The sequence below is a fragment of the Saccopteryx bilineata genome, chromosome 2 (assembly GCF_036850765.1).
Source record: "Saccopteryx bilineata isolate mSacBil1 chromosome 2, mSacBil1_pri_phased_curated, whole genome shotgun sequence".
Classification (NCBI taxonomy): Eukaryota; Metazoa; Chordata; class Mammalia; order Chiroptera; family Emballonuridae; genus Saccopteryx; species Saccopteryx bilineata.
Genome location: NC_089491.1, coordinates 5,060,465 through 5,201,161, shown reverse-complemented (window position 1 = coordinate 5,201,161; position 140,697 = coordinate 5,060,465). Strand labels below are relative to the sequence as shown.

General features: G+C 50.9%; 1 protein-coding gene and 2 non-coding genes across 8 annotated transcripts; all 3 read left to right on the top strand.

Annotated features, from left to right (window-relative positions):
• The first annotated feature begins 37,154 nt into the window (after positions 1–37,154).
• PRRC2B (proline rich coiled-coil 2B) lies at positions 37,155–140,165 on the top strand. 6 transcript variants are annotated; one of them, XM_066255905.1, is made up of 32 exons: positions 37,155–37,360; positions 83,749–83,913; positions 84,729–84,906; positions 89,063–89,165; positions 91,968–92,040; positions 95,481–95,624; positions 97,381–97,622; positions 98,052–98,173; positions 98,819–98,961; positions 103,536–103,626; positions 105,463–105,655; positions 108,750–109,065; positions 110,562–110,749; positions 114,202–114,397; positions 116,619–116,835; positions 117,476–119,557; positions 120,663–120,856; positions 121,412–121,557; positions 122,115–122,256; positions 124,401–124,483; positions 125,370–125,558; positions 125,706–125,903; positions 126,318–126,404; positions 127,107–127,211; positions 127,354–127,546; positions 128,348–128,445; positions 129,321–129,448; positions 129,965–130,205; positions 131,848–132,024; positions 132,575–132,666; positions 134,618–134,699; positions 135,907–140,165. In XM_066255905.1, the coding sequence occupies exons 2-32, from the start codon at positions 83,799–83,801 to the stop codon at positions 136,039–136,041; spliced, it is 6,693 nt and encodes a 2,230-aa protein (XP_066112002.1). In that variant the 5' UTR covers positions 37,155–37,360; positions 83,749–83,798; the 3' UTR covers positions 136,042–140,165. The 6 variants fall into 6 exon arrangements, with proteins under 6 accessions (XP_066112002.1, XP_066112003.1, XP_066112001.1 ...); XM_066255906.1 differs by having other exon boundaries at positions 83,745–83,913; positions 125,373–125,558; XM_066255904.1 differs by having other exon boundaries at positions 83,745–83,913.
• LOC136327423 (small nucleolar RNA SNORD62) lies at positions 128,065–128,150 on the top strand. Its single transcript, XR_010729643.1, has one exon. It is a non-coding gene; the product is annotated as a small nucleolar RNA SNORD62 (small nucleolar RNA).
• On the top strand, positions 130,949–131,033 carry LOC136327424 (small nucleolar RNA SNORD62). The gene has a single exon (XR_010729644.1). It is a non-coding gene; the product is annotated as a small nucleolar RNA SNORD62 (small nucleolar RNA).
• Positions 140,166–140,697: the final 532 nt, after the last annotated feature.

Here is a 140,697-nt window from a genome sequence, read left to right as displayed (position 1 = left end):
CCATCTGCTTCTCCACCCCTCCTCCTCTCCTTCCTCTCTGTCTCTCTCTTCCCCTCCCGCAGCCAAGGCTCCATTGGAGCAAAGTTGGCCCGGGCGCTGAGGATGGCTCCATGGCCTTTGCCTCAGGCACTAGAATGGCTCTGGTTGCAACAGAGCAATGCCCCAGATGGGCAGAGCATTGCCCACTGGTGGGCATGCTGGTGGATTCCAGTCGGGCACATGCAGGAGTCTGTCTGACTGCCTCCCTGTTTCCAGCTTCAGAAAAATACAAAGAAGAAAAAAAAAGAGGTTGTCTTCACTCCATTGTATGCTCTTATCTCCTTTGTCAAATATCAGTTGTCCATAAAGGTGCGGGTTTATTTCTGGGTTCTCTGTTGCTGATATATTTTTATTTATTTTGTTTTATTTTATCTGTTGGTCTGCAGGCCTGCCTCTAATTGAGAAGGGCATATTGAAACCTCTCACAAGGTGATGGTAGACTTGTCCCCTTTCCCTTGGAGGTCTGCTTTTGTTTTGTGTATGTGTGTGTGTGTGTGTGTGTGATGTGTGGTGTGTGTGTGTGCATATTTGGGTTTATTACAACTTTTGGATTATTGGCAGCTTTTTCATCATGTAGTGACCTCTCCATTCTTTTTTTTTTTTTTTTTTTTTTTTACAGGGACAGAGAGAGTCAGAGAGAGGGATAGACAGGGACAGAGAGAGATGAGAAGCATCAATCATCAGTTTTTTGCTGCAACACTGTAGTTGTTCATTGATTGCTTTCTCATATGTACCTTGACCGTGGGCCTTCAGCAGACCGAGTGACCCCTTGCTCAAGCCAGAGACCTTGTGTCCAAGCTGGTGGGCTTTTTTTGCTCAAACCAGTTGAGCCCGTGCTCAAGCTGGTGACCTCAGGATCTCAAAGGGTCCTCTGCATCCCAGTCCGACACTCTATCCACTGCGCCACCGCCTGGTCAGGTGACCTCTTGACGATGCTTTTCAAGCGTAAGGCAAACTTGTCTGATATCTATCTATTAATACATCTCCTCACATACATGGTCGTGTAGGTGTGTGTGCGGCTCCGTTGGGGTTATTTTTACCCTTTCGTGTTTTTGGCAGCTCTCTGCTGGACTTCATCAATTTGGGTTTTCTTTTCCCTACCGGCCTGCGAACCACTGAACCGTTGAGCTGGGTCCATTTATGTTTATTATCATTCTGGACATATTTCAACTTGTTTCTAGCATCTTTTACATTTTCTATTTGTTCTTTCTTGTTTTGTTGTTTGTTTGTTTTTTCTGCTTCCTTGTCCTTATTTTCTGATTTGAGGTTGTTGGGGTTTGTTTTTTTTTTTTTCCTGAAGTGAAAAGCAGGGAGGCAGAGACAGACTCCTGCATGCGCCCGGCTGGGATCCACCCGGCATGCCCACTAGGGGGCGATGCTCTGCCCATCTGGGTGTTGCTTCGCTTCACCTGGAGTCATTCTAGTGCCTGAGGGGGAGGCCAGGGAGCCATCCTCAGGGCCTGGGCCAACCTGGCTCCATGGAGTCTTGGCTGCGGGAGGGGAAGAGAGAGACAGAGAGGAAGGAGAGGGGGAGGGTTGGAGAAGCCAATGGGCGCTTCTCCTGTGTGCCCTGGCCGGGAATCGAACCCGGGACTTCCACACGCCGGGCCAATGCTCTACCATTGAGCCAACCAGCCAGGGCCCTGATTTGGGATTGGTTTTTCTTTTTACTGTTCTCTCTCTCTCCTAACTTTTTTTTTTTTTAACGTGTTCTTCCTATTGCTTTGTCACTGTCAGAATAATAGCATGTCTCTGTAGCTTATAAGCGGGGCAATGCCAGTCTTCCTCCCAAGTAACACGAGGTCTCTAGCTGCAAACCCCTATCAGATGTAGGTAGACAGTCAAATAATTCTTTTGTTAAGCCCGCCCCCAAAGGAAACCCCTGTTTCCTGAGATGTTTGTTTTACTTTTCATACGTGGTTAGCGCCCCTGTCCCCAGGCCCTGGGCACCCCGTCATTTCCTGCTTTGGAAACGCACGCCTCCCACCCGCCACGGTTCCTGCGGAGGGGGTGGCCATGCGCTGCTGGGGTCTGGGCTCATTGATAAGCAACTGTCCTTATTTCCCCCTTTAGCCTTCATGCCTCAACTTCTCTTTCATATTTTCCTTATCCTTCTCTGCTTTCTGTTGTGTACTGAGAAAAAGTTCACATATGTCTACTTCACTTCGGCTGCAATGGAATTCATCTCTTCAGTCAGTTTACAGTTATGTATTTTATTTTCAACCTGGTTTTTACTCCTTGAAATACCATTAAAAAATTTTTAATTTATTGATTTTAGAAAGAGAGAGGGAGGGAAAGAGAGAGAGAAATGATTTTGTCATTTTGTTGTTCCACTTATTTATGCATTCATTGGTTGACTCTTCTTTTTTGTGCGACAGAGACAGAGGAACAGATAGGGACAGACAGACAGGAAAGGAGAGAGATGAGAAGCATCAATTCTTTGTTGCGGCTCCTTAGTTGTTCGTTGATTGCTTTCTCACATGTGCCTTGACCGGGGGGCTCCATCAGAGTGAGTGACTCCTTGCTCAAGCCAGCAATGTTGGGCTCAAGCCAGCAACCTTTGGGCTCAAGCCAGTGACCATGAGGTCATGTCTATAATCCCACGCTCAAGGCCAGTGACCCCATGCTCGAGCTGGTGAGCCCGTGCTCAAGCCAACACCCTCGGGGTTTCGAACCTGTGTCCTCTGTGTCCCAGTCTGACACTCTATCTACTGCACCACCGCCTGGTCAGGCTCATTGGTTGCCTCTTGTATGTGCCCTGACTGGGGATCAAACTCACAACTTTGGCATATTGAGACAACACTCTAACCAATTAAACTACCCAGCCAGGGCTAGAAGTACTATTTCGGTTGGCATTTTATTTATTTATTTATTTATTTTTGTGACAGAGACAGAGAGAGAGGGGCAGATAGGGGCAGACAGACAGGAAGGGAGAGAAATGAGAAACATCAATTCTTTGTTGCGGCTCCTTAGTTGTTCGTTGATTGCTTTCTCATATGCGCCTTGACCAGGGGGCTATAGCAGACAGAGTTACCCTTTGCTCGAGCCAGCGACCTGGGGCTCAAACTGATGAGCCTTGCTCCATCCAGATGAGCCCACGCTCAAGCTGGCGACCTCGGGGTCTCGAACCTGGGTCCTCCATATCCCAGTCCAACCCTCTATCCATTGCACCACCGCCTGGTCAGGCCTGTTGGCGTTTTAAATCTGTCTGTCCATTCTAGACAGTTCCCTTGTGTCTGCCTCATCGAGCCACATCCTTGATCTGGATCCCTACGTGATACCTTAGTGTTTCTGCGTTCAGAACCTGACCATCGTGACCATAGACCTCTGGTGCTCTTGTCAGCCACGACTTAGCTGTGCGTGTCCTTAATCTTTGCTCAGGGGCGCCTGGTGTGGTCTTCTCTGAGGCCCCTGGGGCCTGGTTTGGCCACGGTATTTTCCCTCAGAGGGTTGGCTGTTTCCGCTGTAGCCCCGGTGTTCACTCCAGGCTCAGAGCCGAAGCCCCGGGCTAGCCCACTGCCACCGGCATCCCTTGAAGCTGGATGTCTGCTAAGTTGAACCAGTTTCCAGCTCTCTGGACCTTGGGCTGCCCACAGCCCTAACTCCAGCTCCCACTGCTGTGGCTCCAGCACCTGATGGCACGTGTCATTCTCCAGCCACTGAGGACCCAGCTCACATTTGTCTGTTTGTCTTTTGTTTGGGGTGGGGGCGTTCCCTGAGATCTTCTCCCTGCTATGAGACCTGCAATGCTTCTAAGAATACTCTCCAGCTAAGGTCAGTTGTTACGGGGCAGGTGTGTCCCTTAGACCTCCCACTGTCACGATGCAGAAGCTGAGCCCCTCGCAGCACAGCACAGAGAATAAGGCCAGTGACAGCGTAATATCCGTGTCCGGTGTCATGGGGACACTAGACTTACTGGAGTGACCACTTCATAAGACATATATGTGTCTAATCACTATGTTGTTTAACTGAAACTAATAGAATATTATATGTCAACTGTAATTGAAAAATAAAATTTTTTGCCTGACCTGTGGAGGCACAGTGGACAGAGCATTGACCTGGAACACAGAGGTTGCTGGTTTGAAACCCAGGGCTTGCCTGGTCAAAGCACATGAGAAAGACAACAAAGAGCTGATGCTTCTCACTTTGCCCCAGCCCCAGCCTTTTTCTCTCTCTCCTCTCTCTAATGTCAATAAATAAAATCTTTTAAAAATAACTAAATTTAAAAAAAAGAAAAATAAAATTTAAAAAGACACTGAGGTCCCTCCAGTACTGAAATTGAAGCCCATTTATGGGCAGCTGGAAGCCCATGCCCCTGGCATGTGCCCCAGGCTTCTCTTTGCAGCCCGACTCTGCCGTGATCCCCTCAAGGGCTGGCCACAGGTCTGAGCTGTTTGCCCAGCACCCAGTGGCCAGCCAGCTCTGCTTTTAGAGTTCTCACACCTCCCTTTGAGAACTTTCCCTCACTTGCCTTGCTGCCAGACTTGGTGCTGCAGCCGGGCCTGTCTCACCTGCTGCTTCTGAGCTCTCCACAGTCTGGGGACAGGGCCCAGGCTGGTTCGGGTTTGCGCAAAAGTTGGGTGGCACCTGGGGTCAAAGCACGGACACTCTGCAGCTGACTTTGACAATGCCCAACGCAGACCTTTTGTGTGTGTGTGTGTGTGTGTGTGTATTTTTCCGAAGCTGAAAACGGGGAGGCAATCAGACAGACTCCCGCATGCGCCCCACCGGGATCCACCCGGCATGCCCACCAGGGGGCAGTGCTCTGCCCATCTTGGGGCATCACTCTGCCGCAATGAGCCATTCTAGTGCCTGAGGCAGAGGCCAGAGAGCCATCCTCAGCGCCCGGGCAAACTTTGCTCCAGTGGAGCCTTGGCTGCAGGAGGGGAAGAGAGAGGCAGAGAAGAAGGAGAGGGGGAGGGGTGGAGAAGCAGATGGGCACTTCTCCTGTGTGCCCTGGCTGGGAATCGAACCCGTGACTCCCACACACCAGGCCAACGCTCTACCACTGAGCCAACCGGCCAGGGCTTTTTTTTTAATTTATTCATTTTTAGAGAAAGAGAGAGAGAGAGAGAGAGAGGAGGGAGGAGCAGGAAGCATCAACTCACATATATGCCTTAACCAGACAAGTGCAGGGTTTGAACTGGCGACCTCAGTGTTCCCAGGTCGACGCTTTATCCACTGCGCCACCAGAGGTCAGGCCAACGCAGACCTTTTTTGCATATTTTCCTGGCTGTGGTTGGGGTAGGTGAGACCCTTGGAGTGATAAAACATCAGCTATGTGGACAGGTGATAAGTAAATTCCATTGAAGGCACCGGGTTATGGCGGTTAATAGCTTATGTGTAGAGGTCAGAGAGACTGGAGTCCTTCCGCCCAGAGAGCTGTGACCCCAAACACGTGACCCCATCCAGCCAAGCCTCACATCTCCATCCTCACAGTGGGAATAACAGTCGTATCTTGCTCCTAGAACGCTGGTGACGATGGAGCGTGCCCGTCATGTAGAGGGGCTGATGTGCGTCCCTCAGTGCCCGGCACTCCCACCTCTGGCCGGTCCTCAGTGCTGAGGAAATGGTGTGCCCGCCTGTGAGCCCCCACTCCCAGATGTTGGCAGCGCCACGGGTGCCAGGCTCTAGACGAGCCTTTGACACGCGGCGCCACATTTTGCCCTCAGAGCCATGAGAGGTAAGAACTTCCATGGTCTGTAATTTAAGGATGAGAAAATCCAGGCTTACGAAGGTGGACAGACTGGGGCTGTGTGGTCTGGCTGGCCACGCAAGGAAGGTGGGAGCTCTGAGACCCTCCTACAGCGATCCTCCCGGCTCTGGCTGAAACCCTGGCCCACATCCTGGTCTGGAGCAAGCCTTAGGCCCGTGGGCTGTGGTGCCAGAGCCACTCCAGCAGGAGGGGGCCACATCCTGAGAGGGGTCACGTTCTAGGCCTAAGGAAGGCTGCAGGACCAGTCCTGGTGTTTTCTCAGGCTGGCTAAAGAAACAAGCCCAGTGCTGGGTCTTCCTGTTACAATAACCCCCTTCCTGCCCCTCAGAGAGCCCCCTCCCCACTTGGCAAAGCTCGGAAGAGGGGCCGGAAGGTGGCAGGTTTATCTTCCCGTCCTTATGAGGAGAGGCCTGGTTGGAATGTGTCCCCTGATAATGGCTTATGAGGGGCTGGGGTGGGCGGGCTGCCTGTCACAGGCTCTCTGAGACGTGTGGGGTGACTGATAAGGGCTCTAGAGGGCCGTTGGAGCAAAGCCCCCCTCAGACGAGCTGTGGGCAGGGCCTGACGAAGAGCCGGTGTTCACAGAATTCCCCGCCATCCATCAGATATGTAGGGATCACAACATGGGTGTGGGGGGAAGGAGGGGACCAAGTACAAGGGACCTGAGGTTGACAAGTGAAAAGAGGAATTCTCCAGGGATAAAATTCTTGTTTTTATCCATCCATTGGTTCACCAAGTGCTGTAGATGCCAGGCTGAATGAATGAGTGTAGAATCGAGGTTGAGACTAAAGGGCTCTGGGATCAGCCAGGCCTGGGTTTGAGGCCAGGCTCCACCCTTCAGTGGCAGGTGACTTTGCCATGTGGGTCTCAGTTTCCTCATCTGTACAATGGGGGAGAACCAGCATCTTGTGAAGCTTTGGGGATGACATGCCTATCTCTCTCAGGCCGGGCCCTAGGGCCTGGGAATTCCCCAGTCACTAGTTTTTCAATCACACTTGGGGAAATTCTGCGGGCTGGGTGGTGAAGAATGATCCTGCACCACCTGTCTGTTCAGGGCCACGTGGAGGTCGGCGGCACACTCAGGGCGCGCCCTGGAGCCGGAGGTGGGCAGCAGAGGCCTCTCTTCTGAGGTGCTTGTCTGTGGTTGCATCTACCTCATGTGATGCTCTGCAGTCTGCCCTCCCCCCTGTCATGGCTGTCTTCATGTGGATGGCCCACCACCTCCGTCCCTAAGTCCAGGCGCTCCCTCCTCCAGCCAGTGCCCACCCCATGGCACCAGAGTCCCCAAGACCCAATTCCAAATGCGCAGGGAAGCTTGTCGGCCAGACCGATGACATTAGCTGTGGCTGCTGGCCAGGCCCCTGTGTGGGCAGACAGTAGTAGTGAGCACCCGGACCATGCCACCTCCCCCACCCCCCAGCCACCAGGACAAGGCTGGGCGTACAGCAGGCCCTCAAAACAGCATTTGCTGGAAGACCAGCTCTTGCTTCTTAGCCCCTCCTTTGTGCCAGGCCACTGGGGAGCTCAGTCAGGTGAAGTGACTTGTCCCCAGGCGGGGGTGGGGGAGGGGCAGCACAGGTGGGAGAGAGGGCGCTGGGCGGCAGGGCTGTTTCTGCTGCGCTCAGCCCCCGAGTCTTGTGATACTGATACTCAAGAGCCCCCTGACTCAGCAGGATATTAATAAACCTGGCGGCTTCCCAGGGGCCCTGCTCTGCCAGGGGCCAGAGCAGAAGGACTCCGGCCCTGCGGCCTGGGCTCTCCCTCTCCGTGTCTGCGGCTCCTTCCCCAGGCCCCCGGCACCCCCATAGGCCAGCCTCCCCCCGTAGTAACTCGGGTACCCGCTGCTGAGCAAAACCGGGCAAAGCCCACTGAGCTTAAGGGAAGTATCTAGAAAGGACCCAGGAGGGCAGATAGCCAGACAGCAAAGGGGAGGGGAGGCGGGGCCACACGACCCACAATTTGGGCTCTGAGGTCAGAGTTGAGCTGAAGTTCTAGCTCTCCCACCTCTGACCCGGTGACTCGGGGCAAATCGTTAACCACACACTGAGCCTTGGTTTCTCAATCTGTGTGTGGGGGGGAAGGTCCTAACAGTACCTCGTCCTGGATTTGCTGTGAGGATCCAATGACATAGCTGTCACAAAGGGCAAGTCTTGGTAATGACAGTGCCTTCCTTCTCACCTGTCATCACCGCATCCCAGTCTGGTCTCAGCTCCCCGGCTAGTTGGTCCCTTCTGGCCTGGGTTTCTGTCCCACAGTGCTCTCTAGTGGTCAAAGGTGGCTATAGCAGGAGCATCCTACCCAGTTTGTGTAAACTTCACTGATTCGGAGTCCAAAAAAGTGTCAAATGTGCCCTTTCTGATCAACTTAAGATCACAGCTCTTACTATGCACCAACAAGGCAGGCAAAGAGAAGTAAGGGGACCCGCTCCCTTTCCTTTGAAGCTCAGAGGATAGGACGGCCTGGTTTGGCATCAATGACCTATGTCAAGTCCTGTCCTGGGTCCTGCCCTCTCCAGCCTGGGCAAGCCACACCTCCGTGTTCTTAAACACAGCAACACGAGTGCTCGGCATGGTGGAGTGGGGAGCCCACTGAGAGGAGAGCTGAATTAGCTGAACTCAGTGGCTTCTTCCTAACACCCTCTGTAGTCTGAGGCCAGCCGTGACCCCTGGGCCTCAGTTTCCCTATCGGTAATGTGAAGCAGTCGGCCTATCTCTAACCTGGCTGGGCTGTGGTGCACAGGAACCCCCCCCCACTAGCCCAGGTGTTGGGGTAGGGGCTCGTGCAAGGCTCTCACACCCTCAAGCCTGGCCTTTTTTGTGTGTGTGTGACAAAGACAGAGAGGGACAGACAGACAGGAAGGGAGAGAGATGAGAAGCACCAGTTCTTTGTGCGGCTCCTTAGGTGTTCATTGACTGCCCTTAACCGTGGGGGGGAGGGACTACAGCAGACAGAGTGACCCCTTGCTCAAGCCAGCAACCCTGGGTCCAAGCTGGTGAGCTTTGCTCAAACCACCAGATGAGCTCACGCTCAAGCCGGGGACCTCGGGGTTTCAAACCTGAGTCCTCCGCGTCCCAGTCCGGTGCTCTGTCCACTGAGCCATGGCCTGGTCAGGCAAGCCTGGCCTTTCCCATGGGCCTCAGCTGAGGATTGGAGTGACTGGGCATGGCATCTGGACCTCTGTCTGAGCAGGGCAGGTGGCAAAGGACCTGTGGCGTGGTGTGCCCGTTGCTCCTGGGCTGTCTTTGCTTCCAGCTCTTCGAAAGTGAATTGTGCCTCCTGAAAAAGAGATGCGGCAGTCCCAAACCCTCATACCTGAGAATGTGACTGTCTTGGGAGAGGGGGTCTTGAAGAAAAGAGGTAATCCAGCTGAGACGAGGTCACTAGGGAAGGCCCTAACCTAAAAAGACTAGTATCCTTACGAAAAGGAAAAAGTTGGACGTAAAACTAGACAGACCCAGGGGAAGAAGACGTGAAAGAACAAGGAGAACTCCCTGTGAAAACAAGGACCAGGGTGATACATCTAAAAGCCAAGGGCTGGCCTGACCTGTGGTGGCGCAGTGGGATAAAGCGTCGACCTGGAACACTGAGGTCGCCGGTTCGAAACCTTGGGCTTGCCTGGTCAAGGCACATATGGGAGTTGATGCTTTCTGCTCCTCCCCCTTCTCTCTCTCTCTCTCTCTCTCTCTCTCTCCTCTCTATAATGAATAAATAAAATCTAAAAAAAAAAAAAAAAAATTTAAAAGCCAAGGGCTGCCGGAACTGCCCAGAGCCAGGGGGAGGCCGAGGAGACCCTTCACCAGCACCTTCAGAGGGAGTCGGCCCGGCTGACACCTTGATTTCAGACCTGCCTCTCCTGCAGGTTAAGCCTTCCTGCTCTTCCTGGCTCGGGAGGCAGCCCGGAGGAGCCAGGCTGCTGGAGATGGCATCATCTTCACGTCTTCCATGGCGGGGGCAGGCAGCTCCCTCCTCAGGAGGGAGGGATGGAAGGGAAGAGAGAAGTTGAACATGGACAGAGACCAGGACTAGAGCTTATCAGTGCCTGAGTCTCCGGGAGTGGGGGAGAGAAATGGCTAAGAGTCCTTCCTCGACTCAGCAAACAGGTACTGAGACCAGGGACTGAGCTCTGCACTAAGGGCCAGCCGCGGACCAGACGGAACACACCCCTGCTCGCGAGGAGTCCGTGGCCTAGGGGGGAGATGCAGATGAAAGCACAAAACTGGACACAGGACTACTTAATAGCCAGGGTAGTCAGTGCTAGAAAGAAGTCCATGGTGTGATGAGAATATGAAGCAGTGGTTGTCAAAGAAGGTTTCTCTGGGGAGGTGACATTAAAGCGGAGACCTCAGACCAGGAACAGGAGTTAGCCAATTGAAGAAAGGGTAAGAGTGCTCCAGGTGGAGAAAACAGAACATGCAAAGGCCCTGCGGCAGGAAGGAAACAGGTGCTCTCAAGATACTGTGAGAAGCCTGAGACCAGTCCCATGCGCCATCACTGCCTTTTTGTGTGTATGTGTGTATGTGTGTGACAGAGACAGAGAGAAGGACAGATAGGGACAGATAGGAAGGGAGAGAGATGAGAAGCATCAATTCATTGCAGCTTCTTAGTTGTTCATTGATTGCTTTCTCATATGTGCCTTGACTGGGGGGCGGAGCTATAGCAGAGCAAGTGACCCCTTGCTCATGCCAGCAACCTTGGACTCAAGCTGGCAACCATGGGGGTCATATCTATGATCCCACACTCAAGCCAGCAACCTTGGGGTTTTGAACCTGGATCCTCCATGTCCCAGTCCAACACTCTATTCACTGCGCCATCACCTGGTCAGGCTCCATCACTGCCTTTGAGTGGTCCCTTCTCTCCTCCAGCCTCTCTGCCCAATTTATCTGTTGCTTCCACCCTAGTCTGTTTCTCCCTGCACTCTGCAGCCCTTGGACTTGGTCTGTCCTTGAGGGGTCCATTTGGGAGCTGCTAACTATGGCCCCTCCCCTCCTTTCCTTTTCTGTGAGTGATGAGGTCCAGAGGCAGGTGGGCCATACTCAGAATGTCACTGTCAGCATTTTTGGAAGGCCAGATCAGGACAGCATTAGCACCTCCCCGGCGCCCAGAGCATGAGTACAGCTTGGCCAAGGTGGAGCCTTTCTGGCGATGCCCACAAAAGTCCATGTGACTTGGACTTGGAGCAGGGCCGGCCCCCAGCAGCTGCTTCCCCGCTGGCCTGAAAGAACTCGAGTGGGCAGAGCCCGGCATTCCCTGTGGCTGAGGAAATTACAGTGTCTCACCTGAGAATGTGGTTATCATGGCTCTCAGGAGGTCATGTGACTTGACTACAAGTTTGTAAAATCCCCCAGCCCCGTCAAGAAGGGCCATGGACTGCTGCTAAGCACCGCCTGCCCAGGCACTGAGTGGGCTCCTTATGCACATCCTCTCCTGTAATACTGACATGAGCCTGGGAACGCAGTGTTATCAGGGTCCTCATCTTTTATTTTATTTTTATTTATTTATTTATTTATTTATTTTTTGTATTTTTCTGAAGTGAGAAACAAGGAGGCAGACAGACAGACTCCCGCATGCGCCTGACCGGGATCCACCCGGCATGCCCACCAGGGGGCAATGCTCTGCCCACCTGGAGTGTTGCTCCATTGCAACGGGAGCCATTCTAGTGCCTGAGGCGGAGGCCATGGAGCCATCCTCAGCACTGGGGCCAACTTTGCTCCAATGGAGCCTTGGCTGTAGGAGGGGAAGAGAGAGATAGAGAGGATGGGGGGCGAGGAGAAACAGATGGGCGCCTCTCCTTTGTGCCCTGGCCAGGAACCAAACCCGGGACTTCCACATGCCAGGCTGACGCTCTACCACTGAGCCAAATGGCCAGGCCTCAGGGTCCTGATATTTTAGATGAGACCCTGGAGCTCAGAAAGGGTAAGTAACTTGCCCAAGGTCACAGAGTTATTATTAGAACCCAGGGTCTGTGTGTGTGTGTGTACATTCAAATGTATATAATACGAAACTTGCCATTTTAGCCTTTTTTTTTTTTTACAGAGACAGAGAGAGGGATAGACAAGGACAGACAGACAGGGATGGAGAGATGAGAAGCATTAGTTTTTCGTTGTGCATTGCAACACCTTAGTTGTTCATTGATTGCTTTCTCATATGTGCCTTGACCATGGGCCTTCAACAGATTAAGTAACCCCTTGCTCGAGCCAGCGACCTTGGGCTCAAGCTGGTGAGCTTTTGTTCAAACCAGATGAACCCTCGCTCAGGCTAGCGACCTCGGGGTCTCGAACCTGGGTCTTCCACACCCCAGTCAGATGCTCTATCCACTGCACCACCACCTGGTCAGGCCGTTTTAGCCTTTTTTTTTTTTTGTATTTGTTTGAAGCTGGAAACGGGGAGGCAGTCAGACAGACTCCCACATGCGCCCGACCGGGATCCACCCGGCATGCCCACCAGGGGGCGATGCTCTGCCCATCTGGGGCGTTGCTCTGTTGTGACCAGAGCCAGTCTAGCACCTGAGGCAGAGGCCAAGGAGCCATCCCCAGCACTCAGGCCATCTTTGCTCCAATGGAGCCTTGGCTGCAGGAGGGGAAGAGAGAGACAGAGAGGAAGGAGAGGAGGAGGGGTGGAGAAGCAGATGGGCGCTTCTCCTGTGTGCCCTGGCCGGGAATCAAACCCAGGACTTCCGCACGCCAGGCTGATGCTCTACCACTGGGCCAACCGGCCAGGGCTCATTTTAGCCATTTTTAAGTGTACAATTCAATGACTTTAAGCACATTCGCAATGTTGTATAACCGTCACTGCTACCCATTTCACCCCAAACACAGATGCTGTACCCATTAAGCACTAGCTCTTTACTCCCCTCACCCCCAGGACCTGATAGCCTCTTATCTACTGTCTAGCTTCTTGAATTTGCCCACTGAGCATATGGCATATGAGTGGACCCACACTACTTGCCCCTTTGTGTCTGGCTTATTTCACTCAGCACAACATTTTCAAAATTCGTCCATGTTGTTTCATGTGTCAGAACTCCATTTCTATCTATAACTGAAGAGCATTTCATTGCGTGTGTGTGACACATCACATTTTTTTAATCCATTCATCTGTTGACGGACAGTTGGTGCACCTGTTGGCTACTGTAAATGTTTCCAGGATATCTGTATGAGTCCTGGCTTTCAAGTATTTTGAGTGTAGGCCTAGGAGTGGAACCGCTGAGTCATATGGTAACTCTCTGTTTAACTTTTTGAGAAACTGCCCAGTTGTGTTCCACAGAGGCTGCACATTATACATTCCCAGAAGCAAGGGATAAGGGTTCTTTTTAATTTAATTTTATTTTATTTATTCATTTTAGAGAGGAGAGAGAGAGAGGAGAGAGAGAGAAAGGGGGAGGAGCTGGAAGCATCAACTCCCATATGTGCCTTGACCAGGCAAGCCCAGGGTTTCGAACCAGCGATGTCAGCTCGACGCTTTATCCACTGCGCCACCACAGGTCAGGCTCAAGGGATAAGGGTTGTTATGTCTCTACATCCTCACCAACACTTGTTATTTTTCCATTTTAAAAATTATGGGCCCTGGCAGGTTGGCTCAGTGGTAGAGCGTCGGCCTGGCGTGCGGAAGTCCCGGGTTTGATTCCCGGCCAGGGCACACAGGAGAGGCGCCCATCTGCTTCTCCACCCCTCCCCCTCTCCTTCCTCTCTGTCTCTCTCTTCCCCTCCCGCAGCCGAGGCTCCATTGGAGCAAAAGATGGCCTGGGTGCTGGGGATGGCTCCTTGGCTTCTGCCCCAGGCACTAGAGTGGCTCTGGTCGCGACAGAGCAACACCCCAATGGGCAGAGCATCGCCCCCTGGTGGGCGTGCCGGGTGGATCCCAGTCGGGCGCATGCGGGAGTCTGTCTGACTGCCTCCCCGTTTCCAGCTTCAGAAAAATACAAAAAAAAAAAAAAAAAAAAAAAAAAAAATATATATATATATATATATATATATATATATATATATATATATATATATGTATGTATATGGCCAGGCCTGACCAGGCTGTGGCGCAGTGGATAGAGCGTTGGACTGGGATGTGGAAGGACCCAGGTTCGAGACCCTGAGGTTGCCAGCTTGAGCGCGGGCTCATCTGGCTTGAGCAAAAAGCTCAGCAGCTTGGACCTAGGGTCACTGGCTCCAGCAAAGGGTTACTTAGTCTGCTGAAGGCCCACGGTCAAGGCACATATGAGAAAGCAATCAATGAACAACTAAGAAGTCGCAACGCGCCTGACCTGTGGTGGTGCAGTGAATAAAGCGTCGACCTGGAAATACTGAGGTCGCCAGTTCAAAACCCTGGGCTTGCCTGGTCAAGGCACATATGGAAGTTGATGCTTCCAGCTCCTCCTCCCTTCTCTCTCTCCCTCTATCTCTCTTCTCTAAAAAAATGAATAAACTAATTAAAAAATTTAAAAAAAAAGAAGTCACAACGCGCAACGAAAAACTAATGATTGATGCTTCTCATCTGTCTCCATTCCTGTCTGTCTGCCCCTGTCTATCCCTCTGACTCTCTCTGTCTCTGTAAAAAAATAAATAAATAAAATTATGACCGGCCCTGACCGGTTTGCTAAGTGGTAGAGCATCAGCCTGGCGTTGGATGTCCTGGGTTCGATTCCTGGTCAGGGAACACAGGAAAAACAACCATCTCCTTCCCCACCTTTCCCCCTCCCCTATCTATCACTTCCCCTCCTGCAGCCATGGCTTTATTGGAGCAAGTTGGCCCCAGGTGCTGAAGATGACTCCATGGCCATGCCTCAGGTGCTAAAATAGCTCAGTTGCCAAGCAGTGAATCCACAGCCCCAGGTGGGCAAAGCATTGCCCCCTAGTGGGCTTGCTGGGTGGATCCCCCTTCAGGATGCATGCGGGAGTCTGTCTCTCTGCCTCCTTGCTTCTCTCTCAAGGAAAAAAATAAATTATGGCCATCCTAGTGGTGCGAAGTGGTAGCTCACTGTGGTCTTGATTTGCATTTCCCTAGATTAAGGATCCTGGGTATCATGTGCTTTATTGGCCATTTGTATATCTTCTTTGGAGAACTGTCTGGTCACGTCCTTTGCCCACTTTCTCATTGGGTTGTTTGTCTTTTTGTTGTTGATATGTAAGGTCTTCTTTATATATTCTGGACATTAAACCCTCCTCAGATATGTAACTTGCAAATATTTTCTTCTCTTCTGTGGGTTGTCTTCTCACTCTCTTGATTGTGTCCTTTGATGCACAAAAGGTTTTCATATTAATGAAGTTCAATTTATCTATTTTTTTTTCCTTTGTTGCTTGTGCTGTTGGTGTCACTTAAGAAATCATTGCTGCCCTGGCCGGTTGGCTCAGTGGTAGAGCATTAGTGTGGCGTGTGGAAGTCCCAGGTTCGATTCCCGGCCAGGGCACACAGGAGAAGCACCCATCTGCTTCTCCACCCCTCCCTCTCTCCTTCCTCTCTGTCTCTCTCTTCCTCTCCTACAGCCGAGGCTCCATTGGAGCAAAGTTGGCCCCGGGCGCTGAGGATGGCTCCATGGCCTCCACTGCAGGTGCTAGAATGGCTCCGATTACAGTGGAGCAACGTCCCAAAGGGGCCGAGCATTGCCCCATGATGAGCATGCAGGGTGGATCCCAGTCGGGCACATGTGGGAGTCTGTCTGACTGCCTCCCCCACACCATTCTCACTTTGGAAAAAAAATAAATCCAAGACCATGCAGATTTTCCCTTGTATTTTCTTCTACAAATTTTATAATTTGGGCCCTGGCCGGTTGGCTCAGCGGTAGAGCGTCGGCCTGGCATGCGGGGGACCCGGGTTTGATTCCCGGCCAGGGCACATAGGAGAAGCGCCCATTTGCTTCTCCAACCCCCACCCCCTCCTTCCTCTCTGTCTCTCTCTTCCCCTCCCGCAGCCAAGGCTCCATTGGAGCAAAGATGGCCCGGGCGCTGGGGATGGCTCCTTGGCCTCTGCCCCAGGCACTAGAGTGGCTCTGGTCAAGGCAGAGCGACGCCCCAGAGGGGCAGAGCATCACCCCCTGGTGGGCAGAGCGTCGCCCCTGGTGGGCGTGCCGGGTGGATCCCGGTCGGGCGCATGCGGGAGTCTGACTGTCTCTTACCGTTTCCAGCTTCAGAAAAATACAAAAAAAAATTTTTTTATAATTTGGACTCTTAAATTTATGTCTTTGTTCATTTTGAGTTAAATCTTGTATATGGTATAAGGTAAAGGTCCACCTTCATTTTTTTGCATGTGGGCATCCAGTTCTCCTGGGACCTTTTATTGAAGAGACTATGTCAAATAGTCTCGGCATCCTTGTCAAAAACCAACTGACCATAGATGTGAGGGTTTATTTCTGGGCTTTTCTTTCTTTCCCTCTTTTCTTCTTCCTTTTTTTTTCTCCCTCCCTCCTTTCTTCCTTCCCTCCTTCCCTCCCTCCCTCCTTCCTTCCTTCCATCCATCCTTTCTTCCTTCCTTTCATCCTTCCATCCTTCCTTCCTTCCTTCTTAAGATTTTACTTCTTGATTTTACAGAGAGAAGAGAGAAGGGGACGAGAAGCAAGAAGTATCAACTCGCCTGACCAGGTGGTGGTGCAGTGGATAGAGCGTCGGACTGGGATGAAGAGGACCCAGGTTCAAGACCCGGAGGTCGCCAGCTTGAGCGCGGGCTCATCTGGTTTGAGCAAAGCTCACCAGCTTGGACCCAAGGTCGCTGGCTCCAGCAAGGGGTTACTCAGTCTGCTGAAGGCCCACGGTCAAGGCACATATGAGAAAGCAATCAATGAACAACTAAGGTGTCGCAATGAAAAACTGATGATTGATGCTTCTCATCTCTCCGTTCCTGTCTGTCTGTCCCTACCTATCCCTCTCCCTGACTCTCTCTGTCTCTGTAAAAAAAATAATAAAAAAGATGTATCAACTCATAGTTGCTTCACTTTAGTTGTTCATTGATTAATTGATTGTCATATGTGCCTTGATTGGGCAAGCCTGAGCTTTTGAACTGGTGACCTCAGCCTTCCGTGTCAACGCTCTATCCACAGCACCACTACAGGCCAGGCTTTATTTCTGGGCTCAATTTTATTTCATTGGTCTATGTGTCTGCCTTTATGCCAACACTGTTACCTGTTTTTTGTTTGTTTTGTTTTTTGTTTTTTCATTCATTTTAAAGAGAGAGAGAGAGAAGCATTCATTTGTTGTTCTACTCAGTTGTGCATTCATTAGTCACTTTCTGTATGTGCCCTGATCAGAGATCGAACCCACAACCTTGGTGTTTCAGGAGGATACTCTAACCAATTAAACTAACCAGCCAGGGGGATAACCACCACCTATTTGATTACTGGGAGAGAGACAGACAGACAAACAGGAAGGGTGAGAGATGAGAAGAATTAACCTGTGGTTGTAGCACTTTAGTTGTTCATTGATTGTTTCTCATATGTCCCTGGGGGGGGACATATGAGACATATGGTCCAGCCAACCCAGCAACCTTGGGCTCAAGCCAGCAACTTTGGGATCATGTAAATGATCCCAGACTTAAGCTGGTGACCCCATGCTCAAGTTGGTGAGCCTGTCCTCAAGTCAGTGACCTCAGGGTTTCAATCTTGGGACCTCAATATCCCAGGTAGACACTCTACCCACTGTGCCACCACCAGTCAGGCCACTGGTTGACTCTTGTATGTGCCCTGACCAGGGATCAAACCGTAACCTTGGCATATCGAGATGACACTTTAACCAACTGAGCTACCTGGTCAGGGCTAGCAAATATCGACATTTTAGTATTGCTATATCTCCTAACAAAATTTTCAATATATAAAATGTACCATGGTAAAACTATACTGTAATTTTTTTTTTGTCACAGCAGGTCCATGTGTCATCTTGAGTGGTATAGCAAAATGGTTGGAAGTGGAGGATCTGTGGTCACTTGCCCAGGTTCAGAGCCTCGCTCTGTCATCGACTAGCTGGGAATATTGCTTACCTTCTCTAGCCCGCAGTTTCTTCATTTCTAAAATGGGGCTGTAGTAACGGTACCTGCTTCAGAGGGTTGTAAGGATTGAACAAGCAAATTAATGCATGTGATGCTTTGCAGCACTGCCTATTTGTGTAGCATTTTTTATTATTATTATTTCAGTCTGCATGCCCCCTACTGGTTCTGAAGAATACAGTCAACATTTTCTTTAGCAGTTCAATCTAAGTAAAATTCAGGTTAATTTTTTGGGTAGTCCTATACCAATAGAATGATCTCATGTGTTTTGTATCTCCCTGGATTAAACTTCAGTGATCTGGAATGCCCTTAATGGCCTGATTGGAGAGTATTTTCAAACCGCTCTAAGGCAGCAGGCTGCTCGCATCACCTTATTTTTTATCTATGTTGCACCCTTTCTCTGCATTCTGCCTGTGTCCACGGGTCCCTTGGAGGTACTATCATGAAGGTGACTGGCTGAGCAGACTTCACCTTTTGGTGTCACGATGTACTTTGGTGGTATGTGACCCATGGTCAGTAAGCCCAGGTTGCACCCCTAAATAGAAAAGTCAGCTTCCGTTTACCAAACAGAATCAAGCGGCATCACAGGTAGGAAGTCCCGTTATCTTTTTCTGTGGCGTTATCTTTCTCTGATAACACAGTCCTTTTGCCCAGTTTTTAGGCTGTTGCCATTCTTGCCACTGTCTGTCCTTATCACACCGGCAAGGCCACTGTGAGTCACTGAAAACTTACAGCAAGCCTTTGGGAAACTTCCTATAAAGGGCATTGAGTCCCTCCTGGGCCTCAGACATCTCACTCATAACAAATGTGGATCCAGAGAAACGTCTGCCTTTTTTGTAGTGGTAGATTTCTTGTGAGTCCTCCATTCAACTTCTTCAACAGACTTCATGACAATCTTGAGAGTTTAAGCTCATTCCTACAGATGTTCTTTCTTCTACAAGGACAGGGTTTACTTGCCCACAGGCCACAGACCTTTAGACTAAGAGGCTGTGCACAGATTTCTGCAGGTCACGTTTCCCCTGGATCCTTCTCCCTTGGCCAAATGTCATCAAATTACTCCACATGGTTCTGGAGAAGAGTTTGTAGGCTGAGAGGCCTCGCTCCCAGCAATTAGCTTTTTTATTTTTATTTTTTCCAGTTCTCTTGCTCATAAATCTCTGCATGTGGGTCATTCTTCTGCCACAGAAACTCCACCTGCTGGGTCAGCCTCAATTTCCTGTAACTGCTCCTGACTGGTTGTGTCCATCTGCTTCAGCAGAAGCCACCAGTCCAGGGGGTTCTGAACCAGTAGTGTTTTCCCCGGTTCGGAGGCAAGCTGGGGATTTTGCTCGGGCTCCTGGGTCAGACCACAACCTTTTGCTTCATTGCATTCTGTTCCACCAAGGTTCCTGCCGGCATCTCTGCGGGTCGTTCCCCAGCCAGCAGCTGCCACCACAGCACCTCCGCCCTCGAGCTGCAGCAACAACCCACCTCCAGGTTCTCAAAGTCAGTGCTCTTATAACTGCCTCGACCGTGCATATATATAAAGCATTTCAGCCAATCGAAACTGGCTGCCAGGGAGAGGCGGCGACTTCCTCCAATCGCATCCCTCTAATAATGAGCGGTTCGCCCAAGCGTAAGGCGAAGTAGCCAATGATCGCTTATGGAAGAAACGAAGAAGGCGGAGAAAAGAGAAGGGGTGTGACCACATGATCTCACCTTCCATTTGAGATGTAGAGGTTCTGGGCATGCGTGAGAGAGCCTGAGGCTTTTAAAGCAGTTACCTACAATGGGTGTCCATTCATTCTTTATATGTATCTTTTAAATACTTATCCACAGTGTGGATAAGTAGTTTAATTGAAACTAAATATACCATATTGATTTACTTATCCAAGCACTGCAGGTGACACCTTCTGTTTATTCCCCCCCCCCCCCCCCCCCCCCCCCCCCCCCCGCCGAAGCTGGAAATGGTGAGGCAATCAGACGGACTCCCGCATGCGCCCCACCGGAATCCACCCGGCATGCCCACCAGGGGGCGATGCTCTGCCCATCTGGGGTGTGGCTCTGTTGCAACCAGAGCCATTCTAGCGCCTGTGGCAGAGGCCATGGAGCCATCCTCAGCACCCGGGCCAACTTTGCTCCAATGGAGCCTTGACTGCGGGAGGGGAAGAGAGAGAGAGGAAGGAGAGGGGGAGGGGTGGAGAAGCAGATGGGCGCTTCTCCTGTGTGCCCTGGCCAGGAATCGAACCTGGGACTCCTGCACGCCAGGCTGATGTTCTAACACTGAGCCAAGCGGCCAGGGTGTTTATTCTTTTTTAAAAATCAGCATATTAAATTTTACTAATTTAATTTGTCTGCATTATACCAATTTATCCTTAGCTGAGTGAGGGTGCCAGGCTCAATTGGTATAAAACATACGTATTAGTAAAGTTTAATATTGCTCTGATTTTTTTTTCTAAAAAACTGAAGAGAAGCATAAACAGAAGGATCATCTTTCCCCCTGGCACCTCAGTGGGCCAGCTTGCCCCCTCCCCCGGGACGCCAGCGCTTCACTTTGAGGACTCTGCCCTACAATCATTCCTTTTGTCATGCAGAGAGGCAGGAGCGGGCAAATGTACGTGGAGACTCTGGGGACCAACCTGGGTTTGAGTTCTGTCTCTGTCGTGTACTTGTTGAGTGATCCCGGACAAGTCACTTAACCTCCCTGCATTTTCTTCATGTTTGAAATAAGGGTATCAACAGTGTCTGTTTCATAGGGTTTTGTGAGGATCAAGTGAGTTAATATGGAAGTGCTAAGAAAAATCCTAACCCAAACTGAGCACTTAATCGATGCTGATGCTGTTGAGGGGGTGGGTGTCATCGCAGCAGGCAGTGGCTCCTTTGTATTGTCTGCCTTTGCTTCTTCTCAATTACAGGCTTTGGGTTGAAAAGATCAGGTTCCAAGTTGATTTTTCCAAGCACGAGCCTTTCACCTCATAAAATTTACTTCAACTTTCTGAGCCTCTGTAAATGACAGCTGATGTGAGGATAAAATGACCATGTGCATGTAACTTGTATTTAGCTCAGTGCCTGACATTTAGTAGATTCTCATTAGATAAGAGCTGTGACTGAGCCTACCATGTGTTCAGCGACTCCCACTTCCTTTTCCTCCAGGACACTCCACTAGACTACAATTCCCAGCCTCCTGTGCAAGCTAGGTGGGACCACAGACAAGACTGAGTTCCAGCCAATGGAATATAAGCAGGAATGATTTATTTCCAGGCCTGCCTTCCTGTCTGCTTCCTAACCCACCTAGCTGAGACTGATAGTGGAACCTGAGACAGAAGGTTCCTGAATCCCTGCAATACCACTTGGAACAGAGCCGCTCGACCAGAAAAACCCACTTGGGAGAGGAACAAAAAATAAACTTTTATTGCTTTGCACCACTAAAATGCTGGGGTTCTTTGTCACAGCTGTTAGCCAACCTGATGCAGAGTCATTTGTGTTATTACTGTACAGTTGTTACTTATTTGATTTTTATCCCTTGATACTTTTGGCTTAGTTGGCACCAGATTAATTGTACCTTTTGAGGGTGTGTTGTTTGTGATGGCATTTTAATGGGTGCACACTGCTCCTTGACAGGGTGGCAGGCCCTCTTTAAGCTCTGTGTCTTTTGTGTGTCCTCACCCCAGCCCTACATCCCCCACCCAAAGAGCCCAGTTCCTCCTGCAATGCCCGTGGAATGAGACATGAAGTGTCCACAGGCAAGTGCAAAGGTTATTTCTACTTCATTGCATTCCTGTCCCCATTTTCCTTCTCTCACCCCTTTCTATAGATTCCTTTGTTCATTCCTTCACTCACTGATTTAGCAAGTACTTATTGAGCTCCTACTCTGCTCCAGGCACTAAGAATCGGGGATAGCCTGACCGGGCGGTGGCGCAGTGGATAGAGCATCGGACTGGGATGCGGAAGACCCAGGTTTGAGACCCCGAGGTCACCAGCTTGAGCGAGGGCTCATCTGGTTTGAGCAAAAGCTCACCAGCTTGAGCCCAAGGTCGCTGGCTTGAGCAAGGGGTTACTGACCAGGGGTCTCCAAACTTTTTACACAGGGGGCCAGTTCACTGTCCCTCAGGCCATTGGAGGGCTGGACTATAAAATAAACTATGAACAAATCCCTATGCACACTGCACATATCTTATTTTAAAGTAAAAAACCAAAACGGGAACAAATACAATTTTAAAATAAAGAACAAGTAAATTTAAATCAACAAACTGACCAGTATTTCAATGGGAACTATGGGCCTGCTTTTGGACGTCTTCCATTGTGCAGCCACATAATCCTTTGCGCGGTACCTCGTTCTCGTTCAGTTACTCTCAGAACACTGACCACCAATGAAAGAGGTGCCCCTTCTGGAAGTGCAGTGGGGCCGGATAAATGGCCTCAAGGGGCCGCATGCGGCCTGCGGGCCGTAGTTTGGGGACCCCCGGGTTACTCGGTCTGCTGAAGGCCCGCAATCGAGGCATGTATGAGAAAGCGATCAATGAACAATTAAGGTGTTGCAACGCACAACGAAAAACTAATGATTGATGCTTCTCATCTCTCTGTTCCTGTCTGTCTGTCCCTGTCTATCCCTCTCTCTGACTCTCTCTCTGTCTCTGTAAAACAAACAAACAAACAAACAAACAAAAAAGACTCGGGGATAGAGAGTCTTACACACCTTCCCAGTCCAGAGCATTAAGTGGGAAGTAAGATGGTCAAATAGTGCCCATCAGTTCTGTAAGCATCATATCTGTCTTGTAAGCAATGACATCCTGGTCCCGGTGCCGAACGAGTGACAGGGGTAAGAAGACTTGTGCTATGGCAGTTTGGAGGTGGGCACCCACAGAGAAGGGTTCTTCAAGGAGGCGATGTCCAAGCTGAGCCCTGCGGGTTGAGGAGGATTCACCCAGGCAAAGGAGGTTGGGCGAGGCCGTGGGGGAGGGGAGGGGCAGGCATTCCAGCCAGAGGGAACAGTTGGTTCCAAACCTGGAGGAGAGAGAAAGCTAAGACTCTGGACAGTGAAGAGGTGAGAGATGAGGCTGGAGCAGTCGGGGAGGCCAGACCACATTCCATTCCCGAACATCAAGGAGCTTGGCCTGGGGCGTTAATAAAGGCCTGAGATTGGCCACTGGCATGTCACTAGTTAATTCCTTCCATGGAAAGGAGACTCACAGGAGTGATTAGCGCAGGGACAGGGAATGTGCCCCTGGGAGAAGCCACTGCTTGCTGATCTGAAGATCTGTTGTGCTCTGGACCTGTGGGGACACAGCCCAGGCAAGCCCAATTGTCTCATTATTCTTGCTACCTTTTCGATTCTACACCTGGGCCCCACTGGTGTGTCACCCCACCACCACCACCTATTGTTCGTGTCTGTTGCTCCACGGGGATGATGAAGACATACACGTATCCCCAACCCTGTGGGAAGGGGCTCACCATGACCATAGCCCATCATTCTTAATACACTCTCTTTAGAAAACTTACAAGATTTCCTTAACTTTTCCTTTAATTATTTCTCTCTTCATTTTTTTTTTTTATTATTATTCTCTATCTAACCTTTGATGCCAAACAGATTCAATATGGCGCAGCGGTTTGAAGTCAGATAACGTTAAGTTAGACTCCTGGATCAGGTCGTCACCAGCTGTCTGGACTAGTTACTTATCCTCTCTCAGCCTTGGTTTTCCCATCTGCAAAATGGAGATGTTAGATTCAATGAGCCAATGTATTCAATATTTAAAATGTTTCAAACAATTCCTGGCTCATAGTAAGCATGGTAAGTGGAACCCTTTATTCAAGGTTCAAAACAGGTTTGCCTGACCAGGTGGTGACACAGTGAACAGAGCATCAACGTGGGATGCTGAGGACCCAGGTTTGAAACCCCAAGGTCGCCAGCTTGAGTGCAGGCTTACCAGCCTGAACAAGGGGCAGCTGGTATGGGATTATCAACAGGGTGCTGTGGTTGCTGGCTTAAGCCCAAGGTTGCTGGCTTGAGCAGGGGGTCAATGGCTCAGCTGGAGCCCCGGTCAAGGCACGTATAAAAAAGCAATCAATGAACAACTAAAGTGACTCAACTACGAGTTGATGCTTCTATCTCTCTCCCTTCCCGTCTGTGTCTCTCTCACTAAAAAAATTAAATTGGGCCTGACCTGTAGTGGCGCAGTGGATAAAAGCATTGACCTGGAAATGCTGAGGTCGCTGATTCGAAACCCTGGGCTTGCCTGGTCAAGGCACATATGGGAGTTGATGCTTCCTGCTCCTCCCCACTTCTCTCTCTCTGTTTCTCTCTCTCCCTCTCTCTCTCTCTCTCCTCTCTAAAAATGAATAAATAAAATTTAAAAAAAATTTAAATTGGCCCTGGTAATTTAAATTTACTCTACCACCAGTTGGCTCAGTGGTAGAGTGTCGGCCTGGCGTGCAGGAGTCCCGGGTTTGATTCCTGGCCAGAGCACACAGGAGAAACACCCATCTGTTTCTCCACCCCTCCCCCTCTCCTTCCTCTCTGTCTCTCTCTTCCCCTCCTGCAGCCAAGGCTCCATTGGAGCAAAGTTGGTCCGGGCCCTGAGGATGGCTCCATGGCCTCTGCCTCAGGCGCTAGAATGGCTCTGGTTGCAACAGAGCAATGCCCCAGATGGGCAGAGCATCGCCCCTGGTGGGTGTGCCGGGTGGATCCCGGTCGGGCACATGCGGGAGTCTGTCTGACTGCCTCCCCGTTTCCAACTTCGGGAAAAAGACAAACAAACAAAAATAAATTAAATTGTAAAAAATTAATGTTTATTGGCCTGGTTTGTGGTGGTGCAGTGGATAAAGCGTCGACCTGGAACGCTGAAGTCGCGGGTTCGAAACCCTGCACTTGTCTGGTCAAGGCACATATGGGAGTTGATGCTTCCTGCTCTCTCCCTTCTTTCTTTCTCTCTTTCCTCTCTAAAATGAATAAATAAAAAAATTTTAAAAAAAATTTAATGTTTATTGAGCACCTACTATGAGTCATGTGCTCAATGAATAACTCTAAGTGAGCCTGCTTCTTGGAGGGCTTATATGTTCTGTTTTTAAATTACCATAAGGGAATCATCCTAGTCTTAAAAGTATGGTCTGCCTACCACCGGTGGAGGTGAGGTGGGGTGGGGGGAGGTCCCTGAGATTTTCTCTGGGATTTGTAAGGGTCAGAGCTATTTTCATAATATCACTAAGACATTATTTGCCTTTTCCACTGTGTGGACATTTGTACCAATGGCGCAGAAGCAGAGGTGGGTAAAACTGCTATAACGTGAATCAAGCATGGGCTCTGAACTGTGCTAGGGCCGATGATTCTTCACTGCCATGCTCCTGCGAAAAATATATGAGCCAGTTCTGTTTCAGAATGTTCTGGATGGAATTGTAATACGTATTTTACTAAATCTCAACCCTTTAAAATTGATCGATTGATTTATTTTATTGACAGAAGGAAGAGAAAACAGAGAGAAAGACACATCAATTTGTTGTTCCACTTATTTGTGCATTCATTGGTTGATTTCTATATGTGCCCTGCCAGGGATCGAACTACCCAACCAGGGCTAAATCTCAACCCTTGAGGACATACCCTGTTAGAATCTTGTCTGATAAAATGGGAAGTACACCAAGGTGCTGTCTGGGGCAAACCAAAATACGACAGGCGTGCTCAAGCAAAGCACGTACGCGCTTGAATTGCCAGCTGAGTTAGCTGTGTCTCTCAGGGGCCACAGTTTTTATCCGACAAATGCCAGTATTTCCGATAGGGGTACAATATAGATCAATCAGCCATCCGCTTGACTGGCCAGCGACCTGCCAGCCTCATCAGCAGGGATGTAAATGCCAGCGCTGACCCAGGAGGATCCTCAGGGGCCCCCCGGGGAAACAGCCCCTGGCTTCACATACCCCGTCTCCCCTTGAACTCCAGACAGGTGAACCTTTCGGTAACAGACAGGCAGAAAGTGGTGTATCCTCCTTAAACTTTATTTATTTATTTATTTAAATTTTTTTGTATTTTTCTGAAGTTGGAAATGAGGAGGCAGTCAGACAGACTCCCGCATGCGCCCGACCGGGACCCACCCAGCATGCCCACCAGGGGGCGATGCTCTGCCCATCTGGGGCGATGCTCTGTTGCAACCAGAGCCATCCTAGCACCTGAGGCAGAGGCCATGGAGCCATCCTCAGCGCCCGGGCCAACTTTGCTCCAATGGAGCTCTGGCTGCGGAAGGGGAAGAGAGAAACAGAGAGGAAGGAGAGGGGGAGGAGTGGAGAAGCAGATGGGTGCTGCTCCTGTGTGCCCTGGCCGGGAATCGAACCCGGGACTACTGCACGCCAGGCCGACGCTCTACCACTGAACCAATCGGCCAGGGCTCCTCCTTAAACTTTAAATACCACCTGGAAAGTTGGAAATCTAAATGATACATATATGAACAAGTGATGGCAATATCCCTGACCAAGGTCCCAGCAAAAGTATCATTCCAAATCAGATTATTTTTTGTTGTGGTAAAATACACATGACATAAAATGTACCATTTTAACTACTTTTAAAGGGTGCAATTCAGCGACATTTAGTGCATGCACAACGTTGTGCAACATCCCCTCTGTCTAGTTCCAGGATGATTTCATCATCCCGAAAGGAAATCCCATATCCATTAGGCAGAGACTCCTCCCCCTCCTGCCAGCCCCCAGCAAACACTAATCTGCTTTCTGTCTCTATGGACTTGCGTGTTCTGGACATTTCATGTAAATAGAATCATGCAACATATGGCCCTTTGTATCTGACTTCTTTCTCTTAGCATGATATTTTTTCTAAGTCCGTCCATATTGTAGCGTGTACCAGAACTTCATTCCTTCAACACCGCATATGGAATATAGTCAGTAAGACTGTAATAATTATGTAGGGTGCCAGGCGGGTACTGGGAATATCGGGGGGGGGGGGAGCACTGTGTGAACTTTATGATTGTCTAACTATGCTGTATTCCTGAAACTAATACAAAATAATATTAAATGTCAATTGTGCCTGACCTGTGGTGGCGCAGTGGATAAAGCGTCAACCTGGAAATGCTGAGGTTGCCGGTCCAAAACCCTGGGCTTGCCTGGTCAAGGCACATATGGGAGTTGATGCTTCTTGCTCCTCCCCTTTCTCTCTCTCTTTCTCTATCTCTCTCTCCCCTCTCTATAATAAATAAATAAAATCTTTAAAAAAAATTTTTAAAAAGTCAATTGTAATTGAAAAATAATACTTTAAAATGTGTGTTTTTTTGTGTGTTTTTTTTGTACAGAGACAGAGAGAGAGAGAGAGTTACAGAGAGGGGCAGACAGGGACAGACAGACAGGAACAAAGAGAGATGAGAAGCATCAATCATCAGTTTTTCGTTGTGACACCTTAGTTGTTTTTTTTGTTTGTTTTTGTTTTTTACAGAGACAGAGAGAGAGTCAGACAGAGGGATAGACAGGGACAGACAGACAGGAACACAGAGATGAGAAGCATCAGTGATTAGTTTTAGTTTTTCCTTGCGCATTGCAACACCTTAGTTGTTCATTGATTGCTTTCTCATATGTGCCTTGACCGCGGGCCTTCAGCAGACCAAGTAACCCCTTGCTCGAGCCAGTGACCTTGGGTCCAAGCTAGTGAGCTTTTACTCAAACCAGATGAGCCCACGCTCAAGCTGGCGACCTTGAGGTCTCGAACCTGGGTCCTCAGCATCCCACTCTGACACTCTATCCACTGTGCCACTGCCTGGTCAGGCGTGACACCTTAGTTGTTGATTGCTTTCTCATATGTACCTTGACCGCAGGCCTTCAGCAGACCGAGTGACCCCTTGCTCGAGCCAGCGACCTTGGGTTCAAGCTAGTGAGCTTTGCTCAAACCAGATGAGCCCCCGCTTAAGCTGGCGACCTCGGGATCTTGAACCTGGGTCCTCCACATCCCAGTCCTACGCTCTATCTACTGCACCACTGCCTGGTCAGGCTGTGTGTGTGTGTGCGTGTGTGTGTGTGTGTGTGTGTGTGTGTTTTAAATGAACTCTATTCCTTTTAGTAGCTGAATACTACTTTACCACATTTTGTTTATCCACTCATCAGTTAATTGACATTTGGGTTGTTTCTACCTCTTGGCTATTGCAAATAAGCATTCATATGTGATTTTTTGTTTGGACATCTGTTTTCAGTTCTTTTAGGTGTAAAGCTAGGAGTGGAATTGCTGGATCATATGCTGATTCTTTTTTTTTTTTTTTTGTATTTTTCTGAAGTTGGAAACGAGGAGGCAGTCAGACAGACTCCTGCATGTGCCCCACCAGAATCCACCCGGCATGCCCACCAGGGGGCAATGCTCTGCCCCTCTGGGTCGTTGCTCTGTCACAACCAGAGCCATTCTAGCGCCTGAGGCAGAGGCCACAGAGCCATCCTCAGCACCCGGGCCAACTTTGCTCCAATGGAGCCTTGGCTGCGGGAGGGGAAGAGAGAGACAGAGAAGAAGGAGAGGGGGAGAGGTGGAGAAGCAGATAGGCGCTTCTCCTGTTTGCCCTGGCCAGGAATTGAACCCGGGACTCATTCACGCCAGGCTGATGCTCTACCATTGAGCCAACCAGCCAGGGCTAATTCTTTTTTTTTTATTAAGTGAGAGGTGGGGAGGGAGGAAGGCAGAGACAGACTCCATATGCATTCCAACTGAGATCCACCTGGCAAACCCCCTACAGGGCGATGCTTTGCCCATCTGGGGCCGCTGTTCTGTTCCTCAGCAACTGAGCTATTTCAGTGCCTAAGGCTAGGCCATGGAGCCACCCTCAGCGCTCAGGGCCCACTTGCTCATTCCAGCCATGGCTGCAGGAGGATACTAGAGAAGGGGGAGGGGGAGGGATGAAGAAGCAGGTGGTCACTTTTCCTGTGTGCCTTGACTGAGAATTGAACCCAGGACTTCCACATATCTGGCCAACGCTCTACTGCTGATCAAACCGGCCAGGGCCCATATGATGATTCTATGTTTAACTTTTTAAGAGACCACTAGACTATTTTCCATAGCAGTTGCACCACTTACACTCCCATCAGCAATGTATGAGTATTCTAACATCTCTGCATCCTTGCTAATATGTGTTAATTTCATTTTTTTTATTCCAGCCAGCCATCCTAGTGAGTATAAAGTCGTATCTAACTATGCTGAGCATCTTTTCATGTGCTTGTTGACCATTTCTGTACTTTCTTTTTTTTTAATTATTTTTATTTATTTATTCATTTTAGAGAAGAGAGATAGAGGGAGAGAAAGAGAGAGAAGGGGGGAGGAGCAGGAAGCATCAACTCCCATATTTGCCTTGACCAGGCAAGCCCAGGGTTTTGAACCGGCAACCTCAGCATTCCAGGTTGACGCTTGATCCACTGTGCCACCACCTGGTCAGGCTGTGTGCTTTCTTTGAGGAAGTATCTAGTCAAGACCTTTACCCAGTTTTTCTTGGGTTGTTTGTCTTTTTCTTTTTGTTGTTGAATTGTAAGAGTTCTTTATACATTCTGGATACTAGTCTTTTACCAGATATGTGGTTATGACAACCCATTCTGTGGGTTGCCTGTTCATTTTCTCTCTCTCTCTCTCTTTTTTTTTTTACAGTGACAGAGAGTCAGAGAGAGGGACAGACAGACAGGAACAGAGAGAGATGAGAAGCATCAATCATTAGTTTTTCATTGTGACACCTTAGTTGTTCATTGATTGCTTTCTCATATGTGCCTTGACCATGGGGCTACAGCAGACCAAGTAACCCCTTGCTTGAGCCAGCGACCTTGGGTCCAAGCTGGTGAGCTTTTTGCTCAAACCAGATGATCCCACGCTCAAGCTGGCAACCTCGGGGTCTCGAACCTGGGTCGTCTGCGTCCCAGTCTGACACTCTATCCACTGCGCCACTGCCTGGTCAGGCGTGTTCACTCTCTTGATATCAAGTTAGATTTTGGTTTCTTCCGGACCTACATTTCTGAGATACTGGCCAGACAGGCAAGATCTGATCCTTCAACTCTACTGCCAGTGACACCCTGTTTCCTACCTCCTCCTCCTCCCCACCTGTCGGCTCCATCAGCAGGTGTGGCTTCTGGGGTCCTCTTGAGGGAGATTCTGAAGTGCTCATTGGGAAGGAGGACCGTGACCCGAGGTTCTGCCATAGGCAAGCCAGGGAGCAGAGCGGGTGGGGTAGCTTCTTGAACTTGCACCCACGTCCTTGCTTCGGGAGCCTCCTCAGAGAGCCGGCTCTTCCTTCCTTCCCTTCCCCAAGCCCCGCCCCTCAGAACTCTTCCGCTGCTTTTTCCTAGCTGAGCTTGCCAAGTTCTCAATCTTACCCTCACTTTTCCTCTATTCCCCGGTCCAGCTCTGCCCCCCTCCCCCGTCTTTCCCTTGATAGAAAATGGTGGCCAATTCGAATTGGTCAGAAACAGGGCTGATGTGAAGAGAAGTCCCAGTGCTCCTTGCCCGGAGGAGACTTTGCTTTAGCTCGTGTGTGTGTGTGTGTGTGTGTGTGTGTGTGTGTTGGTGTGTTAAACTGAGATGCTGCTCCCCAACCCCTGGTGTGAGCACCACGGTCTGGTCTGGGGGAGGGGGGGCTGCTGCCCGTTCAGACCCAAGTGTTGTGTGTTTAGCTCAAGGTTCCCACCCCTAGGGCATGCACATTCCCCAGGAGGGGGCCACCAGCCAGCCTGTGGGCCCCTCCCCGGGCCCAGACACTCCACCTCCAGGCTTTTGTTCAAGCTAGTCCCTCCGTCTGGAACATTCTTCCCAGTCTCTTCTGATTAAACTCTCAACTCTCCTCTCAAAGCTTGGTGTCAAAGGCACCCGCTCCAAGAAGGCTTCCACACGGAACTCCCAGCTGGAATCCATTTCTCCCTGCTGCACTATTCTCTGTTCCCCTCCAGTGAATAGGACTGCATTTTCTGAGCTGAAATGGGGACTCCCTCTCCTCCCTCTCTCATTAGCACAACTGCACTTTGGAGAGCAGTTGCAGGGAGAGGAAAGCAGGTCCGTCCCAGAATCCTGGCTCACGTGATCCCTACCCGTGTTGTCCGCCTCCCACTCCCGGGTCGGGTCGTATTGCAAGGGAGCTGTGAACGTGTCGCCCAGTGTCCTCCTGCAGTTCTGAGGCCGCAGGGAGCCGCAGACCAGGCCAGCTCCAGGCCCGATGATTCAGACCCACCTTCAGCCCATGCCTGGCTGGTGATGAGAGCTTGATAAGTCACAGTTTTTATTTTGTTGTTTTGATTTTTATGCCCCTGAACTTGGGGTTTTCTTGAGCGCACAGATCATGGATTTCTCATCTTGCCGTATCTTAGCACTCTGACTGGCCTTGCCATTACAGAGCTCACTGTTTACTCAGTTTTTGTTGTTGTTTTTGTAGTTGGATGGAATGCGTTTATTAGACAAGATGAGTGGAGGTTTGGATAAGGCACAGCGTGGGGAAAGCAAAGGGTCCTGAGAGCAGGGGAAGTTAGCTACAAATAATGTGCTAATCAGTCTTCCCCTCCCTGTAATACTCTGACCAATAGAGCACAGCAGCAGTGACATCCTTACCAGGCCAGTGAGCTTGTCCTTGCCCTGCTTTGGAACCCATGCCATGCTGTAAGGAAGCCCGGACTGTTCTGTCAGAGAGGCCACAGGAGGCTCCTGGAGGAGGAGATACCTTGTGGATGCAGACACAGTGCAGAAGGCAGATTGACACCAGCCAGTACCAGGTGGAACAGAAGAACCATCCCCAAACCCTCCAAATCTTGAGAATTAGCAAACTGTTGTTGCTGGAAGCCACTAAGCTTTGGGGTTCTTGGTCACACAGCAATCAGTGACTGACGGGGGAGGCTCTTGTGTGTCTGCGAGTAAGAAGGAATAACAGTACTAACCAGCACGTGCCAGATGCCCGCTGGATGCCAGCCAAGTGCATCATCTCGTCAGTTCTCACAACAAAACTCCTCCCTGGCTTCCAGAGGCTCAGAGAATTGTAGTCACTTGTCTAAAGACACACAGTAAATTAGGATAGAGACAGATTCAACTCAGATCTCTCTGACTCTCCAAATCTGGCTCTCTGTGATGGGGGCAAGCCAGGGAGAAGGGCACAGACCCAGCGCCTGCTCCGGGTTGGGGCTTGGACAGGCCCCACTGAGGAACCTAGGTGAGCCGGGGGCCCCTGTGTGCATGGCTGTGTTGGGAACAACACTGAGTGGCTGGAGGAGTGACCTCGAAGCCAGACAGGGCAGCTGTGAGAGGCCTCTGGGACCGGCCCTGGGTCCTGGGCCCTGGGCCCGGGTCAGTGTTTTAAAGGCTGGCTCCGTGTTTGCGCTTGCGTTCAGTGTCAGATGATCTCCTATTTGCCTCCCCCCGAGATGGGGTGCCGAACCTCCTGGGGTTTGCGTGACTGGAAAGGCTCTCCTAAGTAGCATGACTGGCAGCCAGCAGTGGCTGGTGGCGGGAGAAGGGCCCGGAGCCTCAGTGTATCGATCTGTAAAAAAAAGGAGTAACAGGCCCTAGCTCACAAAAACAGGGTGTGGAGGCCACAGTTCACAGAGGGAGTCGGGTTCAGGCCCTCACTCAGCATCTGCGTTATTTTCTCTCTCGTCACTGGCTCCCTGTGGGAAACCTGGCAAGTCACCTAACCTGGCAAGTCACCTAACCTGTCTGCCTGCGTTTTATGTCCTCACCAGAAAGTGCTCGCTAAGTGGTGACTATTACTGAGGGAGGGATGAAAGCTCAGCAAAGTCTCAGACCCTCCGGGCCGTGGGGGAGGGGCAGCTTTCCTGGCTTCCCTTTGAGGTCAGGCCTGGACAGGACACTGGCAGGGGCAAATTTCCTCCTGAGTCCCAAGATTCCCTCTCCCTTCCTTTTTTTCCCTTTTCTATTCTTTCATGCCATAACCTCTCACTAATCACGTTACGTGCCACATTGTGTGCTATGGGCTGCGGAATTGAAAAATGAATGATTCAGTGACTCTGGATGAGCTCCTCGTCTTGCAGGGGAGAGAGAAACGAAGGACCACAGCAAGACTGGGACTGTGACAGTGAATGTCAGAGTGCAGGAGGTTAGAGAAGCCTGAGTAAAGGAAAGAGATCAAAAAGAGCGCACAAGAGGCAACTTTCCAGATGAGTTCTTTCTTCTTTTAATTTATTTATTGATTTGCGAAAGAGAGAAAGAGAGTGAGAGAGAAACATCAATCTGTTTCTGTATATGCCGTGACTGGGGATCAAACCAGCAACCTTTGTCGGTCAGGATGATGCTCTAAGCAACCAAACCATTTAGCTAGGGCAGATGAGTCTTTTTTTGTTTGTTTGTTTAGGACAGAAATCTGACCAATGAACTATTCCATATGAAATTAATGCAAAGGAGATCCACTTCTAGCCATAATGCTTTTCTCACTCTCTTTCCCCCTTCCTCTCTCTAAAAATCAATTTAAAAGTTTCAAGCCTGACTAGGTGGTGGCACAGTGGATAGAGCGTCAGACTGGGATATGGAGAACCTGGGTTCGAGACCCTGAGGTCGCCAGCTTGAGTGCGGGCTCATCAGGTTTGAGCAAGGCTCACCAGCTTGAGCCCAAGGTCGCTGGCTCGAGCAAGGGGTCACTCGGTCTGCTGTAGCCCCCCAGTCAAGGCACATATGAGAAATCAATCAATGGACAACTAAGGAACTGCAACAAAGAATTGATGTTTCTCATCTCTCTTCCTTCCCGTCTGTCTGTCCCTCCTCTCTCTCACTTCCTTACCACACACACACACACACACACACAAAAAAAGTTTCAATATAACAAGACAGTGATCACATTTTGGGGAAAAATTATCTCTATATAAAATTGGCATTAGGCCGTGAAGGACCTGTGGAATTCCCCCGCGGGTCAGTTTGGGAGTCTGAAAATATTTCTCCACCCCTAAGCACAGTTGCAAGTTTCCTCATATTTTAGGAGGAAAAAAGTGACAAAAATGAAATCAACTGGCCTGACCTGTGGTGGCGCAGTGGATAAAGCATCGACCTGGAAATGCTGAGGTCCCCGGTTCGAAACCCTGGGCTTGCCTGGTCAAGGCACATATGGGAGTTGATGCTTCCAGCTCCTTCCCCCTTCTCTCTCTCTGTCTCTCTCTCCTCTCTTTCTCTCTGTCTCTCTCTCGCCCTCTCTCTCTCCTCTCTAAAAATGAATAAATAAAAAAAAAATGAAAAAAATAAAAAATAAAGGAAAAAAATAGTTAAAAAAAAAAAAGAAATCAACTCTGTCTCATTGGTTCATGTCAACCCTTCCCAGCTTTGAACTGCTGGGTCCACTCATTCCTTACATTCTTTCAATATCCCAGCTCTGGATGGTGGCTGTTTCCTTGATTTAACTCTGACGATACCAAACGTCTCCTGGAATGTCTCCCATACTGCGTGGGGAGTCTCTTGGGGCTAAATGACCTAAAACTTTAGCTTTAGTCAAACTCTCATGCTCTGCTTTCTCCTTTTTTCTTCCTGCTGTGCTTTCTGGGTCCTGAGTTCTGGGACCTTGGAGAGGCATCTTCAGATCCAGAAGAAGCCCCAGGAGCCAGCCCTGGCTGACAGCCTCAGACCACAGACAATGGCCCCCGTACCCACCTCAGAACCTGAGCCTTGACTTCCCCCAGGAAAGGCTCAGACTTCAAAAGGCTGGTACTGCTGGGTTCAAATCCTTGCTCCACCACCCAGGTCCTTTGTGTCCTTGTCTAAGATCATTGAACTGATATCAATATCCTTATCCATAAAGTGTGAACAATAATAACCGTCAAGTATTAGGTTATCTCCTGTAAAGTGGTTACTTAGCATGCTGCCCAGAAAAGATGCTCAGTAAACACACCTGTCATGGCTGTTACCCCAGAGAAGTGCAGAGAGATAGGGATTTCTTGAACCCAGGACAAAAACCTTAGTTTTGGGGGTTTTTTTGTACAAGTGGGGCACCTGCTGTCATTTCACTCCCTGGGACCTAGCTGTCCCCAGAGGCCATCACTGCCCTTCCAGCTTTGCAAGAGGAGCAGAGCCTTTGTTGACCTTTCTCTCCCCTTGCCATCTTTAATAGTTCTTCATCTGTCTTCTAGAGCAGTGGTCCCCAACCTTTTTTGGGCCACGGACCAGCCTTTAGGGTGGGATGGATAAATGTATCATGTGACCAAGACAAGTATCAAGAGTGAGTCTTAGAGGGATGTAACAGAGGGAATCTGGTCATTTTTAAAAAATAAAACATCGTTCAGACTTAAATATAAATAAAATGAAAATAATGTAAGTTACTTATTCTTTCTTTTCTTTTTTTTTTTTTTTTTTTTGTATTTTTCTGAAGCTGGAAACGGGGAGAGACAGACAGACTCCCGCATGAGCCCAACCGGGATCCACCCGGCACGCCCACCAGGGGCGACGCTCTGCCCACCAGGGGGCGATGCTCTGCCCCTCCGGGGCGTTGCTCTGCCGAGACCAGAGCCACTCTAGCGCCTGGGGCAGAGGCCAAGGAGCCATCCCCAGAGCCCGGGCCATCTTTGCTCCAATGGAGCCTTGGCTGCGGGAGGGGAAGAGAGAGACAGAGAGGAAGGAGGGGGTGGGGGGGGTGGAGAAGCAAATGGGCGCTTCTCCTATGTGCCCTGGTCAGGAATCGAACCCGGGTCCCCCGCACGCCAGGCCGATGCTCTACCGCTGAGCCAACCGGCCAGGGCCTTACTTATTTTTTCTTTGCGGACCAGTACTGGTCCGCGGCCCGGGGGTTGGGGACCACTGGTCTAGAGCAGTGATTTTCAACCTTTTTACACTTGGCGACCGGTGAAAACAATGATTTCAGGGACCGCTAAGGCAGCACTCTCTTTGAGCATAAGTGAACGCGACTAAGGTCATTGGGTCTATGATCTTCATATAACATCAGGGTGCTTACCTCTTTTACCCACCAGCATGGAACTCCTGGCAGACCGCCTGTTGAAAAACCCTACTCTAGAGCACTCAAGGGTCTCTGAGCTTTTCTTCTTAAGCAGGGGTCCCCAAACTATGGCCCTTGGGCCGCATGCAGCCCCGGCCATTTATCCCGCCCCCGCCGCACTTCCAGAAGGGGCACCTCTTTCATGAGTGGTCAGTGAGAGGAGCATAGTTCCCATTGAAATACTGGTCAGTTTGTTTTTTTAAATTTACTTGTACTTTATTTTAAATATTGTATTTGTTCCTGTTTTGGTTTTTTACTTTAAAATAAGATGTGCAGTGTGCATAGGGATTTGTTAAAATAAGATATGTGCAGTGTGCATAGGGATTTGTTCATAGTTTTATTTATAGTCCGGCCCTCCAACAGTCTGAGGGACAGTGAACTGGCCCCCTGTATAAAAAGTTTGGGGACCCCTGTTCTTAAGGATGTTCTTTCATTATGTAAAGAAAAAAAAAGGTAACCTGATTCTTTGTGAGTCCCGGGTCCTTACAGCCCAGCTAGTAAGGTGTGTGTGTGTGTGTGGGGGGGGGCAGAAGCTCCTCCTTGTACTCAGGGCTACCTCTAACCTGGTTAATTAGGCTGAAGTGGGTTAACTTTCCTCCCAGGTCTAGCCATGTGGTCTTGGGCAAGTTAACCTCTCAGCGTCTCCATTTTGTCAACTGTTCGGATTGGAGGACACAAACCACTTCAGGCCACTCCACAGATAGCATGGCCAGCTGCTGGGTACACGGACAAGTGCCAGAGGGGGGACACTTGGACTCCAGGCCCCAGCTACCTTTCTTTTCGTCTTTGCTGTTTTAAATTGTTTCTTTTTCCAATTGCCAACTTATCTAGAAGGGAAATTCCTTCGCAGCTCCGCTGACCTCTGACAGACCTCAGAGCATCAAGGTGACCAAGAGCAGAGCGCATCCTCCCAGGCCTTTTGTTTTGCATTCACACAAATAACACAAACACTCAAGAGGATGGGTTTATTACTCTCCCTTTTACAAAAACGGGATAAGGTATCTATAACTGCAACAACCTTGCTTTTGAATTAACATTGAATCGTTTATTTCCGTCTCCTTTCCGTGCCTATATCAGAGACGCATTTGAACAAAACCCGGCCTCCGGGACTGTCAGGGGGCGCTGCAGTCCTGAAGGGGGAAGGGGGAGGGGCGGAGACCCGGGCTCCCGCCCCATCCCCCCCCGCCGCCGCCCTCGCTCCCTGCGCCCAGCCTCCCCCGCCCCGGCCCCTCCATCCAGCCCCCACCCCACTTCCGGGCCGCCCCCCTCCCGGGCCTCCCCCCCCCCCCCCCCCCCCCGCTCCCCGGGCCCCTTCCCGGAGCCCCAGTCCCCCTCCTCCCGACGCCCTCCGCGGTCTCCCGAACCCTCTCCCCTTCGGGGGGCCCCTCCCCACCCCCTTTTCTCGGCCCCGCGCCTTCCCCTCGGGGCCCCCCCTCCCCAGGCCCCCAGCCCCCCAGGCCCGGGGGCGGGCGCGGGCGATCCCGGGAGGCGCGGCAGGGGGCGCTGCGCGGGCGGCGGCGGCGGCGGCGGGAGGAGGAGGCGGGAGGAGGCGGGGGCGGCGGCAGGCGGGGGGCGGGGAGCGGAGCGCGAGAGGGAGGCGAGCGGCGAGACACAGGCTCCGAGGCTCCAGCGAGCGAGCGAGCGGGGAGGGAGCGAGCGAGCGAGCAGCTGCGCCGCCGCCTCGCAATCCGCCGCCATCCCGCCGCCTCCGCGCCCGACCGCCACCCGACCGCCATCGCCCGGCCCAGTCGCGCCCGCGGAACCAGACCAGGTGGGCCCGGGGCAGGGGGCAAGGGGCCGGCGGGCGCGGCGCTAAGATGGAGGCGGCGCGGCCCGGCTTTGTCTCGGCGGCGGCGCTGAGTGACAGCGGCGCCCCGGGCCCGGCCGACCTTTGTCCGCGAGCGCGCCGGGCTCGGCCCGCCCCGCGCCGCCGCCGTTGGCTGCTGGCCGGCCGGGCGAGGCTGCGGGGCCGGACCTGGGGCGCTAGGCCAGGCCCGCTCGCCATTGTTGTGGCGGCGCCGCGCGGCCTCGGCTTGGGCGGCGGGCGGGTGGCGGGGCCGGGGTCCTCCCGGGTCAGAGGCTGGCGGCGCGGGCCGCCCCCGGGTCCGACGGCCGAGAACGCCTGTGAGGTCCGCGAGCGTGGGGGGCGGACCCCTGCCCCATCCCACCCCAACCCCCCCCCCCCCCCCCATCCCCCGCACCCCCACCCCACCCGGCTCACTTTTAAAGCCACCCCGAGGTGGGATTCCGGGGCCAGAGGGCGGGTGCGGCGGCTGCAGAGCCGTTTCGGGGCGCGGGGCAGCCCCCCCCCCAGGTGTCACTGGAGTTGGTGGCCAGGGGCTGCTGGCCTGTGTGCCCGGGGGTGGGGGTGGGGGTGGGCACAACCGCCTACCCCGTCGCGCATAGGGGTGCGGGCACCAGAGGGTTATTTTGAAAATGCTTCACGCTCTATTGTTGAAAATGTTTAATAATAAACAGGATGTCGCTGCTCAGGGCCTGCCAGATGGTTTTTTTTCCCCCCTCTCCTCCCTTTTTTCCCCTCTTCTGAGTGAGAAACAGCGCTGTCGAAATCAGGCCTCGGAAGAGGGGATTTGCCGACATAACACGGGAAGGTGTTTTCTTCTTTGCTTTTCCTCCCTCTCTTTGTAAAACATCGCCTGAGCCCACGTTGAGCCTGGAAGAGGAGGTGTTTGGAGGGGAGTGGGTCGCTTGAAGGAAGTGGGAGAGGGGGGCTGGGAGGCTCTCTGGAGTGTGTTATTTGCTAAATGGCTGCTTGGGAGAAACCTTCCGAAGCCTTTGGTTTACGGGATTGTTAACCATCCCTGAGATTTTTCTTTTTCTTTAAGGTTGTTAGGAGCATTTTTATGTGGCTTTATGCGTTATCATCCAGTTCGGTTTTTGTAACCATCCCTTTAAAGTCCCTAAAGCGGCGGGGTTTCTCTCTGTCCTTGTAGGCTTGCGTGTTCACAGCGCTGTAGTGTGAGGTGGGGCTGGGGAGGCCCACGTTTAGGGTGCCATCCTGCTTCTGTCGGGAACCCTGCGGCTCTCTGCGCCTTCGTTGGCATGCACAGGGACATTTCATTCTCCACCTCGCAGGTTTGCATAGGGGCCACAGGGCCTAGCGGAGGGCCTGGCACACAGTTGGGGCTCACTAGTTGTCCCACCTACACTGTTTGCATAGTTGCCATCAGGTCTTAGGATGGAAGCGAGCCACTTGAGGAGCCATCCAGAGCCCAGCCGTCCTCGGACGCCACAGGTGCTGGCTGGGCTCAGGCCTGGAAGGATGAGGGGGAAGGAAGGCAAGGCACCAACAGCATTGGTCGTTGGCTCTTTCAGCGCTGGGCCTCTCTGGGGAGACAAGGATAAGAAAGGAGCATTTGGAGCCCTGGAGAACTAAATAGATCTGGGTTGTGTGGTCATAGGACCCTCTGCGTGGATCCGGGGTACCTGTCCCTTGCGAGGCTGTTCTTACAGCTCGGTTTAAGGTAGAGCTAGAACAGTACAAGGTACCAAGGGACAACAAGCGGAGGCCCAGGGCGCCCTGCCTTTTGAGGATTACTGCTTTCCTTTGGGACTGGCAGGTAATCATTTGGGGAGCCTCTGCTTGTTTGGACCAGCGAGTCTCTTGAAGTCTGGATTCTGGTCCTCGTTGAGTTACCTTACTTAAATCTGTGCCTCAACTCCTGCATCAGTAAAATGGGAATAATTATATCTTGTCTTTTTTTATTTTATTTTTAATTTTTTAAATTTTTTTTACAGAGACAGAGTCAGAGAGAGGGATAGATAGGGACAGACAGACAGGAACGGAGAGAGATGAGAAGCATCAATCATCAGCTTTTCGTTGAGACACCTTAGTTAGTTGTTCATTGATTGCTTTCTCATGTGCCTTGACTGTGGGGCTACAGCAGACCCAGTAACCCCTTGCTTGAGCCAGCGACCTTGGGTCTAAGCTGGTGAGCTTTGCTCAAACCAGATGAGCCCGCGCTCAAGCTGGTAACCTCCAGGTCTCAAACCTGGGTCGTCTGCATCCTAGTCTGACTATCCACTGCGCTACCACCTGGTCAGGCTGTATCTTGTCGTAATTAATCTGTTGCAGCTCTTGGGAACATCAGATACTATTTGTAGCAAAGTGCTTCCATCCATAGGGGGTCATGAAAGTGTATGTTGTTTTTGTGGTTACCTAGTTTTCTGGTTCCTTTTTCTAAATTTCTGATCTTTTTCTCCAGTTCTCCTCATTGATGGAACTGTGTGTGACCTTCCCACCCCAGCTTCTGTCCCCAGCTAATGCTTTGATGTGATGACCATTCAATTGCCTGAAAATACCAGAGTGTATTAGAAGGGCTATAAGTGCTCGGCAAAACTGGGGTGTCTGCTGTTTATCAGAGTCCGAAGGAAAGACTGTGGCTAATGGGAGACTGACCCCAGTCTTGTCCACTGGTGTGGATTGAGACCCTGTTACCTCTGAGCCAGACTTGTAGCTTGTTTGTAAACAACACATTCTGCTCGGATTATAGTGGTTCTGCAGTCTGACGGGAAACTTGCTTTGGTTGGTTTGCCATTCCCACAACCGTCTAGATCAGGGGTCTCAAACTCAACTCAGCATGTGGGCCGCAGAGCAAGATCACAGCCTTTAGGCGGGCCGCACTAGGTCTACAAAAGGCAACTGTTACGCAACACTTTTCAGTGTCACAAAACGACCAGAAACTGTAGTTCGCATCACAACTGCTGTTAACTAAGCTAATATCTAGCTAGGATGCTAGAGAAATGAAAAATACAAGTAGGCCCCTAGGCTTACTTAATTTTATCCAAAATATTTTGAACTTCGTGGATTAGTCTGCGGGCCGCACAAAATTGTTCGGCGGGCCGCGAGTTTGAGACCCCTGGTCTAGATGGTAGGGTTTTTTTTTTTGTTTAGTTTTTTTTTTCATCTCTTTGTATCCTCTTTCAGGCCTCCTGGTTGTCTGTGGGACTGAGACTTTTTTAATTTATTTTTATTTTTTTTATTTTTTTTTGAAGCTGGAAACAGGGAGAGACAGTCAGACAGACTCCCGCATGCGCCCGACCGGGATCCACCCGGCACGCCCACCATGGGGCGACGCTCTGCCCACCAGGGGGCGATGCTCTGCCCATCCTGGGTGTTGCCATGTTGCAACCAGAGCCACTCTAGCGCCTGAGGCAGAGGCCACAGAGCCATCCCCAGCGCCCGGGCCATCTTTGCTCCAGTGGAGCCTTGGCTGCGGGAGGGGAAGAGAGAGGCAGAGAGGAAAGCGCGGCAGAGGGGTGGAGAAGCAAATGGGCGCTTCTCCTGTGTGCCCTGGCCGGGAATCGAACCGGGTCCTCGGCACACTAGGCCGACGCTCTACCGCTGAGCCAACCGGCCAGGGCCGAGACTGAGACATTTTAACAGGGTCGTGGCATCCTTTCAGTCCCCACCCCCTTCCTGCCTCTTGGCCCAGCCTTTCTATCTGATTTCCTTCCAGCCCAGTCTGGCTCTGCTCTGGGCTGGTTGCTTAAGGAAGGAGAGGAGTTGGCTGTTCCTTCCACCAAGCTTTTCAATTACCTGTGAGTTTTAGTTGTTTTAGTTACTCATGGGCTCCTGTACTGTGGAGGGACCCGCTCCCTTTTGCAGCTCCCTGGGTCCTCCCTAGTCTCCTTCAGGCCCAAATGAGTAAAGAAAAGGCCTAGGAAGGAAGCGCCAGGAAGCCTTGGGAGAATGGAATGTCAGGAATGGCGAGTCAGAACTGACTCCAGCGCGGTCCGATTGCCTGGGCCCTGGCCGAGAGTATTCCTTTTTTTTTTTTTTTGGTCATGCCTGTTGGATGGCCTGTTCACACCACCCCCTTTTTAAATTTCAAATCTTTTTTTTTTTCCAAATCTTTTTTTTTATGAAGTATTATTTTATTGTAGTTCCAAGACTTTCGCCTTGTACAAAGTACTGACTCATGTTGCTAATGGCTATATACTGGTTTGTGTCTCTGTTATATGTGGATGCTGGTTATATTCTACCATTGAAGATTGATCAGTTCCATGTTGGTTTCTATTTCTAACCATCATAGGCCAGGGGGACCAGGACATGTATTTCCAAATTTGATTATGGGGCTTCTTTACTGTCAAATGTACATGTCTTGTTATGGGCAGGCAGGTGTTACATTTTAAGCAATCCATTTCTCTCTGAAAAATTAAATTTCCTGCAGAGATCTGTTGGGCTTTGTGCTCTGAATCTCATATTTTAGTCCAGGTTAATGAGACTTTTTTTTTTCAAATCATAACTTGCTGTTTTTTCTTAAGATTTTTTCCCTGGGACTGGAGTAGCCTTAGCAACCTTGGACCTGTCATTTTGGTTTTTTTTTGTTTGTTTTTTTGTTTTTAAATTTTTATTTATTCATTTTAGAGAAGAGAGACAGAGAGAGAGATAGAGAAATGGGGAGGAGCAGGGAGCATCAACTCCCATATGTGCCTTGACCGGGCAAGCCTAGGGTTTTGAACTGGCGACCTCAGCATTCCAGGTTGACTCTTGATCCACTGGGCCACCACAGGTCAAGCGGACCTGTCATTTTGGATAAAGAAAGAAGGGTATTGTCCGTAGTGCTGGAGATGAAAGAGAGAGAGAGAGATACATACGGGTGGTGAGCTTTCTGGTGAAGTGAAATTGTTCATGACAAGATTTTAGGTTTAGCCTGACCAGGCAGTGACGCGTGGATAGAGCGTTGGACTGGGATGTGGAGGACCCAGGTTCAAGACCCCGAGGTCGCCAGCTTGAGCGCGAGCTCATCTGGTTTGAGCAAAAGCTCACCAGTTTGGACCCAAGGTCGCTGGTTCCAGCAAGGGGTTACTCGGTCTGCTGAAGGCCTGCGGTCAAGGCACATATGAGAGAGCAATCAATGAACTAAGGTCTTGCAACGAAAAACTAATGATTGATGCTTCTCATCTCTCTCAGTTCCTGTCTGTCCCTATCCATCCCTCTCTCTGACTCTCTCTCTGTCTCTGTAAAAAAAAGAAAAAAAAAGATTTTAGGTTTAAAGGTGCTGAACTGAACCTCCTGACCTGAGAGTTGGGAGACCGGGGCTTTGCTGCCTGTGATGTCTCTGATTCTGTCTGTGGTGGCACGTGGGCAGTCTCTGCACTAGGAGGGAGACTTGCCTCAGGATGGGAGGCAGAGGTCGTGGTTGTGGCTTGCTGTTGTAGCTGCACTTGTTGATTTCCCGTGCGGCTGGCTGCGAGAGCCGGGCGGCTCCTGGCAGCAGCGTTGGTGTGTAAAGCTCTGCAGGCAGCAGGAGGTGTCTGGGCAGAATGGAGTCTGAGTCACTGGCGGTCCTTACGTTCTGCACTGCTGCCTTCCGCGCCCCCCCCCCCCCCCCCGCAGCTGCCCCTCCGCAGCCTGCTCTGCAGCTTTGCTCTTAGCCTTTCTTCCTCCTTTCCAGGAAAACGGCAGCCTTTTCCTCCTTGTGCTGCCACAGAAGCAGTATTTATTGCTTTTTAAATACACTGCATACAACGGATTCTCCTTGACCATCTATTATTTGCCATGCATTTTGCAAGGCCTTTTAATTGTTTCACCCTGTTCGTAAAAGTAACATTTTCACTGAAAAAAAAAATTGGAAAATACCAAAAAGAATAAAGACAAAAATAAAAATACGAATTACCTGTAACCTCACCATACAGTAAGGACTAGTGTATTTCTTTTGTTTTTATTTTTTATTTTTCCTAATGTTTATTTTGTTGATATTAGGGAAAGAGGAAGAGTAGGGGGAGCATTGATTTGTTCCTGTATGTGCCCTGATCAGCAATCGAACTGGCAACCTCTGTGCTTTGGGACAATGCTCTAACCAACCAAGCTAACCAGCTGGGATATTTTTTTCCTTTAATTATGTGTTTGTTTTTTCAAAACTAGAAAATATGTATACTATTCACAGTTTATAATTCCTTTTAATGTTATAGTGTATTTCCTTAACATGTTTTTAATAATTGTATAATAGCTATTATTTGGATATGACTTGATTATTTAATCCTGTTATTAAACAGGTAGTTGTTGCCATTTTTCCTTCACATAAACAAAACTTGAAGAAGCAGCCGTGCCTGTAAATCGTGGTCTGTATTGCTGAGCATTTCCTGTAAGTGGACTTTCCAGGTCAGAGTGTGGGCTCCTTTCTTAGTTGTCTACCACTGTATCTGATTCTCCTTCAGCCCTTGTCACTGCACAAGGTGACTTTCTTCATGGGCCATTGAGTTCTGGGGGCCTCAGTCCTGGCTAAGCCTTTGGATGGAGTAGGGCTTGGGGGTCTTACTCCATTTACTGGTTTGAGTCTGGCCAAGTGTGTTATTCTGGGGACACAGAGGTGTGCATGCCTCACTTGTGCTCCATAGGAGCTCCCGGTCCAATGGGGAAAGGATGTACCTCCTTTTTTTTTTTTAATTGATGTTTAGAAAGAGATTTATTCTACTTATTTATGCACTCATTGGTGATTCTTGTATGTGCCTTGGCTGGTGATTGAATCTACAACCTTGATGTAGTGGGATGATGTGCTAACCAACTGAGCTACTGGCAGAATTAGTGTTTTAAAAAACAGTTACTGGCCCAGGCAGGTTGGTTCAGTGGTAGACTGTTGGCCTGGTGTATGGATGTCCCAGGCCAGAGCACATAGGAGAAGTGCCCATCTGCTTATCTACCGCTCCTCTTTCCCCTTTTCTTTCTCTCCCCCTCCTCCTGCAGCCATGGCTTGATTGTCCAGAGAAGTTGGCCCCTGGTGCTGAGGATGGCTCTGAGGCCTCTGCCTCAGGCGCTAAAAATAGCTTGGTTGCGGACCAGTGGAGCAATACCCAGATGGGCAGAGAGCATTGCCCTTTAGGGGACTTGCTGGGTGGGTCCCATTTGGGGAGCATGGAGTAGTCTCTGCCTCCCTTGCTCTCACTTACTTACTTACTTTATTTATTTATTTTTATTTTTTACAGAGACAGAGAGTCAGAGAGAGGGATAGATAGGGACAGACAAGAACAGAGAGAGATGAGAAGCATCAATCATCAGTTTTTCATGGCAACACCTTAGTTGTTCATTGATTGCTTTCTCATATGTGCCTTGACCATGGGCCTTCAGCAGACCGAGTAACCCCTAGCTTGAGCCAGTGACCTTGGGTCCAAGCTGGTGAGCTTTGCTCAAACCAGATGAGCCCGCGCTCAAGCTGGTGACCTTGGGGTCTCGAACCTGGGTCTTCTGCATCCCAGTCCGACGCTCTATCCACTGTGCTACTGCCTGGTCAGGCGCTCTCACTTACTTTAAAAACAAACAAAAAAAGTTATTTTATTGTGGTAAGATATATATAACAAAACTTAGAATTTTAATCATTTTTAATTTTTTAATTTTTATTTTTTTATTTTTTTACAGAGACACAGAGAGATTCAGAGAGAGGGTTAGACAGGGACAGACAGACAGGAATGGAGAGATGAGAAGCATCAATCATTAGTTTTTCGTTGCACATTGTGACACCTTAGTTGTTCATTGATTGCTTTCTCATATGTGCCTTTTACCATGGGCCTTCAGCAGACTAACTCCTTGCTGGAGCCAGCGACCTTGGGTCCAAGCTGGTGAGCTTTTGCTCAAACCAGATGAGCCCACGCTCAAGCTGGCAACCTCGGGGTCTCGAACCTGGGTCCTCTGCATCCCAGTCCGACGCTCTATCCACTGCACCACCGCCTGGTCAGGCAAATTTTAATCATTTTTAAGTGTACATTTCAATGGCATTAAGTATATTCACATTGTTGTACAACCACTATCATTCTCCAGAACTTGATTATCATAGCAAAGTGAAACTTTGTTTCCATTAAACAGTAACTCCCCCTCCCCCAGCCCCTGCCAACCACCATCTATTTTCTGTCTTTGAGTTTGACTGCCTTGGGTACCTCATGTCAGTGTGAACATCCGATCTTGGTCCTTCTGTGACTGATTCATTTCACTTAGCATATTTTTTTTACTTGATTTAGCTAAAAGATTGAGGAGTGATTTTTAGCATAGGTTTTTCAAGATTCATCCGTATTGTGGTATATCAGAATTCCATTCCTTTTCAAGGCTGAATTATATTTCAATATTTTATGCATACACACGTATATTTTGTTGACCCATTCATATATTGATGGGTAGCAGTTTAGGAATACGGTTGTGTTTTTATCCCTCCCCCCTGCCCCCAGTGAAGTGAGTGCCCCTGAAGCGGAATTCTGCTGCTCCCCGTTCCTCAGGGGGCTGCAGTGTCTCACAAAGAGGGCACTTCGCCAACGTGGAGGATGAACAATGGAGCTACATAAAGTGGTCTCATGGGAGCCTACTGCGAAGGCAAGCCCAGCTCAGCCTGGGTGTGGGCTGGTCACGGAAGGCCTTCTGGAAATGTAGCAGACTGGAAATAAGCAGCCCTCGGGTATTAAAAATGTGCTTCTAAATTGAAATCAGGGATGTATGGGCCCCGGAAGAGAGTGTGTGGGTCAGCTTGCTTTCCAGAGAGAAAACCCTTGGGATATGAACCCCTGATGCGAGTGGCCAGTGGCCATCCCAGAGGTGGGGGAGGGGGGGCAGGCAGGACTGCATCCCCGGAAGCTCCGGCTGATTCTCCCAACGTGCCTCAAGACCACCTCTTTGTATAGAATGATGGGACGGATCAGTGCAGGACCAACTGGAAAAAGAAGGTCATCTCCAGTCCTTTCCACGGTTCCTTTGTGTCCTCAGAGCTTTTTTGGGCAGGTATTATTTACATACAGTTCAGAGCTTAAAGAACTGCTCTGTTCCAGGTGGGACAGAAAACCAGGCTTGTCTGGGAGGGGCACCGTCCTGCCGCCTGGCCGATTTGTCTGCAGCTGAATGGGCTCAGTGTTCAGTAGTAGTGGGGGAGGGGGTGGAACGTTGTCCTAGAGCATAAGGTGGAACCCCCCCACAAAGAATTACAAGAGTATATGTATTTGTAACAAAAAAAGGAAAAGCAACTGTATGAAGAAAAATTAAAGTTCTTTTCCCTCCAGCGTCCCAGGCAGTGACCACTGTTTACAGCTGGTGTGTTTATCCTTCTAGACTCTCAGCGTGCACACAAAGATGGCCCTTTTTAGGTAGGTGCTTTTATTTATTTTAAATTATTTTATTTTTTTACAGAGACAGAAAGTCATAGAGGAGATAGATAGGGACAGACAGACAGGAACAGAGAGAGATGAGAAGCATCAATCATCAGTTTTTCGTTGGGACACCTTAGTTGTCCATTGATTGCTTTCTCATATGTACCTTGACTGTGTTGGCCACAGCTGACCGAGTAACCCCTTGCTCAAGCCAGCGACCTTGGGTCCAAGCTGGTGAGCTTTTTTGCTCAAACCAGATGAGCCCGTGCTCAAGCTGGCGACCTCGGGGTCTTGAGCCTGGGTCCTCCGTATCCTAGTCTGACGCTCGCTCTATCCACTGCGCCACCGCCTGGTCAGGCAGGTGGGTGCTTTTAAAAGGCAAAAATGGGAATGATACCATTCTTTCTTGTACTGCAACTTTCGTTTTTAAACATCTGTTGAGCATTTTTGCATGTTAATGTATACAGAGATCCCACACTTTTCATATTTTAAAAATAATTATTAGGTTTTAAAAAAGTATACAAGTGTGTGAAGAAAACAAAAATAGCTCATAATCCCATGGCCCATGTATTCCCAGTTGACTTTTTCTTAAAAAAAAAAAAAAAATTCAAGTTGCACTAAAATGTATAAAAACACTTACCCAATCTCTGAAACAGAACCACTGCGAGTAGTTTCTTGTGGTTTTATCCAGAGACAAGGTGCTGCACATTATCCACACGCACGTTTCTATTTTAAGGCATGCTGCCCCTTTCCCTTAGTGAAGTGTCTCAGCGTCCTCTACCGCAGTCTGTACAGGTGCACTGCATCGTGTTTTAGCAACTGCAGAGGATAGTTTGTGGATAGCCTTGATTTAACCCATTTCCTATTGGGCTTTTGGGCTATTTCTAATTTTTGGATATCATACACCTTTGGCAAAATTTTGCCAAATTTCTCTTACAAATATTTTATTTTTTTTATTTTTTTATTTTATTTTATTTTTTTTCCATTTTTCTGAAGCTGGAAACAGGGAGAGATAGTCAGACAGACTCCCGCATGCGCCCGACCGGGATCCACCCGGCATGCCCACCAGGGGCGAAGCTCTGCCCACCAGGGGGCGATGCTCTGCCCATCCTGGGCGTCGCCATGTTGCGACCAGAGCCACTCTAGCGCCTGAGGCAGAGGCCACAGAGCCATCCCCAGTGCCCGGGCCATCTTTGCTCCAATGGAGCCTTGGTTGCGGGAGGGGAAGAGAGAGACAGAGAGGAAAGCGCGGCAGAGGGGTGGAGAAGCAAATGGGCGCTTCTCCTGTGTGCCCTGGCCGGGAATCGAACCCGGGTCCTCGGCACGCTAGGCCGACGCTCTACTGCTGAGCCAACCGGCTAGGGCACAAATATTTTTATATATATGTTTTAGATTTTATTTGTTTTTAGAGCGAGAAAGACAGAGAGAGAGAGAGAGAGAAGGTTGGAAGAGCCGGAAGCATCAACTCCCACATATGCTTTGATCAGGCATGCCCAGGGTTTCAAACTGGCGACCTCAGTGTTTCCAGGTCAATGCTTTTTTATTTTTATTATTATTATTTTTTGTATTTTTCTGAAGTTGGAAATGGGGAGGCAGTCAGACAGACTCCCGGGCGATGCTCTGCCCATCTGGGGTGTTGCTCTGTTGCAACCAGAGCCATCCTAGCACCTGAGGCAGAGGCCATAGAGCTATCCCCAGCGCCTGGTCCAACTTTGCTCCAGTGGAGCCTTGGCTGCGGGAGGGGAAGAGAGAGAGAGGAAGGAGAGGGGGAGGGGTGAAGAAGCAGATGGGCGCTGCTCCTGTCTGTGTGCCCTGGCTGGGAATCAAACCCAGGATTCCTGCATGCCAGGCCGACGCTCTACCACTGAGCCAACCAGCCAAGGCCCAGGTCGATGCTTTATCCACTGTGCCACCACAGATCAGGCCTCAAAAATACATATTTTTTATCTAAAAATATATTTTTTAGGTGAGATGCAGTGAGGCAGAGAGATAAGACTTCCACCTCCCTCCTGCCCCCCACTGGGTGGTGCTCTGCCCATCTGGGGCCGTTACTCAAGTCTGGAAGAAAACATCAGTGCCAAGTACCATCATTTTAGTTAATACTGAAAATCAGACTTAGAGTGGGTACCTGTGCCTCTCCACAACCCCTTTCCAATCCCAATACATCAGCCTTCATCTAACAAGATGCCCAGGGCATGCCTTCCCTTGTCACTTCTGCACAGGAAGACCACTAAATTCTATGACATAATTTTGACATATTCTATGACAACTGAGCTATTTTAGTGCCTGAGGCAAGGCCATGAACCCTTCCTCAGTTCCTGGGGCCAACTTACTCCAACAAAACCATGGCTATGGGAGAGGAAGAGAGAGAGAAAGAGAAAGGAGAGAAGGAGGGGTAGAGGAACATGGTTGCTTCTGTGTGCCCTGACCTGGAATTGAACCTGGGACATCCACATATCCGGCCAATGCTCTACTGCTGAGCCAGCTGGATAGGGCCTCAAAAATATTTTTTAAAATAGATTTTAGAGAGCAAAAGAGGGTGGTGGAAGAGAGAGAGAGAGAGATAGAGAAAGAAATACCAACTTATTGTTTGACTTATTTATGCGTTCGTTGGTTGGTTCTGTATGTCCCCTGAGCAGGGATCAAACTCACAACCTTGGCATATGGGGATGACGCTCTACCAAACAAATGGAGCTACCTGGCCAGGGCTCAAAATATAATTTGTATATAGTAGTGTGGGAGTGTTTCTGCAGTGTTAGCTCTTCTATTTGAAGAATTCTGTTAAATTTCTCTTCAAAGTCTGTGTCAATTTATATGCCCTACTGTTTGAGAGTGGGTGTTTCTGAACTGTGGACCTTTCTAAATTAATATCCTTTTTGGGTCATTTTGGGTGTGCATGTTTCCCAAATCAAAAGCAGTCACTGTTTCTGGCTTGCTATAGTTAGTGTAGGATGTTAGGTTTTGATCGGTTTGGGCAAGCATGTCATAGAATTCATTGTGGTCTTCCTGTGCAGAAGTGACAAGGGAAGGCGTGCCCTAGGCATCTTGTTAGATGAAGGCTGATGTATTGGGACTGGAAGGGGGTTGTGGAGAGGCACAGGTACCCAGTCTAAGTTTGATTTTCAGTATTAACTAAATGATGGTACTTGGCACTGATGTTTTCTTCCAGACTTGATACACAAGAGCCTGCCAGAGAAAGATCAGGGACTGCCTCTGTTGGACTTCACACACCGAGGCTCACAGTTCACAACACTCGCTGTTGTTGCTGTTAATATTTCTTACTGTGTGGAATTTGGAGGCCAGTCCTCCGTGGCACGTCATGATAATGGCTGTTGTGTGGATCTGCTCAGTTCCTGACTCAACCACGTGGTCTCTGGGCCTTCAATTTCCCCATCTGGTTATTGGAGGAGATCATACCTAGTGAGGCAGAAATCAGCCTAGTTGGTATTTCATCAGGCTAGGCTGGGAAGGATTTGTGCCTGGGGAGGTAAGTGCCCATAGGAGATGCAGTTTGGAATTATACTGCTTTGGCCCTTGTGGGCTGTTACTGCAGCTTAAACCTAGAGAGAATTCACTTCTAGTTGAGAATGCCTTGTTTCCTCCTCCTCTGCCCCTTTCCTGCTGGAGAGCAGCCCCTGGCTGTCAGGTCAGCTGTCTCCAAATCCAGGTTCTACCACTTGCAAGCTGGGAGTTTAAGATTATTTATTCTTTTGGAGTCTCTCTTCTCTTTTGCATAATGTGAATGAAACACCTTCCTCCTCGAATTGTGGGGAGGATTCAGTGGGTCGTATGCTGATGTGTTTATAAGGTACTTGGCACAAGGTGAGCAGGCTCTGGGTAAACAATGGCTATTAATGGTTCCTGGATTCAGCACTAGCTGAAGGCCTGGGGGGTTTGGGTAGGCAGACCTATACACTGGGGACTCATCTGTTTACTAGATGTTGGTGTTTCTAATTGTGTGAGCCCAGTGCTAAATGCTGAGGATTTAGACCCAAATCAAATACCCCCTGCCTTTACTTACTTCCAGGAGCTCAGACACCTTAACCAGGAGCCTCCCTCTCTCCAAGGGTAAGTACCACCCTATCAAGGACATTTGATCATAGGCTGCCCCCTGCCAAACACAGTTTGTTCTGTTCTTGGAGAGTTATAGGTAAGGTCTTCGGAGGTACCAGCATATGTTAAGGTAGTTGGTGGGTGCAAGGGAGGCCCTGCCCCTTGGTAGGCTACAGCCCTGATTTGGCGTCAGGCAGTCAGGAGTGGAGTGTTCATTTCCGCCTCTAAACACTTCCTGCAGTAGAACCTTGAACAAGTCTTACCCCTTTGAGCCTGTTTCCTTATCAGCCGAGTGGGGTTGGAACCTGTCCCTGTTACTCTGATGGTTGACACGGTTCCTGGGATGCATTTAGCACAGCGCAGGAAGCAGTCAACTCAGAACAGTGTAAGGTGTTGATTTGATGTTGCTTAGTTTACTGCCACCTTAAAAATAGTGCAACAGTAGCAGTATAGGCTTGTTATAGAAACACAAATACTGAGAAATTTACAAGTAGGAAGTGAAAGTCGGCCCTTAGTGCCTGTTATGCTTTTTCAGGTCAAGAGATGAGGACTGTTTTGAAAAGTTTCATTTTTTTACTAGTGCGAGTATTTTAACTATGTATATGAGTTTTAAATCTGAAGTGAGTCCAGAAGACATATATTTATAGGTATACCTTAATGTAAGCAAAGATAAATAAGAGATAAGCAATTCCCCACAATAATCACTTTGGTCTTTTCCTGTCCGCTTAAGGGAGAGGGAGAAAAAGGCCATTGTCATGCTTTGTGCACCCTGGACAAATCAGAACATCACATTGGAACACTGAGCAATGGCAAAGAGACTTGACTAGCGGGTGCCATTCTCCGAGGACCGGAGAGCTCTATGATTTGGTATTGACACAGGAGCTGGGGTGCAAGAGGGCCGTGTACTCTGTGATGAGAACTTGTGAGAGTGAAGAGAGGCAGCACAATCTAGGATCGTTTAGGAATTGGGGAGGGACTGGGGTGTGGAGCAGTCCTGGAGTTGTGATGATAGTTTTTTTGTTTTTTTCTTTATTCATTTTTAGAGAGGAGAGAGAGAGGGAGAGAGACAGAGAGAAAGAGAAGGGGGGAGGAGCTGGAAACATCAACTCCCATATGTGCCTTGACCAGGCAAGCCCAGGGTTTCGAACCGGCGACCTCAGCATTTCCAGGTCGACGCGTTATCCACTGCGCCACCACAGGTCAGGCTTGTTTTTTTTTTAAAGATTTTATTTACTGATTTTGAGAGAGAGAAGAGGAGGAGCGGAAGCATCAACCTGTAGTTGCTTCTCGCATGTGCCTTGACCAGGAAGCTGGGAGCCTCGAACCGGTGATCTCAGCATTCCAGGTCCACACTCCATCCTCTTTGCCACCCCAGGCCAGGGGTGATAATAGTTCTGTAAGCATGAGGAAGGTCTTTATAATACTCATTTAGTATAAAAAATAAGTCAAAGTTAGTGTGTTTGCACTGAGGACCTATGCTTCTCTTCTTTCTCCCTTGCTGAAATGACAGATTGCATGCCTGTGAAGGTCCCTGGGGAACAGTTGGCCCTTATTTTTGGGTTCTTCCTTTTTGTTACTTAAGCCCTGGTCTTGCCTGACTGTTGGTCCAGTGAATTGTAGCTGTCCTGGTTTCCCCTGGCGTCTGCACTGAAGCTTGGAAAACAAATAGCATGCAGGTTCTTTTGGAGATTGTAAACCAACTCAGCCCTTTTAACCTCCCTGCCTTCAATGTAGTGAAATAGTATAGTATGTAGCATTAAAAAAAATGAGGTCATGCCTGACCTGTGGTGGCGCAGTGGATCAAGTATCAACCTGGAACACTAAGGTCACCGGTTTGAAACCCTGGGCTTGCCTGGTCAAGGCACATATGGGAGTTGATGCTTCCTGCTCCTCCCCTTTCTCTCTCTCTCTCTCTCCTTTCTCTCTCAAAAAAATAAAATGAAAGAAGGAGGTCAATCAGATGACCACAGTATCTTAAGAGAAGAAAGCATTACATTTTCTAATGCAATGACAATATATTAATTATTTAATAGTGTAGTATAATATAGTTGCAGCATAATGGTAACTTTTCACATTTGTAAAATAAATTTGAAGACCACAAACTAAGATAGGTTCACACAAGTTGAGAAAAGGGCAGTGAGAGGGTAACACTGAGTTAGCAATGGTTACTTTTTTACTTGTTTGTATACTTTAATATCATTTGAACTAGCTACACTGAACGTGTATTAGTAACATGTATTTTTTTGTGTGTGACAGAGTCAGAGAGAGGGAGAGACAGACAGGAAGGGAGATGAGAAGCATCAATTCTTTGTTGTGGCATCTTAGTTGTTTATCGAGTGCTTTCTCATATGTGCCTTGACCTGGGGCTACAGCAGAGCAAGTCACCCCTTGCTCAAGCCAGCAACCTTGGGCTCAAGCCAGTGACCATGGGGTCATGTTTATGATCCTACACTCAAGCCAGGGACCCCACGCTGAAGCTGGTGAGCCCGCGCTCAAGTCGGATGAGCCCGTGCTGGCTGCCTTGATGTCTTGAACCTGGGTCCTCTGCCTCCCAGTCCGACGCTCTATCCACTGCGCCACCACCTGGTCAGGCTAGTAACATGTATTAGTGACAAAGATAACTAATCCATAAAAATTAAAAACAGAAACCATATGTCTGTGGGGCATAGACTCTTTCCTGGCAAGAGCTCCCCCCGGCTCCTCAGTGTGTGCAGAGCCATCCCAAGTGTGCGGGTTCCTGGTCCTGGGCCCCCAGGGTCACAGGAGTCCAGCCAGTTTAATCACCTGGCTCTGTCCCTCTGTCAGTGGCCCTCAGAAACGGCTTTGTTGATTTGGTGACAAGGAACAATCCATGACAAATGCTTGTCTCCAATATCTGTTCTCTGCTAAATTAGATTTTATAATACAGACATAGATTTGGGTGGTGTTTGCAAAGTACTCACTTGCTAATTCACCATTATTTAGAGATGGAAAAGGAAGGAGAAACTGAAATAGAGCTGTGTCTTATGTATTTATTGATTTGCCAGTTCCTTGGTAAATTTGGACCCTGGAGAGGGAGGCCTGCTTGTGGCGTGTCTGTCCAGCTGTCTGCTCCCAGCTGCATATTGAAATTCTTTATTTTTTGAATTTCTTATTTATTGATTTTAGCGAGAGAGGAAGGGAGAGAGCAACCGAGTAAGAGAGAGTGCGACAAGAATATTGGGCTAGTTCCTGTATGTGCCCTGTCTGGGGATCAAACTAGCAACCTGTGTGCTTTGGGACGATGCTCTACCCAACTGAGCTAGGGTGTCTCTCTCTCTCTTTTTTTTTTTTTTTTCTATTTTTCTGAAGCTGGAAACAGGGAGAGACAGTCAGACAGACTCCCGCATGCGCCCGACCGGGATCCACCCGGCACGCCCACCAGGGGCGATGCTCTGCCCACCAGGGGGCGATGCTCTGCCCATCCTGGGCGTCGCCATGTTGCGACCAGAGCCACTCCAGCTCCTGGGGCAGAGGCCACAGAGCCATCCCCAGCGCCCGGGCCATCTTTGCTCCAATGGAGCCTTGGCTGCGGGAGGGGACGAGAGAGACAGAGAGGAAAGCGCGGCGGAGGGGTGGAGAAGCAAATGGGCGCTTCTCCTGTGTGCCCTGGCCGGGAATCGAACCCGGGTCCTCCGCACGCTAGGCCGACGCTCTACCGCTGAGCCAACCGGCCAGGGCTCTCTCTTTTTTTTTTAACTTGCTAAATTAACTGCATATTCAAAATATGAGGTAGGCCAATGACTCTTTGCAGACTGCAAACAGAATTGTAGCCACCCACAGTCCTCTGCAGGATTCAGCCCAGCGTGTGAACCTGTGAGCTAGGTGGATGGGGACCGATCTGAACGCCCATGGAGAAAGACTTACAGTCTAAGTTGGTCAGGAGTGATGACAGAGGTCGCTGGAACCATCCATCCAGCAAGTGCTTGGGGAGACTCAAGATGACCCCTGTGGGTAAGGATCCTGGAGCTGGTGCCTCCCGGGGGCCATGGAACCCTGACTCAGAGTAGAGCTCCTCACCTGGCGCATTGCCTGTTCAGTCCCCAGCCATCCCAGGCCAGACTTGCCTGTGCTCGCACCATGCCCGTGAGTGATACAGAGCCCGGTATGCTGTGGTCTCATGCTCATTCTCTGGGCCCCAGCATGGGCTTCACAATCACAGTAACAGCATTATTTCTGTAGTGTCCACTGAGTGCCCGCACTTCTGGGGCAGCCCTGGATGTCAGACTGACCTGAGTTCAAGATCAGGCTTTACATCCCCTAACTTGATGCTGTTGACCTTAGGTCACTCACTTAACCTCTCTGAGCCTTGGTATCTTGTCTGTAAAATGAAGGTACAAATTAAATACCTTTATCTCTTTATTTTATTTCTTCTTTGGAAGCACTCCTATTTTTCAAATTCACTTTTATTCAAATGTTTTATTTATTTATTTTTTATTTTTTACAGAGACAGATAATGAGTCAGAGAGAGGGATAGACAGGGACAGACAGACAGGAACGGAGAGAGACGAGAAGCATCAATCATTAGTTTTTCATTGCGCTTCGCAACACCTTAGTTGTTCATTGATTGTTTTCTCATATGTGCCTTGACCGCTGGCCTTCAGCAGACCGAGTAACCCCTTGCTGGAGCCAGTGACCTTGGGTTCAAGCTGGTGGGCTTTTCCTCAAACCAGATGAGCCCGCACTCAAGCTGGCAACCTCGGGGTCTCGAACCCGGGTCCTCTGCATCCCAGTCTGACGCTCTATCCACTGTGCCACCACCTGGTCAGGCTCAAATGTCTTCATTACATTAATTACTTTCAGATTTTCTTCATTAATTGTTTCTGCTGTTCTTCATATTCACTACTGTTTTTTTAGTGACTTCTTAAATTGAATGCTTAATTTCATTCTTTTCTGTTAGGAATTTAAAGTTTTTGAACGATTAAATTTCCTCAGTACAAATTTGTCTGTTTTAAAAGTTTTGCTGTCTAGCGTTCTTTTCTTCATTTGTGCTATTTAATAGGAATTCTGCAGCTGTGGATTTGAATTCCCCTTTGATTCAAAAGTGTTTTAATAGAGAGTTTTAAGTTTTATACCTGATATGGTTATTTGTCTGCTTTTGTTATGTCTGTTTGACACTGGTCAGAGGTTTTTGTTTTTCAGAATTTGGGATTTTCCTTAAAGTCTCATATAATCATCTTTGAACGCGATCTGCCTTACTCAAATCATCTCTCATCTAATTTGAGTGGGCTTGATCTACTAAGAGAATGTAGGAGAGAGACAGAGACAGAAAACATTGATCTGTTCCTGAGTGTGTCCTGACCAGGGATTGAACCTGCAACGTTGGTGTACTGGGGACAATGCTCTAACCAACTGAGCTTTCCAGCCAGGGCTCTGTTTTTTCCTAATGTTTTCTAGTTATAATGATTTTTTTTTAACAGTCTCTACTGCTCCTAAGCCGATGCAATGCTGCTCCCCAAAGCGCATCAGTTTTTTATTTGTTGTTGTTGTTTTTTTACAGAGACAGACAGTGAGTCAGAGAGAGGGATAGACAGGGACAGACAGACAGGAACGGAGAGAGATGAGAAGCATCAATCATCAGTTTTTCATTTCAACACTTTAGTTGTTCATTGACTGCTCTCCCATATGTGCCCTGACCGTGGGGCTTCAGCAGACCAAGTAACCCCTTGCTCAAGCCAGCGACCTTGATTCCAACCTGGTGAGCTTTTTGCTCAAACCAGATGAGCCCACGCTCAAGCTGGTGGCCTCGGGGTCTCGAACCTGAGTCCTTCCGCATCCCAGTCTGACACTCTATCCACTGTGCCACCGCCTGGTCAGGCTGATTTTTTAATTTTAAAATTACTCTGCATACATAGATTCATGCTAGTTATATTTTCATTATAGATTATTCCCCTGACCCTTTAAAAATGACTTTGTCTTTTGGGTCTGGTATTTCATTGAGCATTATATTTGTGAGTTTCACCTATGTAGTTGTGTGTGAATTTGACCTGGTGAATAGCATTCTGTAATATTTATTCATTCTAGTGGGGATAGACTTAGCTTGTTTGCATTTTGAACTATTCATTCTTCCACCTGTCTTTTGATGCATGTTTGCACATACTCTGTTGGGTGTAGGAAGGTGCTTACTGTGTCACAGAGTAGGCATATGTTCAGCTGCCAGTTTTCCAGTGATTGGACCAGTTGACATGGCCACCAGTAGTGCATGAGACTTGTCTATGCTCCAGATACTCACTAGCACTTGGTGTTGTAAAGATGGTGATTTCCCCCAAAACAATCTCTAAATTCCTTGTAATTCCAATCAAAATCTCAGCAGGTGTTTCCTTTGTTGTTGTTTCATTTGGGAATTGACAAATTGATTCTGAAATTTATATGAAATGCAAGGGCTAAGAATAATCAATGCATTGCTGAAGAAGAACAAAGCTGTAGAATTTATACTGCTGGATGTCAGGATTTTATCAATATAACAGCTGTGATAATTGAGGCAGTGCAGTGATGGCAAAAGAGGAGACAGTCTGAGAGGAGAGAGTGAAAACCTTGAAACAGACCGCACATAAGTAGTCAATTTATGGCAAAGGTGCCACATCACAAAGGGAAAAGATGGCCTTTTCAAAAAAGGTACTGGGAAGCCCTGGCACAGTGATTAAGAGTGTCATCCACTACGCCAAGGTTGCAGATTTGATCCCTGGTCAGGCACATACAAGAATTAACCAATAAATGCATAAATAAGTGAAACAACAAATTGCAAATTGATGTTTCTCTCTTTCTCTTTCCTCCTTTCCCTCTCCCTCTTTCTCCCCTTCTCTCTCCCCTTCTCTCTTCCCTTCTCCTCCTCCCTCCTTCCCTTCATCACTCCCCTCCCCCTGGCTCTAAACGAAAAAAAAAATTTTTTTTTTTTTCTTTTCCAAGTGAGAGGAGGGGAGATAAACAGACTCCCACATATGCCCTGACTGGGATCCACCTGTCAACCCCCCATCTGGGGTTGCGTTTGCAACCAAGCTATTTTTAGTGCCTGAGCCAGAGGCTCCACAGAGCCATCCTCAGCACCATGGCCAGTGCTCTCAAACCAATGAGAGAGAGAGAGAGAGAGAGAGAGAGAGAGAGAGAGAGAGAGAGAGAGAGAAGGGAGAGAGGGAGAAGTGGAGAAACAGATGAGTGTTCCTCCTGTGTGCCCTAACTGGGAATTGAACCCGGGACATCCACATGCCAGGCTGACGCTCTACCACTGAGCCAACCGGCCAGGGCTGCTCTCATGTTTTTGAGTCCTTGTATGAGTCTAAAAAAGTCTCTTTCTGTCACCACACTTGACTTGGTCGGCGGAGTATTGGATTCTAGATTGAAAATAATTTCCCAGGAAGGGAAATGTTGCTGGTGAGAAACTGTCCCTGTCTGTGAGAGTGCATTGCTATCTTTTGTTCTTTCCTGGGACCCTTGCTGGGAGAGGGGGTTGGAGGAGCCCTCACAGGCTGTGCGTTCTTTATCCGTGATGAAATGACATTTCACGTTGTACCTTCTCTATCCGTGATGTAATGACACTTCACGTTGTATACCTTCTTTATCCCTGATGTAATGAAATTTTATGTTGTACCATGTGTTTTTTTTTGTTTGTTTGTTTTGTTTTTGTATTTTTCTGAAGCTGGAAACGGGGAGAGACAGTCAGACAGACTCCCGCATGCGCCCGACTGGGATCCACCCGGCACGCCCACCACGGGTGACGCTCTGCCCACCAGGGGGCGATGCTCTGCCCATCCTGGGCGTTGCCATGTTGCGACCAGAGCCACTCTAGCGCCTGGGGCAGAGGCCACAGAGCCATCCCCAGCGCCTGGGCCATCTTTGCTCCAATGGAGCTTCGGCTGCGGGAGGGGAAGAGAGAGACAGAGAGGAAGGAAGGGGGGGGGTGGAGAAGCAAATGGGCGCTTCTCCTGTGTGCCCTGGCTGGGAATTGAACCCGGGTCCCCCGCATGCCAGGCCACGCTCTACCGCTGAGCCAACCGGCCAGGGCTCATGTGTTCTTTTTATATCCATTATTCTGAGCACTTGGTGTAGGCCCTTGGAATCTTACTTTAATTCTGGGAATTTCTCCTAATTGTTATTTGATAATTTCTTCCCCTTGTTTTTTCTCTGCTTCTGGAAGTCCCTAGTTAAATTTGGACTCCTGGATCAATCCTTTAATTTTGATTTGAGGAGAGACTAGCATTCATCTCCTTGTTAATTTTTCTGAGACTTCCTTGACTTTATTGTCCCTTTGTTTTATTGAAATGAACATTTTAAAAATTAGAAAACTTTGAAATTACAGAAAAGTTGGAGTTTCTATATATATAGTGCTCACAGTCTTACCTAGTATAAAGATTTTGCATTAGTATGGTACATATGTCCCAGCTAATTAACCAGTACTGATACACTGTTGTTCACTGAAGTCTATTTTATCCAGATTGCCTTAGTTGTTTTTTTTTAATTTTTATTTATTTATTTATTTATTTACAGAGACAGAGAGTGAGTCAGAGAGAGGAATAGACAGGGACAGACAGACAGGAACGGAGACAGATGAGAAGCATCAATCATCAGTTTTTTGTTGTGACACTCTAGTTGTTCATTGATTGCTTTCTCATATGTGCTCTGACCGCGGGCCTTCAGCAGACCGAGTAACCGCTTGCTCAAGCCAGTGACCTTGGGTCCAAGCTGGTAAGCTTTGCTCAAACCAGATGAGCCTGCGCTCAAGCTGGTGACCTCGGGATCTCGAACCTGGGTCCTCCACATCCCAGTTCAACGCTCTATCCACTGTGCCACCACCCGGTCAGGCTGTATGTAGGTTTTTAAAAGAAGACTCCTTCCTGCATTTTCCCCGGCTGTGTTGAGAGACAGAGGGAAGTGGTGTGTCTTCCCATCTTCCTGTGAGGCTAGCAGCAGCAGGGCCTGAGGCTTCCGTGATTTGCTACTGATGTTTTCACTTAGCTTCTTATTTTACTTTCTTTCTTTACCCCATCCACTTTGACCATGGTGCTCTCAAGTCTAGATGTCTCCTGTTTAATTTATCCAGAGCAGGGAGAGGGGAGGCGACGTGGGAGGCTCGTTCTCAGCCAGCCCTCCCCCTTTAGTTGCCTCCTCCCGGGCTCCCACGGTGCCCACTACTTCCCGTGTCTCTGGAGCTATCCGACGCTTGCAGTCCTCAGTGTGGGGACCCTCCAGTCTGTTCAGTCTACCACCACTCATGTTCGTTCTTTATCTGCCCAATTTGTCCCTGTATTTTGGGTTCTTTGTATAATTTTCATTATAGGGGGCTTTTGAAGGGAGCCATAAATGCCTGTGATCCTTCTGCCTTGTTTAACCAGGACCCTCTGTTAGTCTTCTAAATAGTGTTTCAATGAATTGAATGGAATCAAATGAAAGGCCATTTCTGGGCTGTGTGTGTCCCAACAGACAGCCATTTTATGTGCACGTGTTTGGGTAGTCACCCTTTATGTCGGTTACACCTCTCTGTTGCCCTTTTCACGTGACCAGCTGTGGTTGTTTTCTGTGTCAGCGAGAGCTGCCGCTTGCTGCTGTGGCTGCAGAGTATTGCCAGGGCAGGCGGGGATGTCTGGTCATTTGTCACTGGCTTCTGATGTATGTGGAGAGTGAGCTCTCTGTCCTTCCCCTCCAGAACTCTTGCAAAGGTGGGGGCCACAGGGGCAGAGTGTGGCAGGAGCCTCAGGGAGGGTGTGAGGGCAGTAACTGCCTTGTCTGTAGAATCCTTTTTCTGTGTGTGACCGTGTCACATCCTGTGGCCATTATCCCTAGTCCTTCCAGCAGCCTTCTGAGCACTCTGTTGTTCGGTCCTCATTGTGTAGCGGAGAAAACCTGGTGGCTGCTCCTTCGTTCTCAGGGGGAGGGCTGATTGTCTGTGACACGGTCAGTTTGCTTCGTGCAGTCAGCAGTGGCCATTATTACCTCGTGAGTGGTGGGCCCCTGTCTTTCTCCGCCCTGCATTTTTGGCAGTGTGTCTGCGAGAACGTGAGTTTGGGAAGGTGGGAAGAATACTTTCTCCTGAGCTAGTGAAAGGTGCTTCCTGCCAACTTGTCCTCTTTGTACCCAGATTCCAGCTTACTGCAGATGACGTCATTCTTGTGGGAAAGGTTCTGGGTGTAAACAAAGTCACTGTACAGGACAGCGCTGCTGGGGTGACTTCTGCTGTGCGTCTGCCTGGCCTGTCTGACTGGCGTCTTTTCTTAGCGCTCTGAAAATCATTTTCATAATTTTTAAAAACAAGCAGCAAGTCACTTAGTGTTTTGTGACCTTGATTACTGAATTCTTTTGAAATAGGAAACAAAAACACAATAGAACAACAGTAGCAGGAGGCAGCTAATTAGTATTGAAGCGAGATGGCCCCGAATTTAAGGGACTTGTACTGGTGAAGAGAGAGACCCTGCAGTGTAGCTAGGAGCTGGTTTACAGGTGATAATTTTCTGCATTTTTTTAGAGCTTTACAGTTTTTCTATATCAAACATATATTCCTTTTGTTACTAGAATGTTGGGTACACAGATGAGTGGGGCAGGGTCCCCTCACCTCCACAAGGCAGTCTGTTATAATACCACTGCATAATTGTATTCGATACCTGTACTTTTTTTTTTTAATTTTGGTGGAAGAGAGCTAGAGAAGGAGGGAGAGAGATGGAGAGACAGAGAGAAGCATCAGATCACTGTTCCATGTAGTTGTGCACCCACTGATTGCTTCTCATCTATACCCTGACTGGGGAGCAAGCTGGAGACCCTGGCACTCCGGGTCGATGCTCTGTTCACTGCGCCACCACCAGTCAGGCACAACATCTGTACTCCTTTGCTGAAGTGGGCGTTTATCTCAAGAGTGTCTTCTTAGACTTCAAGTCCATCTCTTTCTCCTGAGAATTAAAGGGGCCCACCAACAGTTTTTAAGCATTCTTGAATTGATCCTCCTGGTTTTGAAGGTCTGCTCTCTGCAACATGGCCCTTAAGCAGAGGCATGCCAATGTGGGGACAGGTTCCTGGAGCACACAGGGTGGAAGCAACAGGGACCAGGTGTCACAGCACCCGGCTGTGGGAGCCCAGACAGGGGCAGGAGATTGGAGGCCTCACTGGTTGCATGGGTCTGCAAGGGTGAGTGGTGTGGTGAGGGCGACGGTGGGGCTGGGCAGCAGAGGCGAGAATGCAGAGGCGGAGTGATGGTCATTGGCTGAGAACCTTTTAAGGGTGGATGAGCCCTGGGTCACTTTTGTTGTATTTGTTCTCTTCTTTATTCCTAATTGCACCTGTAAAATGGGTAGTAGTATGTCATCTGTATGTCATCTGTATTTAATCCCCAAGGAAACAGGCCTAACGCCTGTGTGGGGTGGAGGTGAGATACACAGACTGTGTGTTTTGGAGAGAAGGGGATGGAGGGGGGATGGCCCAATACTGAGTGACAGTTTGGGGCCAGTGTGTCAGGCTAGAGGACTTGGACTTGACCCTGGAGCAGTGGGATGGTGTTGAAGGTGTCTGAGCAAGTGCTCATGTTGTAGTTTGGTTCTTGCGGAGGTGGTTGAGGACAGGGCAGGGAGAGCTGACTCTGGGTGGGGCTTGCAAACCCAGGTCTGCAGGAGAATTGGGGTGGGGAGTGCTCTGGTGCCTGCAGCACAGGCCTTGTTTCTTGCTTTTAATTTCTCTTGCTTCCTTAAGGTGCTGTCTCCTCAGGGGTGTGGCCCTGTCCTGGTGGTACTGGTGCCTGCCATGAGGAACTCTGAGTTACCAGAAACCTACCTCTACCCCTTTGTTGTTTCTTCATGCCTTGTTTTGTTTTCAAGCAGCTGTTCTCAGACAGGTTGGGGCGGTTTGTTCTGCGGGTGCCTCATCTATTTTTCCTGCAGGCCCAGAACCCCCACCCCTGCTTCTGCAGGTAGAGTGATGGGATCTGCAGGCCCAGAACCCCCACCCCTGCCTCTGCAGGTAGAGTGATGGGATCTGCAGACCCAGAACCCCCACCCCTGCCTCTGCAGGTAGAGTGATGGGATCTGCAGACCCAGAACCCCCACCCCTGCTTCTGCAGGTAGAGTGACGGGATCTGCAGACCCAGAACCCCCACCCCTGCTTCTGCAGGTAGAGTGACGGGATCTGCAGGCCCAGAACCCCCACCCCTGCTTCTGCAGGTAGAGTGAGGGGATCTGCAGGCCCAGAACCCCCACCCCTGCTTCTGCAGGTAGAGTGATGGGATCTGCAGGCCCAGAACCCCCACCCCTGCTTCTGCAGGTAGAGTGATGGGATCTGCAGGCCCAGAACCCCCACCCCTGCTTCTGCAGGTAGAGTGACGGGATCTGCAGGCCCAGAACCCCCACCCCTGCTTCTGCAGGTAGAGTGAGGGGATCTGCAGGCCCAGAACCCCCACCCCTGCTTCTGCAGGTAGAGTGATGGGATCTGCAGGCCCAGAACCCCCACCCCTGCTTCTGCAGGTAGAGTGACGGGATCTGCAGGCCCAGAACCCCCACCCCTGCTTCTGCAGGTAGAGTGATGGGATCTGCAGGCCCAGAACCCCCACCCCTGCCTCTGCAGGTAGAGTGACGGGATCTGCAGGCCCAGAACCCCCACCCCTGCCTCTGCAGGTAGAGTGATGGGATCTGCAGGTCCAGAACCCCCACCCCTGCCTCTGCAGGTAGAGTGATGGGATCTGCAGGCCCAGAACCCCCACCCCTGCCTCTGCAGGTAGAGTGATGGGATCTGCAGGCCCAGAACCCCCACCCCTGCCTCTGCAGGTAGAGTGACGGGATCTGCAGGCCCAGAACCCCCACCCCTGCTTCTGCAGGTAGAGTGACGGGATCTGCAGGTCCAGAACCCCCACCCCTGCTTCTGCAGGTAGAGTGACGGGATCTGCAGGCCCAGAACCCCCACCCCTGCTTCTGCAGGTAGAGTGACGGGATCTGCAGGCCCAGAACCCCCACCCCTGCTTCTGCAGGTAGAGTGACGGGATCTGCAGGCCCAGAACCCCCACCCCTGCCTCTGCAGGTAGAGTGACGGGATCTGCAGGCCCAGAACCCCCACCCCTGCCTCTGCAGGTAGAGTGATGGGATCTGCAGGTCCAGAACCCCCACCCCTGCCTCTGCAGGTAGAGTGATGGGATCTGCAGGCCCAGAACCCCCACCCCTGCCTCTGCAGGTAGAGTGATGGGATCTGCAGGCCCAGAACCCCCACCCCTGCCTCTGCAGGTAGAGTGATGGGATCTGCAGGCCCAGAACCCCCACCCCTGCCTCTGCAGGTAGAGTGATGGGATCTGCAGGTCCAGAACCCCCACCCCTGCTTCTGCAGGTAGAGTGACGGGATCTGCAGGCCCAGAACCCCCACCCCTGCTTCTGCAGGTAGAGTGATGGGATCTGCAGGCCCAGAACCCCCACCCCTGCTTCTGCAGGTAGAGTGACGGGATCTGCAGGCCCAGAACCCCCACCCCTGCTTCTGCAGGTAGAGTGAGGGGATCTGCAGGCCCAGAACCCCCACCCCTGCTTCTGCAGGTAGAGTGACGGGATCTGCAGGCCCAGAACCAGATGAGCCCTCGCTCAAGCTGGCGACCTCGGGGTCTCAAACCTGGGTCCTGTGCATCCCAGTCCAACACTCTATCCACTGCACCACCGCCTGGTCAGGCTTTCTGTTCCTTCTTTATGAAGATGTTCCCCCTTCCTTTCTCTCCTGCTTAGGCCAGGGGCTTCTGCTTGTGCCTCACAACCTTGGCATGTATGCTGAACTCATTGTTTTGGCGGATGGTGGGTCTTCCCCAAGTGACAGTCTGTGCTCTGGAAGGCAGCCTTTGGCTGGAGTATGCAGTGGGTCCTTCATCAATGTTGGTGACTGAAGGGAGGACCCACGTGGTGATGTGTCCAGGTGTCCTGCTTAAAGAAGTAGAAGATGAGTTTGACTGATGTTTCTGGAATCCGGGAGACCTGGGAAGAGGGAAGGGCCTGGATTTGCCTTGCATGTAAATACTGGGATACAGAAGAGGCTACTGCTCAGAGACGCTGTCCCGTGCTGTCATCTGTGTGGCTGGTCAGAGGCTGCGTTCAGCCTGGGTGATGTCAGGACCAGTGCGTCTCTCCCTGTCTGCACTGGCTTTCCCGCAGGTGAAGCAGCAGCCGCCTGGAATCGGGTGCCCTGCCTGCAAGCCTGGTTCCAGTACGAGGTTGTCCCATGACCTTGGACAAGGGACTTCTCCACCCTGACTTCATCTGAGTGTCCTTAGTTAAACAGGCAGATGACAGTAGTATTTTGTAGAAAGGGCTGTAGTGTGGAGCCCTCATTACGGGCATGGGTGCTCAGCAGGGTGCTGGCTCTCAGGAACGCTGTCCTCCATTGTAATCAGCTGAGAATGTGTAGCTTCCAGGGCTGCCCATGAATTCTAGGCCCTCCCAAGGCCGTCCCAAGTCGCCTGTCTGGCTGGGTGGCTGACACTGGCTGGTACCCAAGTGCGAGTGAAATTAATCCTGTTACCCAGAAGTGGCTCTCGATAAGGTAGAGTACAGGGAGCTTTCCCTGGTGGACAGATAGCAGGCAGGTGCTGTAACCTGTCTGGCAGGTGGGACTGCTGTCTGGAGAGGCGGGGCTTGGTATTATGTGCCTTTGTTGTGGATGTTTGGGGTTACTTTGTTTCTGTGAAGCCTGGGCCTTCCAGAGTAGGTCGCTGGATGACTTGCCAAAACACGCAGACCTGAGTTGTTTTTTAAATGTCCTTTTCTTTGCTCCCCAAAGCTGTCTACATTGGGTTTTAGGCTGATTTCCTCTGCCTGATGGCAGTATTTTCTTTCAGGCCAGGCATTTTCAAAATGCTCTCTGCCCCCCATGGTAATGCCTTGGAAGGGAGAGGTGGCAAAGAAGGGGTGGCATGCAGGCAAGGCACACATGGCTTGTGTAGCTGTCTTCTGTGTCACACTGGGGACACAAATTAGATTTTGTTTGGGGAAAAAAATAAAAATGACTTTTGTTGCCTACAAAAGGGAGAGGGGGCTACAGAACACAGCTAGAAATCGGTGGGGTCCGTGCCTTCCTGTGAGGACCTGTGTCTCAGCCAGCTCTTGTCGCCTGGTCCAAGCATGAGTCATGCTTGAAGGAGCATGCCTCTGACCCACCGAGAAATGTGTTCTTTCACCTCGACCAGCTTCCCGAGTCCCACCCAGATGTGTGCCTGCACTTTTCTCTGCCGTGGGATGAGACTCGTTGAGCTTGGGTGTGTGTGCATGCTTAACAGATAGAAATTCAGCAGATATGTGGGAACTGTTTAAACCCCTGCTAACAGTTCTTGTTCCTGGCCTGGTGTTTGTGAAAACCTGCCGGCCGGATGTGTGTGGGGATGGGCTGGCCCCACACATGGCACTGCTTGACTGACGATGTGTGTAATTGGGGAAGGCTGGGTGAGTAGATCTGTATTTTGAGTTTGGGTCCAGAGAAATCTGGCTTAATGCTCTAAGGCACCGGTAATTTGTAAAACTCTGTTTATGCTCTGTGGGCCGTGGATGGCCTCTGCTGCTTGTTCCTCTTCAGGCTGACTGGATTTGCCAATCCTGCTCCCAGGGAACATGGAGGCGGAAGGACCTCCTGCACAGCCTAACTGTAAACCAGTAAAGCGGACAGGTGTCAGGCCCCTCCCCCACAGGTGCTGTTTCCATAGCATTGGTGACCCATTTGCGTCGTCTGGTAGCACCCTAAGTTTAATATGGGAATATAAATCCAATTCCAGATGTGTGCTAAGAGATGCTTTGACAATGAGTTATTTAAAATTCTATGGCTGTGGGTTATTAACATTTAGAACCAGCTGGTACTTGTGAAATCTGGTCTTGGATAGGGAAACTGAGGTCTAGAGAAGCCAGTAGTGTGCCCAACTGGTGCAAAACTTGGATTAAAAATGGGGGAAGGTAGCCTGACCAGTGGTGGTGCAGTGGACAGAACATTGACCTGGGACGCTGAGGTCCCAGGTTTGAAGCCCCAAGGTTTCTGGCTTGAGCAAGAGCTCATTCGGCTAGAGCCCAGGAGTGGAATCATTAGCATGACCCCATCATTGCTGGCTTGAAGCCCAAGGTCGCTGGCTTAAGCATGAAGTCACTAGCTTAGCTTGAGACCCCAGGTCAAGGCACATATGAGAAGCAATCAATGAACAACTAAAGTGATGCAACTACGAGTTGATGCTTTTCATCTCTCTTTTCCTGTCTCTGCCTTTCCCTCTCCCCCTTTCCCTTCCCACCACCCTCTCTCACTTAAAATAAAAAAGAATGGGGGAAGGGGAATTCCAAGAAAATTGCATGTACAGGTTTAGTGCAGGCATTAGTTCCGTGTGTTCTGTGTCTGGCTTCACAAGGCTCTCTGGTTGAATAGGGTGGGAAGCATTTCACCTAACACAGTAGGTCAGTGATGGGCAATCTTTTGAGCTTGGTGTGTCAAAATTCGCCAAAAAACCGAGCATAACTCAGGTGGTGTGTCACTTTGAGAAAAAAACCATAATTTTGCGGTATTTATAGTTTAAATAACAAAAATGTATAATTGTAATATATAACTATTTAATAAACCAAAAACTAATTATTTAACTTACCTGCTTAGTGACTTCTTTGTTTATCTGTCAGTCAGTTTCTTTTGTTGGTCTTGATATTATTTAACTTGTGTGGGGTGTCGTGAACTAAGATAAGTGAGAGGAAGGGGGAATTCTTTAACCTGTGCCTGTTAGTGACTTTTTTGTTGCTGAATTTCATTGGCCAAATCTTCAATTGAAAGTTGGTATTTTGTACACTTCAAGTCCAAGCAAGTGCTCCTAACTTCATCTGTCAGTCTGTTTCTTTTGTTGGTTTTGATGTGATTTAACACTGAGAATAAGGCCTCACAAAAGAACGTAGAGGGAAAAATTGTGAGTAAAGCCATTGCTATATTTTTCAGGGTGCTAAAAGTGTCTGGTAATCAGTTCCAGGCACTCCAAATTTCCTGTTCGTAGTGGCACTCCTTTTGATTCTCCAAGCGGCACCTTTCCAGATTCTCAAGCTTTGACCTCAAGTCGACAAACACCTGAGCCCAGACGCTGTCTTGAAATTCTGCAAGTTGTATCTTATGTAAACTAAGGTGACTGCTGCTATTTTTTTTTTAATAATTTTATTTTTTTAATGGGGTGACATCAATAAATCAGGATACATATATTCAAAGATAACATATCCAGGTTATCTTGTCATTCAATTATGTTGCATACCCATCACCCAAAGTCAGATTGTCCTCTGTCACCTTCTATCTAGTTTTCTTTGTGCCCCTCCCCCTCTCCCTTTCCCTCCCCCCCCCCCCCCACCACACTCTTTTTTTTTTGTATTTTTCTGAAGCTGGAAATGGGGAGAGACAGTCAGACAGACTCCCGCATGCGCCCGACCGGGATCCACCTGGCACGCCCAGCATGGGGCGACACTCTACCCACCAGGGGGCGATGCTCTGCCCCTTCGGGGTGTCGCTCTGTTGAGACCAGAGCTACTCTAGCACCTGGGGCAGAGGCCAAGGAGCCATCCCCAGCGCCCAGGCCATCTTTGCTCCAATGGAGCTTCGGCTGCGGGAGGGGAAGAGAGAGACAGAGAGGAAGGAGAGGGGGAGGGGTGGGGAAGCAGATAGGCGCTTCTCCTGTTGCCCTGGCCGGGAATCGAACCTGGGATTTCCGCACGCCAGGCCGACGTTCTACCACTGAGCCAACTGGCCAGGGCACCACCACACTCTTATCAATGTCTCTTAGTCTCACTTTTATGTCCCACCTATGTATGGAATAATGCAGTTCCTGTTTTTTTCTGATTTACTTATTTCACTTCGTATAATGTTATCAAGATCCCACCATTTTACTGTAAATGATCCAATGTCATCATTTCTTATGGCTGAGTAGTATTCCATAGTGTATATGTGCCACATCTTCTTTATCCAGTCATCTATTGACGGACTTTTTGGTTGTTTCCATGTCCTGGCCACTGTGAACAATGCTGCAATGAACATGGGGCTGCGTGTGTCTTTACGTATCAATGTTTCTGAGTTTTGGGGGTATATACCCAGTAGAGAGATTGCTGGGTCATAAGGTAGTTCTATTTTCAGTTTTTTGAGGAACCACCATACTTTCTTCCATAATGGTTGTACTACTTTACATTCCCACCAACAGTGTATGAGGGTTCCTTTTTCTCCACAGCCTCTCCAACATTTGCTATTACCTGTCTTGTTAATAATAGCTAATCTAACAGGTGTGAGATGGTATCTCATTGCAGTTTTGATTTGCATTTCTCTAATAACTAAAGAAGATGAGCATCTTTTCATATATCTGTTGGCCATTTGTATTTCTTCCTGGGAGAAGCGTGTATTCATGTCCTCTTCCCATTTTTTTATTGGATTGTTTGTTTGTTTGTTGTTGAGTTTTAGGAGTTCTTTGTATATTTTGGATATTAGGCCCTTATCTGGGCTGTTGTTTGAAAATATCATTTCTTATTTAGTTGGCTGTCTATTTTGTTATCAGTTTCTCTTGCTGAGCAAAAACTTCTTAGTCTGATGTAGTCCCATTCATTAATTTTTGCCTTCACTTCTCTTGCCTTTGGAGTCAAATTCATAAAATGCTCTTTAAAACCCAGGTCCATGAGTTTAGTACCTATGTCTTCTTCTATGTACTTTATTGTTTCAGGCCTTATGTTTAGATCTTTGATCCATTTTGAGTTAATTTTAGTACAGGGGGACAAACTGTAGTCCAGTTTCATTCTTTTGCGTGTGGCTTTCCAGTTTTCCCAGCACCATTTATTGAAGAGGCTTTCTTTTCTCCATTGTGTGTTGTTGGCCCCTTTATCAAAAATTATTTGACTGTATATATGTGGTTTTATTTCTGGGTTTTCTATTCTGTTCCATTGGTCTGAGTGTCTATTTTTCTGCCAATACCATGTTGTTTTGATTGTCGTGGCCCTATAATATAGTTTGAAGTCAGGTATTATAATGCTCCCAGCTTCATTCTTTTTCTTTAGGATTGCTTTGGCTATTTGGGTTTTTTTATAGTTACGTATAAATCTGATGATTTTTTGCTCCATTTCTTTAAAAAATGTCATTGGAATTTTGATGGGAATTGCATTAAATTTGTATATTGCTTTGGGTAATATGGCCATCTTGATTATATTTATTCTTCCTAACCAAGAACAAAGAATATTCTTCCATCTCATTATATCTTTTTCGATTTCCCTTAACAATGGTTTATAGTTTTCATTATATAAGTCCTTTACATTCTTTGTTATGTTTATTCCTAAGTATTTTATTTTTTTTGTTGCAATCCTGAAGGGGATTATTCTTTTGAGTTCGTTCTCAAATGTTTCATTGTTGGCATATAGAAAGGCTATTGACTTCTGTATGTTAATTTTGTATCCTGTGACCTTACTGTATTGGCTTATTGTTTCTAGTAGTCTTTTTGTGGATTCTTTGGGGTTTTCGATGTATATAGGATCATATCATCTGCAAAAAGTGATACCTTTACTTCTTCTTTTCCGATATGGATGCCTTTTATTTCTTTGTCTTGTCTGATTGCTCTGGCTAGAACCTCTAGTACCACATTAAATAAGGTGGAGAGAGTGGACAACCCTGTCTTGTTCCTGATTTAAGGGGGAAAGCCTTCAGTTTTGTGCCATTTAATATGATGTTAGCTGATGGTTTATCATATATGGCCTTTATCATGTTGAGATATTTTCCTTCTATACCCATTTTGTTGAGAGTCTTAAACATAAAATTATGTTGTATTTTATTGAAAGCCTTTTCTGCGTCTATTGATACCCATGTGGTTTTTGTTCTTTGTTTTGTTGATATGGTGTATTACGTTAACCGTATTACGTATGTTGAACCATCCTTGAGATTCTGGGATGAATCCCACTTGATCATGATGTATTATTTTTTTAATATGTTGTTGTTTTCGATTTGCTAGTATTTTGTTTAGTATTTTAGCATCTGTATTCATTAGAGATATTGGTCCGTAGTTTTCTTTTTTTGTATTGTCCTTGCCTGGTTTCGGTATGAGGGTTATGTTGGCCTCATAAAATGTGTTTGGAAGTATTGCTTCTTCAATTTTTTGGAAGACTTTCAATAGAATAGGAACCAAGTCTTCTTTGAATGTATGATAAAATTCGCTGGTATAGCCGTCTGGGCCTGGACTTTTATTTTTGGGGAGGTTTTTAATGGTTTTTTTCTATTTCTTCTCTACTAATAGGTCTGTTTAGGCTTTCTGCTTCTTCTTGACTCAGTCTAGGAAGGTTGTATTGTTCTAGGAATTTATCCATTTCTTCTAGGTTGTTGAATTTAGTGGCATAAAGTTTTTCATAGTATTCTACAATAATTCTTTGTATATCTACAGTGTCCGTGGTGATTTCTCCTCTTTCATTTTGGATTTTGTTTATATGAGTCCTTTCTCTTTTTTCCTTGGTGAATCTTGCCAAGGGTTTGTCAATTTTGTTGATCTTTTCAAAGAACCAGCTCCTTGTTCTATTAATTTTTTCTATAGTTTTTCTGTTCTCTATTTCATTTATTTCTGCTCTGATTTTTATTATCTCCTTTCTTCCGCTGGTTTTGGGTTGTCTTTGTTCTTCTTTTTCTAGTTCCTTAAGGTGTGAAGTTAAGTGGTTCACTTGAGCTCTCTCTTGTTTGTTCATATATGCCTGAAGTGATACGAACTTCCCTCTTATCACTGCTTTTGCTGCATCCCATAGATTCTGATATGTTGTATTGTCATTTTTATTTGTCTGTATATATCTTTTGATCTCTGCACTTATTTCTTCTTTGACCCATTCATTTTTTAAAAGTATATTGTTTAGTTTCCACATTTTTGTGGGATTTTTTTCCTCTTTTTTGCAGTTGAATTCTAGTTTCAAGGCTTTATGATCAGAAAATATGCTTGGTACAACTTCGATTTTTCTGAATTTGCTGATGTTGTTTTTGTGGCCCAACATATGGTCAGTTCTTGAGAATGATCCATGTACACTGGAGAAAAATGTATACTCAGTCACTTTGGGATGAAATGTCCTGTAGATATCTATCATATCCAGGTGCTCTAGTGTTTTCTTTAAGGCCACTATATCTTTATTGATTCTCTGTTTGGATGACCGATCTAGAGCCGGCAGCGGTGTATTGAGGTCTCCAAGTATGAATGTATTTTTGTCAGTTTTTGTTTTAAGTTCAATAAGTAGCTGTCTTATATAGTTTGGTGCATATATATTAAGAATTGTTATGTCTTCTTGATTCAGTGTCCCCATAGCCATTATGAAATGGCCATTTTTGTCTCTCAGTACTTTTGCTGTCTTGTAGTCAGCATTATCAGATATGAGTATTGCTATGCCTGCTTTTTTTTGGATGTTATTTGCTTGGAGTATTGTTTTCCAGCCTTTCACTTTGAATTTGTTTTTATCCTTGTTACTTAGATGATTTTCTTGTAGGCAGCATACAGTTGGATTTTCCTTTTTAATCCATTCTACTACTCTGTGCCCCCCCCTTTTTTTTTGTATTTTTCTGAAGCTGGAAACGGGGAGAGACAGACAGACTCCCGCATGCGCCTGACCAGGATCCACCCGGCACGCCCACCAGGGGGCGACGCTCTGCCCACCAGGGGGCGATGCTCTGCCCCTCCAGGGCGTCGCCCTGCTGCGACCAGAGCCACTCTAGCGCCTGGGGCAGAGGCCAAGGAGCCATCCCCATCGCCCGGGCCATCTTTGCTCCAACAGAGCCTCGGCTGCTGAAGGGGAAGAGAGAGACAGAGAGGAAGGAGAGGGGGAGGGGTGGACAAGCAGATGGGCGCCTCTCCTGTGTGCCCTGGCTGGGAATCGAACCTGGGACTTCTGCACGCCAGGCCAACGCTCCATCACTGAGCCAACCAGCCAGGGCCATACTCTGTGCCTTTTTATTGGTGAGTTTAATTTGTTTACATTTAGTGTAATTATTGACACCTGTGCGTTCCCTATTGCCATTTTATAGATTGCTTTCTGTTTTGTGTCTTGTTTGATCCTTCTCTTTCATTTTTCTATCTTTTGTTTTTTTTGGTTGTATTCCATACATCTTTCCTCTGTTGCTATCTTTTTTAAATCATGTGCTTCTGTGGTGGTTTTTTCAATGGTGGTTACCTTTAAGTAATGAAAAGGGTTCCTACCCTGTTCATTGTAGTGCACTATTTTGTGAGTACTTTTGCACTCCATCGTCCTTTGCTACTGTTAATCTCCATCCTCTCCCCCCCCCTTTTTGTTGTTGTCACAGTTTAAATTTGGTTTTATTGTGTTCTTCTTGGAGCTTTTACTTGTGGCTTTGTTTTTTTTTTTTTTGTTCTTTGTATCTGATTGGAGAACCCCCTTTAGTAATTCCTGGAGTGGGGGTTTTCTGATGATAAATTCCCTCATCTTTTCTGTATCTGTGAATGTTTTTATTTCTCCTTCATATTTGAAGGATAGCTTTGATGGGTATAGTATTTGTGGCTGAAAGTTCTTCTCTTTCAGGACTTTCAATATTGGGGTCCACTCTCTTCTAGCTTGTAGAGTTTCTGTTGAGAAATTGGGTGATAATCTAATGGGCCTTCCTTTATATGTTGTATTCTTCTTTTCCCTGGCTGCCTTGAGAATTTTTTCTTTGCCGTTGCTTTGTGCTAATTTCATTATGATGTGCCTTGGAGTAGGTTTGTTGGGGTTAAGAAAACTCGGAGTTCTGTTTCCTTCTTGAACTTGAGGCTTTAGATGGGTATAGTATTTGTGGCTGAAAGTTCCTCTCTTTCAGGACTTTCAATATTGGGGTCCACTCTCTTCTAGCTTGTAGAGTTTCTGTTGAGAAATTGGGTGATAATCTAATGGGCCTTCCTTTATATGTTGTATTCTTCTTTTCCCTGGCTGCCTTGAGAATTTTTTCTTTGCCGTTGCTTTGTGCTAATTTCATTATGATGTGCCTTGGAGTAGGTTTGTTGGGGTTAAGAAAACTCGGAGTTCTGTTTCCTTCTTGAACTTGAGGCTTTAGTTCTTTCCACAGGCTTGGGAAGTTCTCATCTATTATTTGTTTGAGTATGTTCTCCATTCCATTTTCTCTCTCTTCTCCCTCTGATATACCTCTTATTCTTATGTTATTCTTTTTGGTGGAGTCAGATAATTCCTGTAGGGCTATCTCATTTTAAAAAATTTTTGAGTCTCTTTCTTCTTCTTTCTGTTGTGCCTCAAGTTGCTTGTCTTCTGTTTCACTAATCCTCTCTTCTATCTGGCCTGTTCTATTAGCTAAGCTTGTTACCTCGTTTTTCAGCTCGTGAATTGAATTTTTCATCTCTGATTTGTTTTTATAGTTTCAATTTCTTTAGAAATATATTCTTTGTGTTCATTGAGTTGTTTTCTGAGCTCCCTAAATTGCCTTTCTGTGTTTTCTTGTATATCTCTGAGTATTTTTAGGATTTCTATTTTAAATTCTCTGTCGTTTAACTCCAAGGTTTCCAATATATTAAATTTTTTCTCCATAGATTTTTCCTCATCTATCTGTTACCTCTCTTTCTTTTTTTTTTTTTTTTTTTTCATTTTTCTGAAGCTGGAAACAGGGAGAGACAGTCAGACAGACTCCCGCATGCGCCCGACCGGGATCCACCCGGCACACCCACCAGGGGCGGTGCTCTGCCCCCCAGGGGGCGATGCTCTGCCCATCCTGGGCGTCGCCATGTTGCGACCAGAGCCACTCTAGCGCCTGAGGCAGAGGCCACAGAGCCATGCCCAGCGCCCGGGCCATCTTTGCTCCAATGGAGCCTTGGCTGCGGGAGGGGAAGAGAGAGACAGAGAGGAAAGCGCGGCGGAGGGGTGGAGAAGCAAATGGGCGCTTCTCCTATGTGCCCTGGCCGGAAATCGAACCCAGGTCCTCCGCACGCTAGGCCGACACTCTACCGCTGAGCCAACCGGCCAGGGCTGTTACCTCTCTTTCTTTTGTATCCATGATATTCGATTTTCTCTTCCTTAATGGCATCTGAGGGTGGTTTTGTTGATAGTATTAATGAGATTTAATAAAGAATAAAAAGTTAAAAAAATAAAAAATCAAAAAGAATTGTTTTTTTTAAATTAATAAATAAAGAAAAATAAAATAAAATTAAAATTAAAAAAAAGGAAATTATTCCCCCCTCCTTTTTTCCTCTCCTCTCCCCTCTTTCTTGAGAAAATCTTGTGATGAACTGTGAATTATATTGTATTAAATAGAACAAACAATGCCTGTAATGGAGGGCCTGAATTGGGGAGAAGTAATAAAGGGGCAAAAAAAAAAAAGAAAGGAAAAAAAAAGGGGGTATTGACCCACAAAAAGCAAATAAGGAAAAAATTTGGGTCAAGAATAAAATGATTTGCTTTTCGGTGTTGGTTGACTAAGAGTTATGATGAGAGGAATAATAGGGAAACAGGAAAATGGGGGGACAAATTAAAAAATTACTATTGTATTTAGTGGTACAAGAACTAGATAAAATGGAGAGCCAGGGATAGGAGCACTGCTAGTGAGTTAAAAAGGTGAAGTAAAAACCTCCCAAAATGCCACAAACATAAGTTTGAGTCCCAGATAAGATAATTTGTTCGTTATTGAGGTTTGAATGAGAGGAGACGTAAAGGAGAAAGGAAGAAACTTATATAGAGGGAGAAAAGAAAGAGAGAGAGGAAAAAAAAAGAGGGAACCACTAAAAGAAGAAAAAAGAGGAGAGAGAGAGAAAGAGTTAAGGGTTTTGGAGTGCAACCCTCATAGAGAGAAAGGAAGAGGAAAGAAAAGATAATGGGAGATGTAACACTTACGGGTAGTGTAGTTCAAGGAGAGGAAAGAGTAAGACCGGCAGAGAGTTAAACGACCAAATTGGAGGAGGAAAAAAAAAAAATCAAGAATTAAGATAAGAGAAACAAATGAACAAATATAATAAAATAGGATAGGTTATGAAGTCTGTGGATTATTCTTGATTTTGAGAGGTTATCTTCTTTTTTTTTCTTTTCTCTCCCTCTTCCTGTTCGGTGACTCTGTACCCCGGGTTCTGCTCCTTTGGCACGCTCAGGCAGAGGTTTGCAGTTGATAAGTCTATGGTGATGTCATGTATTGTGCTTCAGTCTCGTTGGCAGTCGAGGCTCATTAGCATTTATAGGCTCCGACAGTGAGAGAGTCCGTGTTCCTGGAGCCTCTCTCCTAGTCTTTCCTTCCTCAATTAGTAACCTGATAATCCAGCTATGGGGTTGCTGCTGCCTCTGCCTGGATAGTAAGAGGCTCAAAGAGCTGACTGCCGCTATTTCTAATGGCGGGAACGGCACCCATAGCACAGGCCCTCGCCTCTCCCAGCCTCTCCCTCACTTATCTCAGTAATGATGGTCAATTAGAAATCCATGACACCCCAGAACAGTAGACTGGATGATGGTTGCTGTGGTTATGTGGTTGCTGGTGATGGCGATCACAGGGCCCCCAGAGATGCGTCCCCTGCGGCTTTCTGCTGCTCCCTGCTGCGCCGCCTGGAAGTGAGGTCAAAGATCCCCTAACGGCCTAACCTGAAGTCCCAGAACTAGACGCTCTGTGCCAGAGTTCTGTTGATTTGGCTTACAGACCTCCAGCACAGAGTGTCTGCACTACAGCAACACGAGGATGAAACATCCTTCTTGGCATGTGGCCCCATATTTCTCTGATATACGGCCACATGTGGTCACATACCATCGAAAATGGCTATGCGGCCTGACCGGGCGGTGGCGCAGTGGATAGAGCGTCGGACTGGGATGCGGAAGACCCAGGTTCGAGACCCCGAGGTCGCCAGCTTGAGCGAGGGCTCATCTGGTTTGAGCAAAAGCTCACCAGCTTGAGCCCAAGGTCACTGGCTCAAGCAAGGGGTTACTCGGTCTGCTGAAGGCCCGCGGTCAAGGCACATATGAGGCAATCAATGAACAATTAAGGTGTTGCAATGCGCAACGAAAAACTAATGATTGATGCTTCTGTTCCTGTCTGTCCCTGTCTATCCCTCTCTCTGACTCTCTCTCTGCCTCTAAAAAAAAGAAAAAAGAAAATGGCTACGCGTGTCAGTGCTGACACGCGTGTCATAGGTTCACCATCACGGCAGTAGGTGCTCAATCAATGTTTGGTCAATGGCTGAATTTACTGGGAGGACAAAGTTCAAGCATCTAACATCTCACAGATTCCATTTTAAATTCCCAGGAGAGTGGTTCATATGTGCTCAGGGTTTTCCTTTTTCTTTCTTTCAGGGGTGCCAGTGCAGGTGTGGTCAGGCTTCTGGTCTCCTAGTACTTCCTGAGGGTGGGAACTGTTAATTCTCAGAACAGGCTCGTGTCACCAGGAAGACCCACCAAGAGTTATCTGTCCACTCCCTCTGCCCACAGCCCAGACAGTGCAGGATCTGAGAGTAACCAGTGGACTGGCAGAAGTTTGGACTCAGATTTTTTTTTTTTAATTTATTATTTTTTTATTTTTTATTTTTTTTTTTAACAGAGGCAGAGATAGACAGGGACAGACAGGAACAGAGAGAGATGAGAAGCATCAATCATTAGTTTCTCGTTGCACATTGCGACTTCTTAGTTGTTCATTGATTGCTTTCTCACATGTGCCTTGACCGTGGGCCTTCAGCAGACCGAGTAACCCCCTGCTGGAGCCAGCGACCTTGGGTCCAAGCTGGTGAGCTCTTTGCTCAAGCCAGATGAGCCCACGCTCAAGCTGGCGACCTCGGGGTCTCGAACCTGGGTCCTTCTGCATCCCAGTCCGACGCTCTATCCACTGCGCCACCACCTGGTCAGGCTGGACTCAGATTTTAAGAAGACTTTTTTTTTTTTTTTTTTTTTTTTTTATTTTTTTTTATTTTTTGTATTTTTCTGAAGCTGGAAACGGGGAGAGACAGACAGACTCCCGCATGCGCCCGACCGGGATCCACCCGGCACGCCCACCAGGGGCAACGCTCTGCCCACCAGGGGGCGATGCTCTGCCCCTCTGGGGGCGTCGCTCTGCCGTGACCAGAGCCACTCTAGCGCCTGGGGCAGAGGCCAAGGAGCCATCCCCAGCGCCCGGGCCATCTTTTGCTCCAATGGAGCCTTGGCTGCGGGAGGGGAAGAGAGAGACAGAGACAGGGGTGGAGAAGCAAATGGGCGCTTCTCCTATGTGCCCTGGCCGGGAATCGAACCCGGGTCCCCCGCACGCCAGGCCGACGCTCTACCGCTGAGCCAACCAGCCAGGGCTTAAGAAGACTTTTTAGCAATGCTACAGAAATAAATATTTTCTGGTCAAGTTTCAGAATTAAAAGACATTTGATTTTTAATAATGTTAGCATTTAATGTGGAAATTTGATGGCCCAGAATGGCTGGTAAATTTTTCCTTCTTTTGTCTTTGCCAATTTGGTTTTAATTAGTAAGAACTAGTTATCTGAATTTAAATTAATGGTGCCAAGTCTGTACTCCTGCAAGGTGTGTGGTCGAGAAGGAGGAACCACTGGTTTTATTGGGACATGTTTGTAGAGCCGGTGGCCAGGTGAAAGCTGGGGGTCAGCAGGGCTTTGATGGCATTGTGGCCGTTCTCATCACTGCTGGAGCAAGAGCGTCTGGAACATGCTTTCTATAATCAGCTCTGTGACTACGGGTGGGTCCCGCCATCGCTGTGGGCCGGATGTCACAGGGCGTGAGCTGTGCCCAGATTGTCCTCTGCTGTGGCCCAGGCCCACCTAGTGCTGGGCACATAAGTAGTGCCTGATAAAAGTATGTTTTTTTTTGTTTGTTTGTTTTTTTCATTTTTCCGAAGCTGGAAACGGGGAGGCAGTCAGACAGATTCCCGCATGCGCCTGACCGGGATCCACCCGGCACGCCTACCAAGGGGCGATGCTCTGCCCATCTGGGGCATCGCTCTGTTGCATCCAGAGCCATTCTAGCACCTGAGGCAGAGGCCACAGAGCCATCCTCAGCGCCCGGGCCTTCTTTGCTCCAATGGAGCCTTGGCTGTGGGAGGGGAAGAGAGAGAGAGGAAGGAGAGGGGTAGGGATAGAGAAGCAGATGGGCGCTTCTCCTGTGTGCCCTGGTCGGGAATCGAACCCAGGACTTCTGCACGCCAGGCCGACGCTCTACCCCTGAGCCAACCGGCCAGGGCTGATTAAAGTATGTTGAGCCTGACCAGGTGGTGGCACAGTGGATAGAGTGTCAGACTGGAGGACCCAGGTTCGAGACCCTGAGGTCACCAGCTTGAGCGCGAGCTCATCTGGTTTGAGGAGTGCTCACCAGCTTGGACCCAAGGTCGCTGGCTCGAGCAAGGGGTTACTTGGTCTGCTGAAGGCCTGCAGTCAAGGCACATATGAGAAAGCAATCAATGAACAACTAAGGTGTTGCAACAAAAGACTGATAATTGATGCTTCTCATCTCTCTGTTCCTGTCTGTCCCTGTCTATCCCTCTCACTGACTCTGTCTCTGTAAAAAAAAAATTAATTAAAAAAAAAGTATGTTGAGTGAGTGAGCGTATTAGTTTTCTCTTGTTGCTATAGAATATTCCCACGAATTAAGTGGCTTAGAACAACACAAGTGCATTGCATTGCAGTTCTGGGGTCAGAAGTCTGAAGTGAGTCTAGAATCCAGATGTCAGCAGGACCGTCTTCCTCGGGGAGGCTCCAGGGCACAATCCATCTTCTCGCCTTTTCCTGCCTCCTCTGGCCTCTAGAGGCCGCCTGCAACCCCAGTTCTCTGCTTGAAGCCCTTCTCCATCTTCATAGGGTCCCTCCACTGTCATACCTCTCCGCCCCTGGCTCTCCTGCCTTCTTCTTCTGAGGACCCTGGTGATGACCTTGGGCTTATACAGATAATCTAGAATAACCTCCCTACCTCAGTACCCTTATACCTCAAGTCACTTGTCCTGCCACACGAGTTTGTAGAATATGAAATGGTTCTTGGCCATCCTTAGCATAGTCCGTGGAATAATTTCTACTGGTGAATAAAAGAAATATGTTGCACCTGGCTTGTGGCGGCACAGTGGAGAGAGCGTCAATCAGTTTGGAACCCTGGGCTTGCCTGGTCCAGGCACATATGACACTCAGTGAACAATTAAAGTGAAACAGCTTTGAGTTGATAACTTCTCTCTCGCCTGCCCCTCTCTCCTCTCTGTAAAATCAATCAATAAAAATCTATAAAAAGAAAAGGCACGTTGTGTCCTTTGCCTGGGCCCCTCCCATTTTGTTGGGCCCTACTTAGACTCCTGCTTGAGCTTTAGGTATTTTCTGGGGTGGGGTTTCCTCCCAGGCTACCCATCTGTTTCCCACCCGGAGACCTTTGAAAGTGCTTGGTTAAAACTGTTCTTTTTAGCCCTGGCTAGATAGCCCGGGTGGTTGAAGCATCGTCCTGGAGCGCAAAGGTTGCCAGTTCGGTCCCCGGTTAAGGCAGATACAAGAACAGATCGATGTTCCTGTCCCTCCCTCTTTTTAAAAAAGGGTTCTTTTTAAACTGAGGGTCGGCAGACATTTTCTCCATGTTGCTTTGTGGGCCACGTGCAGCCCCTGTTGCATATGTTTTGTTTTTTTAGAGAAATATAAAAGTGTTTCCTCTGTTGTGGACTGTAAGCTCTGTGAGGCTGGGGGCGTGTGTTGCTGTCACCATGACGGCATACATCCATCGATTGTGTAGTGTGCACTTGTTTCTGCCTGTGTGTGTGTGTTGGGGCTGTTTCTGCTTCCAACCCAAGTGATGTTTTCTGTGGGCTTGAGTTGACAGAAGTATCTAAAAATTAGATCTAATCTAATCTAATTGGAAAACTTCAAGTTTAATTAGATGAGTCATTCTGTCTGACAAAAATAAGATCCAGCCCCTGCCCTTGAGGAATTCATAATTCGGCTTGGGGAAAGGGTGCTATTTTTAGCCATGATTTTTGGGGGTGGGACAGGGAAACCGTTAGGCGCCAAAGTCAGAAATTGGACACTTTTGGCCAATTCCCACCCCTGGCCGCTGCCGTTCTCTGGTCCTGGCACAGGAGGCAGGCACTAGGGAGGGCTGCCGGCACTGGGAGCAGGGAGCACTTGTAAGCATCGCTGCTGGTTCCTGTCTTCACCGGTCCGGTTCCCCTGCGCACCGCAGTGCAGTTGGCTTCCTGGGCTTGGCCACTGCTGTGAGCCTCTGGGCAGTAGCTGACTGAACTGGGATCTGGGTGAGGAAGGAAGTTAGTATCCAACCAAGAAGACTGAAATCATATGGGAGGTTACCCCCACACATACATATCCAACTCACGATGCTCACCCCTCGGAGTCTGTCCACATTCATTTTTTTTTTTTTTTTTGCATTTTTCTGAAGCTGGAAGCGGGGAGAGACAGTCAGACAGACTCCCGCATGCGCCCGACCGGGATCCACCCAACACGCCCACCAGGGGGTGACGCTCTGCTCACCAGGGGGCGATGCTCTGCTCCTCCGGGGTGTCGCTCTGCCAGGACCAGAGCCACTCCAGTGCCTGGGGCAGAGGCCAAGGAGCCATCCCCAGCGCCCAGGCCATCCCTGCTCCAATGGAGCCTTGGCTGCGGGAGGGGAAGAGAGAGACAGAGAGGAAGGAGGGGGGAGTGGAGAAGCAAATGGGCGCTTCTCCCATGTGCCCTGGCCGGGAATCGAACCCGGGTCCCCCGCACGCCAGGCCAGCACTCCACCACTGAGCCAACCGGCCAGGGCCCACATTCATTCTTCATGAGCGTTTTCTGATATGAACCCCATGCTGATCTATTCCAGCATTGGAGACAGTGACTGGCAGGTTGTGGATATCAGTCAGGGTTTGTGAAATGACGGAAGGATGGATATACTTAGGTCTGTGTTAAACACAAACTTTGTTCATGCCTGGCACGGACCTGGGCTCATCTATGTCAGAGGTGTGAAGTCAGCGTCTCCCGTCTCACGTATTTGAGGCCCTAGTTTGTAACTGATCTTGGTTCCTTGTGCTTTATGTTTGGGCATTGTAGTATGGCCAGTAGTCACAGCCATTGTGGCCATGCATGTGCAGGTTCACATTAGATTCGGGCAGACGGTAAAGAAATAGTGGATCCAAAATATGGTGGGCCATTCCTTTATTAAAGTCTCGCACTGGCTGACAAGCAAACACACAGGGAAAACACTTCCCTCTTCATTCATTCAGAGCTCCCAAAGCCCTGGTACATTATCTGGTTTCCTAAGCAGGATAATCTTCTATGGTTCCTCCTAGAATCAAAGGCCCCATGAGTCTATCAGTGGAGCTCGCAAAAGCCCCTCACTCTGGTTCATCATCCGCATACCTTCTCTTTCTGTACAAACTGCAAACACGGCTTCTCTCTCTCGGGCCTGAAAACCTCTGCTCCAGCAAACATGAGCAAAACAGTGGCCCTTCCCCAAGCAGGGAGATAATTTGCAATTTCACACACCATGTATACCTGGCGCTGCCCAGCCCCCAATGCAAACTATAAGCGAGCAAACATAAAAATCACATTTTACAAACTTATTCGACCAACAGTCGTGTATAGAGTTTTATCTTGAAGTCGACTTTGGGGCTGTGAAGTGCTCCCCTAGCACACTGGATGTGTTCCCTGTGGCCTTCAGAGGAGGATGAGGGGGCAGACCCCCTGTTGCAGCTCCTGCCTTTCATTTTTTTTTTTACAGAGTCAGAGAGGGATAGATAGGGACAGACAGACAAGAACAGAGAGAGATGAGAAGCATCAATCATCAGTTTTTCGTTGTGATACCTTAGTTGTTCATTGATTGCTTTCTCATATGTGCCTTGACTGCAGGCCTTCAGCAGACCGAGTAACCTCTTGCTCAAGCCAGCGACCTTGGGTCCAAGCTGGTGAGCTTTTTCTCAAACCAGATGAGCCCACGCTCAAGCTGGCGACCCCAGGGTCTCGAACCTGGGTCCTCCGCATCCCAGTCCTACACTGTGCCACCGCCTGGTCAGGCAGCTCCTGCCTTTTTTTTATCAGTCAGTACGTGGTGTTAGTTGCCTCACTTGGTCAGTAAAGGCATGCCCACCGATGCCTTAGCTTTATTTTTTACACAGTAATTCCAGTGGGAAACAGTCACGTCTGCAAGTGTTCATTTCACGACCCAGGTCAGAACCCACAGTCAAGGCTGCGTGTAGAGGAAAAGACACTGCCGCTGTCAGTCCCGGGTGCCTGGCACACAGCACCGGCCTTTCGGCAGGCACTCCCTGAGTCTTTGAATGAAGGAGTGCGTGACTGAAGACCATGGAGCAGACTGGCAGACGCCTGGGGGGACTTACTGGCCGAGGGCCGCTCTCCCTTGGGGAACTACACAGGAAGCAGTGTGGCCCCCGTGGACCCTCCCGGGGGTGCAGTTGTTTCTGTCTTCTGTGCCTGCACCTCAGAGAGCCGGCCCGTGGTGCGTAAGCACGCTTTTTCTCTGGGGTGCTGGTTCTTTGCTCTGCAGAGTGCACCTCCCGACCGTTCTGGACGATTGGCTGACTTGGGTTGCTTCCCTTTGCTTTGGTTCTGCTTGTGCTGGAACGCACAGCCTCCCACAGAGGGTTGTGTGCCTGCCTCCCCGGGCCGCCTGCCTTGTTTGAGATGTGACACGGAGGTAGATGCTCAGAGGGATGCGCATTTGTTTTCTCCTTGAAGAGAGGTTGAGTCGGGGGAGGACTACGAGCTGACATTGTGGGGTAGGTGCTGAGCAGTAGACTCCGGCCATTTCAGAGCGAGCAGGGGAGGAGAGCTCTGTGGATGGCACCCTCAGGTCTACAATTTGCTCTTTAAGTCTGAGCAAAATGGCCTGTGCGTGGTAAGGGTGTTTTTTGCTTTGTTTTGTTTATAATTGACTTTTGCATTGGTGGTGGGGGGGGCTGGTTTGTTGTTCCACTTATGTATGTATTCATTGGCTGATTCTTCTATGTGCCCTGACAGGGATCAAATCCGCACCGTGGCGTATCGGGGTGATGCTCTAACCAACTGAGCTCTGTGGCCAGGGCCAGTAGGGTTGTTTTTCTAGGGACAGAGTCCAAAGCTTTCTTTAGATCTTCTGGAGACCCCTGCTCCCTAAAGGATTTACTCACTGGGTCAGAGGTTCTGGTGGACTGACACATTTTTTTTTTCTATTTCAAAGGCAGATCGGGGCAGTGCCGAGAACAATTTCCTTACTAGATGACAGTTCATCGCAATGTCCGATCGTTTGGGGCAAATAACCAAGGGCAAGGATGGGAAAAGCAAGTACTCGACACTCAGCCTGTTTGACAAGTACAAAGGAAAAGCAGTAGACGCAGTCAGATCCTCGGGTAAGAGCCAGGTCGGAGGCCAGGCCTCTCCACTTCTCCAGTGAGCATCTCCAGGTTGAGGACCGTGGACACCCATAGTCCCCGTGAGGGCAGACGTGGGTCCGTGCAGACCAGCCCCCTGGGCGTGTAGCCGCCATCCAGCAGTTGTGGGAAGCTGGGCCCCCTCAGCCCGCTCTATTCTGAGCTCTGGTTTCAGAGTGCCAACCACCCTGACGGCTGTAGTGGCCATATTTCCCCTCTATCTGCTCTCACTGAAACCAGTGGTATTTTTAGCCTGGTGGTTAGAATGGAGCTAATCTGCATAAGAGTTACCTGGTTTAGATTTCATGGTTCCAGTATCCTGGAACTTGGTGGGAAAAGTTCCTGCCGATGCTATCCACACCCCGTGAGGATTTCTTGAATGCTCGGGCTTGGCGTGGGTCTGGGCGGAGACTGTCCTTTTAGTCCTGCTGTAATGGGGCCAGAGCCGTCTCAGCTTGCAGAGAAGCGGTTCCCGCATGGGACAGAGGGTTCTGGGCCTGGCTGCTCGCCCAGGCCATGCACTCCTGAGCCTGCTCCTGCCCCCAGTAAAGGGGAAGCTGCTGTACAGACGTCAGCAGCACCTGTGTCTCTGAGGGCCTTACTGAGGGGCTGGTCACATGACTGAAGTGACCACCAAACACTGCTTGTTTGTCCATGCAGGGCTACCCTTGTTTTTTGTTCTGTTGCCTTTGTTGTTATCACTTAGAGTTTGAAAGAGCAGCTGAATGATTCTGGCCTCTTCCCTTCTGTAACTGTCCTGTGCGACGTCTGTTTCCATTTCTGTCTTCCTGCAGTTATTCCTAGACATGGCTTACAGAGTCTTGGGAAAGTTGCCACAGCCCGGCGTATGCCACCGCCTGCAAATCTGCCAAGCTTGAAGTCTGAAAACAAAGGAAACGACCCCAACATCGTTATAGTACCCAAGGACGGAACGGGATGGGCAAACAAGCAGGACCAGCAAGACCCAAAGAGGTGAGAGCAGGGGGCAGTGGCCCAGCAGCCTCCCTATGCGCTGGAGGGCCCGAGGGGTTAGAGGAGGCCTCTCTCCCCCTCACTCTTGCTGCTTAGTTGTGTCTTGTTCTCGGCCTTCACTTTTTCTGGCTCTGGGAGCCAGTGCAGCAGCGTTTCTATGGGCTGCCAGGTCCCCAGTGACCAGTGTCCCCTGTGCCTCATCAGCCCAGAGGGGCTGCAGTGAGTCAGAGCCAGTTCCTTTACGAACCACTGCAGACAGACCTGGGGCTGGAACTCGGCGTTCTGGAGGTGGTCCCTGTGTTCAGGGCTCCAGGTGAGTAGGCCATCTTCCGCCTGCGGGCCAGCAGCCTCCCACACTGCTGACACCCGCAGGTGCTCTAGACCAGTGGTCCCCAGCCCCCGGGCCGTGGACCAGTACTGGTCTGTGGGCCATTTGGTACTGGTCTACAGAGAAAGAATAAATAACTTACATTATTTCCGTTTTATTTATATTTAAGTCTGAACGATGTTTTATTTTTAAAAAATGACCAGATTCCCTCTGTTACATCCCTCTAAGACTCACTCTTGACTCTTGTCTCGGTCACGTGATAAATTTATCCATCCCGCCCTAAAGGCCGGTCTGTGAAAATATTTTCTGACATTAAACTGGTCCGTGGCCCAAAAAAGGTTGGGGACCACTGGTCTAGATAGACCTAGGTCTGAGGAAACAGCCCAGCCCCCTCATACGCAGGCTCTGACAGAGGAGTCATTAGAGGGGCAGCAGCTGTTGGGGCTGCCGCTGTGTGGGGGCAAAGGCCTACGTCCTGCTGGTCCGTCTCTTTCCGAGCCTACACTGGGCCTTCCCCGGGCGGCGAGCCTTCTGTCTCCTTCACCGCGTGTCTTCTCCGACAGGGCCTGGCCAGTGAGAGGGTGTCGGGGAAGAGGACGTGGGGTTTGTGCTGGGTGGTCTGAGGGAGGGACGGCCTTGCTGAGGCTGGCGGCAGGAGCCTGCGCCTGGGCTTGGCCTGCTCGGGCACGGAAGCTCCATACCCACCTCACACACCTCTCTCCCTGCACCTCCTGGTCTGGCTGCTGGGGCTTGGGGTCAGGGACACTGCTGCTAGCAGTGTCCTTTTCTCTCCCTGAGCATTTGTAAGGCTCCTCCGTCTTGCTTCCTCCCTTTCGCTGTTCTCGCCCAGCGCTGGCAGAGTATCGCAGCCTTCACAAGGCCGGTGGTGCTGAGGCACCTCTGCCGGAGGCGGGGAGGAGTGAGTGTGGGAGAAGGGAGGCCCCAGCCCAGCCCTGCTGCCCCTGGGCCACGTCCTCCGGGGATATTGGGAGGTGGCACAATTGCTTAGTTGGAGAACACTTAGTGACACTACCTGGAAACTCCTATTTTAGGTAGAAGGTCATGTGAGAGGGACCAGTGGCCTTTGTAATGGCCGCGGTGGTAATGAGTTACTCTGGTTAAGTGAGCTTTGGAAGAGTGTCGTGTAAGACGGGACCTCAGCTCATAGAGAATCGGCCATGGGGGGCTCTGGCCCAGTGGATGGCTGTCCTCTGATATTGCTGGGCAGAAGGTTGAGTAGGCACAAGTACTGGAAGGCTGCCGAGTCCACAGAACCTTCCTTCGGGCCCTGTCTTGTTACCTTCTCAGGAGATTGCTGTGGGGCAGAAGGTGGCACAGCCTGTTTTTGGAGGGCAGTTGGCAGTATCTTTTAAACTCCAAGGCGTCTTTTGATCCAGCAATTCCATTTCTTTTTCTTTTTTTTTAATAAATAAATATTTATTTTAATGGGGTGACATCAATAAATCAGGGTACATACATTCAAAGAAAACATTTCCAGGTTATCTTGTCATTTAGTTCTGTTGCATACCCATCACCTGAAGAGAGATCGTCCTCCGCCACCCTCCATCCAGTTCTCTCTGTACCCCTCCCCGTCCCCCTCTCTCTCCTTCCCTCCCCCCCCCCCCGTAACCACCACACCCCTGTCCATGCCTCTTAGTCTCGCTTTTATGTCCCACCAATGTATGGAATCCTGCAGTTCCTGTTTTTTTCTGATTCGCTTATTTCACCCCGCACAATGCTACCAAGACTCCACCATTCCGCTGTAAGTGATCCAATGTCACCATTTCTCCTAGCTGAATAATATACCATGGTGTATATGTGCCCCATCTTCTTCATCCAGTCCTCTATTTTTTTTTTACAGTGATTAAAAGCCTTTAAGCAAACTCTTGGCCAATACAGCAAGAATCCATAAAAGAGTAGTGTCCTTAACATGTTCACCAAGTCCAAGTTGACCCCATCACCATGCCAAATCCCTGAAAAATGCAACCCAACCACAGTTCAGTCTGTTAGGAGCTGTCACAGGGAGCAGGAGTCCAGGAAAGTTCCTCACAGGAAAAATCCGCATGGCACTGGAATTGTTGTCACCATTCTATACGTTGCAGCTCATGTCCAAGTCCCAATGACCGCTGCTTCTAGCTGGTAATGATTCAGGTAGACTGGAAAAAGCCATTTGCAGCATGCGTGGATATGGAGCTTCTGTTCTCCTCTGCCTGGAGAGTTGAGACCAGGTTGCTTTTTCCTGGAGCTCTGTGACTGTGGCATGGTAAAGAGAACCTTGTGATACTCTAAGCTGGGTGGCAAAGGTAAATTCATAATACAAGTTGGCAAAAGGAGGAAAGAGAGCTCTAAATTAGGAGTAGGTCCCAGCCTGAAATATGAGTGGGGCATTGAGGTAGGAGGGATAAAGGAAACACTATATATTAAGCAAAGCAGCAGAAAATAGGACTATCAACACCCACAACAGAGATCTTTGAGGGAAGAATAAAAAACCTGACTGTTCAGGCAAAACATAGTTAAGTGGCCCTTGTGCAAATGAGATCAGTTTACCTGCTTCTTGGAACAAATACCCTAGGCTTGTCCACAGTGTCGTAGATGGGGCCGACGGCCCTGGGCACCTTCAGCCTTCAGTGGCAAACCCCAGCTTTCTGGGGAGGGTTAGGTCATAGGTGGCTGGAGCAGGGCTGGAAGAGACTGAACCCTCCCTTAGAGGAGCGAGGGGAAAGCCCACCTTCCAGTGTCCCTGCTTCCTCACAGCAGAGGAAGTTCTAAGAACTTATATGACTGAATTGCTTACACAAAAGTGTGTAATTATATTTATACAAAAATGCTCACTGCAGTTTTATCTGTAATGTGGAAAAAAAAGATTAGTAAACTATGGCCCATCCAATTGTACTGTGTCTTTAAAAGACAGAGTTAGGTCCCTGTGTGTTGTCATGAGAAGATGTTAGACTAAGTAAAAATACAAGTTAAAAAACTGTATATATAGTGTTATTTCACTTATCTTAAAAACAATTTATGTTTACTATATCATGTATGCCTGACCAGTGGTGGTGCAGTGGATTGAGCATCAGCCTGGGACGCTGAGACCTGATTTGAAACCCTAAGGTTGGGTGCTGTAGTGTGGGCTCATCGGCTTGAACAAGGCTTGGTTGAGCCCCCTGGTCAAGTCACGTATGAGAAGCAATCAGTGAACAACTAAAGTGATGCAACTTTGAGTTGATGCCTCTCATCTCTACCCCCGCCCTTCCCGTCTTTCTCAAAACAAAACAAAAAAACTATATTATGTAGAGAGAAATCTGCTTCGAGTTTCTCCCTGGAGGATAAGATCATGATGAAGGCTGTGCTACACCTATATTTTTAAGCTTATTATTACTATGAGCATATATTTCTATTACAAGCCAAGAGAAGATTTAAGAAAATCTGATTGAAAGCAGTCAACCCCCTGAGTGGCTGTGAGCTCTTGGTTACGGGGAAGAGGCTCAGAGCCCCTTCCTTGCAGTGACTCGGTTTCCCCACTGTCAGTCCTTCATCACTTCCTAGTTTACACTGACCTTTCCGTTCCTGCAGACAGAAGGCTCTGCAAGAGGGCAGAGGACTGTGCTGGCCTGGAAGCTGTCAGTGAACAGACCTCAAACGTGGTTCAGTTTCTCATTAGTCTGCTAGCACACACCAGCCTCTGCTGGGGAAGGGACTGCTCCTGGTGGCCAGAGCAGGTCTTGCTCCCAGTCAGCTGCTGATGAGAGCCGTGGCTTTTGGAAACGCAAAGGGACCTTGTCAGCAGGGCCCATGCTGTACCTACTCCTCACTGTGTGTCCTGTCTCTGTCTAGTTCCAGTGCGACGGCCTCTCAGCCGCTGGAGTCGCTGCCGCAGCCGGGTTTGCAGAAATCTGTCTCCAATTTACAGAAACCGACACAGCCAATCAGTCAGGAGGTAGGTGCTGGGGACCCCATCCTGATGTTGTTAGGACACTGGCGCCACCTGATGCCCTGTTGTTGGGGTAGGTACTGTCACCAAGAAGGGTGGTTTTGCGTGACTTGCTTATACCAAAGACGAACCTGCTGGATGACATTGGAAAATGGGCACAGGAGATTGTCATGATTAAATCACTGGTGAGATGACTTAGTCTGCAGCTTCTGGAGAAGACCCTAGGTGGAGAGAAGAACAGCTGTTGACATATGTTGAGGTGAGGTTGCTCAGGATAGATACAGGCTAGATCAGGGCTCCCCCACATGTGCTCCAAGGAAACTAGGGCCATAGCAGACAGGGCATCAGGCCACAGAAAGGTGTGTTGGGAAACAGAATAAAGCACGCTTCACTGTTGCGTGGCCTCTCACTGTCTTTAATATGCTGATGTGTACTCTGGCTGTCTGAGAAGAGGATGTAAAGGACAGCAGTCCCCTAACTGATTTGTCCTAGCCTAGGAAACCTTTTCCAACACGGTCTCTGGGGACTAGTAATATCTCAGCACACCATAGGAAGCACCCAGCTATAATCAATTGCTTATTTGTTGATGCATCTGAAATGTTTTTCTAAAGAGAAAGGCATGATTTAACTAAGGAAGAGCTCATAATATACCCAGTTCCTTAGAGACTGTCTGGGTTACAGAGATCAGCAGGAGGTCATACTTAGCTGGTAGCGGGAAACCTAGATGGAAGCGCTTTGCCAGAATGACCTACCCCCAACAGCAAACTGTACTTTGGAAATTAAAGGGGGAAAATCACATTCATGTGAGGCTCTATATTCACTGGCCTGAACCCACTGGAGCCTGTTGAGTATATAGAATTAAGTTCCTCTCTTTCTCAGAATTTGCAGCTGAGATTGTGGAGCTGTAGTTTCTCAGCCCTGGCTGGACAGCAGACTCAGCTTCAGAGCCTGTCGAGCATACGTGGGCCTGCACCCCACCACCGGAGGTCTGGGTGGGTCTTGGGCAGCTGCTGAGAGAAGTCAGGTAGGGAACTGGCCCAGCCCTGTCCTGGAGTAGCGCAGACCCCTCCCAGGGCTCAGCTCTTTTCGGCTGTTCCCTGGTTTCTCTGTCATATGCAGAGGTGGTAAAAAGAGACTCCCGGGTTCTAAAGCCTCCCCTTGGCGGTTCCACAGGAGTTCTGCTCTCAGTGTGAAGTTCGCCAGCAGTAGTAGTAACCCCTCCATGGCCCTGTAGGTCTTCTGTTCCAGTTTAGTGCCTTTGGTGGGTGAGGGCAGGGTGTTATCTCTATGCTACAGACTCCAAGTGGGAGGCTGTGGGTTGGCCCTGTGCCCCTCTGCTTCCTGCTAAATCTGGAGGTGAGCCCCTCCTTATGGGACTGTCTAACCCCAGCTGCATGGCCCCCTTGTGTTGTCTTGTGGGGGAGACCTGTGGGCACTCTGGGCCACCATGTCAGGCGTTCAGAACAACTTCCAATAAGTGAGTAGATGGTTCGCCCTGCTCAGCTCTGCACAAAATGAGAGACGTCCCGAGGGGTGGACCGGGAAGGAGGGGTTCATGGGAGAAGGTGATTATTGAAGCTGGTACCTGGTCCAGGAAGCAATGGGACTGCGGCACCAGCTCGTGATTCTGAAGCTTCACCTTCTGTGGCAAAGGGAAGGCCATTCAGTTGAGTGTCTCAGTAGTTGGGGACCCAAAAGGGCTTTGGACACAGGCAGAATGGGGACAGGTCCTGGTCCTGCCTCTCTAGCTGAGTGTCCAAGTCAGGTTGCTCCTTCCTGAGCTCAGGGCTGTGATTAGAGCATTCCCAGGGAGGGGAAGGTTGGTTAGGCAGGGTGTGGCTAGCGTAGGGCCTAGCCCACAGTGAGCTTTCGTTTCAGCAGAGGTTTGTCAGGTAGGACTGGGGGTGAACCGAGCACATCTGGTAGTGGAGGAGGAAGGCCTGTCCGGGGGAGCCGTGCCTTGCAGAAGGGCACATGTTAGGGGTGAACCGAGCACATCCTGGTAGTGGAGGAGGAAGGCCTGTCCGGGGGAGCCGTGCCTTGCAGAAGGGCACATGTTAGGGGTGAACCGAGCACATCCTGGTAGTGGAGGAGGAAGGCCTGTCCGGGGGAGCCGTGCCTTGCAGAAGGGCACATGTTAGGGGTGAATCAAGCACATCCTGGTAGTGGAGGATGAAGGCCTGTCCTGGGGGCTGTGCCTTGCAGAAGGGCACATGTTAGGGGTGAACCGAGCACATCCTGGTAGTGGAGGAGGAAGGCCTGTCCGGGGGAGCTTCCTGGTAGTGGAGGAGGAAGGCCTTGCAGAAGGGCACATGTTATGGAAAGGGCGCAGCAGCCCTTCAGCCAAGGCTCAGACACTGGCGTTCCCTGTGTATGTTCTGTTAGCAGCCACACACAGATGTTGAGACGTGCTGGAATCGAGGTTTGTTCTCTCTCTCTGTAGTAAGACAGAGTAGCTGTGTGTGGACAGGAGGTGCAGCCAGCAGTGCTCCAGACCACAGCGTGAAGGGCAGTGTGGGTCTGAGTCCCGGCTCTGCTGTGTGACTTGCTGTGTGCCTCCGAGCTGGGCACTCCCCTTCCTCCTGCTCCTCAGCAGTGACGTGGCCGGCCAGTGTCTGACACCTGGGCTGCTGCACCAAGTGGGGCGCCACCCGGGAAGCTCCTGTGGCTGGTACCGCTCAGCCGGCGCTAGTGGACCTGTCAGTATAGTGATGGCACCCAAGGGCGGGCCTGGGCACCCACCCTGACTCTCGGCAGTGGACAGCAGGCTGATGGGCTGGTCTCTTCTCGTTCTCTTCCTATTTTCAGAATACAAATTCAGTGCCAGGTGGACCAAAGTCATGGGCACAGCTGAATGGAAAGCCAGTAGGACACGAAGGTGGTAAGTGTGGTGGGCAGTGGGGACGCATACCTTGTCTGGGCTGCTCCAGTTGGGTCTAGGTGGTCTTTGGCCTGAAGCTCTGTGGAGTCTCTCACCTGAGTTACTGCTCTGTGGGCCCTGTGCCTTTGCCCCAGGGGAGGAAGCGCTGACTCGGAAAGTGTGTCTGCTCTTGGACCTCATTGAGTGTGAGGGCTCAGGCCTGCCTCCTAGGGAATGTGGAGGGGATCTGGGTGGCCGGCCCGCCTCTCTGGCATCTGGCTGTGCTGCTGATGCAATTAATACCAGCTCAGTGGTGTTGCCAACACGCGTTCCTCTGCTCTCCTGGGACCACAGGGAGGTGTGAGTGGTGGCATTTGCTTCTACTGGGTTTGTAGACCTTTCACTCTCTCTTTCTCTCTGCTCTTTCTAAAATCAATATATAAAATCTTCTAAAAAAAGATTTAGAAAACAGTTCTAAAACACAGTAAAATGCTCTGTAAATGTGTGAGGACTCATCTGGGCCTGGCTGAGCCCTGTGTCCGTAGAGGAGAGAACGGACACATGCTGGGCCCATAAGCGGCCGAGGTGAGGTCTGGCTTTCGGGACCCTGCCTGTGCTGGGGTCACAAGTCCACAATGCCATCAGGGCTCTGGGGATTTAAGGGTGTGTTATCCACAAACATTTTCTTTCTTTCTTTTTTTTAGTGAGAGGAGGGGAGAGAATAAAACAGACTCCTAGGCCCTGGCCGGTTGGCTCAGCGGTAGAGGATCGGCCTGGCGTGCGGGGGACTCGGTTTCGATTCCCGGCCAGGGCACATAGGAGAAGCACCCATTTGCTTCTCCACCCCCCCTCCTTCCTCTCTGTCTCTCTCCCCCTCCCGCAGCCAAGGCTCCATTGGAGCAAAGATGGCCCGGGCACTGGGGATGGTTCCTTGGCCTCTGCCCCAGGCGCTAGAGTGGCTCTGGTCACGGCAGAGTGACGCCCCAGAGGGGCAGAGCATCGACCCCTGGTGGGCAGAGTGTCACCCCCTGGTGGGCGTGCCGGGTGGATCCCGGTCGGGCGCATGCGGGAGTCTCTGACTCTCTCCTGTTTCCAGCTTCAGAAAAAAAAAAAATACAAAAAAAAAAAAAAAAAAGACTCCTACATGTACCCTGACTGGGATCCACCCAGCAACTCCTGTCAGGTGCTGATGGTTGAATCAGCCAAGCTATCCTCAGTGCCAGGGCCAGTGCTCAAGCCAGTTGAGCCACTGGCTGTGGGAGAGGGAGAGAAAATGGGGAGAGGGAGGGGGAAAGAAGTAGTTGGTTGCTTCTGTTGTGTCCCCTGACTGGGGATCGAACTCAGGCTCAGGATGTCCGCACGTTGGGCTGACGCTCTATCCATTGGGCAAACCAGCCAGGGCCAACAAACATTTTCAGGAGGACGTTTTCTGAGTTGATGTACTCGCTTCATGTAGAAGGTGGTTGATTGATCTGTGTCACTTGAAAAGACCAGAAGGCCTGGTTGTGTGTTTGGGGCAGAGGCCAGAGGCTCGTGGCACATGGGTCTGGTGCCAGCCACACCACCAACAGCTTGATCTGAGACCTTAGAAGCCTGATTTTACTGCCTCTGTACCAGCGGAGGACGAATGGTACGAGGGGTTGGTGGGTGAACATTATGGAGCATTGAAGCCTTAGCTGTGATACTGCTTTGGTTTGAGATTTGAGTTCTGCCCTTTATTCTTTTATCTGTGGAGGATAAGTTTAAATTCATACTTATAATAGTACCTTCATGACTGGTCAGGCAGATAGAAGTACTGGGCATTTGCTGTGGTGGTTTTTTTGAGATTTTATTTATTGATTTTAGAGAGAGAGGTGTGGAGGAGGGAGCAAGAAGCATCAGCTCATAGTTGCCTCTTGTATGAGCCTTGACCGGCAAGCCTGGGGTTTCGAACTGGTTACCTCAGCATCCCAGGTGGACACTTTATCCACTGTGCCACCACAGGTCAGGCCATTTACTGTTTGTTTTTACTTCAAATAAACTACCATATTTCTAAAGCATAATTTTCATATTTCATCTTGTCAATTCTTAACAAACTGAAACCACTATGTGAGTCAAAGCCCCCTTCACAGAGCAGCGGGGCTCCCTTGTGACTTTTGGAGACTGTCTGTCAAGTTCATCACTGGAGAAGCACATGTCCAGTTATCATCCTGGCAGGTTGATCTGACCCTGGACCTTTTTACTGAGTGGGACGCTGAACAGATTGCTGCCCCCGTGCTTCTGCACTGGTCCCCCTACATCTTTCTGGCAAAATCTGCCCTAGTAACAGGCCCGTGAGTCAGTGGTGCCAAGAATAATACTGGGGGGAGACTTGGCTTGACTGTCTAAGGAGCAAGGCACGTCACAGGTGGCACCGTGCTGGGTGGCATTGCTGCCAGTCCGGGTGGTGCTGGCCATGTGCTGTGTGTTCCAGATGATGGACTGGCTCCCACTCCGACCCTTAAATACACTTATGTGTTAGCTTCTTTTCATCCGGAAGCGACTGCAGTTTCCCAGGGCCACGTGCTGTGAGTGAGAGGAACGAAGTGAGGCCAGGCTTCTCTAAGGAAGTGTGCAGTGTGGGGGAGGCCGTGAAAAAACAAAGAAGTCGTCCCCAGGTTTACAACAATGAAATGTGTGGCCTTGCAGGGCAGGAGAAACTTGGTAGGGAATGGTAAACTGGAAGGTACAGGCCAATGAGGAGGTAGTCATGGGTGTCAATAAATCTAGGGCCAAGGCCGTTGGTAGGGCACCTCCTCTTGTCATCACATCTACATCAAAGCAGTTGAGGCCTAACCAGGCGGTGGCGCAGTGGCTAGAACGTCAGACTGGACGCAGAGGACCCAGGTTCGAGACCCCCAGGTTGCCAGCTTGAGCCCAAGGTTGCTGGTTTGAGCAAGGGGTCACTCGCTCTGCTGTAGCCCCTGATCAAGGCACATGTGAGAAAGCAATCAATGAACAACTAAGGTGTAGCAACAAAGAATTGATGCTTCTCATCTCTCCCTTCCTGTCTGTCTCTCCTTATCTGTCCCTCTGTCTGACTCTCTCTGTCTCTGTCACACACACACACACACACACACACACACACACACACACACACAAAGCAGTTGACTTCATTGGGCTGATTTTGTCAAAGATGGCTCTTGTCCACTCCCAGGCCACCAGGAGGACCTTTGCTGACTGTCTTCTTCCAGGAGCTGGGAAGGACCTGGGCTGGAGCGGCTGTGATATCTTAACCCATGTCCTGTTGGGTAGCACCTGGGGATCCTCAGGGGGCTTTTACCCACTGTGCCTCTCTGCCAGTATGGACGCCAGTACGCCACGTTTGCAGTGAGCCCCCCCCCAGACGCCCGCCAGCACTGCTGTCGGTGTGGAGTTGCTGAGAAGAGAGCTGCTGATGCCGCTCTCACTGGCTCCATAAGTCTTTCTGGTTTTCTTGACAGGTTTAAGGGGCTCAAGCCGACTGTTATCCTTCTCTCCCGAGGAATTTCCGACGCTGAGAGCAGCTGGAGGGCAGGACAAGGCTGGCAAAGAAAAGGGCGTCTTAGATCTGTCGTATGGGCCCGGACCAAGCCTCCGCCCTCAGAGTAAGTGAGCTGCAGCCCTTATCTGGGCACACGTGGGAACAAAAGCACTTCTCCTTGCCTTTCTGCCCCAAGAACTGTAACTCCTGGGGCCAGCTCCTGGCCTGGAAAGCATGCTATTGACCCTTATGCCTGACCTCTGCATCTGTTGGACTTAGTCCTGAGGCTTGTCTTCAAGTCCCTCCTTCCATCCTGGGTTGGGCCAGGCTTGCTTGCCTTCCCAGCTGTCACTAGATAGTTAGTTCTGTTATCTGGAGCGGTCACTCCAAGGACGGATGGGCCATGGGCCAGTTAGTTTCCATGCTCCCTGGTTCAGGAGCTCATTCCCGAAACCAGCAGTTCCCAAGCCTAGCTGGATCTCGCCAGGATCACTTGGGGAGTTTGTTAAAGAGTTCAATTCCAAGCCTCCCCATCCCCAGCCAACTTAGGATCCCTGTTTTTTTTAATAATAGCCCGCTCAGCACTAGTCTCCATGGCCTCTCTTCTGGGGTCGGGCCAAGGAGTGGGTAGGAGTGTGGAGTGGTACTTGCTGGTAATGCATATTTCTTAGAGGCCTTGGGTGGTTGGAGTTTTAAGGTATCATTTAGCAGTGAGATCTTCTATCCGTTCTAACCAGAGATTCTGCAATGGCTCTTATTTTTTGGGTGTGTGTGTTGGGCGGTGGTGCTTGATCAGGTCTTAAAATATGAGGGACTTTTGTTTGCTTGTCTTACTTAATCCCCAAGGTGTCCCAGTGTCAGAGTTGATACCTGCAATGAGATGGTCACTGAGCAGCTCTACATAAACCATGCTGCCTTTCTGTGGCCTACTCCAAACCCAGAATCAAATTTCTTAGGCTAAGAGGAGTTATTTTCTGGGGTTCATTAAGAGGAGTTCCTTTATAGGACTATAAAAGTTCCATCTGCTCATCTGAGAAGATGAAGGAGCAGGTGGCCAGAGGGGTGACCACAACAGGGCTTGTCCAGGACCACATGCAAGGGGTTGAAGAGCTAGAGCGGAACTGAGTTTGTGGCTCCTGTCCCTAGGTCTCTTTTTCTTAGGTGTTATGTACTTGGGGGACCTTTCATGTTTCAACTCCTAACCAGAAGTTGACAGAGAGTAGTCATTTGGCTCATAGAGTTTTTCCTGGGCCTCTCATCCCACCAGATCTTGCTACGGTTGGTGGTGGAAGCATGGTGAGAAGTTAGATGGGTGGTCGTGTTTCCACCTGTGCCCTGCAGGAGGTCTCCTCGGGGGCGGGGGCGGGGCAGGCAGGCCCCGGTGGGCATGGGCGCCTCTGCTCTGTCTCATGAGCGGGCGATCTCTCTGGCCAGAGCTGCCACCGCTCCACAGTTAGAAACTGGGTCAGAACTCACTCTGGTTTTAATGTCAAGTCCAGTGCTGAGCACAGTGCTGACCCTACTGGGGCTGGAGGGTGTTTGTGGAAGAAATCACCCAAGGCTGTTTCCGTCGGCCTGCCTGATTTCTTTGGGGTTGGCTGTGTGGCTGATGTGGTTTCTTTTCATCAGGGAGACTGTGCCTTGTTCACACTGCCTTCTTTCTGGTGGACCTCATTTTGTATTGCTCCTACAATCAGACTTCCCTCAGCCTGGCCAGGTGTCTGCCCCACCTTCTCTGACAGACTTGACCAGTCAACTTGACTCTTAGTTTTTTTTGGGTTTTTTTGTGAATGAGGGGGTCCCTTGACCTTCAGAACCTCATACAATCCCTCCTCCCCCCTCCTCTTTCCTCTCCCCTTTTGCCCCCTTTCAATTTCCAGATGTGACAAGCTGGAGGGAGGGCGGTGGGCGAAACATAATTTCTGCCACGTCTCTGAGCGCCTCCCCAACTGAGCTGGGCAGCAGGAACTCGAGTGCGGGAGACGGAGCCCCCTCCTCGGCATGCACCAGCGATTCTAAGGACCCCTCTCTCCGCCCGGCTCAGCCTGCTCGCAAAGGGGCTTCACAGTTCATGGGAAATGTGTACCACCCACCTACATACCATGATATGCTTCCTGCTTTTGTAAGTCTTCAGAGTGCTTTTTTCCCATGAGGTCAGCTTGCTCATGTTCAGCAGAACCTGCTCCATGTGGTTGACTGTCCACCCTAGGCTCCCCTCCCGAGGTCCCATGCCGCATACCCAGCCTTAGAGGTTTTGCGCTTTCTCTCACCCTTTTCAGGTCTGAAGGGCCTCTGGCTCCCTTCCCCGCAGGTGTGGGCAGTGTCTCAGCCTTGGTCTTTAGAGAAAGGAGAGACAGGTGTTCCCCAAGACAGTCCCAGAGTTACTGACAGCAGGAAGGAGTGGGGGAGACAGCAGCAGGGTCAAATGGGCAATCCCAAGACTTGCCTGTGTCCGTTCCCCATTTCTCCTTTTCCAGAGCAAATTCTAATGCAGTGGAACTTAGAATTCAGTCGTTACCAGAAAATCCTGTTCATTGGTGTTATGTTTCAGATGTGTTCGCCACAGTCATCAGAGGCCCAGGGCACAGTGGAACGAGGCTCCTTTCCCCTTCCCCAGCTCCGCCTGGAACCGCGCGTTCCTTTTAGACAGTTCCAGATGAATGGCCAGGACGGGTAAGGCTACTGCATCACGGTCACGTGTAGAGATTGCCCTGGTGGTGATACTGATCAAGGTGACAGGCTGACGAATGAAAGTGCTTTGTCTCCTGGAGATCACAGTGCACCCTGAGAACCAGCTCTCAGCCTCGGGTGTGTGGAGTGGCAAGACAGCCTGGCTGAGAGACGGGATTATGAGCAAGGTCTGGCGGTCAGAGTCCTGGCACGTGCCGACTGCTGCTCTGCTGGGCATTAGCACTGAGCTCTAGAGCTGCAGGATGAGGCGGGACTTCTCTCTGCGGCATGTTTGGTCATTATGTATTTCTTTCCAAAGGAGATGGTTCTTTTGTTTCAATTTACATTTTTTTAAAAGTTTATTGATGAGAGAGAGAGAGAGAGAAAGATCAATTTGTTGTTCCACTTACACACTCATTGGTTGCTTTGTGTACGTGCCCGACCTGGATCTCACCCACAACCTTGGCGAACTAGGACAACACTAGCCGACTGTGCTGTCCAGCCAGGGCCGAAGGAGATGGCTTCAATATTAAGCGCAGACATGAGCCTTTGCAATCTAGGACTTAGTTTTTCAGAGTTACTTGGTTTTGCTTCTGTGTAGGTGTGCACTTGACCCGAGCCCCGTGTCTGTAACCCCCCTCTCCCCAGAAAAGAAAACAGGCTGGGCGTGATGCGCCCACCCCGCCCCCTGCGGCAGCTGGCCGAGCGGGCCCCGCGGCCCACCATCATCAATGCCGAAAACCTCAAGGGGCTCGATGACCTGGACGCCGATGCCGATGACGGCTGGGCAGGTAGGCTGCGCTTCCCAGTGGGCTTGAGCCTGGTGGGTTAGAGAGGCGTCTCTGCTTTGCAAGGATGAAAACTGGTCGTGCGGTTCTCCGGGTGGGCGGGGATGCCCCAGCCAGATCCTTGCTGGCACCTATACCAGTGGCTGCTGCCTGACCCATTTGGGTCTTTTTTTGGTCTTTGGTCTTGATCTTAGAGCTGTGGTAGATTTTGCTGTTGACATTTTTTAAAGACTTCCTTGTAATGGAAAAGTCAAACCAAGCAAAATACTGTAATGAAACCCCAGCTTCCACAAGCACCACCCTTCTGCCATTCTTTTTATTTGTTTATTTTTTAGTCAAGTGAGAAGCAGGGAGGTGGAGGGACAGACTCTCTCATGTGTCCTTTGGGGCTGATGTTCTGCCCATCTAGGATCGTTGCTCCATTGCTTGGCAACTGAGCTATTTTAGCACCGGGCAAGGCCATGGAGCCATCCTCAGTGCATGGAGCCAACTTGCTCATTTGAGCCATGGCTGTAGGAGGTGAAGAGAGAGGGGACAGGGTGGAGGAGGGGTAGAGGAGCAGATGGGCGCTTCTCCTGTGTGCCCTGACCTGGAATCGAACCCGGGACTTTCACATGCTGGGCTAATGCTCTACCACTGAGCCAACCAGCCAGGGCCCCTTCTGCCACTCTTGTTTCTTTCATTGTACCTACTCTCCATCCCCCAGTCTGCTTGTCTTTTATGATTGTTTGTTTGTTTTCAAGTAAATCTTAATTACATTGAAAAACACACATCTTAATTGTACAGTTTTGACAAAGGATACACCTGTGTAACCACACAGCCCTGTCGAGGTCGGGAACTGTCCCCTCATTGCCCCTGTCCCTCCCCATCAGCCCTCCCCTGACTGCCCAGGGCCTCCTACTCTTCTGGTGAAGCTGGTGAGGGTAGCTTTGCCTCTTACACAACTTCAGGCAAATGGAGTTACACAGCTTTTCCTGTGCTGTCACGGTCTTGAGATTCATTTCTGTTGTTATATATCAGTAGCTGCTTTTAGCCCTGGCTGGTTAGTTCGGTTGGTTAGAGAGGTTGCCAGTTTGATCCCTGGGCAGGGCACTTAAGAGAAAAAGGAAAGAAAACAGTTGCTTTTAATTTACTGGGATATATTTTATTGTGTCAGTGTATTTTCATTTGTATTTCCATTCAAAAGTCCCATTGTGAGTAATATTTTCATTTCTCATGAGTAAATATCTAGGAGGGGAAGAATTAGGTCAAGGGGCCCGTGTGTGATGAGGGTCACAGTGGACCACCCAGAGCTTCTCCCTGGTGGCCGTGCTGCTGCACATCTCCAGAAGCGAACACAATACTTTTCTGTTAGTCTTTGTAACTTGAGCCATTCTGGTGGGTGTGTAGTGCTTGATTGTGCTTCTGACTTGCATTTGTGGATGACTAATAATGGTGGACACATTTTCATGTGCTATTTGGCTACAAGTATATCTTTTTTTCTTTTAGTGAGAAGAGGGGAGGCAGAAATAGCCTCCCACATGTACCACTATGGGGATCCACCCAGCAAGCCCACTAGGGGGCAGTGCTCTGCCCATTTGGGGCCCTTGCTCTGTTGTAACCGGAGCCATTTTTTTTTAGCACCTGAGGTGGAGGCCATGGAGCCATCCTCAGCACCAGGGGCCAGTTCACTCCAATTGGAGCCCTGGCTGCAGGAGAGGAGAAGAGTGAGAGAGTGGTGGGGGGAGAGAGGCAAGAAGGTGACGAAGCAGATGGGCACTTCTCCTGTGTGCTATGCCCGGGAATTGAACCTGGGACCACCACACACTGGGCCAACACTCTACCGCTGAGCCAACTGGCCAGGGTCTCTTTTTATTCTTTTTGAGTGATATGATACAAGTCCTTTGTCACTTGACATTTCACAGATATATTTTTTCTATTGTCTGCTTTATCTGTATATTTTCTAGCACTGTTTTGTTGAGCAGTTTTTATTTTTATTTTTTTTTATTATTATTATTATTTTTTGCATTTTTCTGAAGCTGGAAACAGGGAGAGACAGTCAGACAGACTCCTGCATGCGCCCGACCAGGATCCACCTGGCACGCCCACCATGGGGCGACGCTCTGCCCACCAGGGGGCGGTGCTCTGCCCATCCTGGGCATCACCATGTTGCGACCAGAGCCACTCTAGCGCCTGAGGCAGAGGCCACAGAGCCATCCCCAGCGCCCGGGCCATTTTTGCTCCACTGGAGCCTTGGCTGTGGGAGGGGAAGAGAGAGACAGAGAGGAAGGCGCGGCGGAGGGGTGGAGAAGCAAATGGGCGCTTCTCCTATGTGCCCTGGCCGGGAATTGAACCCGGGTTCTCCACACGCTAGGCCGACGCTCTACCGCTGAGCCAACTGGCTAGGGCTGAGCAGTTTTTAATTTTGATGGTGTTTTCTTGTTTGTTTTTGGAGAGAGAGAGAAAGAGAGACAGAAAGGGAGAGAAATGAAAAGCATCATTCGTAGTTGTGGGACTTTAGTTGTTCGATTGCTCTCTCATATGTGCCTTGACGGGGGTGGGGCACTCCAGCTGAGCCAGTGACCCCTTGCTCAAGTCAGCAACCACGGGGTCATGTCGATGCGACCTCGGGGATTGGAACCTGGGACTTAAGTGTCCCAGGTTGGTACTCTATCCTCTGCGCCACCACCTGTCAGAGTTAATGAAGTTTATAAATTTGTGTTTTTTTCCTTTGTGTTTTGTCTAAAGAAGTCTTTGTCTCACCATGGCGGTGACATTTCCTTGTGTTTTCTAGGTTGAACTCTTTGTGTTTGGGTCTGTGATCCATGTTTGAAGTAATTGATGTGCACGGTGTAAGATAGGAGTTGAAGTTTATTGTTTTCCACAGGATATCCATTGCTCCTACCCATTTGTTGTAAGAGTTTCCTATCCTGACTATAATTTTTTAATTGATTTTAATTTTTTAAATATATATATATTTATTTTTAATGGGGTGACATTGATAAATCAGGGTACATATGTTCAGAGAAAATATCTCCAGGTTATTTTGACATTTTATTATACTGCATTCCCATCACCCAAAGTCCAATTGTCTTCCATCACCTTATACCTGGTTTTCTTTGTGCCCCTCCCCTCCCCCAACTTCCTCCCTGTCCTCCCCCCTACCCCGTAACCACCACACTCTTGTCCATGTCTCTGAGTCTCTCTCTCTCTCTTTTTTTTTTTTTTTTGTATTTTTCTGAAGCTGGAAATGGGGATAGACAGCCAGACAGACTCCCGCATGCGCCCAACTGGGATCCACCTGGCACGCCCACCAGGGGGCGATGCTCTGCCCCTCCGGGGCATCGCTCTGTCGCGACCAGAGCCACTTTAGCGCCTGAGGCAGAGGCCAAGGAGCCATCCCCAGCACCCAGGCCATCTTTGCTCCAATGGAGCCTCGGCTGCGGGAGGGGAAGAGAGAGACAGAGAGGAAGGAGAGGGGGAGGGGTGGAGAAGCAGATGGGCGCCTCTCCTGTGTGCCCTGGCCAGGAATCGAACCCGGGACTTCCGCACGCCAGGCCGACGCTCTACCACTGAGCCAACCGGCCAGGGTCTGAGTCTCATTTTATGTCCCACCTATATATGGAATCATATAGTTCTTAGTTTTTTCTGATTTACTTATTTCACTCAGTATAATGTTATCAAGATCCATCCATGTTGTTGTAAATGATCCGATGTCATCATTTCTTATGGCTGAGTAGTATTCCATAGTATATATGTACCAAAGTAATTGATTTTAATTTATTGTGTTTACATAGATTCTAGTGTTGCCCAAATGCATTTCCCCTCCTCCGTATTCCCCTCAACATCTCCTTTGTCCCCCTCCCCACAGCGCCCTCCCCTCCCCCTTCCCTGCAGGTTTATCCCATCCTGTCATCCCCTTTCCCTCTGCCCTCTTTTCCTCCTGGCCTGACTGTATTGCTTTGGCACTTTTGCCAAAAACCAGTTGACCTTGGAAGCGTGGGTCTATTTCTGGACTCGTTTGTTCCACTGATCTGTTTATTCATCTTTATTCCAATACTACACTGTAGCTTTATAGTAAGTCTTAAATTCAGGTCATGTAAGTTTTCTTGTTCTTTCTTTTTTATTTTTTTAGAGACAGGAAGGGAGAAAGATGAGAAGCATTAAGTCATAGTTGTGGCACCTTAGTTGTTTGTTGATTGCTTTCTTATGTGCTTTGACCAGGGGGCTACAATAGAGCGAGTGACCCCTTGCTCAAGCCAGCGACCTTAGGCTTCAAGCCAGCAACCATGGGGTCAAGTCTATGATCCCACGCTTAAACTGGCAACCTCAAGGTTCAAACCTGGATCCTCAGCATCGCAGGCTGACATTCTATTCACCGTGCCACTGCCTGGTCAGGCTTTTTTTTTTTTTTTTTTTTTTTTTTTTTGAGAGAGAAATGGATTTGTTGCTCTAGGCATCTATGCATTGTTCTGGTGGTGACAGCTGGATGGTCTGCCTGGCCCCTCAGTTGGGCCGGCAGAATGCCTGACCACTGTCACTCTTAGAGTTGAAATTCTCAGTTTTTCTGTTTCTTCCTGGCCCACCTACTGCTGTAGGCCTCCATGAGGAAGTGGACTATTCTGAGAAGTTGAAGTTCAGCGACGACGAAGAGGAGGAAGACGTAATGAAGGATGGCAGGCCACAGTGGTAAGGCTCTCTGCCCCTGCTTGGGGCATGCTCCAGCACAGCCCTCTGCTGACCGGCACTGCTGTGTGGCGGTCACAGCACTGCTGCTGGTCGGTCACCGCGCCATGTGCGTGTCCTAGTGTGCAGCAGCCTCACAGGGCAGATGCTGTTGCACTTTGCAGACGGAGGAGTTAGCTACTGAGGATGGAACCAGGGTTTGCGTCCAGGCACCGCAGGCTGAGCCCAGTGATTATAACCCTGTTTCTGTATTTCCCAAGTGTGTGGTGTAGACCACACGCTCTACAGATTAATTATGGGTGTCATGCCCTAGAAGCCTTCTGTGGCCAAGCAAGTTTGGGAAACCACCAGAGCGCACCTTATTTCTTCCAGGGTCACGCACAGCCTGGGACATGTGTGCAAACGCCTTTGGGGAGTCTTGGGGTGGGGGAAGCTGCGAGCAGGGTGTGCCAGGTTTCCTTAACATTTTAGACCCCTTTAATCTTTTCTCTCCTTTTTTGGATCACTTTATTGGACTAATTTTACTCAGTGCTCTTTGGAAAATATATTGTATTTAGGCCCCTCTTGTTTTTATCATGATACCACTAGTGTAGCCCTTTTAAAATAGTACTTTTGGTTGCTTTAATTTGCCTTTTGGGGGGGTGGTACCAGCAAATACAAGCATTTTCCTTTATATAGCATTTTCTTTCCTATTTTCTTTGTATATTACCTGTTAGGCACCTTATGCTTTCCTCAAAAAATGAGATATTTTATATTGTTTAGATGTTAATGCTTTAATCTTTCTTTCTTCCATTGTCACTGATTGACTGTTGTGTAGTTGAGTCTGCATGTCTTCCTCCGCGTTGTTTCATCTCTCAGTTCGAAGCTCCCGCAGACGGTGCCCCTCTTTGGGAGGAGGCTGGTGCTGGTCACTCACCGCGCCCTTGCTGGTGCACCAGTAATTCACTGAGGCCCCTGGCATTTATTCTCATGCTGTTTGGTTTTTAGCCAGTTTTGGATGCACTGGGAAGTATCTGTGGGTCAGTTCTTGGAACACTAAGCTCAGAAGGAAACATGACCAAGAACTTAAATCAAAGGCAAAGACATAAATTGTCACAGATTTATTGGAGCAGTAGGCCACTCTGTTTCTCGCCTTTTTCAGTGGATGTTACTTAACTGTTCAACTAAAAGAGTTAGCCATGGGTTCTGGACCCAGCTTTGCGACTGGCTATGACCAAGGACACTTCAAATTGAGGGTACCTGCTTTTTAAAAAATATTCTCTGAGCTGTTGATGATGCCCAACCCCCAGAGACTCCTGCAACAAGCTCCCAGTCCCCTGTGACATCTTGTTTCCCCCCCCCGTGATGACTCCTGAAACCTTGACTCCCTTGTTTCCGTTCCTGGTGCCTGGGGCCCAGGCCAGCACCCTTCCTCTCCCGGGTTGTGCGGAGGTCAGCCAGGGCGCCTCCTTCCTTTGATCTCACCCTCTTCCCCTTCACAGTGCGCCTTGCTGTCTTCTGAAGACACAGAGCTGTTAGCCCTCCCTGGGAGGACAGCTGCCCAGCCTCTCCAAGACTGTACAGCTCTTTCCAGTGGAGGCAGTAAGGCTCTCCTCGGCCCCGGTAGATGAAGTAGTGGGTGTGCAACATCCCTCCTGGGGCTTTGTGTTTAAGAGTGATTTGGTAAATGTTGGTGCTGAATTTGGTGTTCTGGGCATGTTCTGTCACCCATACTGGGGTGGGGAGTTAGGTCTGTTCTGATGAAGGAAGTGATGGAGTGACAGGTGGTTAGGGGTCTCTGACTAGTAACATCAGTGTTGGGCTGGCGGGGGAGCTAACACTCAGTGCGGTTTGTCCTAGGAACAGCTGGGACCCGAGAAGGCAGCGGCAGCTGTCCATGAGCTCTGCGGACAGTGCCGATGGCAAGCGTACTCAGGAGGAGGGGAAGGAGTGGGGCGAAGCAGTGGGTATGACTCGGATCGTCCGGAAGATGCCAGAGCCCCAGCCACCTTCCAGGAAGCCTCACAGCTGGACGTCAGGCCCTGACTACCAGGTACTGTGGGCACCGGAGGGGCTCTGCATCCCGGATTAGCTGCAACACACAAACACACACCCTCTTCACATGCACTGACCAGGGTTCTGAGTAAAAGGCCACAGTGGGGCATCTTGTTGGCTGTCCTGTTCCTGAGTTAAGTGGCTGGGTTTCTGAAAGTCCTGCATGGACATTTTTCTCTTTCTTTAGTTTCAAAAGTTTCTTTTGAAATTTTGAAACAGGGACATACTTAGACAAATAAGGTGGGAGTAAGGACAATACAAAGAGCACTTCCTCTGAGACGTTTGAAGACGTTGCCCACCTGGTTAGGCACGACCACCAGAGTACTGCGGTGTATAACATTTACCAAGGAATGACATTCCTCCTAGGTGGCCACAGGCACAACCAGGAAAATAGCATTGCTACATCATTACTGCCAACTTTTACCTGCTGTCCCATTAATGTCGTCTACACAAAGGACTCCAGTTCCAAACCACATCCTGCCTTCATTGCCCTGTCTCTGTTGTCCCGTCATTGGAAGACAGCCCTTCCTTAACTTTCACGACTGACGTTTTTGAAGATTAATAGTTACTTCAGTTACTTTGTTACTTTGTGGTATGCACCTCAAATTGGATTTGTCTGGTCCTTCCTTGTGATTAGATTCAAGATTTCCTTTTTTGGCTAGAATCTCCCAGACATGACACTGTCTTCATTGCACCCTACCAGGTGACCGCGACTCCACCCTGTCCGGCTCCGACAGCCTTCACTTTGAGTTTTTGGTTCAGGTGGTGTCTGCTCGGTTTCACACTGTGGGGTTCATTTGTTTTTGTTTTTGTTTTTTGTTTTTTTTTAAGATTTTATTTATTCATTATAGAGAGGGGAGAGAGAGAGAGAAGGGGGGAGGATCAGGAAGCATCAACTCCCATATGTGCCTTGACCAGGCAAGCGCAGGGTTTTGAACCGGCAACCTCAGTGTTTCCAGGTTGACGCTTTATCCACTGCGCCACCACAGGTCAGGCTCTCTTCTGCATTTGTAATCGATAGGAGTTTTGTGGAGGAGTACTTTGAGACTAGGAATATCCTATTTCTTATCAAATTGAGAGTTTATTTGTATCAATGAGTTAGAGTCAGTTTCTCTCATTTTGAAGCTCAGTTTGTCTTTGGCTGGGCTGCTGGGATCCTCTTCACGCCGGTGCCGGGGCCCTTTGCACATGGCTCGTCTCTTCGTGTGCAGTCCCTTGCTGTCTGAGCTCCTCTCTCCTCATGCTGCCTTGGACTGGAGGCGGTCCTTACTGTCTTGAAACTGATGTGTGAGCATGAAGGAGTGCTCACTGCTGTTGGCATCACTGTTCCCGGGCCCTCTCAGTGTGGTGCACACACACATTTGTATCTTTATTATTTTTGTATTTATCTGCATAGAAAACTCTTAAGTCACAGTGATAGCTTCAGTTCCACAGAATTCATTCTAGTTGTCCCTAGTATTTACACCTGTTCAGTCGGCCCTCTTCTATGTGACTGGTCCCCCACTTCTGCCCCCACCCTTGCCCTCACACAGATGCCCTTCTCACCCACTCAGATGTCAGAGCCTCATGTGGATGCCCTGAATTTCCCTGCTGGGCTGTCTCTTAAGAATTTCCTCCTGCACATGGACACCCTCCTCACCCTGCCTGGGCTCTGACCCCTGCTCCGAGCCACCATGACTCCAGAGCACCAGATGCCTCACCTCATGACTTAGGACAGAATTGTTTAGGAGGGGCGTAACTGGGGATGGTAAAGATGATACTTTATTTATTATTTATTTTTAGCAAGAGAGACAGAGCTACAGACAGGGACAGATGGGCAGGAAGGGAGAGAGATAAGAAACATCAATTCTTCATTGTGGCATCTTGGTTGTTCATTGATTACCCTTCCGTATGTGCCTTAACCAGTGGGTGGGGTTACAGCAGAGTGATTGACCCCTTGCTCAAGCCGACGACCTTTGAGCTCAAGCCTGTGACCATAGGGTTATGTCTACGATCCCACACTCAAGCTGGTGAGCCCACACTCAAGCCAGATGAGCTCGTGCTCAAGTCAGTGACCTCAGGGTTTCAAACCTGGGTCCTCTGCATCCCAGTCCAGTGCTCTATACAGTGCGCTACTGCTGGTCGGGCTAATTTTTAAATAAAAAGTTTATTGATTTTAGCAAGAGAGGAAGAGGGGAAGAAAGACACAGGAACATCCATCTGTTCCTGTATGTGCCCTTGACTGGGGATTGAACCAGCAACCTCTGCACTTTGGGACGGTGCTTTAACCAGCTAAGCTATTCGGCCAGGGCTGTGTGGGGTATTTTTTGTTTCTTTTTTGTTTTGTATTTTGTGTGTGTGTGTGTTTGATGACTTGACCGTTCTGCAAATCTGTTTGATTACCACTCAGCACAGGAAGCTGTCCATTTCTGATAGAGCTCATGGAAGTCCGTGGCTGGCTCATCGGGGCTGTCACGCGTCCTGCACGTGCTTCCCTCCCGCACACCAGTGAGAAACCCTCCCTGCAGTGAGGCTTTCGCGCTTCATCTTTGGCCCCTGGGTGTTGTCCAGTACTGCCACCATTGAGAGGCTAGAGACTCAGGTGGATGGACTACCCACAGGAGATGTTCTTAGAGATACATTTTGTTTCTGTATAAAGGATCGCTATGAGTTTCAGTTTTTCATGGCTCCTATAGCAGAGGTTTTACATACTTTCACAGGAGGAGCAGGGCAGCTTCTGTCTGAGAAACGGTGAGTGTGTGCTTTTCAGCCTCTGTGTACTAGCTACAGGAGGCCTAATCTTGAGTGCCCAGCAGGAGCGGTGCGAGCGTTCATGTACTGTCTCCTCTGTGTCAGTCCCCATGCCGGGTGCTTTGCAAATGGTTCAGGGTATCTTCATAATCCCAAGGGCTTTCTGTGTTATCCCGGTTTGCAAATGAGAAGCTAAGGTACGGTTCCATATAGTCAAGGGTAGAGGAGGAATAAAACTCAAGTCCGCCTCGTGCACTACTGCGGCCTCTCAGAGGTGCTCAGGGTCCTGAGAAGGAAGACGGACCCCGTATTGGTAGTTGCCCTGTCTCCTGGTTCCATCAGAGGCTTACTTCTCTTCACAGAAGTCCTCAGTGGGCAGTGTGTTCCAGCAACAGTCTGTTGAGGACAAAGAGGACAAGCCACCGCCACGGCAGAAGTTCATCCAGTCCGAGATGTCCGAGGCCGTGGAGCGGGCCCGGAAGCGCCGGGAGGAGGAGGAGCGCCGAGCCCGGGAGGAGAGGCTGGCTGCCTGTGCCGCCAAACTCAAACAGTTGGACCAGAAGTGTAAGCAGGCGCAGAAGGCCAGTGAGGCCCAGAAGCAGGTGGAGAAGGAGGTGCCCCGGTCTCCAGGCACCGAGAAGGTGCCGCCACAGGAGAATGGCCCTGCTGTCCGCAAAGGTGAGCGGGAGGACCTCCTCCCAGGAATTGGAAACCCGGGCAGCTGGGTTCACTGGCTTTTGTTTGCATCTCCCTGGCTTTCTGCCTAGCACAGCCAGTGATTACAGCTAGAGGGCATTGGGAAGCTTCGTCGTTTAAGAGTACAGCCTAGGTGAATGCCTGGATTCACGTCCTGTTTCAGCTGCTAACACTAGCTGGCTCCACGCCTCACTCTGGGGCTTATATCCTTCTCTATGAGATGGGGTGACAACTGCGTGTCCCTCCCGGCGTGCTGGGGCCCCATGAGACGATGTGCATGAAGCACCTTGCACAGGCTTCTGAATATAGAAATCACACACGTAATATTACCAATGTTGTCGTTATCACTGTTACCATTACTCTGACTGCTTCAGCAAAGATGCAGGCGCTGCAGGACTTAATAGAGGCACAGGACCCTCCCACATGACGTTGAGAAAAGCTCTCCCATGTGTTGAGTACATTTCCTGGTGTCTGTTCTAAAGGGAATGGATCCTGTGCCTGCGTGAGAACCTGGGTGGCGCTGTGGGGGGGAGAGTGTCCCTTGCAGCAGTTTTAAAGAGCATGATCATTCTATGTTCTTTGTGACTTTCAAAAATCAATAGAAACCACTCTTTTATAGGAGAGAAGGGCCCGAAAGCCTCTCAGAAGGGGTCTTACTGCTGGTCTGGTAGCCATTAATGCCCTTTTGGGCTGGGAAACTCAAAGGGACGAACCGCTGTCCTGTTCGTTTCCTTTCACTGAAGTCTGAGCAACCCTGTGCCAGGCCTTGGCCCTGAGGCGGGACGGCAGGGGTCCAGGAAGCAGGTTGCTTTGGTGTGAGTATGGTCAGTGGATACTGGTCCCCAGGATGGGCTTGAGGCTCTTGTGACTCGGGCTGAGCCTACAGCTCCCCTGCGCCCACTGCCCTCTGCGGGGTTCCCCTGTGAGGCTCTGCAGCGGGCCCCTCTGCCATAGAATGAAGAGTGTGAGTGTCAACGACTCCGGGGAAGAAGCATGCGCAGTGGGCGGGGGCAGGGAAGAAGGGAACTTGAGAGAGAAGAGTGGTGGGAAGTTGTGTGGAGCATATATTGCATCTCACCTGCTGTTTTAAGTACATTGCCTAGATTATCATTTAATTTTCAGGAGCCCCATGAGGTAGGCACAGCTGCTGTCCTTTTTCAGGTGAAGAAACGGGCAGAGAGGCTGACTTGCCGTCACAGCCTTTGGTTGTGTTGAGTCATGCCGTTGGGATGGTGGATGTGTGGGCTGTCATCGAGCTTCTGGCTGCTATCTGGTTTCCTGGGGTCCTTTTTAATGGAACCTCTCACCTGCACCCAGGTCCAGGCTCCACCGCTGATGCTGTGACCTCAGGCGCTTCACCTGATCTCTGGACCCTTCATTTTCTCTAAAGCAACGTTGATGTGGGGGCCCGTGAGCCCAGGCCTGTGGAGCGTTAGCCGGGGTTCGAGCTCACTGGCCATTCTCTATTTGCTCTCTAGGCTCCCCCGAGTTCTTTGCCCAGGAAGCCTCCAACACGTTTTCAGAAGAAGCCCCCATAGCCCCTGCAGCTGTGGCTCAGAGTGGCAGCGGTGAGGAGGGGGCCAGGGAGGCTGGGTCCCCTGCGCAGGAGTTCAGCAAGTACCAGAAGTCACTTCCTCCCAGATTCCAGCGCCAGCAGCAGCAGCAGGTAAATAGGAAGACATTGAGATGGTCCTAGAGAATGGAGCTGACTGCTGAGTGTTGTCCTCTCTCCCATTCCCTGTGCCCCGTGCCCCATGCCCCCTTCCATAACAACAAACCATAGTCCACTCACATCTGTCCTACTCACATCAGGGATGTCAGGAGCTGCACCTCAAAGCTTAGGGCTGTGGTGGATCAGCTCTGACCATCATTTCTCCAAGTGATGTCTCCTATTAGTAGTTCAGTAACCTTGTCTAAAATTAGTAAGGGCGTGTGCTGTGTGCCTGAGACTTGGTATCGTTAGCTGCAGAATGTTTTTTTCATGAGCACAGTACACTGGCCACTCTATGGACCGAAAGACACGGGTTTGTAGGTGTTGAACCAGAGAGCTGTGAATCCAGTCCTAACGGTGCAGCTTATCCAGTTGTGTATGGCCTTGGGCAGGTCAGTGTCAACCAGGAAGAGGGAGTACCTGCTGATCAGTGTGGCTGTGAGGGATTTCGGACACCTGTAACTGATTTGTCAGTATCATTTTTATTGGTGTTTCATAAACCTTGGAAGGGACTTATCTTTTGCCTTGAACACGATCATGTGGGTAATGGTTATAATCATACCCAGTCCCTTATAAGCCTGGTCATCTTGTCCAGCTGGAATCACTCATTGGCAGTTTTATAGGAGCATGGTGTGTGTGTGTGTGTGTGACAGAGACAGAGACAGAGAGAGGGACAGACAGACAGGGAGAGAGATGAGAAGCATCGAGTCTTCGTAGCAGCACCTTAGTTGTTCACTGATTACTTTCTCATAGGTGCCTTGATGGGGGAGGGGGCGGGGCTACAGCAGACTGAGTGACCCCCCCCCCCTTTTTTTTGTATTTTTCTGAAGCTGGAAACAGGGAGAGACAGTTAGACTCCCGCATGCGCGTGACCGGGATCCACCCGGCACGCCCACCAGGGGGCGATGCTCTGCCCCTCCTGGGCGTCGCTCTGCCACGACCAGAGCCACTCTAGCGCCTGGGGCAGAGGCCAAGGAGCCATCCCCAGCGCCTGCGCCATCTTTGCTCCAATGGAGCCTTGGCTGTGGGAGGGGAAGAGAGAGACAGAGAGGAAGGAGGGGGGAGGGGTGGAGAAGCAGATGGGCACTCCTCCTATGTGCCCTGGCCGGGAATCGAACCCGGGTCCCCCACACGCCAGGCCGACGCTCTACCGCTGAGCCAACCGGCCAGGGCCAACCCCTTGCTCAAGCCAGTGACCTTGGGCTCAAGCTGGTGAGCCTTGCTCAAACCAGATGAGCCTGCACTCAAGCTGGTGACATGCAGGGTCTCAAATCTGGGTCCTCTACATCCCAGTCCAATGCTCTATCCACTGCGCCCCAGCCTGGTCAGGCTATAGGAGTGTTTTATGGGAGTAATAAATGAACAGAGTTATTACTGATGAGCAGTGCATTTTGGTGGGAAACTGAGATGATACGTAGACATTACTTAGGCCAGCAGCAAGGTGTGCAGTAGATTATTACATTAATAAAAAGTGTTTCAAAATATGTGTACCCTGTGGAAACAAATTGAGTCTTGAGCCTCTTCCTAGAATCTTCTTTGGTTTTCTTTAGTACCTGCCCCCCAGGTTCTCTTTTGCTTGGACTCCTAGGAAGTATTCCAGGAGCCCAGAGGGTCCCCCGCTCTGAGAGCTACTCGCACGCGTTTCAGCGTTCAGGGTGGGTGACACGGCAGTTACTTGTACAGTCCAGCTACGACAAGTCTATTACGGGGTCCTCAAATGGGAAAAGGTATGGAATTAAATAAATAGATAGAAAATTAAAGATATATACATCAAGATGGGTTCAGGAGGACCGCATGGCGAACAGTCTACTGCTCCTAAGCCAATGCAATGGCGGCCCCCAGAAGTGCATCCGTTTTTATTCAGGGGAAAAAAAATGTGGTCCATTAGCAATTTAATTGTTTCCAAGACAACTCAAAGACAACCCCCACCATACCATTCAAATCCAACTTTACACCAGTAAGAAACTAGCTTCCAGCCTCTTCCGGAGAACATGGGTGGGACAAGCGAGAATCAGGTGTAGCTCTTTGTTAACCGGGCAGGTGAGGTGGGGGGTTAGGCCCGGCACCTCTGTCCCCAAGATATCCAGATTATAAAAATACCCTGTTTATCTTTCGGTCCCCAACAGTTACTCCTGGCGGGGGGAGAAGGACTGACTGGGCAGATCTCTATAGAGTCGCTTGAGCCAATCACAGCAGTAACAGTTGTTCTAGGCAGTTTTTCTGGGGGGACAATGATGGGCAGGTCTTTCCTTTAGAATAGAGGGTCTGGAGGCGCGAGTCTGACAGACTTTGAGGTCAGGTTCTTTAGGGACCTGGGATCTAAACATGAGTCTCTGTGGGGAGAGGCCCACAGTCTCCAGTGCAGCTGGGGGTGCTCTAGTTATTGAATGCTGAGCGCTAGGCGCCTGCGTGGGTGGAGCTGTCCAGGGTATCTAGCCAGGCTACCGGCCAGTAGGCAGCCTTGTTTGCAGATTAGAAGGGGTGGGCCCGTTGGTTCTCCTAGGCTGATTCTGCACCTGGGAGGCAGCCCCAGAGGTCTCTGCTGGAATGGAGCAGGGTCTGCACTGAGCCCTCTCCAGGCCCTTGATGTTGAATGTTCTATGATGCTTCTGGTAGGGTGCAGGGAATACCACCACGAACTCGGTGTAGTCCCTTGTGATGCAGTGAGCCAAAGCAGCAATAGAAAAAAACGGCCTGTTGGCACTACGAAGAAGTACAGGCTGTAAGAATAGGGGGGACCTGGTCTCCAAGGGAGTGGCAACAGGCTTCCCAGAGGAGGTGCTTTTTAATCTGAAACCTAAAGAAGGACAGTGACAGCGGGTTTGGGGGTGGAGGACGTGGGAGCCCAGAGTGTTCCAAGGCCTTAAGTGGTAGGCGGTCGTGTGGAGCAGAAAGCCAGGCCAGTGTGTGAGGTGAAGCTAGGAGCGGGGCAGTCTCGTAGGACCCTGTCGCTGACATGACCCTGTGGAGAGCTCTGGAAGTGAAGCACGGGTGGACACGAGCAGAGGGGTGTGTGTGTGTGTGTGTGTGTGTGTGTAAAAGGTCCCTGTAGTTGAGTGGGGACAATGGAGAGAGGAGGAAAAGGATGATGACCATCCCATGTGTTGTAGACAGGGTTGTGCTGGTCAGCTGTGCTCCAGGGGAGTGTGTGATCTAGTGAGTGAGAACCCAGTCTGCCTGTATTAGAGGATCACGAGGCTCCTGCTGTGACAGTGGCACAACTATGCATCCAGTTTTGGGAGGGACCGCAGCCTGAAGGAAGTAACACACGGGGACTCCCCTGTGGGCAGCTGCTCATCCCTCTCATCTCTTGGTCTCCTCTTCTGGGTGGGCTTCCTGTGCCCCCGGCTGGAAGAGGGCGTGTGCGCAGGGCGGGGCCTCCGCCTTACTGGCCTCTCCCTGCACAGGAGCAGCTGTACAAGATGCAGCACTGGCCGCAGGTGTACCCGCCCCCGTCCCACCCGCAGCGCACTTTCTACGCGCACCACCCCCAGATGCTGGGCTTCGACCCCAGGTGGATGATGATGCCTTCCTACATGGACCCACGGATCACGCCCACACGGACCCCGGTGGACTTCTACCCCTCAGCCCTGCACCCCTCGGGTAAGTTCCTGGAGAGCCCCGGACAGGGCGTTGTGACGGTGGTGCCCAGGAGTCAGACCCCTAGGTTTCACTCTGACCTCGACACCAGTCTGAGTTTTAACTTCCTTGTTTGCCAAGTGCGGGTATGATACTAGTACCTGTCACAGCAATTATTGGAAAAAGTCCTAAGATCATATGTTATAAATTAATTTAATCTCTTCTATGTCATTATCCCTTTTTACCATTCTTAATGTGCTTTGTGTCGTCTCTGTTTTTTTTCCCTCGGTTAGTCTTCTTCAAGGTTTGCCTAATTAATGCCATTTTTCAAAGTCACTTTGAGATTTCTTTTTATTTATTTATTTTTAAGTGAAAGGAGGGGAGATAATGAAACAGACTCCTGCATGCCCCCACACCGGGATTCTCCCAGCAACCCCTATCTGGGGCTGATGCTTACAACTGAGCTCTTTTTAGCACCTGAGGCAGAGGCTTTATGGAGCCATCTTCAGTGCCTGGGGCCAACTTGCTCAAACAGTGGCTGTGGGAGAGGATGTAGGGAGGGGCAGGGGTGGCGAAGCAGAAGGTCACTTCTTCTGTGTGCCCTGATCAGGACATATACTTGCAGGGATGACACTGTACCATGGAGCTATCCTGCCAGAGCCAACAGCGGTGGGGGGTTTTTTTTGTTTGTTTGGTTGGTTGGTTTTGTTTTTTAGATAGGGACAAGCAGAAAGGGAGAGAGATGAGAAGCATCATTTTGTAATTGTTCATTGATTGCTTTCTCATATGTGCCTTGACTGGGGGGCTCCAGCTCAGCCAGCGTCCTTGGGCTTTAAGCCAGCAACCATGGGGTCATGTCTGTGAGTCTGCGCTCAAGCCAGATGGGCCTTCACTCAAGCTGGCGACCTTGGGGTTTCAAACCTGGGACCTCAGGGTCCCAGGTCTTCACTCTATCCACTCACTGCACCACCGCCTTGTCAGGCGAGCGTGTGGTTTTCTAATCTGCCTTTTGACTGGAGACATAGCCCTTTGAGAGTCTTTGTTTTGGGGAGCAGCTCGGCTGCGGCTCTGCCTTGTCCAGAACAGCCTCGTCCCTGTGCTGAGAGTGTTAGAGCCCAGAGGTTACAAAGACTGACAGACAACTTTCCCTGTTCCCCTCCGGGAAGTACCAGCTCATAGCTCAGACATGTGCCCATGGTTTCACCCCCCCGGCAGGGGTCCTGTGTTATAGGGGATACACGACTTTGCAAGCGACAGGTTTGATATATTCTGTCCAGCGTTTTTGTGGGAAAAAGAGTTTTTGGCTGGATGGCATTTTCAAGTAATAAAGCTCTGCTGTATTGCCAAAAGTGAGTCAGTGTCCAGTCTTGAGCAGTTTAGCCTGTCTCAATCAACTCTTGGTCATGATATATAATTTTAGGGTTCCATAAAGAGTACCAGCCACCACTTGACTCAGTCTGACTCCCTAGTGGAGTCATGTACCAATAGCATTTGAACAGAGCGTTCCACAGCAAAGTGAATGTGAGAGCCACTGGCCTACAGCAGGACCACGTAAAAGAAGAGCACAGCAAAACTTTTGGCTACTCATAAGCTTTGTGAAGAAAACAATGTGAACAATCAGATCTTTTTTTCCCTCCACAGACTGCGGCCCAGTGAGACCTTTAATATCATCTGCACTCACCTAACCCCCTTATTTGGCAACTGGGTGGAGAGGCCGCAGAGGGGGTGCAGTTTCCCAGCTAGTTTGTATCTGTGGGTCTGAGGTGCCCTCTTTATCCTAAACTCGACGAACCAGTTACCAGTTTGTCATTTGTGCATCACGTTCCGCATTCTTGTAGGAAACGTAAACGCTGCTGTTTATCTTAGGGTTAGCAGTGACAGAACTATAACCAGAGTCTCTTGGTCAGTGCCCTTGCCCAGGTTCTGCATGGCTCTTGGTGCCACTTAGAGGCTCGCTGCTGGCAGGCTGCCTTCGCTGGCCTTCTGCTGCCACAGGAGCTATAGTTGGTGTTGCCGGTGTCCCTGTGCCAGTGTTATGTACCCTCGCCGCAGGGGCCTTCACCTGGAAACAGGCTACACTGCAGGCCTCTCAGCACCTCACATGGCATGCTGTGGCTTCAAAGGTCCTGTGGTCAGAAAGGATTCAGGTCCCAGGGATGCTAAGCAGGAAGCGCCGTGTGCATGTGACAGGGTAACACAGCGTGGCTTTGGGATTGGGATGACAGAGACCAGTTCTCTCCTCTAGGACTGATGAAGCCGGTGGTGCCCCAGGAGTCCCTCAGTGGGGCTGGCTGTCGCTCTGAGGATTCGAGCCGTGTCCCCCCGCTGCAAGAAAGAAAAGTGACTGCCATTGACCCAGCCCCAGTGTGGAGTCCCGAGGGCTACATGGCATTGCAGAGCAAGAGCTATTCACTTCCCCACCCGAAATCCAACGACACTCTGGCCATGGACATGCACGTCAGGTGAGACAAACTTGGTCCTACTGACCACACCCGCAGGAAGACTTCTCTGAGGGGCTCTGGGAAGAGGCACCCCCGGGAGACACTGCCCAGGGGGTGCGGTGTCTGTGAAGGGGCTGCAGTGCCCTCTGGAGAGGGAAGTGACGAGGATGGCTTGAAGGCTGTTGTGTGAGGGGTGTTTATCTGATGGTGGGACCGAGGCCCAGGAGAAGCCATGGGTCAAAGGCCAGTCGCGGAACCAGGAGTGGGGCAAGGGAGCGGGACTCGGGGCTGGCAGGTGGGCATGAGCGTGTGGGGCATGGCTCCTTCCTGTGAGGTGAAGCCAGAGCGCCCAGACTTCGCGGACTCCCAGGCTCCAGCTTGTTGCACGAAGCGGAGGACTCCCCAGCTGTCTGTCTCCAGGTGGCACGCTGCACCCACCAGCAGCCATGGCCTTCTTCACCCGCTGGATGCCAGGGGCCACCGACCAGACGTGGCTCAGCCACTCTGACACCTGTCTAAACATAGAGGAAATGTTGGTGCTTATGTTTTTTTTTTTTCTTTTTTCACATTTTTTTCTTTTTAAAACTAAGCTCTGTGTTCAGCATGGAAAGCAGGAACCAGGCTCCAATCACGTTGACTGATTTTTCTGGTTCCTTTTCAGGAATGAAAGCTCTTATTCGGCCTCCCCCGGAAGGTCAGGGGGCGTAAGCGCCCAGCGTGATCTCCTTGAGGAGAGAGTGGAGGAGTACTTGTGTGCTTTTGACAAGAAGGCCCAAGCAGACTTTGACAGCTGTGTCTCTTCTCAAAGAAGAGGCCAGGAGCTTTTGTTCCCCTCCCAAGAAAGTGTGCAGGAAGCAGGTGCTCCTGGGGGCCATGCCCCAAACCTCAGGTGCTCCCCACTGGAGCCCGACTTGGCCTCTGCTGAGAAAAAGCCGGAGTATAGCAGTTGGGACGTTACCCATCAGCCCAAGGCCACTGACACAGCCAACGGCGTGGAGAAGGAAGGGGCCCGGGGGGAGCCGCCTTTTGACGTCTCCTCCTGGGAGAAGGAAGGGAGCCCCCACAAACAGCCGTCCGTGGAGCCCGAGTGGGCACCGGAGCCCCGGGGTTCCAGCAGCCAGCAACAGGAGCAAACCAGCAGGACCCGGAGATCGGGGCCCATCAAGAAGCCCGTGCTAAAAGCGCTCAAGGTGGAGGACAAGGAGAAGGAGCTGGAGAGGAGTAAGCAGGAGCCGGGGGAGGAGGGCGCTCGCCCGGCCAGGGAGGAGGCACCAGGCCGCCAGACCGACGAGGACGAGGACCAGGAGAGAGACCCCACACTGGCCAACGCCTCCCCCTCCGCCTCCCCCTCGGAGGCCCAGGGCTCAGCCCGCACCCGCTCGGGATGCTCAGCCAGCAAATCTGAAGAAGACGAGAAGCCGGACCGGGCCTGGGAGCCCAGAGCCTCACGGGAGCCCAGCGATACGCCCCCTACGAAGAGGAACAACTGGATCTTCATTGACGAGGAGCAGGCCTTCGGGGGCCGAGGGCAGGCCCGGAGCCGAGGCCGCGGCTTCCGCGAGTTCACTTTCCGAGGTCGGCCTGCTGGCAGCAGCGGCCCAGGCCTCTGCGGAGGGGGTGTCCTCGGGGCGCGGGGCGTCTACACCAACAGCCAGAGGAGCTGCCGTGCCCGGGGGCTGCGAGAGTTTGGTCCGCCCGAGGACTTCCCCAGAGCCAGGCCCCGACGCCGCATCGCCAGCGAGACCCACAGCGAGGGCTCCGAGTACGAAGAGCTTCCCAAGCGGCGGCGGCAGAGGGGCTCGGAGGGCGGCCACGAGGGCTCACTCCTGGACAGGGCAGATGGCGCCTCAAAGAGGGGCGACTTCAGAGACTCCTGGCGGTCTAACAAGACGTACTCCGACGAACACAGCGGGCTGGAGGCAAAGAGCAGGGGCCCGCGGGCCTTCGGACGAGCCCTCCCTCCCCGGCTGACCCATTGTGGCTATGGGCGGAGAACCTTCGTGTCCAGAGAGTCTGCCCACTGGCAGAGCAAGAGTCCTGGTACCAGCTGGCAGGACCACAGCTCCCCCGACGCCTGCAGCGCCCGGCGACCTGCAGACAGAGACTACGCCCCAGACGCCTACAGACCCTCGGACTCGTTTGGTGCCAGGGGCTTCGAGGACAGCCGCCTGGAGGACAAGAGGGCCTTCCTCCCGGATGAGCACGCGGCAGATCCCGAGAACACCGAGAACCGGCCCTTCCGGAGGAGGCGCCCCCCACGCCAGGATAAGCCCCCTCGCTTCCGGCGCCTGCGGCAGGAGCGGGAAGCCTCGGGCCTGTGGGGGCCCGAGGACGAGCCCCCTCTGCTGGCGGGCCAGTGGCAGGCCAGGTCCAAACTCTGTCCTGGGGACAAGAGCGGTGCTGCGGGCCGCAGGTCCCCCGAGCTCTCCTACCAGAACTCCTCCGATCACGCCAATGAAGAGTGGGAGACGGCCTCCGAGAGCAGCGACTTCAGTGAGAGGCGCGAGCGGCGAGATGGGCCCGAGCCTGGCCCCCAGGGGGATGGCGGCCTGCCCGGGGCCGGCCTGGCGGAGAAGAAGGAATTGGCCAAGAGGAGCTTCTCCAGCCAGAGGCCCCTGGTTGACAGACAGAGCCGCAAGCTGGAGCCGGGGGGGTTTGGGGAGAAGTCTGTTAGGCCAGGTGGTGGTGACACTTCTCCCCGCTATGACAGCCAACAGAGTGGGACGCCTTTGAAAGCCAAAAGGTAAAACAAAAACCAAACCCCGGGTCCTTTCTGTTGCTGTTGTGTTCAGCCAGTGTTGAGCAGCACCTCATGCATGTTTGCCCCGGCGCTGATGGCCCTCGCCCGCCGGCCCGTGTGTGAGCGTCTCTGCCACTTGCCCTTGCACCGCTTGTCTGCTTCTCTGTGGCCTTTTGTTGTTGTGGCTTGAAAACTAAAACCAAAACTTGAGTCCCCACCCCCGTGGTCCTCTTATAGTGGCTGTCCTAGCACCTGTCCTGAGGGTTCAGCCTTCACGTGTGCCTCTTGGGTCCCCCTGGTGAGCACCACGCAAGCCACCAGACAGTTCTGCTGCACGGCTGCTGCCTGGCCCGGCAGCGGCTCCTCCTGAGCGGCTCTGCTGCCCGGCAAGGGGCTTAGGCTCTCCTTTGGGGACTCCCGCCGCAGCATGGTAACAGACGGGCAGCAGCAATAGGGAGTGACTGCCCAAGGCCTGGTGAGCACCTCTGGCCCGGAGTCAGAGGCTTTGCTATGAATGGTCCGCGTCAGCTCTGTGCCCCCCACAGGCTGGCGGGCCAGGGGAGGGCAACAGTGCAGGGCGTTGTGCTGCAGCCTGGCCCCTCAGCAGGCTGGGGCAGTGCTCGCCCTCCCCTTGGCATTTGGGGCACAGAAACCAGGCTGTGGCTCTTAGCTGCAGGAGGAGCCCAGGGCACGCTGCTTCCTTGTCAATCAGGACTCAGATGCCAGGCCTGGCTTTGCTTCTGACTTCTGCCCCGAGAGCCGGTGGTAGGACAAGGCCTGGGCGTCCTGCAGGTCATTGACTCAGCAGAAGAACGTCTGGCAGCTGTTTGAAACCCCTCCTCTCGTTTGTGGAACCCTGCTGAGTGGCTCCTGGTGGGCAGGCACAGGAGTCCTGAGCGCTGGGCAGGGGTCTGGCCAGAGCTGGGCCCAGCCGTGTGGCTGCGGCGGCCCTCCCCATGGCCTGCATACACACAGCCACCAGGGGGCAGCTTCTACAGAACAGACAGTGGGGGATGTGGGCATGCTGGGTGCTGACGCGGTCTTCCCTTCCTCTTCTTCCCTAGCCTGTGGTCGCAACCAAGCTAACAAGGTCCTCCTTCCTTCACAGGTCCCCGGAGGAGGCCATGCCAGGTGGTCTGGGCTGCGGCAGTGGGAGCGGCCACTACACCCTGGAGCGGGCCGCCCATGCCACTTCTGATGTCCCCGAAGCCTGTGAGAAGGTGGACAAGGAGGTGACATCGGCGTCTCAGAGGGCGGGCGAGCAGGGAGAGACCATGAAACAGTTTGACCTGAACTATGGAAGTGAGTCTGCTGCCTCACATCTCTGGTGGGAGGAGAGCCAGGTGACGGGGCCCCGCTCTGGGGGCTGCTGAGTCTCCCTTTCCCGCACACTGTAGCCTCCTGCCGGCCCCGGGCTCCATTCCAAGGCTACTCTGGTGAGCAGAACAGATACGACCCCGTCTTGGTGTTGCTCACAGCTTGCCGAACCCCCCAAACTGCCCTGTGGTGCCTAGTTTTAAAAGGGAGAACCCGGGGCTCAGAGATGCTGAGTGGTTTGTCCAGAGTGACCTGGTGCTTAGGAGCAGGACTGTGGCTTAAGTGTCTCTGTCTCCAAAGACTTTCCTGAGCCATAGTGTCCCTTGGGCCTCTTCAGGTTGCGTTAATGGTGTGTTGGGTGGTGAGAAGCAGGATTCTGGAGAGCCTGCTGAGCACAGCGCAGCTCCTTGGAGGTAGTGGGCCAGGTACTGCCCAGTCTGCTGAGCTGAGCCCGCCCTTAGATGTCCGGTGCCGGCAGGGCCGGGTGGTTCTGGCTTCTGGTGTTGGAACACTGTCCCACCTCATGAACTCTTGGTTCAGATTCCATCATTGAGAATTGCGGGCCCAGCCCCAGGGAGGAGACTGAGGTGGGTTCCATGGTGGGTGAAGGCTTCATCGAAGTCCTGACCAAGAAGCAGCGCCGCCTGCTGGAGGAAGAGAGGAGGAAGAAGGAGCAAGCTGTGCAGGTGAGGGCCCTCGGAGGAGGAGTGGGTAGAGGGCAGCGGGCGCTGGGGGCCGGAGCCAGGACAGGAGTTCCGGGGTCAGCCCAGGACGTCAGGCTGAGGGAAGGCGTGCTCCTTCCGCACTTTCCCCAGCGCTGCTCCTCTGGTGGCCCTGTGGCAGCTGCTGGCCTCACCCCTGTCCACAGAGGGGGGACTTGGCCAGCTGAAGCCGAGCAGAGCAGGGTGCAGACCTTCCTCAGCCGCTAGTTCCATTCTCCTTCAACTGTGCCCTGGCCTCAGAGGGGTGAGACTCGTCACCTTGGCCGTCTCGAGGGGTGGGGGGCCCTGCACACTTGTCCTGCCGTCGGGGTTCAGATCATAGTCCACGGGCTGTTGGCCCTTTCCAGGTGTCTCTGGTTGGCGTGGAAGTTCACGCATGGTTAGGTCTTGAGAGGCGAGTGTTCCGGCACCTCTGGGGCCAGCGTTCCTGGTTTGGGTGCCCAGAGACTTTCCCTGAGAAAGTATGTCATTCTGCCTGCCTGGCATCTAGGGTGGCCTGCGTCACTGTTTTTTGCCCTTAGGTGCCTGTCAAAGGTCGTGGTCTTTCCTCACGCATCCCTCCTCGGTTTGCGAAAAAGCAGAACAGCCTGTGTGTGGAGCAGGGCGACGTGAGTGTGCCGGGCAGCAGCCTGGGCACTGAGATCTGGGAGAGCGGCAGCCAAGGTGAGCCTGGGGTTTGGGCTCAGGCTTCTGGGATAGCCTGCTTTCAGAGTCTCGAGCGCAGGTGGACCATACCTGTTTTCAGTGTCCTTGCTGACTGGCACCATTAAATCTTGTTTATTACGCTGTAGAAGAGCAACAAGGGACTGCTAGGCAGGGAACCGAAGTTTGGAGCTCTGTGCCCTTTCCCAGCCCTGGCGGGGGGCTCTGTCAGCTCCCCTGAACGCTCTCTTAGGAGACCTGGGACTACAGTAAGGAGGACCTTGCTTTTTAGAAAATTTGTTTCCCGCCCGACCTGTGGTGGCACAGTGGATAAAGCGTTGAGGTCGCTGGTTCAAAACCCTGGGCTTGCCTGGTCAAGGCACATATGGGAGTTGATGCTTCCAGCTCCTACCCCCTTCTCTCTCTCTGTCTCTCCCTCTCTCCTCTCTCTCCCTTTCCTCTCTAAAATGAATAAATAAAAAAATAAAAATAAATAAATTAAAGAAAATTTTTTAAAAATTAAAAAAAAGAAAAAGAAAATTTGTTTCCCTGAACTTTCTTTAAAATTGCATATTCAATGCTGTTTTTCTGGTAACTTAAAATACAAAACCCTCTTTTTTATTTTTTAAATAGGACAAATATTTTTTTAAAGATTTTATTTATTCAGTTTTCAGAGAGGAGAGAGAGAGAGAGAGAGAAAGAGAAAGGGGAGGAGCAGGAAGCATCAACTCCCATATGTGCCTTGACCAGGCAAGCCCAAGGTCTCGAACCGGGAACCTCAGTGTTCCAGGTCGGTGCTTTATGCCACTGTATCACCACAGGTCAGGCAAAACCCCTCTTAATTAAGCAGATTCCTGAATGCCCGCTTTGGCCGGGGCCCTGCAGGGTACAGAGATGTGTAACTGTAGGGCACATGGTGCCTCCCAGGGAGCTTATGATATCATCCGTCTCCGGCACATTGTTTTTTTTTTTCATTTTTCTGAAGCTGGAAACGGGGAGAGACAGTCAGACAGACTCCCGCATGCGCCCGACCGGGATCCACCCGGCACGCCCACCAGGGGCGACGCTCTGCCCACCAGGGGGCGATGCTCTGCCCATCCTGGGCGTCGCCATATTGCGACCAGAGCCACTCTAGCGCCTGCGGCAGAGGCCACAGAGCCATCCCCAGCGCCCGGGCCATCTCTGCTCCAATGGAGCCTTGGCTGCGGGAGGGGAAGAGAGAGACAGAGAGGAAAGCGCGGCGGAGGGGTGGAGAAGCAAATGGGCGCTTCTCCTGTGTGCCCTGGCCGGGAATCGAACCCGGGTCCTCCGCACGCTAGGCCGACGCTCTACCGCTTCCGGCACATTGTTAAAGGCTGCAGCCCAGGCGCTCAGTGGAGTGACGGACACCCAGGATCCTGGGCCCTGGGCCTTGATGCTTGTAGTCTCACTGCATGGTCTGTCCTCATGTTCCTGGTGAAACCTCGCTTCCAGCGTGGTACAGCAGAACACTGTCAAGTACTCGGCCTCTACTGAAAGTGCAATCGTCTTTTAATGACATACTGATGTCGGATCATGTGGTAGCGTGTGTGAGTGATGGCTGTTACGTGTGTGTGTGCAGAGGCACCTGCCCGCAGTCTGGGCAGAGTGGACGAGGTGCAGGAGGTGGCTGCGTCAGGCTCTCCCTCCGTGAGCGGTGTTCTCAGACCAGGGGTCCAGGATGGCTTCACAGGACCCCTGGACCCTGAAATCTCACATGAAGTTTTGTGTACATACAAGGGTCTGTGGCTTCTGTCGGAATCTGGGTGCTCTGTGAGCCACTAACGGGCTTGGACCCTGCAGAGACTTTGTCGCAGCACCCAGCTTGTAGAAATAGTTGGTTTAAGTGAAGGGAAGCTTTGCCACAGGATCAGTGGTGACAGAATTCCAGCAGCAGTGAGTGCGAGGTGCTGGTGTGTTTACTACACTGGCTTCTCGGGAAGTGATGAGAAAGGAAGCACGCTAGGTGACGTCGGTCTGGGGCCCTTGGGAAGGTGGGCAAGGCTCTCAGCTCCTGCATGTCAGATCTGTGCACTAGTGTGCCGGTGCGGGGCCGTGAGGGGACTTGGGTTTGTGTGAGCTGCACCTGGGCTTGTCCTTGTGGCCTGGGTGTTCCTCTCTGATGTCCTGTCTTCTCCCTCGGTCAGCCCTCCCCGCTCAAACCTCAACCAGCGATTCCTGGAGTAAAGCCTCTACAGCCTTCAATGGCACCGAGCCTGGCCCCGCCGAGGTGAGTACGTGCTGCTCGGGTGCCCAGGGGGAGCTCACCGTCCACGTTGGCTAGCTTGTCCTGGGCCTTATTCATCCCAGTAGCTCGCCCGGGCTTTCTCTCAGCCATTCAGCCGTGAGTTGAGCCTGGACCAGAGGCCATTTTCATAGGCCCTGGCTTGTCGTTAGATTCAGTCTTTTTGTGTGTGTGACATGACAGAGTCAGAGAAAGGGGCAGACAGGGACAGATAGACAGAAAGGGAGAGAGATAAGAAGCATCAATTCTTTGTTGAGATCTCTTAGTTGTTCATTGATTGCTTTCTCATATCTGCCCTGATTGGGGGGGGGGTACAGCAGAGCAAGTGACCCCTTGCTCAAGCCAGAGACATTTGGGCTCAAGCCAGCATTCATGGGGTCATGTCTTTGATCCCTGCGCTCAAGCTGGTGAGCCGCGTTCAAGCCAGCAACCTTGGGGTTTTGAACCTGGATCCTATGTGTCCCAGTGTGATGCTCTATCCACTGCACCACTGCCTGGTCAGGCCAGTCTTGGTTTCTATGTATGTGAGGTGCCTGTGTGAGGATTACCAGAGAAACTCCCAGTGTAGGGTGAGTGATTGAGGTGCTCCCATTCAAATTTGTGACAGCTTTTACTCAGTCTGGTTTGGGTCAGCAGGGAAATGAGTCGGGAAGTATATTGGTCCAGGGCCCACTGCGGGTCGTGTGGCTACAGGGTTGGACAGGGTGCCCTGGCCGTGTGCCTTCAGTTGTCAGGTCAAGCCCCAGCTCAGGAAGAGACTGCCTAGGGCAAGCAGTCAGGGAGCCATGTGTCTGCCGAGGTCAGTCTCTCTTCTTGGATGGCTGTGTTAGAGTCTGGGGGCCGGGCTCTAACCCGTTTTGTGGCTGCACAGCAGGGTTTTAAGAGCAGCCAGGGAGACAGTGGCGTTGACCTGAGCGCCGAGTCTCGAGAGTCGTCCGCGACCTCCTCGCAGCGCAGCTCGCCATATGGCACTCTGAAGCCGGAGGAGATGAACGGGCCTGGCCTGGAGCCCAAGGCTGACAGCCACAAGGAGCAGGCTCAGAAGCAGTCTGAGCAAAAGGTAACCTCAAAGTCCCGCTCTCAGGGCCAGAGCCCGTACAGCTGGGGCTCGCTGTCTTCTGTCTCTGCCCTAATTCCTGGGCGCTTAGAAGCTACAGATCAGGGCCGTCTAGCCTGTGTGTCTCAGCTTCTCTGCTTTCCCATGAAGGACTCAGAACAAGGCTCGGGACAGAGCAAGGAGCACCGACCGGGACCCATCGGCAATGAGCGTTCTCTGAAAAACAGGAAGGGCTCGGAGGTGGCCGAGCGGCTGCCCGGGGCCGGCGTCCCACCTGTCAACGGGGTGGAGATTCATGTGGACTCTGTGCTCCCAGTGCCGCCCATCGAATTTGGAGTCAGCCCGAAAGTGAGGCTTTGATTCGTCTCCTTTTTTCCTTTTTTCACTCTTGGAGAGGAGGGAGGGGCTCAAACAGGGCCGGCTCCTGGAAAGAGCAGGGAGAGGGGAGCAGGGAGAGGGGGCTGTGGTCAGGAGGGGTAGTGCACTGCCGCCCAGACTTCCTGCTGACACCGGCCGGGTTCTCAGCTGCGTGGGCCGGCGGTCTGCGTTGTCTCTGTCGGGTCGACCAGTGGGCCGGAGCAGGGGGAGGGCAGCGGGATGGCCCCTTCCTGTGTTCCGCTGGGAAACTCTTGGCCATGTTGCTCACATGCTGCGTGCTGCTTAGTGGGTTTTCCGAGCCACTGCGACTGTGGATCACATGAATGTGTGTCTCTGCCGAAAGGCGAGCTAGGATGACCTCAGGGGACTCTGGTCCTTTTTCAGGACTCCGATTTCAGCCTGCCTACAGGTTCTGCCTCCGGTCCCGCAGGGAATCCGGTTGTGAAGCTTCAGGAGGCGTTGGCCAGTAACGTAAGTGTGTGCTCCGCCTCCAGCTCTCCTCCTTGCACAGGCGGGCCTGGGGGAGAGCTGGAGCTGGAGAGCCAAACCCACACTTGGCCTGGGGTCATGGCACAGTTTGTAGCTAGTCACATGGCTTCAGACTAGCTGCTCAAAGGTTCCACACCCCAGCTTTGTGCCCTTAGAACGAGATAACATGTTTCCTAAGGTCCAGTGTTTTGGTCATTCTTCGCTGCTGTAGTCTCCCAAGTTCCATGGTCACATACGCTGGAGAATGCTGGGCTCACCACACTTCTTTTCTCTGAGAGTCTCGGGGCCCTGTAACCTGCTGATGGGGCACTGCATCTGCAGGAGGGGGCCTGGCAGCTGCATTTCTGATCATTTGTCACCAGGGACCTCTTTTTCAATGTCTTGGGGCTGAGGCAGGACCCAGACATCTCGGGGCTGCGTGCTGGCAGCAGATAGGTTTTCGGTTCCCTGCCTGTGGGAGGGCTCTGGAGGGCGTGGGTGGGGGCGGCTCTCCCAGGACTCCTGTCGGAACCGGAACCGTGAAGGCAGCGCTTTGGAAGAAACAGACTGTGGTCTTGGCTGCTGGCAGCTTCATGGTGGGGGTCTTACGGGCACACAGCCAGATCTGAAGGAGCCTTTTGACATGTTGTCTCGCGTCCCCTGGGCCTGTTCGTCCCATGGTTTTCTCTCCCTCTCCCTCTCCAGGCTGGGTTAACACAGAGCATTCCCATCCTCCGGCGTGACCATCACATCCAGAGAGCCATCGGCCTCTCTCAGATGTCGTTCCCTACTGCTGACCTCACTCTGAAGGTAGCGCCAGTCCTGAGCTGGGCGAGGCCCACGCAGGGTCTCAGCGTGCACAGAGGAGGGCACGGCACCCCACCCCCCTGCCCGCCCTCGAGGCCGCCGCCTCACTAGTCATCTCCTCCCTTTCCTGCCCTTGCTTCCAAAGATGGAGTCTGCGCGCAAGGCCTGGGAAAACTCGCCCAGTCTGCCAGAGCAGAGCTCTCCAGGAGGCGCCGGCTCAGGCCTCCAGGCCCCGTCCTCCGTGGGAGCCTCCAGTGGGGTCAACTACAGCTCCTTCGGCGGGGTTTCCATGCCGCCCATGCCTGTGGCCTCTGTGGCACCTTCTGCTTCTCTTCCAGGTATCTCAGCCTGAGCCTTCTCCATTCACTTTGGTAGAAACGGGGGGTGCCCGCCCTAAGCACCAGCGCTGTCTTGACTTAGTAGTCTGTCCAGGTGGAGTTTCTTTCCGAGTGGGTGATCTTAGCTTCCCTCGTGCTGCAGATAACGCACTTCCTGTCTCCTTGCCTCCACTTCCCTGCTCTAGGAAGCAGGCCCCGGGCCGGGCCAGGCACTCCCTCCCGGAGAGAGGAGCGAGCAGAGGCTGACTCTGAGTTGGACCTGGCTCGTGCGGGGGCAGGGTCACCTGTGAGCAGCTCATCTCTAAGCCTCGGTCCCCTGCTTTGTAAAATAAGTTGGGGGTCAGGATGGCATTCATGAGTTTCCATGCCAGTGAGAGGAGGTCGTACCTGGGAAGTGCTTTGAATCAGTGGAGCCCTCACTTACTGGCAGCCATGACTCTTCTCACTGTCACCAGCCTGGTCATTGTGTTGGTGCCCAAAGGGAGAGGGTGGGGACTTGTAGTTCCCAGCTGCCAGAGTCTCAGTGATGCAGTTCCAATAGATCCTTCTGATCCTCCACTGTGGACTCAATAACAGGGAGATGAAGAGGAAAGTGACTGAGAGACCAAGGCAGCCGTCCGTCATAGTGAAGCCCTTCCTGAGTGTGGCCGGTGGGCAGGTGGTTCAGTGGGGCGGGTGGGCTGGAGCGCCTTCTCCTCGTGGGCCATAGCAGGGGGACTGAGCGGGCCCTGTGCCCTCTCCCGGGAGAGTGTCCACACACAGCATGGTCCCTAAAGAGGCCTCCTTGGATTCTGTCTCCAGGCAACCACTTGCCACCTCTCTACCTGGACGGCCATGTGTTTGCAAGTCAGCCCCGGCTGCTTCCTCAGACGATACCTCAGCAGCAGAGTTACCAACAGGTGATGGCAGCGAGCCGGTGTCCCGGTGGGGGCGGGGGGGCGGTGTCTCTCCTCTCCATCGTCTCTCTTGCTCTGTACCCCTCCCACGCAGTACCAGCACGTGGCCTCGCGGCAGCCTGTAACTGTCTGGAACAAGTAAATGAGAGACAGGGAGGAGCGGAGCTCAGTGCTCCGGACCCTGCATAGCTTTCCTTTCTCCGAGTTGTTCCCCTGTGCCCCAGCTGGGGGGTTAGCTGAAATGGAATTCTCTTTGGTGATCAGGTATCCTTCTGATGAAGAGAAGAAAGGCCTAGCCTTCCAGGCATGGATGCGTTAGAAAGAGGTAGTCTTAGAAACAAGCAGGTGTTTGTTTTTGTGCAGGATTGGCATATTTTGTGTGCTACAAGGGGATGATTTTTGAAAGTCCCCTGAAGCTGGTTCAGGGCCTTCCGCATGGCCCTGCGCCTAGACCTGTGTGCCTGCACAGACAGGACCATGAGCTCTTGGGCAGAGACACTGCTCCAAGTGCAGGTTTGGGACAGAGGGCAGTGGACTTGGCCTATCTTGACCTCTTTTTAAAATGTGTTCTTAAACATCACATTATTTAGTTTTGTAAGATTTTGGTCTTAGCATAACTGGGTTATGCTGCGTGTGTCCTTTATGTGACTGTCCATTCACCATTCCATCCTGGTCCGCCTGTGACGTGTAGCTAGGACTGGTTCTTGCTGCTGTACAGGATCCCGTGGAGCTGGTGGGTGGAAAAGCTGCCCTAGAGCAAACAAAGCACAGGAAGGATGTGCTTGAAGTTGCATTTTTGGCAGTGGTCCGGCTGCCATGCAGAGAGGGGCCAGGGAGCTGGGAGGGCACCACAGTGACCTGCGCCCCCCCCCCCCCAGGCTGCCGCTGCCCAGCAGATCCCGATTTCCCTGCACACGTCTCTGCAGGCCCCGGCCCAGCTGGGACTGAGGGGCGGGCTCCCTGTCTCCCAGTCACAGGAGATCTTCAGCTCCTTGCAGCCCTTCAGGTGAGGTGGGGACTGAGGGGCTGGCCGCTCCAGCCAGAGCTCTTCCCGCTTTTTGGCGTTGCTCGGCTTCTCTGCGTTGGGGTGGCGTGTGGGGCTGCTTATGGTCACAGTCACTAGTCCCTGTGCTGCAGGAGAGGATGTGGACCTGAGTGGGCTGTGGTGGCCTGTTTTCCTTCCCCAGTCACCCAGCTCCCTTTCTGCCCCACCCACTCCCTCCTTCCATGGCCTTCGGCTGCTCTTCCTGTGTCTGGTGGCCACTGCTTTTGGCATCACGTAGGTTTTCCTGTGTCTTGTACGTGTTTGACCCAGTGATCCTCAAACTGTGGCCTTTAGTGCAGCAGCATTGGCACCATCTAGGCGGTTGTCACAGATGCAGATTCACCCTCAGACCTTCGGAGACGGATACCCTAGGGGTGGGCCCCCCCCAAGTGTTTTCAGCCCTGTAGCCTCTCTGCAGGCTCTGGTTCAGCTCCACTGGTGTGCGCACGTGCCTGACCGACTCTCTGGCCTCTACAGATCTCAGGTGTACATGCACCCCAGCCTGTCACCGCCCAGCACCATGATCCTCTCTGGGGGCACAGCCTTGAAGCCTCCATACTCGGCGTTCCCTGGCATGCAGCCCTTAGAGATGGTGAAGCCCCAGTCCGGCTCGCCCTACCAGCCCCTGAGCGGAAACCAAGCGTTGGTCTACGAGAGCCAGCTCAGCCAGGCTGCCAGTCTGGGCGCCTCCCAGATGTTGGACTCCCAGCTCCCGCAGGTCAGGAGTTCAGTCATTCCCCCTAAATGAGTGTCCTCATGGCTGCTTCTCCCTTTACCTGCCTCTGGGTGTGTGCTGACTTACGTGCTGTCTGTAACCACTGGGACTGGTCCTTGGGTCACGAGAACCAGGGTCCAATGCTCAGCCTCGTCTGAGTAGTCCCACCACGTCTGTGTCCCCAAAGCCCGGCTTCCCCTGAGCATGCTTCTCCTGGAGATGGGGTGAGTGTCCTTCATGTACTGGTTGATGGGCCCCAGCTCTCCCAGATTATGTCTTGAGTTAGACTTGTCTCCTGGACCTGAACTCAAACCCAGGGGTGGCCCACATCTGTGCCCTGATTCTCGGGCCTCTCACACTGGGGCAAACGTCATGTCCACGCCGTGCTTTTCTTCCTGCCCTCAGGTTGTCCAGTCCACGTCGCCCTTGGGGCCAGTAGGTCCTTTCCCTCACACCCTCTGCTCCTGCAGCGGGTCCTGTCGGCTCTGCATTCGAAAAGTATTCCGAGTCCAGCCATTCCTTGTCTCTGCACCCAGCTCCCTGCCTGGGCTGATGGCAGGAGCTCTTGCCCGTCTCTCTGCTCCTGCTCGTTCGTGTGCCTGATGCTATTCTCAGCACAGGAGCCAGGGCCCCTTTAAAACACACCTGGTCACACACATCCTGAGCCGGGGGCATCTTCCTGGGCATCCCGCACTCTGTTGTACACAAGGTGGAGCACGGGGCCTGGAGGCTCGGACTGCCACGTGTCTCAGTGATGTGATCCCAATAGATCCTTCTGACCCTCCACTGTGGACTCAACAGAGGGAGATGAAGAGGAAAGTGGCTGAGAGACAGAATGTGGCCCACCTCTGTCCCTTGTCCCAGAGTCTCGAGGCCCATCCCTTCCTGTCACCCACCATCATCTGGATGTTAGAAGCGGTCACTTTGGCCTTGCAGTCACCCCATTCTTCTGTCATAAAATGCTTCAAATCATCCAGAGGCTCCAGTTTGGTTCCAAGAATCCTAACACTCAGAACACGGTTGAGTCTTGTCCTCTGTGACCTTTGGAGGCAAAGCAGTAGTGGGTTTGGCCTCTCTGTGCTGTTCAAAGGGTGCAGAGGTGCCCTTCCTGTACCCCTGTCTTCCTCTGGGACCCACGTGAACGTCACTTCCTAAGAGCCTCCCGGACCTTCCCTACCCCTCCTCCCACCCGCTCCGGGGTTTGCTGACATCCCTGTGCTTTGGGACCCGTGGCTGTGTCCACCAGGCCCCTGCACTGATGTCGCGTTCCAGGCCTGGCAGTGTCCCGGTGCTTCCCCAGCACAGTGTGCGTTCGGTGAGCCTCGGTTGGGTGGCAGCAAGAAGGGTTGGGGGCACACATGGCCCACAGCCGGCTGCCGCCAGCCTCATCCTGTGGTTGCCTCCACACTACCCCCTCTGTTTCAGCCACAGACCTGCCCCTGCAGTCGATGGCAAATGTAGGGTGATCTCTGCTTGGCTCTGTTTATTATCTAGACTCTGTACTGCTGCACGAAGGCCTCATTCTAACTCTTGAAATAAGAGTCTGAAGTCCTGTGTGTGGTCCCTCTTGTGTGTATGTGTAAGCTGGTTTGTGGTCTTCTCCCAAACCTCCAGTCTCCCTCCTGACTGTCCCTCTTGTGTGCAGCTGACGATGCCCCTGCCTGGCTCCCAGCTGCCTCTGCCTCGGTACGGCTCCGGCCAGCAGCCCCTGATCCTGCCGCAGTCCATCCAGCTGCCACAGGGGCAGAGCCTCTCGGTCGGGGCTCCCCGAAGAATTCTTCCACCCGGGTCCCAGCCTTCAGTCCTCAACACCAGCAGAGAGGTGAGTGTGACTCCAGCCTGCTGTGACCCTGGGGAAGGTCCTTGTCGCACCGACCCTTTCAAGGCAGTTGGGCACCACTGTTGTGGCAGACGATGCCAGAGGTCTGGGGTGCGGCCTCCTGGCCACACCCCTGCCGATTCCGGGCTCGTGGCGAAGTCCTCTCGGAACCCCACGCAGGAGCCGCCGGTCTGTGTGGAAGCTGGCAGCAGGGCGGAGCTCAGGGTGTGGGGTGCAGGCCCCAGAGCTCCAGGTGGAAGACAGTGCAACTGTGCCCCCAGGCCCCATACCCCTCACTCGCTCCGAGTTCTGCTGTGGACGGCCTCTCTCTGAGATAGAGAGGTCATGGTCATAACCTGGCAGTGTTCTGTGGTGGTGTGCGGGCCACTCTTCCCACACTTCTAGGAGAAGCCCTCAACCCTGGATGCCTTTAGAAGATGCCTCTATCCAGAAATTCTCCTGGGCTCCCATTGGCTCTGCCCAGGGTGGTTCTGTGAGGGGCGGGCCGTCTCGGGGCCACCAAAGAGCAGCTTTTCCTTCCTGGTCTCTTTAGTCCTCTCAGATGGAGATGAAGGGCTTCCACTTTGCCGACAGTAAACAGAATGTTCCTCCAGGAGGCTCCGTGCCATCCCCGCAGACCTACAGGTAAGGGCGTGCCCTGGGGCGGGCGGCCGAGCTGCTCTGGAGCCGGGGGTCTAGGAGACTGAGGGCCCAGGAGGGCGGCACCGGGCACTGAGGCTGGGCTCCCTTCATGAGCTAGTGTGTCACCATGGCGGCTCAGTGCTGGGACACACTTGCGCTGTAGTTTTAGCCACGAGATGATCAGGAATTGGGTTTTGTTTTTAATGATCGTCAGATGCTCTGGATTGGGAGAGCTTGCTAGAAGGTAGAGAAGGAGCGGCTAATGATTCCAGTGTTGGGACTGACCCCACAGCTCTCTCACCAGCTTTTACAGGAAGGCACAGCCCTGGAAGGGAGGACGGTGTCCTTCCCAGCGCTTGTTACTGCTGGGCTGCAGGGCCCTGCCTTGCACAGGACGACCTGTGTCTGTCTCCGCCTCCAGTACGGTCCTAGGCCCCTTAGCTGGGTTCAGAGATGGCTTTGTATGAATTCTTTGGCTGAATTACTTACACTATTGAGAAGTCAGAGAGGCTCTGGTTCTGCTGACTATTTTACCCGAAGGAAGCGTGTGTAGGGTTAGTAAGGCAGCACGATCTGGCTGTGAGCCCGGTGATTGGTCCAGTCGACTCCTGTTACATCTGGGAGATGCCTGGAAATCCCTCCAGTTTGAGTCAGACAGATCTGCGTGGCTGGCAGTGCCCTGTGAGAGGTCAACAGCGGGGCTTCCGCACCCCACAGCCCTGAACAACTGAGGAGCACTCGTACAGGTCAGACCAGCATCTGGCCGGGGCCACTCTGTCCCGCTGCTCTCGGAGTGTCCAGGCCGAGGCCTGCTGTCCCTTAATTCCATCCTTCCAGCTGCATTTCCAGAGAAAGGGGTTTTTGTGAATTTCCCCCATTTCATCATCTTTTCTGTTCTCATTTTCACTCTTTGGCTTTACTTATTTTTGTTTGTTAGTTTACTTTGTTTTCTGGTCAGATTTTTCATGTAGGCCAAAATGACAGAACGGTGAGAAAAGCGTGCACGGGCAGCACACAGAGCAGTGCGTGGATGTGGAAGAAGGAAGGGAACCGCGAGTATGAACAGGGCTGTTGTCTCCCTGCAGTTACTGGACAGTCCAGCGGCCTCTGACTACAGACCTTTCCTCGGGCAGCTCCCGAAAACGCACACTCACCTAACCCGAGTCGCCTGTGTCTACTTAGTGTAGAAATGGCAGTTGCTTTAATCAAGGGAGACAGTTTAGAAAGTACAATCCTTAACTAGTAGCCTTTGTTTTGTTGGTGTTCTCATTGGGGTTGGGAACATTAGGGAAGTTTTCCCTACTTTTCCTGGAAACAGGGCTTCCGAGGCATGCCCTGTGCAAGGGTTCCCTGGTCAGCTACTGACATGTGCCACGGCTCAAGACAGCCCTGTCCCGTCCTGTCCTGAGTCCTGGTGAACTCTGCATACAGCACTTCTCACGCGCTAGACCATGAGATCTTTTTTTCACATGGCACCTAGAGAACTTCCCCGGGACTAGCTGTCCGGTCAGTGGAGCACATTCAGAGAGATGTTCTACCTGCAGTGTAGTCCTTTTGGTGTCTCCTGCTCACCCCCTCAAGAAAAGAGAAGACTAGAAAAATACTTGTCATAATTCTCGTATCAGAGTTAGAGACTTTTTATCTGGTCATACAGTCACGTTGGTCCAGACCCGCCAAGCCTTGAGAGGTGGTTAGTGTCTGTCCATCCCATCCATGTGACCAGTGTCTGCCCGTAGGGGTTCCTTGGCCTCTGCCCGCTGGGTGCATCTCCGTGAGCTGTACTGGAGGTGCAAGAGCCGGCGTGGCCACCGCTGTCTCGCCTCTGCACTCTGGCCGTCTGAGCCGTTTCCCTCTGCCGGGAGGTCTGCGAGCCCCAGCCAGGCTGCTGCGCCGGGCTTGACTCCGTTTCTGTGGTGACGTGTGTGTTCTCACCCCCTGCCTTTGGTTTTTTCAGGCCTAGCTCTGCTAGCCCCAGTGGGAAGCCCTCTGGATCAGCAGTTAACATGGGCTCTGTGCAGGGACACTACGTTCACCAGGTAGAAGATGGCTTTCCAGACCCGCCAGCCCTGGACGCTTAGGCCCATCTCCAAGCGCCAAAAGAGAAGGGACTGTCCACCCCATGTGCGTGCTCTTATAAGAGACGTGCCCTAGCGCTTAGAGCATGGCGCCAGGAGCCTGAGTCCCTCCTGGCGATGGCATTGCTCCTCTTGACGGGCGTCTGGATCCTTCCTTGTCCTGCAGAGAAGGGAGGATGCGGAGTCCTCGGAGGAGGTGACGCCAGAAGGTGGACTCTCCCCTCTGTAGCGATTTGGGCTGTGAAGGCGCTGGGACGGGGTTAGGGCTGTGGGCCGGCTCTAGCAGCCGGCGTGTGCGTGTGCGTGCGCGTGCGCGTGCTAGCTCTAGTAAGTGCTGTGTCTCGTCTTGTCTTGGCCGGGAGGGACTACGACAGAATGATGTCTTCCTGTTTTATAATTGCGGGATTTCTCAGTGTCTCTGCTGTCAGGCACTGTCCTCTTCACTGCTACTCTAAAACGTGACGGGAACCAGAGCTCGGACGTGTCAGGCGTGGGTTTTTAATAAAGCAGCGTTCCTGGTTGGTGGAGGTGGAGGACTGGCCGCTCATTTCACTCCTCCTGCCCTGGGTCCCTGGAGGGCCGCTCTTTGAATTGCTTGGATTGAGCTTCTAAAGCTTTCTTCCAGAGTTCACACCATGGTGTGGAGGCAGAATCAAGGCTGGTCACTCTGACACACTGCCCAGATTAATGGGACCCTGATTGGGAATCTCGAGGTCAGATTTGGTCTGGGGCAAAGGTTCCCACAAAGTGCAAGTCAGGGTGGGGTCCATGTCTGCCCAGAGGCCCCGCCACTCAGTAGATAGTTGGGTCTGCGCAGGGGCTTTGTTACCTGTGAGCATGGGGTGCACTGATTTGAAAAGGTTCTTCCAGTCGGCCTTCGATGTGCGACCCCTGCAGAGGCCCACGGGCATTGTAGAGTGCTCCCTGCTGGGCCAGCCGCTTCCTGCCTCTCCCAATCACTGCACTCAGCACCGTGGGTGGGGACAGAGCAGCACCCCGTGTCCTTCCTGGGAGAGTTACTTCTAAGTCTGTCCTCCATCAAAGGAAGGACTCCGTAGGATACCTTTTCTCTGTGACTCGGGAGCAGGAAATGGGTGGCGGGAAATATGTATCCAGACAGTTGTTGCTGTTGAGGGTAATTTCTTTGTCTCCATTCATCTGTCCAAAGGCAAAACCCAGAGTGGATGAAAAACCCAGCCTGGGAGCCATGAAACTGCAGGAGGCCCCCTCGGCCACTTCCCAGATGAAACGAACCGGAGCGATCAAGCCTCGGGCAGTGAAAGTGGAGGAGAGCAAGGCCTGAAGGAGCTCACCGCGTCCCTGAGGACAGTGCTGCCACACAGCCTGGCACAGCCCGATGCCAGGAGTCCCGGCTGCACCGCCGCCCAACCGCCTGGCCCGGACAGAGGGATGTTCCTTCTCTTCTCCACTCCTGGAAGCTCTGACGTCCATCCATCCAGCTTGCACTGTGGATACCTGGCGTTGACCTGCTTGCTTTAATAGGAAACAAACAGCAAATGACCCCCTCCTCGTCTCCTTTCCGCTGGCTGCTCAGCCCCGTGCAGTGCAGAGCAGAGCAGCCCTGGGGCTGCTCCTCCCGGAGGCTCCCCTCCTGTCCCCACCACTGTCCCCAGCAGGGTGGTGTGGCCGCAGGGCGTCGTAGTTGGAAGCAGCTAAGGTTTTCACAGATGAGAAAGGAAAACAAAACAAAAGCTATGTCTGTGTAGCTGAACTTTTTTATGTTCTTTGCCAGCCTCTCCCTGAGCCCCCATGTTCCAGTAGTTTCCTTAACCTCCCCTGTTAAAGTTTATATGTCATTGCGATAGCTTCAGAGACGGCTTGTGTGTGCCTCCTGCTCCCTCCGCTGGTTAACCTTGGAGGGCATTTGCAAGGGAAGTGAGGTTACATAACGCCCTGTCTTGAGCACGCTGCTGTCCAGCCGTGTGCTTTAGAAGCATGGGTCTGGCCCAGCCTGGTAACCACCAGGGGGGAGCTTACGGGCAGCCCAGTGAGGTTGATGATGTTTTTAGCGTAAGAACTAGAATTTTTATCCTGGACTCTTCTAAAGCCAGTGGACATGCTGACTGCTGGCCTTTGGGGTGAACCACGGCGATGCAGCCACTGGTGTCCTCTGGTTCGGCCAGGGTGGGAGCAGACAGCAGCCCCCGAGGGCCTCCCTGCTCTTGGGGCCCTGGCACCCACAACGGCTGCCGTTCACACGCTCCCTTCCTGGAAGCCTCCCATAGTGCGCCCTCCTCCTTTCTTGTTCCTGAGCCCACCTCTTTCTAGGGTGGGTCCTCCTGTCCCTCTGCCTGCCACAGCTCATGACCAGAGAACAGGAGGCTCCTCCCTCCCGAGACAGCCATGTGCTGGGGCCTGTAGCAGCCCCTGTGGTCTGGAAGGTTCCAGGGGGCTCCCATTCCCCATTTCTTGCTCCCAGCAGCGGACCCAAGTAGTTGGGACACAGAGGCCTGAGCTGAGCAGTAGGTGTCAGCCTTTCCAGCCGGCCAGGGCAGGGTCCAAGGGGCAGTTGTGCCGCAGGGCTGACCTGTTCCAAAACAGCTGGGCAACCTCCTGAGTCTGCAGCGTCACCTCTAGCAGAATGTCCACGCGCGTCATTTTACACTGAGTCTTCGTGGTTTTTAAGAATTAGAACCATCCCAAATTCTGTCATTCCAAGGAAAGGGGAGGGGACATTCAAGTTTTGCACATGACCTTCCGAGGAGCTAATCAGCCATTACTGAGAGGGAGGGGTTGCCCCTGCCGCTGGTCCCAGGAAATGGCTCGAAGCTCCTGTGGTCGTGGGTGGGGCTGTCCGCCCTCAGTGTCAGCACAGGTGACTGGCTGTCGTTTCTAAGCTCTGTCCAGTGTTGGGCGCAGGGCAAGGCGCCGTAGGAACTGCGGGAGTGACCCGGTGTTGCAGGTTGCTGCTGTAAGGATGTGGGCCAGCCTCCTGGCTGGTTCCTGGGTCGTGTCCTGGCCGTCACCTGCAGAGGGCCAGTCTTCTGGGAGGATGCTTTTAACTGTTCAGTCTGTAGTTTTCAGCACCCTCCTTGCCTCCACCTTCAGACCTTTTCTTTTTACTAATTTCTCCTTTTATTCTTTATCCCTGAATCTTGACTTCCAAGTACCTTTTCGAAGGCTGCCCACTTGACAACGTTGCCCACACTCACCTGCCCCATTTGCTCATCTGCTCTGCCCCTGCTTCCCCGTGAACGCGCTGCTGACTGCCCTGAGCGGGGCTGCCCTGCCTGCAGCTCTGCTCCCACCGGCCTCCACCCCCCAACGCCCCCTGCAGGAGCCACACACGCACTGCTGCCCGTGCACTCTGAAACCTGCCAGACCCTTGCCTGGTTCCGGTGCACGTCTGTCTAAAGGAAAAGCAGTTTCCTCGTTTTGAAATTCAACGGAACAGTCCCGGATGCTGTTACAGACTCAAGATGCACCATTCAGGTGGTCCTGCCATCAGCGTGACAATGCTTCTGTTTGAGGAAAAGTAAAACAAAGGGGTCACCTATTCTCCAGCCCTTTTCTCTGCTCCTGTATTTCTACCCTCCCCCCAATAAAAACAGAACACTAGAATTTATTTATATGTATTGATGTTGTAGGTCTAGGTGAAGAAAAAGTAAATGTTTCACTGCTCTATTTATATATAATGTCTGAATTATTCTGTGCAGGAAAGGCCAGGAAATTGCATGTGAAGTTCAATGCTTTCACCACCTCCGTGTGCCCACGCTGCGGTCTCTTCTCACTGAGACACGGATTTTTCAATTGGACTCGGGGCAGAGGGTAGGCCTTATGCCTGCCAGACCCCAGTCCCTTCCTTGGTCTGATTAAATGCAGTTTTTAGTGCAGAGACATTTTAAGGTGCAATCTCTCTTTTCTTTCATGTGGTTTTAGAGCCAAGCTCCAGGTAGTAGGACTTTGGGTCTTACTTTGGTTTTAAACCCCTCTCTTCAGAGTGCAAATCCACGCAGAGGCCTCTGCCTGAACCTCTTGTGGCCCTTGGTGGGAGCAGGTGAAAACCTGAACTTACCTTTTCTGCTGCTGAGATGGCGGTGGTGTCAGAGCCCTCGTGCACCTTTGCCTGCTAAAGTCACCCTCCCTTCTGATGCTGGCAGCTTTGCCCTGGCCATGGATGGTGCAGCCCACTGCTTGGCAACGGGGGGCCCTAATGTAGTGTCTGACTGGCGTCACCCACTCAGTGTAGTGAAATCCCGGAGTGTGGGGTCGTGTGTCCAAGAGGCGCCATCCACCCATCAAAGATTTCTCAGCCAGCTGTATTTGGTCTGGTTTTCTTTATAGCTTTCCCCTTTTATCCACATTATTGTTTGCAAACTTGGAATTTATGCACTTCTGGCTCTAAAGGATGACTGTTACACATTCAAAAAAAAATCGGTTTGCCCAACTCCAGAGCTGTGGTCATTCAGCTACTTGCAGGGATATTGAGGTATCTTGGCGGCGGTTCTCTCCAGCCATGCCTTCACCCGCCTGTCTTCTGGCTCCACCTTCTGGGTGGTTTATGAGGTTTGTGACTGATGCTCAGAGCCCAGGAGGCTGAGGGTGTGCACAGCCATGTTCAGAACTGGCCCACTGTGTGGCAAACTGGTACATCGGTTCCCCTCCGCCAAGTAAACGGCATGTGGCCTCATCTCTACTTGCCCTTTTACAGCTGCAGATCAAGCCTGGACACGAAAATGTTTGTGCTTTGTTGTGTTGTATGAAGAACGGGAAATGAAGACCGGAAAGCCAGCCCTTTCTGTTTGAAACGACATCACCCAGGACAGGAATGGCAATGGCTCGATGTGGGGTCAGACCTCTGTCCTCCAGCCATGCTCTCTACCCAGACCACCAGCGTGTATTTGGCTAGTGATCTTCCAGGCACATCCAAGCTGTTCACTGATTCTCTGCCAGGTTGGTAAGCCTCCAAGATGGTAACGGCATCCCCAGGGCCCGGTCTTCGGCACGTTACAAAGCCTCCAAGTGGACATTTCTATGAAGGCTCTGTGTGGACAATTTTTCTTCCATTGTTTAAAGGGGATACTGTACTGTAAGCTTTTGGCCTCATGCCTTGCATAGTAAAAAAAGGGTTTGGGGTTTTTTTTTGGTTCTTGAAAGGGTTGTTTTTGTTTTGTTTTTATTTTGGCCTTTCCTCTCTTTGTCTTTTCATGTAGACCAGATATTTGAAAGGGCAGACGATGGCTCAAGGTGTAATGTGCAGCTTGTTTATGCGTTATTTTTGGGAAGCTTTTACCTTGGATGGGAAATGGAATCACGGACTCACCAGGCCATGGTGGCACACTCACCCTTCACCCTCCCCTCCGGTTCAGTACCTATTGTTTCTCCTTTCAAATATGTGATTGTACTAACTCTTTCCATATGAAAGAAATCTCCTTATTTAAATAAAAAAAATTAAAAAAAAAAAAACAATCCCTGAAGCTGAACATGCTCTCTCAGGCTGTGTTCCTCGGTTCTTTTGTTTTGCTTCTAGAGTTGACGTGTTAATCAGGAGTGACTGGGCTGCAATGCCTTAAAGCTGTATAGGGGAGAAGTGATACTGAAACTTGTGGGTGAGGTGCCTCTTCCAAAGAGGTCAGCGTTAGTGCTCACCCTCTACCCCAGGATGGCAGTGGGTGTGCGTGGCACCTGCCTGCCCTCGGCCCGGGGAAGATGGGTGTGTCAGGTAAGCATCTGCCTTGTCCTGTTAACACAGGACAAAGAGGCTGGATCTCTTGTCTTTTTTCTCTTGCTGGAAGTAGGAGAGGACTGGGCTGCACTCGGGTAGGAATGAGGAAGGACCGAGAACATGGAACAGAGAAGGGTCAAGAGCCTGGGCTTGGGTTCAGGCGAGTTCTCAGTTCTGCTATCTACTAGCAGTGTGACTATTTCCTTAACTGTAAAAAGATTGTAACAGGACCAACCTCACGGGGTGGTGTGGATTCAAAGAGGGCATGGGCAG

Excerpts from the sequence above, each read along its gene's own strand:
- PRRC2B (XM_066255905.1), top strand. The coding sequence starts at position 83,799 with ATGTCCGATCGTTTGGGGCAAATAACCAAGGGCAAGGATGGGAAAAGC. Across the intron at positions 83,914-84,728 it reads AGACGCAGTCAGATCCTCGG|TTATTCCTAGACATGGCTTA; the intron begins GTAAGAGCCAGG and ends GTCTTCCTGCAG. Across the intron at positions 129,449-129,964 it reads AGCTCCTTGCAGCCCTTCAG|ATCTCAGGTGTACATGCACC; the intron begins GTGAGGTGGGGA and ends TGGCCTCTACAG.